This window comes from Macaca nemestrina, chromosome 9 (genome assembly GCF_043159975.1).
Source record: "Macaca nemestrina isolate mMacNem1 chromosome 9, mMacNem.hap1, whole genome shotgun sequence".
In the NCBI taxonomy this organism is placed as follows: domain Eukaryota; kingdom Metazoa; phylum Chordata; class Mammalia; order Primates; family Cercopithecidae; genus Macaca; species Macaca nemestrina.
Genome location: NC_092133.1, coordinates 16,100,717 through 16,241,158, shown reverse-complemented (window position 1 = coordinate 16,241,158; position 140,442 = coordinate 16,100,717). Strand labels below are relative to the sequence as shown.

Here is a 140,442-nt window from a genome sequence, read left to right as displayed (position 1 = left end):
GTCTGTGGCTGTCTCTTGCATAGCATTTATGTGTTTTTATGCTAAGTGGCCCATTGTCCCTTCTTTTTCCATCTCAAGCCCTGTGGTGGCTGATTTCTTCTTCTTTTTTTTTTTTGAGATGGAGTTTCACTGTTGCCCAGGCTGGAGTGCAGTGGTACGATCTTGGCTCACTGCAAACTCTCTCGCCTGAGTTCAAGTGATTCTCCTGCCTCAGCCTCCAAAATAGCTGGGATTACAGCCATGTGCCATCATGCCTGGCTAATTGTTGTATTTTTAGCAGAGACAGGGTTTTGCCATGTTGGCCAGGCTGGTCTCAAACTCCTGACCTCAGGTGATTCACCTGCCTTGGCCTCCCAAAGTGCTGGGATTACAGGTGTGAACCACCGTGCTGGCCTGATGGCTGTCAACTTGACAGGGCGACAGGGTGCTCAGATACTTGGTCAAACATTATCCTGGGTGTTTGTGTGAGGGTGTTTTGAATGAGAGGGACATGTAAGGCAGCAGACTGAGGAAATCAGGTGGCCCTGATGTGGGTGGGCCTCATCCAATCAGGTGAAGGCCTGAATAGAACAAAAGGTTGACCTTTTCAAGAGAAAGAGGGTCTGTCTGACTGCTTTGAGCTGGGACATGGGTCTTTTCCTGCCTTTACAAGAAAACATCTCTCTTCTTGGGTCTCAAGACTGCTGGCTTTTGGACTGGAACTTTCTACACCATTGGCTTTCCTGGTTCTCAGGCCTTTGAACTCTGGCTGGGTCTACACCTTTGGCTCTGCAGGGCTCTGGCTTGTTGATTGCAGATCTTGGGACCTCTCAGCCTCCAGAGTCACATGAGCCAATTCCTTAATATCTCTCTCTCTCTCCCTCTGTGTATATGCAAATATCTCCTGTTGCTTCTGTTTCTCGGGAGAACCCTGGCTAATCCAAGCCCCGATTCTCCAGTTGCCTAGCTTTGGCATATATGTGTTGGTGCCTAGCAAGGGCAGAGGAGAGAAGCTTCCCATCTAAGGCAGTTGCGGCTGCAGGTATCTTAGCTCTTAGTTCTTCTGTACCCTTCCTCTCTCATTGCCTCCCCACCGTGTTGATGGGTCCGGCTGTGTGGGCGGTGTGTTTCTGAAAACGTGGTGAACCCTCCCAGAGGCTTCCCCAAAAGCCTTATCAGAGCCACAGGAAGAGTTCCACGTGAGCTGGGTTTGATGGGTGCTGATTTAGGTCACTTTTCCCAAAGACTAGAGGCTGAATGTCAGGGCTGCTAATCCATCTCTGAATAGCTCTGGGCTCAATCCGCATGAAATTCAATCCAGAATTAAAATTCAGAGCTTGTTCTGGACTGGAAGGGCAAATTTAGCTCTTTCCCTCAGGGAAAAAGAAAAGCCCAAGGCTGGCTTGAGAAGGCAGTTCGGATCGGGGGTCTGGTGGGTTGATGGGCTGTCTACTGAGTGTGGAGAGGAGACAGAGTCCCTGTCACTGTCACCATAGGGTTTACAAATGCAATAGGGGAGCCTGGAGTGGGAATGGGAGGCTAAAGAACCCTCACATAGGAGGCTAAAGAACCCTCAGATAAGAATCCCAACACAGTGGAGAGGCACCCGGTTCCCACCTGTCAGCTCTTCCTGCAGGCTGGGGTACCTACACTCTGTCCTTATAGCTGCCACCTTCTCCCTAGCCTCACTCTAGGTGGCTGCCTGTTTTTCCCCCATTTGCTGTTTCCCCTTCCAGAGGCTGCCTGTGTCCATGGCAAGAGGAATGCGTGAGCCAGAGAGAACCAGGTGGAAGGATGGTCTGCTTTCTCAGCCAGCAGAAAGCCTGCTTTCCTGCCACTCAGTCATGCCTTAGGCCAGTGTGTAACCCAGGCCTAGGGAACCCAGTAGGGGATCCACTTATCAAAGGAGGTGGCACAGTGGAGTTGACTGTTTGGAGGCAAATCCCAGCTTTACCCTTTAGAAGCTCTCTGACCCCAGGCAACATAGTTCACTTCTGTGTGCCTCACTTTCTCCATCTACAAAATGGGAAGGATAATGGTTCCCCTCTTTCAGGGTTGTTCCAGTTAATGTCATTAATGGATTAAAAGAATTCATACCATAAAGCTCAGGGGCAGGCTTATCATAGGCACTTGATTCTGTTGATTATGAAATCATAATTACTCATGAGTAGTTACAGAAAGGCCACCCTGACGTTTCTGGGTTTTCTTTTCTGTTAAATGAGATGATGCTTGTAGGTTGCATTAACATTAGTTCATTTTCACACTGCTATGAAGAACTGCCTGAGACTGGGTAATTTATAAAGAAAAGAGATTTAATTGACTTACCGTTCTGCATGACTGGGGAGGCCTCAGGAAACTTACAATCATGGCAAAAGGGGAAGCAGGCGTGTCTTACATGGCGCCAGGTGAGACAGTACAGGAGAGCAGGAAAAATTGCCTTATAAAACCATCAGACCTTGTGAAAACTCACTATCACAAAACAGCATGGGGGAAACCACCCCCACGAGCCAATCACCTCCCTCCCTCGACATGTGGGGATTAAGGTCCCCCCCCTCAACTCGTGGGAATTACAATTCGAGGTGAGATTTCGTTGGCCACACAGAGCCAAACCATTTCACAGGTGTTGCCTTGTACAGGCTCTGGAGCAGGTTCTAATTGAATTCTCATTCCTTCCTTTTCTCCTTTGTCAATGTCTTCTCCTCTTATTGTTGGCTGTTTAGAGACTCAGCGTTAATCATTTATGCCAAAGAAGTGTCATCAGGAGTGTTGTTGGTCTAAACTGTGGCCTTGTCTTCAAAGTCCCTGCTGCTGGGGGCAGGCCTTGCTTGGTCTCAGGGTTGGCAATGGAAACTGTTGCTCAAATGTTTGCTCTACGAATGGTCACATCCCAGGGCCTGCAGGCCCGACAGAGTTAACTTCTCTACAAGTCATGGTCACCAGCCTGCAGTGGGGCACCCAGTTCTCAGTTCACCCTTGCTTTGGGGTGAGTGCCACTCTTTCCCTCCTGATTTGGAGATAATCTTTGTCTCCCTTTTCTTTGGGTACTTGGGATGATTAATTTCATATGTCAACTTGACTGAGCCATGGTCTACTCTGATATTCGGTGGACATTGTTCTGGGTGTGTCTGTGGAGGTGTTTCCAGGGGAGATGAACATTTGAATGAGTGGACTGAGGACAGCAGATGGCCCTCCCTAATGTGGGTGGGCTTCATCCAATCAGTTGAAGGCCTGACTGGAACACAAAGCCTGCTGCTTCTCCAAGGAAGAGAGAATCCCTCCTGCCTCACTACCTTCGAATGGGGGCAGCAGCATTTTCCTGCTTATAGACTAGAATTGAAGCACTGGCTCTCCCTGGGCATCCTCCAGCCTGCTGGCCTTTGGAACGGAACAACGCCGTTGGCTTTCCTGGGTCTCCAGCTTACCGGCTTACCCTGCAGATCTTGGGACTTCTTAGCCTCCATTATTGTGGGGCCAATATCATAAACCTGTCTTCTATATGTTGATTTATTTATTTTTTTAAGACAGAGTCTCCCTCTGTCACCCAGGCTGGAGTGCAGTGGCACAATCTCGGATCACTGCAGCCTCCATCTCCCGGGTTCAAACAATTCTCCTGCCTTGCCTCCCGAGTAGCTGGGATTACAGGCGCCTGCCACCACACTCAGCTACTTTTTGTATTTTCAGTAGAGACAGGGTTTCACCATGTTGGCCAAGCTGGTCTTGAACTCCTGACTTCAAGTGATCCACCCGCCTCAGCCTCCCAAAGTGCTGGAATTACAGGCGTGAGCCACAGCATCTGGGTTCTTTTCTATATGTTTACATCCTTTTGGTGCTGCTTCTCTGGAGAACCCTGACTAATTGGGTGCCCTGGAGTAGTCACCTGGGGGCCCTCCTCTCAGGCTCACAGCCTTTCCACCCTTTCTCCCACGAGGTCCAGGAGCCTCCCTGCGTAAGAAGCTCCTCTGGTGTCCCAGGGTTCCCAAAGGGGCATGGATCTGATGCCCCCGTGCCTGTGGCCTCTCCTCACCTTTAAATGCCCAAGTGTTCTGGGAGCTCCGCTGGGCATAGGTGGCAGCACACCGCCAATCCCTGCTCCCTCCTGACTTCACTGACCAGGAGGGAGCCGCAAATCCAATGAATAAAACCCATCAGAGAGTCCTGACCTGAGTCTTGGTCGGAAGCTCACGTGAGAGACAGCAATGTTACAATTAAGTAAATGGATGACCTCAATTCGGAGACCGTGTTTGTCGAATTGAATCTGCAGTGGGTTAACTTTCCTCATATGAGTAAAAATGATATTTGGGATTAAGTTTTCACTGCACTGAATGCATTACTGGATTTCTGCCTCTCGTCATTAGAAAGGGGACGTAACCTTCACTAAGGCGGTCTGCAGGGACCAGGATGGCTGGCATAAGTGCTGAGTGCTGACTGACCACAGGGGATTAGGGCCGAACACAACTCATTTCACACTGTAAATAAGCTGATTTGTTTTTGTTTTTAAATAAGCCTTATTAAAAACTGGCTGCCACTCATGGAGGATCTGCAGCAATATTGCAGGGCAGGGCTTTGACTTTCCTGGCTTGGCAGACACAGCAAAGCCGCTTTCAAACAACTGCTTCTGCCTGCCTCAAGTTTGGGAATAACCCAGAGGGCCTCCCGGCTGTCCAGGGCCCTGGGGAGGTCCTGGAGCCATGGACCTAGGGAGTGATGGAGTGTGGGAAGCTTTGGGGCAAGCAGCTTAGCGCTTGCCCAGGACACTGTACGCAGGTCAGGCGGGCATGGCGGGGTCTCTTGGGTTGTTCTCTCTGTAGCACATCAGCCTTTGCTTAGCTCCTCTTCGTGTATTCTGGAAATGTGCGGAAGTTCTTTGGAGTCTTTCAGATCTGTAAAGTCAAAACTATTTTCATAAGAATATAATGATGTTGCCGAGTGCAGTGGCTCACGTCTAATCTCAGCACTTTGGGAAGCCGAGGTGGGAGGATCACTTGATATCAGGAGTTTGAGACCAGTCTGGCCAACATGATGAAACCCCATCTCTACTAAAAATACAAAAAATTAGCCGGGTATGGTGGCGCATGCCTGTAATCCCAGCTACTTGGGAGGATGAGGCAGGAGAATAGCTTGAACCTGGGAGGTGGAGGTTGCAGTGAGCCAAGATCGCGCCACTGCACTCCAGCCTGGGTGACAAGAGTAAAACTCCATTTCAAACAAAAAAAAAAAAAAAAAAAGAAAAGAAAAGAAAAAAGAATATGATGATGTTATTTGCCCTTTTCCCTTTCGTTTTGTCACAAGTGTGCAGTGGAGGTTTTTGGAGCCTATGTGACATGGGATGATGTCATCACTCTGATGATGGAGGGAAGTTGCACCTGTGTATTCTTGTTGGTTAAACATTTCTCAGTTTTTATTTAGCATGTGGCAAATATAGATAGCTATAAACCACATAAACATGAACTCTTTGGAGCTCTTAATTATGTTTAAGAGTATAAAGAGGTATTGAAATCAATAAGTTTGAGAAACTTGTTCCAGATTTTTTCTTTTTTCTTCAAGATAAAGTGCCATGTGCATTGTGATACTTATATGCTCTCTCACCACTGAACATGTGCAAAACTGTGCTATCATTATTATTAGATTCCTTTCTTTTCAAAATATGTAAATGACAGTCTTTGAATGTTACAGATCAACTCTATTATTCCCATGAACCCTGTCATTTTCATTGTGCAATTTAAAAAAATTATTTGTGATGGTGGCAAAATACACCTATTATAAAATTTACTATCCTAACCATTTTTAAGTGTGGAGGTCAGTGGCATTGTGTATCTTCACACTGTTGTGCAACCAATGACCACCACCATCTCCAGAAATTTCTTCTTGCAAAACTGAAACTCTTTACCATTAAATGGTAACTCCTTCCCCTCACCTCCAGCCCCTGGCAACCAGCATTCTATTTTCTGTCTGTGGATTTTGCTTACCTCATGTAAGTAGAAATAGACAGCATTTGTCTTTCTAGATCTTTCTTGATTCCCTCCCACCTGCAAAACTACCTAGCCTCAGGGTCCTGGGGGGGGGCAATGCAATACCAGAGCTGAGAGCTCTTGTCCTGTAAAGATGTGTCACCATGCTCTTCCTCCATGTCACTTGTGTTGTGGTGGCCGGTCCTGTTGGTATTGGCATGTTGGAAAGATCATAGACCTTAGACAGGCCTAGTTTTAAACCTGGGTCCTCTGCTTTTGAAGCTGTGTGGCCTTTGCATGGGACTTAAATGCTTTGAGCCTTAGTTTCTTCATCTCTACAATTAGGATACAGATCCCCTCATTGGGGTGGTTGTGAGGATTACAAAAATGTGTGGAGGAGAAGGCAGGGGCCTTCTGTGGGTGGTCCATGGTTGCCAAAACCCTGCAGTGAGGGAGAGGAGGCCACAGGTGGGTGAGGAGATGGCAGAAGCTCAATTTGCCAAGTATAGAGTAGAAGGTGAGGAATTACATCATGGAGGGGCTCATGGCTACTTGGAGAGACTGGACTTTTTTCTGAGGGCAATGGGGAGCCACTGAAGGTTTTAGGTGAAAGAGGACAATCAGATTTGCATCTCAGGAGGGTCATTCTGCCAGTATGTGGAGGACACATTGGTGGGGGACACAGTGGGAGATCAGTGGGGACGCTGCTGCAGTGGCCTCGGTGAAAGATGGCACAACACAGCAAAACACCAGAGATAGCCCTCGAAATGCCTTTATTCTTTCCTCAAAGTTTCTATTTCTTGCTTCATTTTTCCTTTCTTTGAATCTACAGTCTCTAGAAACTTCTTTATTATCCCAAGCAATCCCGCTTTTGCTCTCAGCTCTCACCTCTGCTCAATGTCAGCGAAACGATTAGCTGGATAGAAACCATCTCTTGCACCTCACACGTGGCCCCCTGGGGGTGTCTCCCCAAGCCCATACCCTCCACTCCAAGAACTTATCAAAGCATTCACCCAAAGCAGTCAGCTATTGTGAGGAGGTCTCTGACAAGAGACGGGGAGCTGATATATTCGTTCCACATTTGCTCCTGGTTTTGCCTGTTATCAGTAATGTTCCCCGCATTTTGGCACATGGATCATCACCTCAAGAGAGGATCATTAGAGCACAATGCAGAGAACGAGAGCTAAATGTTTGGCTTTGAGTATTGAAAGCCAAGATCCAAGTATGGGAATAAAAGATCTGGAAAACTGTGATTGCCCTGAGCCAGTTCCCCCTGCTCTTGGAGAGGAGATCAGGTATGCCTCAGCAAGGGGTAGGTGGAGGGCAGGGCGTGGGAACACAAGGCTGTAGATATCTGAGGGCTCCTCCTCTGTGGGCTGGGCCCCTGTGTATTTTTTTTGAGCAGAGGGATTCAATGGGACCTTGAGATAGGTTTGGGGAGCTGAGGGGCAGAACCCCAGAATGAGCTTCTGTTCAGCGTGATGTGAAGTGGAAGAAATATTTGTATAGTTAATGATAACAGTACCAGATACCCCTCATTCTGACCCCCTTGAAGACGAATGGAACAGAAAATAATTTCGTGTATTCTTTGGGATGTTTCTCTTGCAAGTAACAGAAAACACCCCTCCTGTTGACTTAAATGAGAAAGAGAGGTTATTGGCTCATGTAAATGAAAAACGCAGTGATAGGGCGGTCTTCAGGTGCAGTTTGATTGAGATGTTTCACAGCATCAGTGTGTGGCTCCATTTCTCTCCCATTCTCCTGGTTTTGCACTTTTCCCCATGTAGGCTTTGTCTTCAGCTCATGCTAGCAAGATGCCACACGTTTCCTTGCTCGTATCTTGGTGGAAACAGGAGAGAAAAATATTGCATTTCTCTCCCTCTAATTATTGGACAAAAGTCCTGAATTTTGCTCTAGTTGGACCAACCTAGGTCACAGGACTTGAGCGAATGTGAGTATGGCCTACCATGAATGAAGGGGAGAGATTGAGGGGGGTGAGTTCCTGGAGGTGGGCAGGGGCCACATCTGGGACGGCAGGGACTGGAAAGCCAAAGTAGGGCCTGGACTCTATTCCAATGGCTTGGAGGAGCCAGTAGGGATGGAGCAGGGGTGTGATATAATCTAATTTACATCTTTAAAAGAACACTGTGCTAAGAGTGGAGAATGGATTAAATGAATGAACCTTTTTGGTGTGGAAAGAAGTGAAAACTTTTTGCTACTTAAACAACCCCTGCTTCTTTTTAAGGAGAGTAGAGTCCATTGTATGAAAGACCCTTTTGTCTTGCTCTGGCAAAATCTGGGAGTAAGGGCTGGGCAGAACTGAACTTCACTGCGCAAGAAAACGGAATACATTTTTTTGTTTTTTGAGATGGAGTTTCATTCTGTTGCCTGGGCTGGAGTGCAATAGTGTGATCTTGGCTCACTGCAACCTTCTCCTCTCAGGTTCCAGAGATTCTCCTGCCTCAGCTGCCTGAGTAACTGGGACTACAGTTGCATGCTACCACACCTGGCTAATTATTATTATTATTTTTTTTGTATTTTTAGTAGAGTCAGGGTTTTACCATGTTGACCAGGCTCGTCTTGAACTCCTGACCTCATGTGATCCGTCCACCTTGGCCTCCCAAAGTGCTGGGATTACAAGCATGAACCACCATGCCTGATGAGAAATAATTATTATTGGTAGTTGTTCTTCTGAGAGAGAGGACAGAGTTGTGGGGAAAGAGATGAGGCCAGGTATGATGGCTCACACCTGTAATCCCAGCACTTTGGGAGGCCAAAGTGGGTGGGTCACCTGAGATTAGGAGTTCAAGACCAGCCTGGCCAACATGGTGAAACCCCCGTCTCTACTAAAAGTACAAAAGAGTTAGTTGGGCGTGGGGGTGGGCCTCTTAATCCCAGCTACTGAGGAGGCAGAGGCAGAATAATTGCTTGAACCTGGGAGGCGAGATTTCAGTGAGCCGATATCGTGTCACTGCACTCCAGCCTGGGCAACAGAGTGAGACTCTGTCTTCAAAGAAAAAAAAAAAAAAAAAAAAAAAAAAAGATGGATCTAGTTAAGATCAGAAATCTAGAGCTTCCATTTCAGAAATGTTTGGGGAGGGGCCATAGGACATGGAGGATGGAGGTGGATCCCTAATGAATAGATTAATGCCATCCTGAGGGAGTGAGTGAGTTCTCAGTCTTCCAGGAATGGATTAGTTCCTACAAGAGCAAGTAGTTAAAGAATGTGGCTTCCCCAATTTCATTCTCTTTCTTGTCTTGTGATCTCTTTGCACGTTTCCTTCCCTTCTTTCCACCATGAGTGGAAGCTGCCTAAGGTCCTCACCAGATGCAGCAACCCAATCTTGGGCTTTCTAGGCATCAGAATTGGGAGCCAAATAAACCTCTTTTCTTAATAAATTACCCATCTTCAGCTATTCTGTGATAGCAACACTAAAAGGACTAAGACGGGGCAGTTTTAGAAACTGGTTTATTGAACTTTGAATTTTAAGTTGTTTGTGTCCTAAGATGATGTCCTTCCAGGTCCCCTAAAGCTTCAGTAGTCTGTACACTATGAATAACTGTATGCGAGGAGGGTGTGTGCATATGTGTGTTGTAGAAAAGGGCACAGTCCCAAGTCTAGGTTAATGTGGCATGGACCACTACAGCATGTGTGGGATTATGAAATGAACCCAAATTGAATGATTTCAGGCCCCTGCCCACCTCCAGGAACTCACCCTCCTCAACCTCTCCCCCTTATTCGTGGTAGGCCATACTCACATTGGCTCAAATCCTGTGACCTAGGTTGGTCCAATTAGAGCAAAATTTAGGACTTTTTTCCAATAATTAGAGGGAGAGAAATACAATCTCTTTCTCTTCTGTTTGGAGCTACAGTGAGGAGCTAGAAGTGACTTTAAAACTATCAACTCCCCCACTTCTCACCCTGCATCAGGAACTTCCACAACGTTGGGTGAGGCAATGGCTTAGGGAAATTCTGTAGAATGGAGATTGGAAGTGCTATTACTTAGAATTTAAGGAGTAAGTCATCACTGGCTGACATCTCAGTTGTAAATGCTTTAGAGTTTATAAACTAATTTCATATGTTGTATCTAAATATAAAGCGAAATCCAAAAAAGGCCTTCCCTGAGAAATTACCACCCTCTGGTTTGGGAGTTGAAGACTTATTCTGAAGGGGTGTGAATTGCAAGATCTTTCTGAGATTTCTATCTGGCAGTGTCTACTGCAATTTGAACTCACGTTTCCTCTGACGCATAAATCTTCTAGATCACTTTTAGAACTTTGTCCTACAAAATAAAACTCCCAGTACAGCAGGAGAGATGCACGGTAATTATTACAGGGTCATTTATAATAGTAGAAAACAAACCAACAAACCAATAAAAATCCCCAAACCTGAAACAATTTGAATGTCCATCAATAGAAGACTGGTTAACAAAATTATGGCACATCCACACAATAGGATGCTATGCAGCTGTTAAAAAAGAGTCAGAGTCATATCTCCTGAGCTGGAACAATGGCCAGGATATATTGTTAAATTTTTCAAAAGCCAATTGCTTGTCGCCGTTTTGTCTGGGGGAGAAAAGCCAATAGGGGAATGTGTATTCATAAGCAATACATTAAAAAAGCATAAATAAAAAAATTAATGATACACATTAAAATAGTAATCCTGAGAGTGGTGGGATTAGAAGGAAAGAGGAGAAGACCATGAACTTTAAAATCTATATATTCCTGTATAAAACTCTACATAGTGTGTGATTTGGTTCTATATTTATACAATAAAGCAGAGAAATTTCTAACTTACTCTGAGGAGGAGCTGCCATTCCAAGCAGTGGGAAGTATGTTTCAGAGCTCTGTGGATGGCTGCTGTTTTTCTTGGGGTCAAATCAGGACATCTGAATACCTGATTCTTTGCTCAGCCATCCAAGAAACATTTTCTGCACAACAGCGTGTGTGTGTGGATGTGTGTGTTGGTATGTGGGTGGTAGGGAGGCCATTCCTCCAACCAGTCCCTATAAACTCCTCATCTCACACATCTTAATCCACAAAACCTCCAGGATAACCAAAAACAAACAAACAAAAAGCATGGGTGGGGGTGCAGAACCCCTGTTGGGAATGGAGTTTCTAAAATGGAGGCTGAGTTTCCATACACACAGGAAGTAGGTGGAAAATTTCACAAAACTCTGGAGATGGCTGGGAGAGACCCAGGAAAAATTAAATTATCTCCAGACTTGAGTTTTTCTGGTAGAGGCTTAAAATCTCCTCATCCTGTTGCATGGGGAGCACAGCTGGCAAAGGAATGTTGTCCAACATTGGCCCCTGCTGGATACTCCACTTCCTGTCCCTCCACTTCCTGTCTCTCTGCTTCCTATCTCTCCACTTCCTGTCTCTCTGCTTCCTATTTCTCCACTTCCTGTCTTTCTCCTTCTTGCCTAATTTGCCTCTCCTTAAGTATCCTAACCCGCTGCCCAATGCCCTGGGGCTGGCCTGGGAATCCAGACCTCTCTTGGTCTCAGCCTCGGTAGAGTTGGCTCCTTTGTGGGAGAATTGTGCCCAGGTGGCCCCCCTCTGCCTCCACAGAACAACATCACTTGGCATTTGATCAACTGGAGTACTTTCCTGGTTTTGTTTACTTTTTCCTTCTCTTTTTAGCACCAGAGTGAGGAGAGGCTAGGAGGAATACGAGACTTTGAGAAGGTACTTCTTTGCCAGGTGAACTAGGACTTGGACTGGAAAGGCAAGTGAGTTTTCTCAACCCTGCAGGTTTAATAGGAGGCAACTGGACACTGTCTCCTCAAATGGTGCCTGCCAGGAAGGTTTCTAAATCACACTCCCTGAGGGCCCTGGACAGAGCCTCAGCAGACTTGGGCTTGGGTCATTCAGCATAAAAAAATATGAAATGAATGATGACTTTCTGCAAATAAATGGCAATGTTCCATTGGGGAAAATTTATTTTCTACTTGAAAAGCTAATGAAAACCAGTTATGGTGAAAAACCCAGCCAAAAAAAGAATTGAGGCTTTCTTTTCTTCATGAGGAGAATAATGCCGAATTCTGGCTGGTTCTTTGTGGAATCCAGATCCCAGGGAGAAGAGGGGCTAGGCCACCTGGAGTCCCTCAAACCCTGATGGAAAATATGTCTTGGGGTCAGACAGGAAGCTTGATGGGGTGGGCAAAGGCTGGGGGAGCCCAGGAAACATGCTAACTCTTCTGAGGGGGTGTGGGACAGCCTGAGCAGAGAATTCTGGAACATCTAAATATAGCATGAAAGGGAGAGCCCAAGAGCCCGAGACAGGAACTCCATGGATTTAATACATCTGATACTTTCTCAGCTGTTTCTTTTTCAGTTTGCCCATGCTGAGATGGAGGCAGGGAAATCCAGGACTTGAGTCTAAAATGTTCCAGGTTTCATGTGCCATGTTCATGGCTTAATTTGACCATTGCCTTTTCCTATCAACATGCTACCTTCATCTGAGCATTGGGCCTAACTGGAGTGCCCTGCCTCTAGGAACCTTGTTGGCTCACTCTACCCGTGTTCTTCTCTCCCATCACTCAGAGCCCTGACAATATGGTTTAATTCTACTGACCTGTGATCTTTGAGATGCTCTCTCCCCTGCTTAACAACCTTCAATGGCTCCCTATTGCCTCCAGAAGTTCTACTTTTTAGGTTTCTGTTCAAAGCTCTTGCTTCTGCCTCCCTTCACAGCTACGTCTCCCACCATTACCTTGAAAACCTCTTAGATTTTAGAATTGAGCAAATAGCTCATGCCCCCTAACTGTGTTCTTTTACACCCAGGTGTTTTGCATATACTATCCTGTTCCAGAAATTCCTTGCCTTGCCTGGCCTGCTGGAGACTGAGTCATTTAAGAAGCACCTCAGACACTGTTCTTCCCTGACCACAATCTGCGCTGCTCTGAAGTCAGTCTGAAGCTCCCAAGGCGATGTGTGGAGGCTCTAGTTAGAGCACTTTGGACACCGAGTGGTGATTATTCAGACCTTGGACACATTCCAGAGTCTTAGGTTCCTTGTCTGCAAAATGGGGATACTAGGATCTCCTGCATGAGAGTAAGTGAGGATTACAAATGAAACAAAGCATACAAAGCCCCTGGAAGCCCTTAGTTGCTGAGTGGAATTATATTATTAGATGGTGAACATTTTGAGGACAGGGACAGTGTCTCATTCATTTTTGTATCCTTGACTCCTAAGGCAGAAGCTGGTTGGAGAGTTTTGCTGTGCTTGTTTGTTGAAGAGAGGGATGGCTGTCTTGTGGTGTGTTATTTGTCTCTCTCTCTCTGGGTGCATGTCTCCAACTAGGTCTGAATCCTTCCTGACGATTCTTGTCCTCTTTCCCCCACAAAGTATGACTTACTGCAGGGGCTCAATGAACGTTAGGCCAGCAAAGAGAGGCAGGGAAGGGGAAAGAGACAAATATCCTAGTGCTCCCTTGGAAGGCTCCTCTTCCCCTCCTCAGACACCTGGGGAGGCACTGTTTCTTCTCTCCAGGGAGCCAAGACTGGGGACAGTGACCAACCCTCCTAACCAGGGCTTTGCTTGATTCTGCAGGGGAATGAGAGGGCCCCTCAGACTTTTTTTTTTTTTTTTTTTTTCCCTGAGATGGAGTCTCACTCTGTCGCCCAGGCTGGAGTGCAGTGGTGCGATCTCAGCTCACTGCAACCTCTGCCTCCTGGGTTCAAGCGATCCTCCTGCCTCAGCCTGCCGAGTAGCTGGGATGACAAGCATGCACCACCATGCCCAGCTAATCTTTGTATTTTTAGCAGAGATGGGGTTTTGCCATGTTGGCCAGGCTGGTCTTGAACTCCTGACCTCAAGTGATCTGCCTGCCTCGGCCTCCCAAAGACTCATGCTGGGATTATAAGAATGAACCACCGCAGCCAGCCTCCCTCAGATATTTTGAGTCTCCAGCAGGATGAGACAGGGGCAGAAATGGCAGTGGCAAGGAGGCACTTCCTCAAAAGGCAACAGTGCATTTAATCTTTAGTAAGAGAGTAGCCTCTGTGCCCACAGGCCACCAAGCATTGTGTGTACATTCTCTTGTTGACTCTCACAAGTCTTATGGGGCAGGCACTGTTATCCTGCCCATTTTACAGATGGGAAAACAGGCTCAAAGAGTTCAAGAGGCTTCCTGAGGCCAGCTTGTTTATAGAGGGGCTGGGAGTTGAGCACAGGCCAGCCTGAATCTATAAATTGGGCACATACATGCCAGGTATAGAGCAAAAGGAAGGCATTGTTATACCACGTGTGAATGTACCATGCGGATGGCAAGGGCTTTAACCTGAGCTAGCCCGTTTGCCCGTCTGGTGGTGAGGGCTTTAACCTGAGCTGGTCCGTTCGCCAGTCTGGTGGTGAGGGCTTTAACCTGAGCTAGCCTGTTTGCCCGTCTGGTGGTAAGGGCTTTAACCTGAGCTAGCCTGTTTGACATCTGGTGGTGAGGGTTTTAACCTGAGCTAGCCCATTTGCCCCGCTGGTGGTGAAGGTTTTAACCCGACCTAGCCCATTTGCCCAGCTGGTGGTGAAGGCTTTAACCCGAGCTAGCCCGTTTGCCCATCTGGTGGTGAAGGCTTTAACCTGAGCTAGCCCATTTGCCCATCTGGTGGTGAAGGCTTTGACCTGAGCTAGCCCGTTTGCCCATCTGGTGGTGAGCTAGCCCGTTTGCCCATCTGGTGGTGAGGGTTTTAACCTGAGCTAGCCCGTTTGCCCATCTGGTGGGGAGGGCTTTAACCTGAGCTAGTCCGTTTGCCCATCTGGTGGTGAAGGCTTTAACCTGAGCTAGTCCGATTGCCCATCTGGTGGTGAAGACTTTAACCTGAGCTAGTCCGATTGCCCATCTGGTGGTGAGGGCTTTAACCTGAGCTAGCCCGTTTGCCATCTAGTGGCTCCAGGGAGTTTCTTTCCAGCTCACAGATGAAGAAGAGGGGATTTGTACCAGGTGGACCTGTTGCAGTCCAGCTGCCTCCAACCACAGTGTCTTCCTTGCAGACCAGGCATGACCTCCCAGGTCCTGGTAAGCTTGTCTTTAGGAATCTGACTCCCACCACCATCCCAGTCACCTCTGAGAGTGCTCGCCTGCTTCCACCTCTCCAGGCTGAACCCAAGGATACAAGCCTCACCTGCAGCCAGAAGGAACTTAGGAACCCTGAGGCTCTCCGGCTGAGCTGCAGGCCAGCAGCCTTCTGGGCTGTGGCCCCTCTTTGAGGTGGGTCTCGGTCACCTGACTCCAGGCATCTCCATCTTCCTTCCTAGGCACAACGACTTAGTTCCATCATGGGGCTTTGATCTCGGGCTGATTCTTTCTCAAGGGTCACAGTGCCTGGGCTCCCGAGTCTGTGTGGGGGTGTCCTGCCCAGTGCTGGGGACCAAACTGAGCCCTGGATGAGCAGGTGCTTCCACTGGACCCCCAGGCCCTGTTTTCAGATTAGCTGCCCTAAGATGTGTCCTTAACAAGAGGTGAAATTCTCCCTGGGGTGCTGGTGGCTGGGAGGGAGTTTCACCTGTGGCCTCTGTTTAGAGGTTTGAGAATGGGCCATGTTTATAATTTTAAAAAAGTATATCTGGGTGTTTGAGACTAGGGGCAGGGGATATGGGGCAAAAGGAGAAGGACAGATTGTCATAGAATGGCAAGGGAAGCCCTTGAATACTTTTGCAAAGTTTAAAGTGTACAGGAAGAAGCTGGGGGTGGTGGCTCATGCCTGTAATCCTAGCACTTTGGGAGGCCGAGGTGGGTGGATCGCTTGAGGTCAGGAGTTTAAGACCAGCCCCGCCAACATGATGAAACCCCATCTCTGCTAAAAATACAAAAATTAGTCAGGCGTGGTGATGCATGCCTGGAATCCCAGCTACTTGGGAGGCTGAAACACCAGAATCACTTGAATCTGGAAGGCGGAGGCTGTACCCCAGCTTGGGCGACAGAGTGAAACTCTGTCTCAAACAAAACAAACCAAACAAAAAACAAAGTGTGCTAGAGGAACACAGAGCCAGTTAGCCGCTCTGGGCTGGCTGCTCTGAGCCCCACCTGGGACTCAGTGATAGAGGGCTGACCTGAGCACTGACCAGGCAGGAATCCGGCTTCTACAGCCCCCCTTTGTGTGATAGCCTGGGGTTAGCTGGGAAGGCCCCTGTTAGGGCTGGGACCCCAGGGCTCATCCCAAGGCCAACCTCTCCCATTCTAGAGGAGGAATCTGAGGCCCAGAGAAGGGAGAGACATTCTGAGGTCACTCAGGCAGGTGAAGCCAAGGCTGGCTCAGACCTGGGAGTCCTGCCTGTCGTCATGATACTCTCTCTAATGCCTTGAACCATGCCTGAAGGTGGTGAGTGAAGATGATGAATGATGAAGATGATTAGTAAAGAAGACTCTTGGCCAGGAGCAGTGGCTCGCACCTGTAATCCCAGCACTTTGGGAGGCTGAGACGGGCCTATCACCTGAGGTCAGGAGTTTGAGACCAGCCTGGCCAACATGGTGAAACCTCGTCTCTACTAAAAATACAACAATTAGCCAGGAGTGGTGATGGGCACCTGTAATCCCAGCTACGGGGGAGGCTGAGATAGGAGAATCTCTTGAACCCAGGGGGCAGAGGTTGCGGTGAGCCGAGATTGTGCCATTGCACTCCAGCAGCCTGGGTAACAAGAGCGAAACTCCATCTCAAAAAAAAAAAAAAAAAAAAAAAAAAAAGACTCTTCACTAACAGGTTGGGAGTTAAAGGTCAAAGGTCAAATTATCATCAGGATGCCACCCCCATTCCAAGTCCAGTGACTCAGGTCAGGGGATGACAGATCCACACTGTAGACAGCCATGGAACATGCCTTCTGCTGGCTTCAACTGCTTGTTGTGAAACACTTTCACAAGGGCATGTTTCCCTCGGCATGGGACTGCTTTCCAGAACTTCATAGACACTTACATCTTCCAGACAAGTGCGTTTCACAATGAGAGAATTCTGGGAGTTTGCCTACTCTCCCAGGCAACAGGATCATGGTCACTTTTGGGCCTCCGTGTGGGTCAGTGTTGAAGAGAGATGCTAGACAAAGCATGCAGGCCTAAAGGCAAGGATTTCTAGAATTTCAAGAGCAGAGGGCAGGTAGGAGCCTGGGTTCCACGGAGGGAGGGAGAGTAGGTATGCAGTGGTGGCTAGGGGGCACAGACCAGCCCAAACAGGATTGGAGTGGGGTTAGAAGATTCCATGTGCTGGAGATGGGGACACACGTTCCCCATCACATACATTCCGGATGAGAGGGCCCGCTGGCAGAACGTCTTAGGAGGGCACTGTGGCACTATCTAACAGAAGCTAAAGGGCACATACCTGTTGGCCTAACAACTCCACTTATGGGTATTCATCTGACACACTCCCACATGTGTGCAAAGAGGTATTCACAAGGCATTCTTTATTTAGGTGAGAAATGAGATATCTCATTAGCCCACCTCACTGGGGGGCTGAGGCATCAGTCATACAATAAAATGCCAACATGTGATCCGGTCGAAGGAATGAGGCAGCCTCATGTAGGTGGATCTCTAACATATATTAGGTTGAAAAGCAGAGCAAGTGAATGACAAGGTGCAGGATAATGTGCATGACATGCTCACATTTTAATAAGAAAATCCTATTGATGTGTGTGCTCGTGTATACATGGAAACACCTCTGGAAGGACAACGAAGACGCTGGGGACAGTGATTGCCTCTGAGAAGGTAACTGGGAGGCTGGGGTGCCAGGAGGGAGGAAGATGGGTTTCTCACAGTATGTCCTTGGATTGCTTATGTTACTTTTACCATGTTCAGTGCACAACATATCAGATCCTTCTTTCATGCCCCCTCCCCTGTCCCCCGACAGCTGCAAGACAGGGAGGGAGTGATGGCCTGAGCTAGTGAGACGTGGTACACAGGGCCTGACTGATGGCCCCTAGGTGAGGGTGTGGGTGAGGACACACCCAGCGCAGCAGTGTCTGTTTTGTGCTGATGAACAGATTTGTCACTGGCACTTTTGCAAGACTGCAATGAAATTCTGGCTCAGGACACAGTCACCCAGCTGGGGCCCCAAGGCTTTTGGAATTCACCCATGGACAGCTTGTCAGCAAATCTTTATGGGGCAACAACTCTGTGCTAGGTGCTGAGTACACAGTGATGAGCAGAACATGCAAAGACTGTGCCCTCTTCAACTTGGATGGCCAGGGGGGATTAGGAAAACAAATCGGTCAACAGACCCACAATACAGTCAGTGTTGTGTTCAAGTAGGCTATGCAGAGGGACAGGAGGGCCGGAGGGCTGCTTTATACAGGGTGAGGATGGAGGAGTTCTGAGGAAGGACGTCGAGGCTGAGACCCAAAAGGCGAAAAGGAGCTGATAGGGAGAGATGGGTGGCAGCCAGGAGTGAGCAGAATTACAGGTGGAGGGACCGTGTTGGGAGGCCCCACGGAGGACAGTCTGGAAGGACTGAAGGGCAGCCAATGTGGCCAAAGAATAGTGAGTGTGAGAGAGGAGGAGCCACGTGAGGTTGGTGGGGAGGCCATAGGAACGCCATGCTCCTGCTGCCCTGACTGTGGGGTACGGGGTGGCAGTCAGGCCCGTAGGTCACCCCCTTTCTCAGGGCCTGACATTTGCCTTTTCTTGCCCTGCCCTTCCAGCTGGATGCAACCACTCCATGACTCCAGTGGAGGATGAGACCCTGGGATCAGTTCCTGCCCTGGCCACAGGCTTTGCTCACCATATGTTCTAGATGATCAGTATTTCTGCAACAACATCTTGCAGAAACAGTTTTAGTTCACCCATGCTGAGGTGGAGGCAGGGAAAATCAGGACTGAGTTGAAAATGCTCCAGGTTTCGTGTGCCTTTTCCATATTCTAAATGGTCAAGATTTCTGCAATAATATCCTGCAGAATTAGGTGATGTGGACAAGAGGGCTTCAGGGTGCATCAGGCAACATTATGTTTGGCTGTATGGGACAGAAAATGCCCGATCATGTAGCTTAAAGAAGATAGAGTTTTATTTTTTGTAGATAAAGTTTGGAGGTAAATCTAGACCCCTGAATTAGTCCTACATCATCCATAAGAAGCTACCGCATGGCCCAAGATGGCTGCTCAAATGCCAGCAATTGCATCTGCATTTCAGACAGGAGGAGGAATGTGTGGGGAAAAGAAGGGTACACTTCCCTTTAAGGTCCCTTCATGAAAATCATATATGATTTACTTTTGCCTGTATTTCATTGTCCAGAATTTATCCCAGGGCTGCCCCTAGCTGCAGGAAATCTGGGAAAGGTAGTTTTTATTCTGGGTGGCGATGTGCCAAGCTAAAAACATCAGGGGTTCCATGTTAAAGGAAGAAGAGGGAAGTGAAGAATGCTAGACACTTAGCATTTTCTGCCACATATGATCAAACAAATTTGAGAAATACTTGGTTAAACAAAGTGAAATAGGCTTCTTTACTGCAGAATCTCTCAGGCTTTAGTGCGCTCACGGGCATTGCTAATCGGTAAAAGGGGCTGTAGTAGTATGTAGCCTTTCCAAAACATACTACGTTATAGAATTGGTGTGTGTGAAGCACTTTATGGAACTGGTGTTCTGCAGAGGATATTCGGGTAACGCAGTCCTTGATGAACTACAGAGTTCAAAACTAACCAAGCCAGGCAACACGCTTTCATTTTAAAGACTAAATGCCATTCCTTCAATCAGCCTAGACCACCTACCCTTGATCTGACAGGCCCTGGCTAAGTGCTGAGAGAAGTTCCTCTGAGGTGGGTCCGAGCTCCATGTGGGGCCTCTTCCTGCTGGCAAAGGCTCCCCATGGAGGCTGCTCCACCAGGCAGGCAGGGAAGGGCCTGTATCCATTCCTGAGGACTGCCATGATGAAGGACCACAAACTGGGTGCTTTCAAACAAGGGAAATCTGTTCTCCCGTGCTTCCGGAGGTCAGAAGTCTGGAATCAAGGCGTCAGCTGTGCATGTCCCCTCCGAAGGCTCTAGGGGAGGCTCCTTCTTGCCTCTTCCAGCCCCAGGAGGTTGCTGCCAATCTTGGCGCTCCTAGGTTTGTAGCTGTGTCACTCCGATCTGTGTCTGCGTTGTCCCATGGTGTTCTCCCTGTGTACGTGTGTCTCTGTGTCTTTGAATGGCTTTCTCCTCTTTGTGTGTCTGTGTCCAGATTTCTCTTGTCTTATGAGGACACCAGTCACTGGATTAGGGCCTGACTAAGTCCAGTGTTGCCTCATCTTTCCTTGATTACATCTGCAAAGAGCCTGTTTCCAAATAGCACAGAGGTACCCGAGGTTAGGACTTCAACAGATCTTTTAGGGGAACCCAATGCAACCTAAACAGACAGTTTTCCCTCTTCAGCTCACACCTGAGCCAGCCTGGGGCCATGGAAAAGACCCAGCGCTGACGCTGATCCTGCAGCTCTAACCTCCAGCAAATCGACAAATCCCGCTTATCTCTAATTTATTAGCCTTTGCATGAATCTAATGCCCTTCAGTGCAGAGCCCTACAAACACACACTGTTTTCCTACTGACTCCCAGCCAGGTATGTGGTGGGGGAGCTGGGCCAGCTGGCAGAGAGCATCACCCACGGCCAGGGAGGCAGGCAGGGATGTGGCCAAATTTTCTTCCTGGGTGCCTCCTCCTAGCCACAGGTGCTCCTTGGCAACTAGGCAGCAGGGCAAGCTGGCTCTGCAGGCAGCCCAGGCCCACCTGGAGCCCATCTCCTGCCCTGGCCCTCCGACCTTCTCATGCGGCTGCGTCACGTTGAACAGCTTTGTAAGTGATGGCCTGGGTTGGTAGTGATAGGGGCACTTCGATTCTATTAATTTCAACAACCGTGGCCAGTTTGCTTTCTCTGTGCATCACAAATTCCTACCTGTCCTTCAAGGCTGTATTAGCTCACTAGGGCTATTGTAACAAAGTACTACAAACTGGGTGTTTAAATGACAGAAATGTAATATCTCACAGTTCTGGAGGCTGGAAGTCTGAAATCCAGGTGTCAGCAGGGTTCTTTTTTGTTTTGTGGGATGAAGTCTCGCTCTGTCGCCTAGGCTGGCGTGCAACGGCGCGATCTTAGCTCACTGCAACCTCCGCCTCCTGGATTCAAGCGATTCTCTTGCCTCAGCCTCCTGAGTAGCTGGGACTACAGGTGCACGCCACTACACCTGGCTACTTTTTGTATTTTTCTGTAGAGATGAGGTTTCACCATGTTGGCCAGGCTGGTCTCGAACTCCGGACCTCAGGTGATTCACCTGCATTAACTTCCCAAAGTGCTGGGATTACAGGTGTGAGTCACCGTGCCTGGCCTGCTTCTTTTGGAGGTTCCTTCCTTCCTCCTTTTTGCTGGGAGGGAGAATTTGTTTGAGATCTCTCCCTGGCTCTGGTGCTTTGCTGGCAATCTTTGGCGTTCCTTGGCTTGTAGCTGCATCAGCCCGGTCTCTGTCTTCATCTTCTTGTGTGTCTGTCTTCAAATTTCTGCTTTTTATAAGGACACAAGTTATATCGGATTGGGGTCCACCCTCTTCCACTATGACCTAATCTGAACGAATTACCTCTGCTATGCATCTACTTCCAAATAAGATCACATTCTTAGGTACTACAGGTTAGGATTTGAACATCTGAATTTTGGGATGGACTCAATTTAGCTCATAACAGAGGCCCATCAGAAATCTCGCCTCCTCCAGGAAGCCTTCTGCACTCAAAATCATGCAATCCCCCTTTCTGGAACTCCCATAGCACATAATGTCTGAGGAACTCAGTGGCCCAGGGCCACTTGGGTATTTATATTCTGTCTCTCTGAGGCTGGACTCAACTCTGGGTTGATGGCATTCATAGTTTTTGAACACAAGCGCAGCACAGCAGAAGCCTTTTTATCTGATGTTATTAGGACTGGTAGTTGGGTAGTAAATTGAAAATCCAAAAGGAATGCCAGCAAGCAGCGTGGCTCAGCATGAGGTAGGCAGCAGATTGATGCAAGAGTAGACAGCAAAGTTTAACCACTGTGTTAGTGAAATCGACGTTGGCTAGGAGAGATTCTCCTGCACAAAAAAACAAACAGCAGCCACCAAAGCCCAAGAAGGATGAAATCCGGATGCGAAGTTATCCAACTTCCCATTGAGAGTAGATTTCTTTTTAAAGGAACCATCAAGACTCTGTGCCATTTAAGACTCCTATCTGGTTTGGGTGTCAAGGGAAGTGGCCATACAAGCTGTTTGGGACTCTAAAAGTGGAATGGAATCCAGGACACAGTGAGGGGCCCCTAGGGAACCTGAATGATTTTGTTTTTGTTTTTTGAGATGGAGTCTTCCTCTGTTGCCCAGGCTGGAGTGCAGTGGCATGATCTTGGCTCACTGCAAACTCCACCTCCCGGGTTCAAGCGATTCTCCTGCCTCAGCCTCCTGAGTAGCTGGGATTACATGTGTGTGCCACCACGCCTGGCTAATTTTTGTATTTTTAGTAGAGACTGGGTTTCGCCATGTTAGCCAGGCTGGTCTCAAACTTCTGACCTCAGGTGATCTGCCCGCCTTGGCCTCCCAAAGTACTGGGATTACAGGTGTGAGCCACTGCACCTGGCTGGGAACCTGAAAGATTCTGGAAAATAAAGTTGTCTTTTGAGAGTTAAACTATAAAACAAGCATAATAGGCCCAAAGCAGGGATTGGCAAAGACTTTGTTTCACCTGTTTCGCAGTGTCAACATACCCCCAAAAGACTGGCCAGCAGAAGAGTGTGTGTGTGTGTGTGTGTGCGGGCGAGTGTGTGTGAATGTATGTATGTGTGTTGTGCATGGCAGTGTATGCATGTGAGTGTGAGTGTGAGCATGTCTGTGGGCATGTGGGCTTGGGTAATGTGTATGATCACGTGCATGTGAGTGTGAGTGTGAGCATGTCTGTGGGCATATGGGCTTGGGTAATGTGTATGATCACGTGCATGTGTGTGTGAGTGGGTGTGGATATGTGGACAGCCAGGGAGGCCAAGGAGAGGGAGAATATACTGCCTTTGCCTAGCAAGGTGTAGCAAAGCCAAGCAGTGTGTCCCTGGCTTTCTGCAGGGGAAAGAGGGGGACACTGGGCCAGAAACTCATGCGCCTGGCCTCTGCTGAATCTCTGTCCATTCAGGGGAGATATATGCATGAAGTCATTGCAATGTGACACCTCTGTACTCATCAGATCACCAACGTCATCTAATGCACTCCCATCACATTCCAGACTCACTCAGTGCTGCCATCAGCTCCCAGGAGCTCTCCCTCCAGGGAGGGAATGTGCCCACCAGCAGACACTCAGACGGAGCACGTGGGGACAGAGGCTGACAGCCTGCCTGGCCATTCCTCCTAGTTCCTCTCCTCAGACTAGCTGGTGTCCTTGTGCAAGTTACTTACCCTCTCTGAGATTCAGTTCCCTCCTCTTTGAAGTGGCTTTAATAATAGTAGCTGCCACATAGGTTGTTGTGAGGATTAATGAGATTACCCATATCATGTGCTTAGCACAATGGCTAATGGACGGCAGGCCTTCCAAAAGTATAAGCTACCATCATAATGATCAATACGATAATAAATCAAAACATCCGTATTGCTTTTCATATGTGCTCCAGCAGGCTGACTGGGAGCACAATCTGCCATCCATCCTGTATCCCCAGAGCTGAGCTCAGGGCCTGGTGGACAGCATGTGCTCAGGAAGCGTTTGTTGCAGAAATGAATGAATGATAGTGAGTGGCAAGTCATGTTTCTAGGTGAGCCATTCTATACACTTGCACTTGGTGACTGGGCCACCTTTCCCTGGGGACAGCAGACCCCAATGAACTCTGGCACATTACTCACTCTTGGAGGGGAGGCAGGAAGGGAAGGAATTTGGAGATGGAGCTCCCTGAGCAGCCACCTGGTCACCAGGCCAGGGCTTGGGTCATTATCACCAAAATTCTCAGGCTGTTGAATTGGGCCATTGATATCTGCTTTTGTTTTATTTTAGTTTGGAGGGAAGCACAAGCATCACTGAGCAAAGTCAGTATCCTCCTATGCCTTGCTACTTATCCTAAGTGTGATTCATGGACCAGCAAAATGGACCTCATCTAGGAGCTTGTTGGAAATGCAGAATTTCAGCCCGACCTACGGAATCAGAATCTACATGTTAACGAGATCCCCAGGGGCTGTGTGTGCATGTCAAAGTGTGAGAGTTTTCTGTCCTAGTGCCACTGCTTTGAGAACTACAGCTTGGTCATCTCTAGAAGAAAATCTAGCATTTGTGAGTTGCCACTTCTCCTGCACTCCAAAATGCACGTCCCAGTTCCTGACCCATTAGAATGAGGTTGTCCAGGGATGTATGGTGCTCTTGCTCCTTCTGGCCATCTCATCTCCCCTCTCCTCTTCTGAAGCTCTTACACTGGTCAGCAACTGGGCCCTTCTTTGCCTTTATGATGAGAAACTTCTCTGCTATTTGCTGATTGAACTGATATTTGTTTTCTTGAAAAGCGTGTTTTAATTCAAGACAGTTGTTGTTAAGGCAAATCTGTCTGCTGTGAGTTTTATCTCCTCTCTGTTGCTTCCTGGTGGTGCCACCCCAGGTCCTGGCATGCATCTTCTGCAGCCCAAGGGGCAAACAACACCCTTAGACTTCCAGACAATCCCCGGCTTCTCCTCCACGTCTTGCCTCATCTCTCCAGCTGTGCAGAACTGGCACACAGGCATGCCCTGCCTGCATTCTTCCCAGCTCATACCTGCTCTGGAGAGAAGACAAACATATGTCAATGACAACACATAAAACCCGATGACAGCCCAAGAACTCCTAAATCTTCCAAATTGCCGTCTGCACTTCCTCTCTCTTTATATCCTGGCATGCCTGAGCTGAACCGCCCCCCGGATCCAGTCCCAGCAGCTGTAATCATGTGTTCGCGTCTTCCAGCTGCTTTGGGAAACGCTGGGGTTCCAGGTACCAGCCTCTTCCCGGCTGCACCTCTCCAGAGTTGGAGACAGCTAAGGCATGAGGGTCCCTGGGAATTGGGAACAGAGGACAGGGCCTAGAGCACCTCCAGACCCAAGTGTCCTTTGACTTTGCACGTGGAAAACCAAGAAATGACTAAATCCAGTGAATTAGCCACAGGAATCCCACTGCAGGAAAAAAGAGAATCCCTAGTTGGAAGAGTTATGGCAAAGAGACAGCGCCTCCTTCTCCAGCAGCTCTATGCTAAATACGGAAACTCCAAAGAAGGGTTACAATTTTCCTTGAGCATCTGGAAATTAGGTTCTGCTCTCGGGCTCAAGTTAAAAACAGTGGTTGGAATTCTGGTGTCAACTTTGCCAGATAAGGGGGAATTGGGGCAGCTCCTTGGTGGTGAAGTGACATCCTGGCTGGCCTCTGTGCCTCAGTATTGGTGAAGGACTTTGGGAAACAAAGGCTCCAGGACAGCCCATTTGCTCATCACAGGTGCAAAGAGGCCAATACTTGGCCTCCAACGTTTTTTAAAACTCTAGAGAAGAATCTTTCAGTTTGGCTGGGGAGAAGCAAAGGCATTTAATAACTCATTTCTTAATGAAGAATGAATCATTTTTAAAAGCTTTCCGCCTCTTTTACCAACTGACCCTATACTTAGAAAAAGCATTCATTTCCTTTTTACTGCTGGCTCCCTAAAGCGAGATCTAGTGGTCAGGGACTATCGGGAAACAGAAGCACACTCAAATTAGGATGCTTTAAGGAGTCCCTTAAAAAAAAATGTGTATCCTGCCCACACCTGCCTTGACTAAGGTGTGGGCAGGGTATAGGGAAACTGAAAGGGCTGGTGCGATATCCTGGAGCTGGGATCTCAGTGCAGGGCTCTTACCACCCCTGGGCCTAAAGTGCCGACAGGAGAGAGTTACCGAGTCTGGAAGGAGACAGTCAAGCGGAGAGGTGGCATTGACAGGAGCTGGGATCTTCAGCTGAGGCATGCAGCCAGCCTGAGATGACCCTGTGAGAACAGAGACAGGGGAATAAATATGCCAACTTCACTGACCGACTTCCTTCTAGTCTATCAGAGACCCCATTGACCAGACCCAGCCCAGAGCCAGAGCGGGAGCAGTCTATTACTATAGGACAGACAGGTCAGTCTCGTGGGGTAGAGAGCAGCGTGGAGAGGGGCAAAGGGTGGATCTGGAGAGGCTGAGAGGAGTCACCTGGGACCAGAGCTGCTCTTACATTCCCTCTGCACCCCGCCTGATGCATTCCTTCTTAAAGCTGCTGCCATGCAAGCATCTTGTCATTTTGCTCTGGAGCACCCGTCTATGGTTTTCATTATTATATATTGCCTAGATCTGTCTTCTGCCAAGCCAGTTTGTAAGCCCTTAGAGACAGAGATTGCATCTCTCTTGGATTTACCCACCGCCCTGGGGTACATATGTTCCAAGTCTCCTTTGGCTTTTTACATGGAAAACCAACCAAGAAATGAATAAATCCAGTGAATTAGCCACAGGAATCCCATGGCAGGACAAAAGAGAATTCTCAGTTGGGAGAGTTGTGGCAAAGAGAGAGTACCTCCTTCCCAAGCAGCACAACATATATACAAAACATATGGACAAGTGCGTGTGTGTGTGCTTGCGCATCAGCGAGGAGAGGGCAGGTGACGTTGCAGGTAACAACCACCTGATCTCAGCAGCATTATACAATAAATATTTTCTTTTGTTCACATTACCTGTCCATTGCAGGTCAACATGGAGTGGTGTGCGTGTCACAGTTAGTTTGGGACCCCCGATGGTGTCTTCTCAACACACACATCCCCAATTACAACAGAAGAGAGAGTATGGAGTGAATTACTCACTGGCCCAATGTGTCCCTTCTGTACACATTTCATGGGCCAAAGTGGGCTTGTGGCCATGCCTAACTGTCACAGTCAGGGAAGGAGAAGCCTCACACGCTCAGAAAGCAGGGAACTAGAGACATTTGGTGAGCAGTCTCCCAAAGTGGCTGAGGTTGGTCTCTACCAGGGGTCCATGGAGGAATGAATAATTTTGAATTAAGTGGAACAGTGGGTGTCAATACAAATTAAATGAATAAAAAAATCTATGCCTTTTGACATAGGAATTCAAATCAGTCAACTCAGCAACAGAAAAAAATTAGCCAATCAAGTGTCCAGGAATTATGGAAATCAAATGATTTGTAAGACACAGACTAGTTTATATTACAAGACCCCATTTCTGGCTGGTTTCAGCATAGCCTATGTTGTTTGACATGAATTGTGCCTGGGATGTGGATTCTTCATTGGGGGAGAATCAAGTTCTCCCCCAATTCGATTATGTTATTGTTTTCCAGATTCTCATGTCCTTGGCTATTCTTTAAGATTCGGACAGACTGATAAAGATCCGTTCACTGATCCTGATGCCCTCTGTGGCTCAGCTCCAAAGAGGACATAGCTGCTGCCACATCCGCTTCCCTGCCTTTTGTGGGACATCCCCATTCATGGCATTCTGCACTACCCCCAGGCATCGGTTCATAAAATTGCCTTATCCTGAGCCCTCCAAAATCCCTGGACCTTGCAGGAAATCACCTCACCTCAAAAGCAGAAAAGGGTGAAAAAACATTTTCAGATCTGGGCAATCACTTTGTTGAAAAAATTGGAACCAAGTTTTCAGGAGTATTTTCAAAAGTGGAGAAGCATGTTCACTCATCTTTAGAAACTGTCTATACCTAAAAACTGTTTAGGTAGTGATGCAGGTTGGTTGAGTTATCATCAAATTGTCTCAGCCACTTGGCTTCCCAAAGAAATTGCCTTGAAAAATCATGAAGAGACTGAGACTAAAGATGTAAGAGATGGCAATATTTTTTTAAAAAAACAAACAAGACCAAAAAACTACGATCTCTCTTCTCTGTTCCCTCCTATTTTTAAGTAATCTTTTGCCCATCATGAACCCTGAAAACAAATGCTAATACTGCTTCTCAGAGTAAATTGTCAAAGTAATTTTGATGGCTGGACTTAGGCAGATGGACGTTTTATTTACAATGCCAAGCCAGATATCCTGGGATAAACACTAATTCATGAGATCTCTAAGGACTTTTGTGTGCCTAGAGGAGAAACATGAAAATGATCCTGTGATTGAAAAGGTGCATGATCTCATTGAGAAAGTTATTGTCGCAGTAATCTTACAAGCCTACAAAAGTTGGGTGACTAGCAAGGTCCTTCCCTGTCTTCTGAGGGGTCTGGGTCCATTCAGCTCTGGGACCTTCTTAAGGGCCCTTTGAGGTCCTGTCATCTTCAGTATTTTTTAGCAACTCACATTCTGATATGACCTGCCAGGGAGAGGGTGAAAACGATCAGCAATGGCAACTTCCACTGTTATAATTCCTTTTCCTGATGGTAAAAGCAGGACATGCTCATTGCAGAGAATTTGGAAAATATAAAATAAAAAGAAAATAAAAGGTAACCGTATTTTTCCACCCACTTATAATCACCATCAACTTTCTGATGACCTCCTCTTCCTTTTTAAGCTTCAGTTTTCCGTGTTTTGATTTTTAAATTATTTCAACCATTCATTCATCCTTATTTATTGAGAGCATACTATTGTTCTGTTCCCATCATCAGTGATGTAGCGGTAGAATAAATAATGTCCTGTTCTCATGGAAATGAAATAGTATCAGAGACAGTTACTAAAATTCAGAGGGCAGAAAGACCATGGGAAAATCTTCAAACACTTGGAAGTTAAATGGCATACTTCTAAATAATTCATGGGTCAAAGAAGGAGTCTCAAAGGGAATTAAAAACACATAGAACTCTGAGATGCAGCTAAAGCAGTGCTGAGAGGAAAATTTATAACACTAGATGCTAACATTAGAAGAGGAAACATCTGAAATCAATAATCGAAGTTCTCACTTCATAAAACTAGAAAAATAAGAAGAAAATTACACCCAAAGCAAGCAGAAGAAAGGAAATAAAAATAGGAGCAGAAATAAATTGAAAATAGGAAAATAATAGAGAAAAATCAATAAAACAAAAAGATTGTTCTTCAAAAAAACCAATAAAATTGATACATCTCTAGAAAGACTGACAAAAAGAGAGAAGACATATTACCACAATCTCGGAGTTGAGACAGAGGATATCACTACAAATCCTGTAGTTGCTAAAAATATGATGAGCAGATGCTTTGAACAACTTTATGCTCATAAATTCAACAACTTAAAAGGAATGAACCAATTCTGTAAATACTGCAACCTATCAAAACCCAACCCAGATGAAACAGACAATCTGAATAGCTCAAAAACTATGAAAGAAATGGACTTTGTAATTTAAAAAGCTTCAGAGATGGTTTTTCTGGAGAATTCTTAAAAAAAAAAAAACCAGGAATTTTACACCATGTTATTCAGAAACTAGAAGAGAAGGGAATACTTCCCAATTCATTTTATGAAGCTGGTTTAACCTTGATTCCAAAGCCAGATAAAGATTTTACAAGAAAAGAAAATCACAGACCAGCATCTCTCATGAACTTAGATGCAAAAATCCTCAACAAAATATTAGCAAATCAAATCCAGAGAGGAATAAACATACCTTAGGGAGGTAGGGGTGACTTAACAAAATGAGCTAAGACATCACATTTAGACAGACCTAGTTTCAATTATCAGCTTCCCATGTGATACAATAACTCAACCTCAGTTTACCTATCTGTAATACAGGGGCAACACACATATTTTAGGATTGGTTCATGTATCTAGTAAATGAAATTATATGTCAAAAAAAGTCAATGGAAGTTATATTATTTTGTCATATTTCTTTTTTTTTTTTTTCTTTTTTTGATAGAGATAGGGTTTCACCATGTTGGCCAGGCTGGTATCGAACTCCTGAGCTCAAGTGATCCACCTGCCTTGGCCTTCCAAAGGGGATTACAGGTGTGAGCCAACACGCCCACCAGGTTTTCTCTTATGGAGGAACTAAATGTTACAGCAATAGCTGGTATTTTGTTATGGCAGACCAAGCTGACTAATACAGTCATGGCCCTTAAACGTGGCCCACGAGACCCTGCACCTTCTGGCCTCCCCTCTTTCTGATCGCTACCGTGACCTTTCCTCTGTGGCCCACTCTCTCCAGCACCACAGGCTTCCTTGGTATTCTCTGAATGAAACGAGCACATTCCTACCCCAGGGCCTTTGCACTCTCATCTCCCCAGACAGCCTCACTCTTCCTTCACGGAAATTTCCCTCATTTCCTTCAAGTTTTTGTTCAAAAAGCTTCAGCCTTCTCAATGAGGCTGACCCTGAAAACTCTTTACAACTCACCTTCCCCCATTGAGCACTTCAACCCCCCTTACACGTTCTACTTAAAAAAAAAAAAATCTTCCCACATATTGATCACTTCCTAACATATGGTATCATGTATTTGTGATATTGTCTATTGCCTGTCACCCTCTGAAAAATGATAAGCTCCAGAAAATCAGGTATACGGGTCTCTGTTTTGTTCACTGAATCATTCCAAGTGCCTAGGACTCTGGCTGACACGTATTTCCTGCTCCAGAAAACCTGTTGGCTGAGTGAATGAACCTCTTCCCCCAGCGAGCGAGCCTGTCGGCCGAGGAGACCACGCCATACCAGGATTTCCCAGCAGGTGGCAGCCGACGCACGCCAGAGACGGCTGGGCGCCCACACTTTGAACTCAAGGTTCTTCCAATTAAGTGCAAAATAAGGAGCCAGGAGAGTCATCAAGTTTGGCTTACTCCCGACGCAGACTTGCACTGGAGGTTGTGTGGAGGGGATGAGCCAGTGAGTTGATAAAGCCTTTATCTAATACAGGAGGCTGTTTACCCACAATTCAGGGGTAAAAAAATGTAAACAGCTGTTGAGATGAAAGAGAGTCAGAGTCCTCCCACGGTGGGGAAAAGGGGCAGAAGAAAGCCTGTGGCCACGGATTGGCATCACTCCTGTAGATGGAAAAGTGACATTGGACAACTACTCAGGGAAAAAGGTGAGCCCCTAACACACCGCCGGTGCCGTGGACATTTCTAGTCTTATTATTATTATTATTATTTTTTGAGACGGAGTTTTGCTCCTGTTGCCCAGGCTGGAGTGCAGTGGTGTGATCTCGGCTCATGCAACCTCTGCCTCCCGGGTTCAAGGGATTCTCCTGACTGCCTCCTGAGTAGTTGGAATTATAGGCGCCCGCCACCATGCCCAGCTAATTTTTTTGTATTTTTAGTAGAGAGGGGGTTTCACCAGGTTGGCCAGGCTGGTCTCAAACTCCTGACCTCAGGTGATCCACCCGCCTTGGCCTCCCAAAGTGCTGGGATTACAGGCGTGAGCCACCACACCTGGCCTAATCTTACTGTTAACACACCAGAAGATGCTTTGTTATGAAACCTTGAATCTCCCTGTGGGCCTCTGCCAAGCTGCCCTCCTCCCAGGTGCTTCTATTATCCATCCAGTCATGGAATTGAGTTGCAGTAGTAAGGAACCCTTTGAAAGCCAAGTGCAAGGTGAACCTGCCTTCCAGCAAATTCAGCATTTGAGTGTATCCGTTTAGTGGGAGGCTCCCAGGCAGAAACTGCATGATAATCTGAGTCTACAAGCCCAGAAAAAATCCATGTCAGCTGATCAACCTAGTAACTATCACAGTGACTACAAGAGCTAGCATCCATTGAGTGCTGCCTGTGTACCAGGCATGTGCTGGAGATGTTTACCTGCACTATCTTATTCATTGTCAGTGCCAACCTCTGAAGTTCACCCTCTTCTCATCCCCAACTCACAGATGACACGAGAGAGGTTGTCACTAGCCCACGGACCCAGTTCGGTGCTTCGGATTTCACCCTCACCCCTGCAGGGGAGGAATCCGCTGAGATGTACCAAGGTGTCCTGATAGACCTCAGAGAACATCTAGTCCACCACTCAGTGTTGACAGATGGGTAAGCTGAGGCCCAAAGAGGGGAAGGGACTGGCTAAGTTTACACAGAAGCCTGCCCAGTCCCTGTGCAGGAAGAGCAACCCAGTGCCTTTAACATTCCCAACCAATGTCAGGAGGTCAAGCACAGGCCTTTATTATTTATTTGTTTGCTTGTTTATTTAGAGACAGGGTCTTGCCCTGTTGCCCAGGCTGGAGTGCAGTGATGCGACCATAGTTCACTGCAGCCTCGAACTCTTGGACTCAAGCAATCCTCCCTCCTCAGCACTCCCCATCCCCAGTAGCTGGAACTACCGGCACATGTGTCATCATGTTGTATTGCTATGTTGCCCAGGCTGACCTCGAACTCCTGAGCTCAAGTGATCTTCTCACCTCGACCTCCCAAAGTGCTGGGATTACAGGTGTGAGTCACCGTGCCCGGCCAATCGCAAGCTTTTAGTTTGCTTTCCTCAGATTCCACATTTGCTTCAGTCCTTGCTGGCACTGAACACTTTTGCATAAGAGCTTGTGAAAATAACACCACCTCTCTTATTTTAGGAGTTTTATCAACTAGTAGACTGTCCAGCTGGAATCACTGGCCTCTCATAATGTGAATTCTGGCTTCTGTGGCTATTAGCTGGTGACTTTGGTCAAGCCACTCAACTCTGAGCTGGTTTGTTCATTGGTAAAATGGGGGTAGCAATATATATTCATGAAAGGCTAGATTCTAAGCTAGTGCTGTCCCGTACAAATGTAATGATAGCCACATATGTAATTTTAAATTTTCTAATAGCCACATCAAAAAAAAAAAAAAAAAAGTAAAGGGGGAACCAAAGCACACACCATGATTAATGTTCATAAATTGTTTCATTGAATGCAGTAGCTTCCAAATACCATCATTTCAACGTCTAGTCAATATCCAATTGTTAATGCGATACTTCGTTTCATTTTCACATGAAGTCTTCAAGATGGGGTGTGTGTTTTGCACTTACAGCACATCTCAATTTGGACTGGTCACGTGGCAAGGGGCTGCTGTGTGGGACAGGACTGTTTTCCCCCTCCATAGCATTTTGAGCACGTGGCTCTGTGCTTTAGGAGGATCTTTGTATCTACACCTTGTCTGTAGATGGTCATCATTTGGGACCCTAACAGAACAGAGATGGCCTTCTTCCTGGCCTAACAAGTCCCCAGTACTCCCCTGTCGTCAGCAGGCCTCTGGGCTGTCTTTGAAAACCTTCCCTTCCGAGATAGGTTTCCTCCAACACCACAAACAGGTCTTTCCCATTCTCTGCAAATGTTCATGTCCCTTTTGTCCTTGATGTGGTGGAAGTGTTCTTAAAAACTGCACAGCAGACTAAGATACAGTAAGAGAGAGGAATGCAGAGGATGGTGGGGTGATGCAGGAGGTGGAGAGATCACATCCTCCCTCGGGATGGGCTTGGTATTGTGGCACTCTGGGGCTCAGGGATCTGGTCTATGGAATGTTGTCTTTGCTTGCCAGCTTAGCGCCCCACCTCGCCGCGCCCAGCTCAACTCTGTGGCCTCAACGGAAACACCCTCATTACAGGAGTGCCCCACCTCCGTGACCGCGACTTATATTTGATAATAAGCAGGTAGAAGGGGTGCAATTGTACATGGGCCGTGCTCAGAGAAACATGAAAAGGCTCAAGCCACGCTTCACCCTCAGGGGCCTGGACTGGGAGATGGGAGCCAGCGTCTGCTTGGGTTCTCCTGACAGCAATGGTGACTGTGGCTCGTGGAGAGTGACAAATGCAGGTGGGGTAGCTCAGACACAGGGCTCTAGGCTCTCCAGCGGGTCTAGGGGTGGTAGAGACCCCTCTAATTCTCCCCTCACTCCAGCTCCCAGACAGTTCCTTCCTTTTTATTTTTTCTGGAAGGTAGAGGTTGAGGGCCAGAGCTCTGCATTCAGCCTACCTGGGTTCACATTCCAGCTCTGCCACGTCCTGTGTGGCTTTGGTGAGTGATCCAACCTCTCTCTGCACTGGTGTCTTCCTCTATGAGTGGGGTGGTAACTCCTTCTTGGGGTTTTCTGAGGAATAAATGAGGCAATGAACAGGAGACTCAGCATCAGACCAGTGTACCATGATTATATTTTACAGGGAGAGACATGGTTCCTAGTACTTTGGCTTGTCCAGAATAGAGGCATCTTATTTTCCCCAATCAATTAATTTTATAGTTAAAAAATACAATATTAATAAAATCTATGCTGACAGAGAACAATCTCTGAGATGTACTCTGAAGTGAAAAAAGCAAAGTGTATAATATAGGCCAACATGGAACATAGACACGTGGCCTGTGTTTGGGATGGCACAAAAGTTACTGGTAATGAGTGACTGGGGAGGGGAGCTGGAGACAGCAGTGCGAGATAGCTTGACTTTTCATTCTCTAGCCCCTTGTAATATTCCCATTTTACCAGGAGTATGTATTCCTGCTTTTTTTTTTCGTTGTGAACATGAATTAATTTTTTCAATTAAAAAAAAACTAATTCAAATATCCCTCCCACCCCCACCAATGATAAATGATCATTGTAAAAAAATTCCCAGTTCTGAAGAGAGAGCCTGAAAATGCTGTACCATTTCATTGCTGGGTGTTAGAGGATCCAGGGTCCCTGCCTGGGAAGATGGTTTGCTCCGAAATTCATTTTCCATGTATCAGCATTTAAGCATCTGTCGGGGTTTAACTGGGGTAAGAGGAAAGGAGCTACTCACGCATGTAACACGTATGCACCCAGCAAACATAGCGCTTCCCTCTCACACACGCACGCACGCATGCACACACACACTTACACAACCTAAGGACTACACATGAACCCCTCACCAACCAAACCACTTCATACCCACATACTAACAAATGAGCCACTTCACCTATCCGCATCCAACCCCAAAAGCTCTTTACACCCACAGACACACAACGCCCACCCCGACAACCAAGCACTCCACACACCACAACAGCCTTTACACACATGCACCCAACGACCAAAGTACTTCACACATGCAACCCAGAGATCAGAAGCTCTTCACGCATCTGCCCAATAAGCAAAGCACTTAATATACACACGCACAGAGCTTTACACACATATGCACCCCAACCAAAGGGTCCACACACACACTCGCATGCCCCAACGCCCAAAGCACTTCACACACACACCCACATGCACACCCAAACAGCTTTACTCCTTCAACCAACGTGCATCATACACAGTCCCCAACAACCAAAATATTTTACCCCCATGCACCCCAACAGCCAATGCTCTCCATACAGACCCCCCTTCAAAAGCCCAAAGTGCTTCAATTGATTTGATGCAGAGGTAGATACTTGAACACCAAGACATTAGACTGCGACTTTCTTTTCAGATTAATGAGCAGAAAAAGATTGGAGGAGGGAGGGGGCGAGAATGGCGGGAGAGAGCAATTACACCCAAATCTTTTCTCTGTTGATTAGGGATTCCTTCTCTAGCCTGCTTTGGCTCCAGCTAAATCTTTTTCTAATGAGATGTGGCTTATCCAGATCAAGGCCCTGAGAAAAAAGTTGCAATTAACTTTAAGAAGAAAAAGAGTGAGTGAGAAAAGGAAGGAAGAGTGGAGGGGGTGGCCAGGGGTAGGGGGTGGGGGCAGGCCCAGGGGCCTGGATGATCAGGCTGGGAGGAACCCAGGGGCTGGAGCAGGCTCCCAGCAGGTGGAGGGGCGCAGGCCCCGGCTGTGCTTCTGGAGTTTAGGGAACAGCCCTGTGATGCCTCTGCCAGCCTGGGTCAGGCCTCATGGCCACTTCAGGCTCAAATCAAGGTGCAGGAATGGTGAGTGCCCTCGGGTTTTGGCTTTCCCGGCTCTGCACCCCAATCCCTGGCAGCGGCCTCTCTCCTTTCTGTCTGCCTACCCTCTGGAGGACATGGGCCCTCCTCTGTCCACCCAGAACCTCGGGTGGTGTCTGGTCAGCACTGACTCTGCTCTTGGGAGCTGGGGGGTCCAGCAGTCCTCCGGCGGCCGGGAGCCATGGGTTTGGCGTGGGCCTCAGCACTGATGGCTGCCGCCGAGGTCCCCCCGACTTGCCTCACTCTTTCCATCTGGGAGTGAGGTCTTGAGTTATTTTAATGTGAGTCACTTAGAAGGGTGGACAGGGCCTAGGACTGAAGGAGACACTTCATATTGAGATGCTAAAAACACCTCACGATCCTAGAACTGACACAGATTGACCTTTCTGTGTTTCTCTCTGGATAAAATCAAGCTAGACCCAGTCACAGTTGACAAATCTTCACTTCCTCTCGCTGATGCTCAGTTTCGTCACCTGTTAAGAAAACGAAAGAAGTGGGGCAGTGGATCTCCAGAGCCTCTGCCAATCCTGACACCCCCAGATCCAGCAGAAGGCACAGATGCAGACTCCGCATGTCCTGATTTGAGTACTCACGGCTCCCTCCCTGATTCCCAAGCTCTGCTCGGCACATTCGCGGGACACTTACACCTTCCTGAAAGTTGTTTTCCGTGCAGAGGTTGGTTTTTGCCCTATTCGGCAAGAAATATCCAGCAATGCCTGAAGGCAGCTTTCACAAATCTTGAGGTCTCTAACCTGGCGCTTGTGGTGGGGTCTCGGCTAATAACTGGACATCTGTATGCCAGCCGAGCTGGGGAGCCCGAGCCTGGATCAGATGGAGTTAGGATGGGTGGGGTGGATGGGGGCGCAGGAGTGGGCTGCAGTCTCCTTTCTCTTTGGTCACACACAGCCAGGTATGCGGAAGGGGTCTGGGCAGATTATTTAAAGCTGAAGTCCTTTATTTTCCTACCCACAGCATTTCCTTTTCCCGTTCTGTGCATCTCCCTGTGCAAATTAAAAGGGATTTTGATGGCACGCTGGTGACTCCATGGGATAAAGTGAATCTGGGTCTCTGCAACTTGCTTGACTTCCAAAGAAGCGGGGCCCTTGCATGTTGGTGGCCACCCACACACACGGGCTTCCTCCGTGGGATGTCTGGGTGACCCCTTGCCAAATAAGCCCCCCGGGCCTGGGCACAGATGAGCTGGGCCCGTCTTTCCTGTGTCTAAGTTCTAGAGAGGTCACACAAGTCCCCACCTCCAAGCCCCAAGAATTTCCTTCAAGCCTGGTTCCCGGGTCCCCAGCCAGCCCTCCCTTCTGTCCCTGCCCTCCACAGTGTTGGTTGCTGGAGACAATCTGGGCTTTCTCCTGTGTCTCTCTGGCTGTCGCCAATGTAATAAGCATATGTGCTAGAAATCCTAGCTGCAGTGCTAAGTTAGAAATTCTTCTTAAACATATAGCAAGGTCAGATGAAGGGGAAAAAAATAGAAAACAAAACACAAAACCCTGAAACAGAAATTGGACACAGGAGGGCAGATGTAGACTGAACAGGAAGTGCTGGCCTGAGGCTAAATGAAACAGCTGTCACCATTGTTCTGGACTGAAAACTGCCTTTGCAAACTCCATGCGGTCCAGGCTCAGAAAGCAGATGTTAATAATTACAGCACATGAAACGAAGGGCACAGGATTAGGCAAGTGACGAAAAAGAAATGGTACCAGTAGATTTATAACTCGCCTAGGCAAATCTGCTTGCTGGTGTGGGGGGTGGGCTGGGCGGCTTCCCTGCAGAGGCCCCTCCTCAACCCCTTTCCTAGTTTGGCATTTTGGCTTCCGGGATGATCTCAGAATTTGGGGATTGTTTTATGGTGGGGGGCCATGGAGACCCATTCAAGCTGCCTTTCCAGGGACCCCATGACTCCAGGGCCATAGACGGTTGCCTCTGACCTACAGGAAACAGGATAAAATCTCTAATGCTCAGCCCAGGTACAAAAAGGGGATCTGTGGGCAGAAAATCATTGGATGGGTTGCTGCAAGCCGGGACTCATGCGGACACAAAGCTGGGCAGCCATTCTTGAAGCTCTTGTTTTTACCAAAGGGTTCACGTCTAAAATCCAGGAGCTCAAGTTCTTTACAGCTGAAATTGATTCACACTTTAAAATCAGCCAGACCCTAGCGCCTTGGCAAGGGAGCTCAAGGAGGATGTTGGGACACTTAAATAAAGTCAGCAAGGCGAGTTTCTTGGGCTAATTACATAAGTAGAAAAGGCAGAGTCTTCACATGTTTTCTGAACATTCCTCAGTGCTTTTCCATGTGAGCCAGAATTGTAAAAAAACAAAACAAAACAACACACTCGCATCCACAAAAATTCCTCCCATCCCACCACCCCCTAGAAAGGACGTCTCTAGGAAAGGTTAGGAAGAAGGTAAAGCATGTGTTTGGCATCTTTATGCCTGATATGGAAACCATATGCTTAAATACACTAGCAAACATACTTAATATAACACTCTCTTTTATTAAATGTGGTTTTATAAACGCTCTCCCCAGCCAGGGCACCTTCCCCATGCTGGAGGCTGGAACTTGGCAAAATAATCTTCCCGCTGTTACATCTATTGATACACATTTTTTGAAAATGAGTCTCGGACCCTTGGAAAATAGACTGGTTCTGATTATTATTGCAAGAGGGAAGGGGCACACGAGGGCATCTTTTTTCCTCTGATAAATTAAAAGAACTGTAACGGGTGCTTTCTGCAACCTGTAAAAGGGCAGAGCCATCTGTGATTCATTTAGCAGCTCCTTATAGAAGATTTATTTGATTAATTCGGTCAGAAGAGAGAGAATATGGATTTTTCCCTTCTCTGAAAGGCACATATACACTCACACATGCACACGTGCACCCACCCATGGGTAGACATCTCAGGAATGAAAAATGACTAATCGTGTTATTGGAACTGGCGAACGCAGGGCCTCAGTGGTGAGATAGCAAGCTCCCGCCCTGCCAATGGGAGGGCCAATTACAGAAGAGATTTAATATCCTCAGGCCCAATGCCATCAAAGAGTGAGCCCAGAGGATAATACCGTGAACTACTGGATCGCTTTGCTTAGGCATTGATTACTGGGTGCCAGGCACTGTGTTGAGCATTTTGAATGCATTATCTCATTACATCATCACAATGACCCTTGCAGGAGGTACTGTCGCCATCACCACTTTATAGACTGGGAGATGGCCCCATTCCCGGCAGGCCTCAGCTCAAAATTCTTTTCACTTTTTCCAGTGGAATTTTGCTTTCTCAGTCCTCCGTGCCTACAGCAGACAGATGGAGGCCACGCCTTACATTTATCTAGTGGTGGGTAATCTTGGAAGGGGTTATCCGCATTGGCTGTGCTTTATCCCTGTAGGTTTCAGTTCAGTGTTGATTAGAGAAACACTCTCCTTTAGGCTTATCTCTAGTCTCAAGGAGAGCTCTGGCCTCCTCTGGCCTTTGTTGCCTCTAACTTACGTGACCCAACCCTATAAGCAATCATCTCTAGACCACTGTCAATTCCTGGTTGGGGGAGGTGGTAACAGCCCCTTAGAGAGGTCCTTGCAAAGGGCAAAGAAAACAGTACAGGTGAAAGGAATCATAAAAGCACACAAGATCTGACCCAAAGAAGATTTTGGATGTCAATGTCAGGAGTGGCAAATATATGGTAAGTAAATGTGTCACTGCTCTCTTTCCCTTGCTCACAGCAGACATTGCTAATTGATCCCAGCTCTGTCTTCTACTAAGCCTCAAAATCCTCAATATAGAACTCCAGTCAGCCTCTACCAATAGATCAGAATTAGCAAAAATAGTTGAAAGCTGTTTGCAGTCCCTTTCAGTTGAATGTTTCATTTTGTGGAGGGAGAAACAGGGGCCCAGAAAGAAGTCAGCTACAAAAGCAGTCAGAGAAGGTCAGTTCTCAGCCTCAGATCTCTGACTTTCTCTGCCCGGTATTTTCAGCATCCACACCAGTGGGGCTGGTCCAAGCCAGGGTGCAGTGGGTCAGAAGCCTCTGTATTTTGCTGGGTCTCTGCTGTCAGCCCCTCCCTGCAATAGAACGTCACTGAAGCTGCTCTGCAGACAGGATAAAAGGCATCCTTTTGAAGGCTGCAGAAGATTGAAATCTTTGTGACTTTAAAATAATTAACCCCAAACCAGGATGGAGTGGGGCAGCCTGAGCCCATGATCTGTTACAATCCAGGGTCTAAGATTCTAGAAAGAAGTAGAAGTTTTCATTTTGGAAATACTGGCATCAGTAGACGCTCCTCATTCTCTCACTGGCTGGACCACAGGAAATGCCTAGATCAAAGGCAACCAGGACTCAATAGGTTTAAGGTATTGAGGGCTTGTCTCGGCTGCGGGGCTGTCACCCCGGCCCTCAGACTTTTCAGCTGGGCGGAATTTCTCTGTGGAAAGAATAACAGGATTTTGTGAAAGGAAGAAGGAGGCTTCAAGTTCAGAAGTTCCCTCCAGAGCTCTTTCCTGCTGCTCCCTTGCTAGGACCTAATCTTCAATGTTTCTCAGCCCGACATGGCTCAAGGGGGATTTTGTGGCTCACTACCTAGTTCTGTTGAATATCTGATTGGTGGAGACAAGCTTTTCCATAGAAGAATAAGACTGAGTACCAGGACTCAGGTTCAGAGAATCAGAGGGTGAGTCTGAAATCCAACATATTTGGAAGGGAGGCAGTCATGGCACATTCAGTATGAAGAGCGTTTTCACTATCCCATTGGCAGAGTTGCCTGTGGGGTCTTTAGGGGACCTGCTTAAAGAATAGACAAGAATTGTGTGCAACTTGCCTCTCAGCTCTTGGGTTGATCCTGGTACTTCTGCTATTTTTGAGGAGGCTTGAAAACACTTTGTTTAAACCTGCCTTCTACAATCCTGTGTATACTACGAATTTCCATTATCTAAGAAGAAGATTTTGCTAACTGAATCAAACTCTAGCCCAGCCTAACTTCTTGAAAAGATCACAAATATTGAACTAGTGAGGTCCGAAATACTGAGGATTTTGCGGGCCCAAATACCGCCCCTTGAGGGAGTTTGTTGACCAACATCATTTGTTGAAAGAAGATGCTTGTATTACAGAAGTGGTTTTCCAGAATGTTCCTGACTGGGTGACAGTTCAGAGAAGGAGCGAAGTTGGGGGGCAGGTAATGAAAAGAGAAGATCCTCTGTGTACCTTTTTCTTTTCTTTTTTTTTTTTGAGACGTAGTCTCACTCTGTCGCCCAGGCTGGAGTTCAGTGGCGCGATCTCGGCTCACTGCAAGCTCCGCCTCCCGGGTTCAAGTGATTCTCCTGCCTCAGCCTCCTGAGTAGCTGAGGATTACAGGCACCCATCACCACAACTGGCTTTTTTTTTTTTTTTTTGTATTTTTAGCAGAGACATGTTTTTGCCATGTGGGCCAGGCTGGTCTCGAACTCCTGACCTTGGATCATCCACCTGCCTGAACCTCCCAAAGTGCTGGGATTACAGGTGGGAGCCACCATGCCTCGTCCCTCCCTGTGCCATTTCTGATTCCACTTATGGATAAACAAGCAGGCTGAGGTGGGTATGCATTACCCTGAAGACACAACTCAAAAGAGGACTGTGTGCCTCTGGGAATTTCACTTAGTGGCCAACCAGATCTTCACTAGATGTGTGACTTTGGACAAGTTAGATAACATCTCCTATTTCCTTCTCTGTAAAACAGGAGTAACAATAGCACCTACCTCACAAGGTTGTTGTGAGGATTAAATGAGATAAAGCACTTAGAATAGGGACTGGCACAAAGTACCAAGAAAATATTATCTCCCCAATGTCCATTGGCTGATGAATGGATAAAGAAAATGTGGTCTATTGATGCAATGGAATATTATTCACCCATAAAAATAAACGAAGTGCTGATACACAGTACCATGTAGACGAATGTGGAAGACATTATGTTGAATGAAAGAAGCCAGACACAAAAGGCCATCTATTGTATGATTTCATTTATATGAAATATCTAGAATAGGCAAATCTACAGAGACAAAAAGCAGAATCATGATTTCTTAGGGCTGGTAGGGGATGGGAGGACGGGGAAGTAACAGCTAAAGGGTATGGGATTTCTTTTTGAGATGACGGAAATGTTCAAAAATGGACTGTGGTGATGGTGGCACATGTCTGTGAATATACTCAAAACCATTCCATTATATACACTTTGAATGACTTGTATGGGATGTGAATTATATCTTAATAAAGCTGTTTAAAAGAAAACTTTTCTTTTAGGTGAGTGTGGTTACAAAAACGGGATGATGGAGCCTTTGACAACTAGAGAGTGGTTGCTCTACCTACAGACATTCAGATAGAAAAGAAAAACATGCCTGTGGGCCAAACTCAGCCTCAGTTTCCCCATCTGCTAGACAGATAGTTCCTCCCTCAAAGGGCTGTTGGAAGGAAAAATGAGATAATTCATCTACAGCACTTAGCATGGAGCCTGGCATATTCCAGGCACTCAGGAGGTAGCAGTGGCATTGCCATTATTCTTTTAGACTCTAGAATTCCATGCTGGAGGAGTTTGGGGGGCAGGCTGGCTGGAAAGGAAGTGGGTAACTAGGCGTCATGTCCTGAAGCTACATTTGCAAATGAAGCCTACTGCATTAGCTTAGGTCATATGTTACAATGAAAAAGACATTTGCAAAGTTTTCTAAACATGCCTTTATTCACACTTTCATAGGGTTGAAAACACACCTGTAATCAAATAATAACATTATTATTAAAGTTGAAGTGTCTTTGATGAGAGGCCCATGAGGATTTTGGAGGAATTTAAGTCTCCCTGATCCCTGAAAACTGATCCCATAGGTGCCTGATTCCATAGGTGCCTGATCCCATAGGTGACTGATTCCATAGGTGCCTGATTCCATAAGTGCCACTACTATTGTTAGAATTAATATTTAAGTGACCACATGTGAAGGGCACTGGACAGAGTGAAGAGGCTGGGCTCTTGACTTGACTCAGCCACTCACCAAATGTGCAACTTAAGGAAAATACTGTTATTTCCCTGGACTTCAGTGTTTTCAACTATAGGATGAGAAGATGGTGGGTGCAACTTCTGAATATCCTTCAAGCAAAAAACTTCAGAATCCATGATAATGGCCCAAATCTTATCACCACTTAGGTAAGCCAGATTGGACTGCCTGAAGGATGTCTCCCATAGACTGGAACTTGTCCTTTCTATTCCAAGGGTCTTGAGTTCTAGAATTCCAGGCCAAAGCTCACAGCACGCTTGGTAGAGAAGAGCCTCACCACTACCTCCATTCTGATTCCCCCTTAGGCTGAAGTGCCAACATGGTTAATCATCTCTCTGGGGCTGGAGACACTGAATTGAAAAGTATCACCCCTAAATTCATGTCTACTGGATCCTGTGAGAGCGACCTTATTTGGAAATAGGGTCTTTGGAGATGTAATCAAGTTAAGATGAAGTCATACTGGATTAGGGTAGCTCTTAATCTAATGATTGGAGTTCTGCTAAGAAGAGGGAAATGTGGAAGACGTGACACAGAGGGGAGAATGCCATGTGTAAGTGGAAGCAGAGATTGAAGTGAAGCTGCTGCAAGCCAAGGAAGTCAGACTGCTAGCACCAACGACTAGAAGAGAGACATGGAACAGCAATGTGATCATCCCAAGGGCACGGCCAGAATTTCGTGGCATCAGTGATGCTGTAGCTCACGCATCCGAACTTGCTTCACACGGTCTCAGAGCAGCTTCTACACCCCACCAGCTTTCTGGTCCTCCATGTTTTGGGGGCCAGACACCAACTGGACAGTACCCAAAAGCTGTCCTATTCTCCTTCCCTACTTTGACTTGGTGCTGAGCCTCGCCTGTGGGTTCTGCAGCAGTGAGAAAGGATGGGGCTGAAGGCTTGGCAGTTCCTCAGGCATGAGGGATAACCATGGTTATTGAAGAAGAATGTCTAATGACACAGAAAAGTGCTCATGGTTCATTTGTTCATTCATTCAACAAATATTAGTGTTACTTGAGTACCTGCTCTGTCACAGGCACTGTCTCAGGCTCTGGAGGTAGAGCACTGCTGGCGGGAATGGGGATGAGCCAGTCCAGGGATCCTGGGGCTCCAGGGTTGGCTGAGATTGTTCTGTGGATCCCTGAGCAGTTTTGCAATCTCTTAATATCTAATGGAGATTGTATAGTTACTCCCAGCAAGATCACTTGGGCTGACATGTCACCTTCCTTTGCAGGAATCTGGAATGACATCAGCTGGAAACGGTGATGCTAAATATCTTGTGGTGGTCAGAAGCTGCCTGAAAGATAGGACTGCAGTTAGAAATAAGTTTCTTTTCTTTTCTTTTTTTTTTTTAAGATGGAGTTTCATTCTTGTTGTCCAGGCTGGAGTGCAATGGCACGATCTTGGCTCACTGCAAACTCCACCTCCTGGATTCAAGTGATTCTTCTGCCTCAGCCTCCTGAGTAGTTGGGATTACAGGCAACTGTTACCATGCCGGGCTAATGTTTGTATTTTTAGTAGAGACAGTGTTTTGCCATATTGGCCAGGCTGGTTTCGAACTCCTGACCTCAGGTGATCTGCTTGCCTTGGACTCCCAAAGTGCTGGGATTACAGGCATGAGCCACCATGCCTGGCCAAGTTAGAATTAAGTTTTTAAAATAGGAAAGCAATTAATACATTATAAGTGCCTTGGCTTGATAGATGAACAACTTTCAAAATGTAGAACTAGACGGATGGGCCAAATAATTGAAAGTGTTCTTGAGGAGAGGAAAGCCCTTTATTCAACTTAATATATTGACTAAGTTTATTTAATATATACCTTTGAATAGAACCTATATGCCAGACCCTATGGTTGGCAGTGGGTACAGTGACACAACACAGAGAAGGTCCCTGCTCCCACGGAGCTGAGGCACTTACCACAGGAGACAGTCAATAGGCAAACAAAAGCCACTTTCTTAGGCACTCAATACATGACAGTTATTCATTGGAAACAGTGAATAACTAGAATAACTATCATGTACTGAGTGCTTAAGAAGGTGGCTTTTGTCCCATGCAGGCACAACCCTGGGCTCTGGAGACGAGCAAGGAGCAGCAGAGGCCAGTTCAGGCTGACTCCTTGCTATCCTGAAACTTACATCCTATCAGGGCTGGCAGCTAAGAAGCAAATGGGGAAAAAAAAAATCCAAACAGGAAAAGGTCAGATGGAAACATCAGTGACATGGTTGAGACTTCCAGGGAGATGGGAGGGGGCTACTTTAGCAGGTAGTCAGGGAAGACTTCTTAGAGGAGGTGGTGAGAGAATCCCAACACTCAGTTCTTTCAAGAGGCAAGGTGAAGGAAGGAGAAGCACAATCTGTGCCTAGACTTGGCAGGTCCGAGTTTTGAAGGAACGAGCTAGCTTTGCTTTAGGGCCACAGGTAGGTAAACTGAGGTGATGTGATCTGTCTAGGGTTGCTCAAGAAGTCAGTGGCAAAGCCAGGCTAGAGCTCTGGGTTTGGGCTCCCTGGGCAGTGCTTTTCCCATGCTGTGTACCATCCTGCCTCTTAGGAAATGACTTCCTGAATGCTTTCATGGACCTCTGGCCACACAAAGGATGTGTCTGTGTGTCAGGCGGGTCTCAAGGATTTCTGGAAGTCCTACAATGTGCATGGTGCTATGCCAGGAGCCACAAGGAGTGTGACGGACCAAGCTATGAGGGATCTACACTGGCATGGGAAGATGAAAGCAGCAATACCAGAGGGTGTGGGTGTGACAGTGTCCCAGCGTGCTGCTGAAAGAAGCAGTGGGTTGAAGGGGTTCCCGGGAGGAGAGGCCACGGCAGCTGGGCTGGGAGCTTAACCTTTCATTTACTCACAGACAACTTCTCAGCCTACATTTCACTGTCCCCCCAGCCCCTAGCATGGGGGCCCAGGGACAGGAGGAGGTCTTGGCACAGCTGCGGCTGGAGGTCTCTGCCTTGAGCCCCAGGTTGAGGTGTCTTAGACCTGCAGAGAGGCCCCTGCCCAGGGTTCCTATGGGACTAGCCCTGCCCCTGCTCACTTCTGTTCCTTGTTGCTGTGCCACCCCCCGCTGGCTTTGATGTTGATCCCACTCAGCTTGGCCCAGCTTTGAGGTCTCCTGCTATGACGCCCCAGGATGGCTCTCCAGTTCGCAGGGACTCTCCCTCTCTGTATCACAGCCCAGATCTGGCCTCCTCCTTGCTGGGTTGTGGCAGCGGGATCACTCTGGGGCCCAGGGAGAAGTAACGAAGGAAAAAGATAACTTTGGGCCAGATTGGGGAGGGTTTTATAGGCCTGGGGTCGCTAGGCAGATGCGCTCTGATGGATGATGGGGAGCCCCCAATCCCTGGCCATCTGAGTGGCATGTGAGGCCTAATGGGGGCAGTTGGAAATAATGATCACGAGTTTCCATTTCCTCCCTGAGTAGCCACGGTCAAGTTCCTTGGCAATATCTGCCTTGTTGACTTTACTCTGTGCCTCAGTTTGCCCATCTGTAAAATGGCGATAATAAGAATGGGTAATTCACAAGGTTGTTATGAGGACTAAATAAGGATGTGCCTGAGTCACTGTACTCTCTCTAAACTGGAACTGTCATTGATGCTGAAATCTCTGATGGATTTGGGAGGAATTAGCCCTGTGGAAGCACAGGTGCAATGGTGCTTGGAGCCTCTTTGCTGCCTTCTGCGTGACAGGAGCCTTCCTCCCCTGTCTTGCGTTTGTGTTTTCCTCCTTCTCTGGCACCTGGCCCAGTTTGGCCCTAATAACCTTTGAGGGACCCTCATAGCTGACCCCCAGCCTCTTTCTGCTCACAGCTGCCTGATGGATCTTCCAGCCCTGCTCAAAGTCCTCTATGGCTCCCGGGGGCTACACAGCAAATATAGCCACCTCCTTAGTCTTTATTTAAGATCTTCTGCAATCTGACCTTTGTCTTAACCTTTCAGCCCCATGTGGATCTGGGGAGTCCAAGCCTGAATTTGAGTCTGGGTTCCATTGCATCTGAGCTGTGAAACCTTGGGAAATGCATGTAACCTCTGTGCACCCTGGTTTTCTTACTTGTGAAATGAAAATCATTACTCCTTCCTTGTGGACTTCACAAGGATGTTTGAAGATCAGATGAACGGGGATGTGTCTGGTGTTCGTAACCCAGAAAGCAACTTGCTGTTTGGGGGCCATACAGTGGTTTCCTTTCTCTTAGACCTTTGTCCACACTATTCCTCCACCTGGAGTTCCTTGTCATCTTCAGTTACCATTGTCCAAATGGGTATAGCGTTCAGAGCCCAGGGCAGACGCCATGTCTTGTCTGTAAAGACGCCCTGACTATTCTGCCTAAAGTGTATGTTTCCTATATCTGATCCTCACACCTCTCACAGACACGTCTTCCTGTATCTGCTGTCTCCTTCCTTTGACTGGGAGCTTCTAAAGGGCAGGGCAATACCGAAATCAGCTCTGCTTTTTCCATTGCACCTCGTACTCCACACACAACAGATGCTTGATGAGTACTTCGTAAAAGGATGGGAGTGTGTGTGGATGAGTGAGCGAATTTGGGGAGAGTGATGGTGCACTGAAGCCAAAGGGATGGCCCCATCCCCCTGGGACCTATTTCATGGCCCTTGGTGACTGTGCCTAATGGACAGCCATTTCCCACACGTGGCTCAAATTTTCACAAATGGGATAGATCCATTCACCTCTATAAGGAGGATTTAGGGGCAGAAATCTGATTGGAAGTTGGTGAATGGGCTTGTCTGGACATTGTATTATGCAGACCAAGCATATGTTTTAAAAAATTATATATATAGCTGGGTGCAGTGGCTCACACCTGTAATCCCAGGACTCTGGGGAGCCAAAGTGGGAGGATTGCTTGAACCCAGGAGTTTGAGACCAGCCTGGCCAACGTGAAGAAACCTTGTCAATACAAAAGAAAAAAATTAGCCTAATGTGGTGGCACATGCCTGTGGTCCCAGCTACTTGGGAGGCTTAGGTGGGAGGATCACTTGACCCCTGGAGGTTGAGGCTGCCATGAGTGGTGATTGTGCCATTGCACTTCAGCCTGGGCAACAGAGCAAGACCCTGTCTCAAAACAAACAAACAACAACAAAAGAGAACCTCAAAAAAAAACCCCAAATCAAACCACACACACACGCACACATGCAACACCCCTTCAATGTGGATGTGGCGGGGATCAGAGGTACATCACACAACTTAGATCAGAGAGAGTTGGGGTGAGTCAGGGCAATACCTCCCTTCTCCCAGGTTGGGGTAGGGGAAGACTGGGGCTACGTGGGAACTGAGGAAGTGACTCTTGGTGACCTGAATTATGTTCCACACTCAGGAGCACCTGATTTATTATCAGGGACTGAAACACACAAAAGAACAAAGGGTCCTGGGGACATTTGTGACCCATCTGCTCCTTCTCCACATTGCACCAAGGCACTGAACTCTCAGCAGTTCTCAGTGTCTTTGCATCTTTGCGGGAGCCCCTCCTCAACCTCCCCCTCCCCCTCCCCACCCACCCCACTTACATTCTAGGGCCACACATTCCTCAGGCCGTGCTGAATCCTAAGTATTTTAATGCCTGATACCTATCTCCGTATGGATTTTTGTTTTATCATGAGGCCACTGGAAAGTTTTTTGATATCTCTTTGAAACAGATGTCAGCAAAAGCTTCCAGCACAGATCAAGGGCAGGTTAAGGCCTTTGAGATGGGTCTGAATGTCCCTTTAACATCGTCCAATCTAATACCCAAATATACCTCGAGTCATTACCCTGTTTTTATAAGAAGCTCTGAACCATATGTTCGGGAACTAATTAAGCATACAAATCAAGCCCTGGGATCAGGTGGCGCTCTGTTTAAATATCTTAACCTTTTATGATTATCTTAATTTAGAGAAAATTCAAAACACATTCAGAAGTCTTAGAAAATGAGTCACTAGGAATTTACTGGCCGGCTTTGTTGGGATCCTTTCTTTACAAGTCCAGCCGAGATTCCTGGGGAAGTCCTCCGAGCTCACACCTCTCAGGAAATGTAGACATTTGCCGGCCTGGGGGGCTCAAAAGGCCACACCTGTCTTTACCATCCCCTAGCAGCCTCTCCCAGCCAGAAACTCCACCTGTCCCCACCTCCCAGCCCACATGGCCCCCATTTGCCAGAAGGAAGGGGAGAAAAAGGGTCGACTCTGCACTTGGAAGTTTTACCTTCTTTTTAGATAAAATAAGGTATGAAATGAATTGGGGGGAAACATTCCTGTAGCCCATGTTATTTTGGGAGAAGCCATGGGAGGAGCTAAGGCAGAGACTGAGATGTGAATTACACAAACCTGGCTCCAGAATGGCTACAGGTGGCTGAGAGGGAAGACAAAAGCTGGAAACCATCCTTGTTTTGGATTCTGGGTGATTCTGGCAGTGGGAAGTGGGGGCTGGGGTAGCAGGTGGGGATCTGTCTTCTTACCTACCTCAGATAAAGGAGATACTTGATCTGGAAGGCATGTCTAAAATGTGTACACATACCAAATTGAATTGGCTTGTGACAAGGTCTTCTAATCTTTTACCTGCTCAGCCAATATACCTTTATTGAGCACCTACTATATGCCAGGTCTGTTTATAGGCATAGTCTTTACAAGGACATTAAACTGCCTCTGACACAAATGCCCAGTTTACTTACAAAGACTGGACTGGATCTCAAAAACACTCTTTCTTAATGTTCTTAGGACCAGTAAACCTTTATAACACGGTTTCCAGATAAACTGTAGGATGTTCAAGTTTAAATTTCAGATGAACAACAAATACTTGTTTACGCTAAATATGTCCTGAATTTTGCATGGCACACACTTACACTAAATCATTATTCGTTATTTATCTGAAATGCAAATTTAGCTGGGTGTTCTGTGTGTTTATTTGTTACATCTTGCAACCTGACTTTAGAAAAAGATATAAATAGATACAGGTGCTGTCTCACAATTGGATGTTAAATACTAATTTTGGAGGAAGGCAACAGAAAGCAGTTTTGTACCAGGCCCCCTTACGTATGTGACTTCACTTAGACCTGTATTAGTCTGTTCTCATGTTGCTAATAAAGACATACCTGAGACTGGGTGATTTATAAAGAAAAAGAGATTTAACGGACTCACAGTTTCATGTGGCTGGGGAGGCCTCACAATCATGGTGGAAGGCAAAGGAGGAGCAAAGTCACGTCTCACATGGTGGCAGGCAAGAGAGAGCATGTGTGGGGGCAACTTCTCCTTTATAAGACCATCAGATCTCATGAGACTTATGCACTGTCATGAGAACAGCACAGGAAAGGCCCACCCTCATCATTCAAGTATCTCCCACCTGGTCCCTCCCACAACACGTGGGAATTATGGAAACTATGACTCAAGATGAGGTTTGGGTGGGGACACAGTCAAACCATATCAGACCTCATCACAACTCTAGGAAGGGGGTTCTGTGATCATCCCCATTTTGCCTATGAGTGAGCTGAAGCTCACAGAGTTTGAGGGACTTACCCAAGGTCATCCAACTTTTTCTCTAGCCCAGCTCTCCTGGACTTTGAAGCCTGGGTTCTTTCCAGTGACAAGTTGATGGTTATCTTTCCAGAGTTCTTATTTTCCTATAGCTTTCCCTGGCCTCTCTCAACTTCTTCCCCTTTTTCCCACAAATATTCAAGGAGAGATTCACTCCCGTCAGATCAATGTCACTGCCATAATGAAAACCACCACCCGAGTTCATGAAGGATGAGATCTGTCGAACCCTAATGAGAATGGTTCCGATTATGCAAAAAGCAACCTCATGGTTATTCTAATGTTACAAGTAAATATAAAACATTTAGAAATACTTGGCTTGGATAGTTTTTTCAAGCACAGATGTCTGACTCTCTGCCAGTTTGTTATTAAAAATGCTACGGTGGTTTGGGTACAAAGATTGTTATAAAAATAAAAGCTAATGCACTCTGAGCACTCGTTTTGTCTTTGTGGGGACATCAGCCATGGTAAGGCCAGAGCAGATGGTGGCTAGTGGTGGCTCTTAAGCGGGCACCCCAACATTCATAGCTCTGTTACTGCCCTGCTTAAAACGCTGCAGGAGCTTCCTGGTGTCCCTCAAATCCCAAATCTGCTCCTGCTGGGTTCCAGCCCTATCTGTTCCTGCTCCCTCTTGCTTACTGGCTTTTTCTAGCTCACCTCATTTGCACTTGCTGTGTCCTCCCAGCTCTTCACCTCTCTGGCTCCTTCTCTTCCTTGGCCTTCAGGTCTTCTCTGACCAACTTCTCTGTATGGCTGTCCTCTTGCCTCCAGTTACTTTCTGTTGCAACTCTCTGCTTATTTCCTTTATTTCTCTTATAACTCTCTGAAGTTATCTTGTTCACCTTTTGTCTTTCCCACCAGTAAGTCAACCCCGTGAAGGAAGGGACCCTGTTTGTTTCGTTAACATATGTCATCTTCAACACCTAGAGCAATGTTAGGTACATAGTAGTTGCTCAATAAATATTTGTTGAACAAGTGCTGCCAAAGCACCTGAAGTCTTGCATTGCTTAATCCCATCTGGGGCCATAGGCCAGAAGAAAAGTAGCAGCGTCTACAATTTTTTTTTTCTTTTGAGACAGAGTCTCACTCTGTCGCCCAGACTGGAGTACAGTGGCATAATCTGGGCTTACTGCAATCTCTGCCTCCTGAGTTTGAGTGATTCTCCTGCCTCAGCTTCCTGCATAGCTGGGATTACAGTTGTGTGCCACCAAGCCTGGCTAATTTTTTTGTATTTTTAGTAGAGATGGGGTTTCACCGCGTTAGCCAGGATGGTCTCGATCTCCTGACCGTGTGATCCACCCACCTCAGCCTCCCAAAGTGCTGGGATTACAGGTGTGAGCCACCAAACCCGGCCGCGTCTACAGATTTTAATCAACTCACGGAAAACAATATAACTTGAGAGAATCCTAAACCCCTGTGAGTGATGGTTTTGAGTCTAGCAGGAGTTTCCAAGACTGTGCTTCAAACCATGGCAATGAATAACTTATTTGCTATAGCATTTGCCTATGTGTAGAAGGAGAAATGTAAACAGCAAACTGGGGGCGTTCAAATGCAGCAAGGAAAACATTGTCACCCTAATAATCTTCCAGACAAATGTGTTGATGTGAACAGAATCATTTTGGGCTCATGGGATGGGGAGCACTCCTTAGAGGCTATTCTCCTTAGCTTGGCATCTGAGACTTTGCACACACTTGCTGAGACCTGCCTCTCCTGATTTCTTCTGCCTCTTTCCCTGCAGCCTGCCTTCCGTTGGTCCTGGGTTGTCTGTCACGCCCCCACTCCTTGCATGCTTTCCCAGGCTTGCTCCTTTATCTTGCTCTGAAGAATGCTCTTCCCTATCTGTGCATATTCAAAGCCTAATCACATGGGCCTTGTTCAAAGGTCATCTCTGTCCCCATCTTCTGTCTCATCTACCTCTACCTAGTGGCAGCCTTTCCCTCCTTTGAAGTCTCTGGGCATTTTTTTTCTTTTCTTTTCTTTTTTGAGACAGGATCTTGCTCTGTCACCCAGGGTGGAGTGCAGTGGTGCAATCATGGCTCACTACAGCCTTCACCTCCCAGGCTCAAGCGATCCTCCCACCTTAGCCTCCCAAGTAACTGGGACCATGATGGTGTGCACCATCATACCCAGCTAATATTTTATTTTCTTTAGAAATAGGTCTCGCTAAGTTGCCCAGGCTGGTCTCGAACTTCTGGGCTCAAGCAATCCTCCCACCTTGGCCTCCTAAATTGCTGGGGTTATAGGCATGAGCCTGAGCCACAGTGCCTGACCTCTGGGCAATTTTTTCCTTTTTCTCATCACCTTCTACTTGACATCAAGCCTGACTTCAAGCTGCTAAAGGACAGGAACTGTGTCTCATTTTTGTGTCCTCCACTGCCCCAGCACAGTCATTTTTGTTAATAATGAGTTAATGATGCTTTTTAGGACACACAGCCCCAAGTCTTTAGCTCCGGACAATAGTGGTGCAGTGTCAGGAAGCTATAGCCAATCAGAGTCCATAACATTACCTGCCCCCACCCCAAGGCATGAAGGAGAAGTGATGCGGTTTATGGTGTGGGCAATGTAAACCAGTGTCTGCATGACCCCACATGTCCAGATGAAAGGCCCAGGGGGCCAGAGATCCAGAAAACAGACTGAACTTCCCTTTTCCATTCAGATGTTTCCCTGTTGGGTGGCCCAAAGCCTGAAACAGCTGAATTCCTGGGCGCTCTATAAACCTCTCCCATTCCAACCTTCCCAAATGTTTTCTTCCAAAACTCTGTCCAAACAAAGAAACAAAAAAACTCCTTCAAGAAACTCAAGTGCTAACACTGAACACATGAGCCCAAGAACCAGAGGTCCAAGGGGAAACAAATACCCTGTTTCTGCCAGACAAACGTTGTCAAATCTATGAACATGCAAATATATTTATCTCAAATGAGTTATAAGGAGAGTCACACAGGGTCCAAAGCCACTTGCAAAAGATGGCAATCGGTTTTGGAGAATCTCACACATATTAACCTAAGGATCCTCCCTTTCTACACGATCTAGGAGATTTGGAAGTGTTCTGTGAGCAATGTGCTTTTCAAATGAAGCCCAGTACAAGCTTTTGATCTATATAGGATAGTATGAAGCCCAGTACAAGCTTTTGATCTATATAGGGTAGTATGAATTCATACGCAGTACTGATGAATTGACAGTCTACATTTAAACATTCCCCTCACGTACACAATCTGGATTTATGATTTTGTTTTGGTGCACACATATCCTTTGAGTTTCTATGTATATGACACATGGAGAGGCAAGGAAGGAACTCCTGGTAATCTTTCTAAGGCTGACACCCAAGTGTGATCTTGACAGCTTTGGGGCCATTGTCATGTTTTTGACAAGCAATCGCTGTTACAGAGGGAGCTAGTAAAAATGTTTCCCTGAACTCATCGTGGATTGCAACAGGAGGAAGCACTCCATCACTGGAAAGTGACACTAATGCATTCTATTAGATTTGCTTATCATGTTAAAGAGCGTATTAAAAGGAAATGTTTGGAAAAGAGATGCCATAAGTTGGTATGATGGGTTGAAAATTCCTAATTTGGAAAAAATGTGCTAAGACAACATGATTGATGTGAGTGACCTACTTTATTTCATAAGAAAGTATGAGTTGCCTCGGGCCCATTGGTACACATATTTGGAAAAAGTTGGTTTTTTTCCACATTAAGTTTTTATTAACATTTTCAAAAGAGCAAAAACACCATAGAAGCATATAAGTTGTAACTTGTCAATGCAGATGTGTTTGTAGTCATTTGCTGCTGAGAAAAACATATCCCCCTTGCTGGAAGGGTTTCTGAATTAGGTGAGTTTCTTGCCAAGCGAACACTTGATGGGAGAAATATGAGTCTTTTCTCTGATAAAAAATGACAGGGAAGAGGCGTTTTTATTTAAAGCACAAATGACTCTTCTGCTACTTGTAGGTAGTGATCTCTTAGAATGATTAACATTTCATGGAGCCTCCTGGCCACCTTTCTGTGCAGGCGGCAAAGGATTGGGGCTGAGTTAACCGTTTTAGTTCTGCTTGAGAAGATGGAGTTCAATGCCCTGATCCTGTTCCTCAAATGAAGCCTCTTGGTTTGGAAGTCAGGAGCTCTTAGGTTTATCTCAGGCAACGGAAGGGACAGCTGAGGGTCCAACAGAGGGTTGGTTCTGTTACCATTCAATCAGTATTGCCACTGAGTTTAAGACCTCAGGAAATGCTTGCGGTACAATGTTTACTGAAGAGAGTAGGATTAAAAAAATATATAGGCCTGGCACAGTGGCTCACGCCTGTAATTTTCTACATTAAAAAAATAAGAAGAAGAAATTAGCCAGGTATCATGGCACATGCCTGTAGTGCCAACTACTTGAGAGGCTGAGGCAGGAAGATGGTTTGAGCCCAGGAGTGAGTTCAAGGCTTCTGTGAGCTATGATCATGCCATTGTACTCCAGGCTGAGTGATAAAGCCAGACCTTGTCTTAAACAAAACAAATATCTTAATAAATGGAAGTGGGAGAATAAAGTGGCGCAAGTTTTCTGAAATGCAATTTGTGAATTTGTCACAAAAGCTTTAGATTGTTGCATACCTTTGGACCTAAAAATTCCACTTCTAGAAATTTCTTCTAAAAAACAACTATGAATATTTACAAAGATATAGCTAATAAGATGTTTACTATAGAATTATTTATAATATTAAGCGATAGACTCAATCTAAATGTCTGAAGTCAGAGGATTGCTTAAATAAAGTCATGCAATTAAAACAGCCGTTAAAATGATAATGTATAATGTATAAGAATTATGTGGAAGAAGGTTTGTAATATTTTATAGGAAAAGTGGGTTACAAAACATGCATATTACGATGCTATTTGAAAACTATACATATGTCTCCTTAATTTTTAGATATCTACATATGTCTACTTCAGTAGATACATGTATAGTTATGTATATATTCTTATACTGTCTTTAACTATATGCATATATATGTGAAGGACATTTATCAAAATGTTAAGAGTAACTGTTTCTGAAGTAAGTCTTCCAGGTAGTTTTTGTTTCTTTCCTTTTATATGTTTTCATTTTCTATGCTAACCATGGTTTACTCTGATAATAAGTAAAGCAGTTATTAAATGGAAAAATCCAAGAGATTTAACTGGTTACTTAACAGAAATAAGAGAATTCACAAGGATTACCAGGCATGAACTAGTTTTCTCATGTAATAGTAAACAGGTTAAAATATAAAATGAGAAATTATTCCATTCACTATAGCAAAACAAAACAAAACAAAGCATAAATCATCCACAAGACTGAAAATGCAATGACTAATTCATGCAAGAAACATCCAAGACCTATTTAGAAGAAAATAATGAAGTACATCAAAGAAAATCTAAATAAATTATTGTGTTTCTGGCTGGAATGACTAAATATTTTAAAGATTTCAACTCTTTCCCAAATTAATTCATACATTTGGTACAATTCCAATAATAGTTCTGATTAAAATAACTGGGAAGTTGATTCTAAATATTATCTAGGAAAACAGATACATGAGAACAGTTTTCCTAGATGAAGAAAGATGAGAGCAGCCTGGCCCTATTGGATTTTAAAAGATACTACAAAGTCAGGGTCATTAAGCAGTATGCTAATTTTTTTAGGAATATCAAATATATTAATGAACAAAATAGAATGCAGAATAGAATAAACAGAAGAAAATATAAGAATAGTATGTGATAAAGGTTGTATTTCCTGTCAATGGAGAAGGGCTATATTGTTCTGCAAATGATGTTGGAATAATTGGTTATCCATTAAGAGAAAAAAAAGTGGGTCTTCACTTCATGTTACATTCACAGAAAAAAAATCCAGATGTATTAAAGATGTACACATTTTAAAAAATTATAAAAGTTATTTAAAAGACTAAAACCAATAATTCCATAATCTTGAGAATGAGAAAGACTTTCTTGAACAGAGATAAGCCTCAGACTCCATAAAGGATAAGACCAACAATTTTGCCTGCATAAATATTTAAATCTTTGGTATGAGAAACATACTATGAGCAAAGGACAAACTAGGAAAAAAATGCAACTTGTATGACAAACAATAGATTAAGAGCTTTACTATATAAAGTGCTGTTTTCAGATAAGAGAAAGATTATCATTCCAATAGAAAAATTGGGAAAATAGAAGCAAAGCTTTTTATAGAAAAAGAAATATGAACATACAAAAAATACTCAACCTCGCTAATAATCAAACAATTTAAAATTAGAGCAATAAAATATGATTTTCACTCACCACTGTCAAAAGTTTTAAAAAGCGAATGATCATATTTAACATATTAAGGGTGTAGAGAAATACTTTGATGCAGTAATTTCATCTCAGGGAATTTACTCTGTGTAAAGATTCAGAAAAGGGTTCCAAAAGTCTGGAATCCTATGCAGTTGCTTGAACAAATGAGGCAGACCCGTGCACTGATGGAGGAAAGTCTGAGGTGTATGAACACATGAAGAGAGCTGGTAGGAAAACAATATAGCGTTGTGATCCCAACTTCTGCTTAAGAAGCATACATAGCTATTTGTACATTTAAAAGATTTTTTATAGCAGATGTTCAATGGCAGTAGGATTAGGGGGTGATATGGTTTGCGTGTGTCCCCACCCAAATCTCATCTTGAATTGTAGTTCCCATAATCCCCACATGTTGTAGAAGGGACCTGATGGGAGGTACCCAGTGGGAGGTAATTGAATCATGGGGATGGTTACCTCCATGCTGCTGTTCTTGTGATAGTGAGTGAGTTTTCATGAGATCTGATGGTTTTATAAAGGGCTTTTCCCCCTTTGCTCGGCACTTCTCTCTCCTGCTTCCATGTGAAGAAAGACGTGTTTGCTTCTCCTTCCGTCATGATTGTAAGTTTCCTGAGGCCTCCCCAACCATGTGGAACTGTGAGTCAATTAAACCTCTTTCCTTTATAAATTATGCAGTCTTGGGCAGCTCTTTATAGCAGCATGAGAATGGACTAATGGTGAGGGGGTGGGAAGGGAGCCTCTTCATTTGGACTTTCTCCTCTTCTGTCATATTTAAGATTTTTATGATCATACATCACTTTTATAATAAAAAGCAACACACATCTGACAAATCTGCCTAGGGAGGTGAGGTGACTTGCCTAAGGTTAATAGCACATGAGGACCAGAAGCCGCTGGGTCTCCTGATACCCAGCCTCTTAGTGCCCCCAAAGAGTCCCTTCTTCTTATTGAGGAACCCACGGGACCATGGCATAGCCTCTCTCTCAAAGGATCCCACAAATGCCCTAAAAATGCTATTTGCAGCCTCCTGTCAGGCTGCAGATCACCCCATCCCCTGGGCGTCTTGGATGGGAAGAGTTCACATATGCAGAATTGGGTTGATGAGTTTCAGGGTGGGACCAGTGCCCTCAGTAGTGGTGAGGCTGCTCCACCCATGCCAATGCCAGGTTGCCCACTTGCCTTGTAAGGGGTCCTTGGATGGACCCCTCTAGCCCACAAGTGGTGAGCTGGCCAGGGATTCCTTCCCCAACCCCCATGATTGCTTTTGCACCCACCATACTGGAAACCTCACACAACAGACCTGGCAAAGCAGGATGGGTCAGTTAGGAAGAAGGAAGATGCATCATTTCAAAGTACAACAACATTAGCTTATATCTTAAAGTGCTTTATAATTTACCTTTCTACCCATCACCTTGTTTGATCTTCAGAATCATCATCTGAGAGAAGAACAAGTGTAACTGTTATCATTCCCATTTCATGGAAGAAGAAACTGAGGCTCAAGAGGCTGAGTCATTGACCTGGTCCACACGGCAAGGAAGTGTGAAGAGAGAAGAGGTTGGATCAGCTTGGCACGAATTCTCCACTTTTGCCACACTCCCTCTTTCCTTTCTCCTGGGGAAACCCCTACCCACCCTCAGCCCATGCAAGCATGTTCCCCTTAATCCAGCTTGGCCTTGACCAAGGGCACTATGGCGCTTCCTGCCATAGTACAGTTTGACTTCTGACCCCAGCCTCTGACTCAGTGTCTACTGCACCTGGGCCTCCCCAGCAGCCTTCTGCTCCTTGGGGGATAAGACTGGTTGGGGAAATTCTCTGGAGCCCCCAGAGAAGGGCACAGATCTGAGGGTTCTCTAACTGAGGACACTGTCCTCTCCAGGAGAGCTTCTAACCACTCACACCCTGGTCTGTAAGGATGTGAGTGGTTAGAATTATATATCACTTTTGTAATAAAAAGCAACACACATCTGACAAATCATTCCATTGATTCACACTTGTGCTCCCACAATCTAGCAAAGCACCTGGCATACAGCAGGTGATCAGTAAAAGTTTGCTGAATGAGTGAAGTGGCCAGAGGACCCCAAGTCCCATCACCAGTCCACCTAGAACTCCTGTGACTTCAGGCCATCTCTGTCCCCAAGCTGAGACTCTTTATTCCCTCCTGTATATGGGTGTGAGTTAGTCTCTAAGGACCAGAAGTCACCCAGCAGAGGGAGAGGCTCTACTAGTATTGCGTTTAGAATAAAGGGACTGGAGGAACAGAGTCCAGTTTTACCCAAGAGATCCAGAGGCAAAGAGTGGAGAGGTATCCCCACACATCTATTCTGAGTCCAGTTCTGAGAAACTATCTGAGTTTCTAGCAGACCCACCAGCTTCAATATCTTCAAGAATTTGATGCCACCACGAGCAGCTCCTTAAGGCCAGAGGCTGTGCCACCTTGCTTCTCTGTCCCCAGCACATAAGCAGGTGCATGTAAATGAATGCACGGATGCAGGGCTCCTGTAACAACTTGTCAAAATAGAAATAAAAAGTTTAGGACAGAAAATGACATTATAGGCCATGTGGTTCAACTCCTTCCACTGGAGACCGAGAAACAGCAAAGACTTGTCCAAGGTCACAGAGACAGCCAATGGAAGAGATTTGGGTGGGATACATTAGCTGGTTTTCAGGGATCAGCCAAAGCTAAGGCCAGCTTGCTTGACTTGGTTCAGAAACCAGGGGAATCCTGTTGGGAGCCACTCCTTACACACTTGAACCCCCACGTTGGCTCCACCCAAAGCTCAATTACTGCTGGGAGAGGCCTGATGCTCTCATAATGAAGTCATATCTATCACAAAGATCCTTGAGGCTACTTAACTGTGAAATAATTACATGTGCCTCAGAACTGGGAGATCAAGGATTTCCATCCAAAATCCCATGATGCTCTTAAAAAAGGTTTCACTATAAACTGCAGGAGGGGTGGGGAAAGGCAAGATTTTCAAGCCATGTTGCCATGTTTTAATTCCACCTTTTATGTGTTGGCATCATCCCATCTATGTATATATCTCGCTCCATAGACATATTAAAACAACATCAAAGGAGATTAAAAGAGTAACAATTGTCATCCATAATCATATTGCTATAACTAAATTATACCCACATGCATGTATCTGTCTCCCTGTTCAATTATGAAAGCAATATGTGAATGTATTCTCATCATCAGAAATCAAGAAGTATACATTGTAGTCAGAATAAGTACCAGGACCACACCAATTCCTGCAAGTTCCACTCTCTTCTCCTGAAGCAATGCAGTTGTCAGATTGGTATGTATTTTTCCAGAACTTTTCTCTGAATTTATATCTACGTATACACATGTAACTATATATTAGTATGTGAATACACACACACACACACACACACACACACACACACAAGCACGAACAAGTAGTATTTATTTTAAGCATTAATGGGATCATATCATGTATTGTCCTGGAGTTCGCTTTTTCTCTCCTTAATGGGTCTTGGAGGTCTTTCCATGACACTACAGAAAAAGAGCTACTTCCGTCTTTGCAATAGCTATATTACACAGTTTTCCATAGTATGGAAACATGCTTTAAAAAAAGTCCCCATTAAAAAACATTTAGTCCCCTGGGTTTTCCAATATTTCAAACAGTGAATATGTATGTATAGAGTGTATATATACACTCTATATATATACACTATATATATACTATATGTAACTGTATCTATATAACTATATATATAACTACATCTATATAACTGTGTGTGTGTGTGTGTGTGTGTATATATATATATATATAGAGAGAGAGAGAGTTCAGCCTTAAGCACTGTTTCTCACATGGCTGATCAATCTTTTTATTCATGTCTGCACACCGTCCTGCTAGGGAAATGTCAGCTCCACCAGGGTAAAGATTTTGTCTGCTTTTCCCCGTGCTATATTCCAAGTGCCTGGAACAGCGCCTGGCTTAGAACACAAGAAATATTTGTTGAATGAAGACCAGCAAGGGGAGAACATAGCTGCAAACTATTTTAACAAATAATGCTTGTCTAATGCCTGCATTTTCCAAAGGCACTTTGACTCTCGAATCACATTCTACCTGCAGAACAACTGTGGGGGCTCAGTAGATCCTGCATTGTTAATACCCCATGCTGAATTGTGGACTGAAGTCAGGGCTTAGGCATCAGACAGAGAAAGGTTCAAATCCTAGCTCTGTCACTTTCTCTGTGTGTCTCTGGAGAATTTACTTAACCTCTGTGAGCCCCAATTTTTTAATCTGTAAAAAAGTGGATATACATACCTTCCCTTGAAGAGTTTTATGACAATTAAATGTGATATTATATGTGAAGTACCTGAAATACAGTAAGCACTTAATAAATGCTTGTTCTCTTTTGTCCCTTGCTCAGTATATTCTTTCTACCTGCTCAGGTCAATCACCCATGGCCCTCCTTGTAATGTCTTACTGTCTACCAATTACTGAAAAACCTTACAGTTTTTCCTAAAAAATATCCTGGTATATCAGTTTTCCTCCACCCACAGGAGTTTCTTGGGAAAGAAACAAAAGAAATACTTTCTTGTCTGTGTTACTTAAATGTAACATCAGTAGCTTTTTCCTGAGCATTTTATGTTTATGGACTTATCATGTTCAATAATATTTAGCTGTCTAGTTCCCCAACTGGTTCTCAAGGGCAAGGACCATGACTGACTCAATTTTTTAACCCTGTTAATTACAGGTCAATTGCAAATTTCCTTATAAATGGTAAATGCTCAATACTGGTGGAACTAATAAATGATCTGAAAATACTACAAATATCTGATTTTAAGTGATCCCATACGTTCATACTTCTGGGAGCACAGGGACTCCTAAACCACTCTGCTCTCATGATAGCACCCAAGCTGTCCTGAGTCAGCTTCATCATCCAGTGACTGATGTGGGGAACTGAACTTTTGTTTCTTTTCCAGTATTGGGGTTTATGCTTTTTCCTTCCTCCATACTCAGTCAAATCCCCTCTGGCAGTCCTTCTCCTGGGTTTACATACCTTTTAAATGTTTTCTTTTCCCTTTGAAATGGCAAGTTTTGCTCACCTCTACTCCCTTCAGATAATTTGAAAGTCAAAAAACAATCAACCCACCCCAACAGTGCTTGAGAAGTTAAACTGTATTGGTCTTATTGTAAAAGAAAGAGACATTTGGAAACAGCATTAGATCCAGGGCCATTGTGCCCATGAACCCTGAAAGTCTCCCTGAAGGTCTTCATCTAATTCCTTACCCCATCAGCCCTCCCTGCTTTAAAATTCCTTTCCCCTTGCCAACCAACATTCACTTCTATTTTTCTGTTTTGTTTAACTATAACGACCTCTATCACAAAGCCTGTGAAGATTTTATTGTACTTACATATTTACAAGGTTAGCCTTCCTCGGCTAGCTTCTTGAGGGAGGATATCATAGAATTTTTCATTTTTGAATTTCAAATGCCAACACAGTGTCTGGTAGATAGGTATATTTTTGGGAAAAAAAGAATATTGTTTTCCTCTAATTTTATTTATTTTTATTATTTATTTATTTATTTATTTATTGTTTTTTGAGCCGGAGTCTCGCTCTGTTGCCCAGGTTGGAGTGCAGTGGTGCGATCTTGGCTCACTGCAAGCTCCACCTCCTGGGTTCACACCATTCTCCTGCCTCAGCCTCCCAAGTAGCTGGGACTACAGGCGCCGGCCACCACGTCCGGCTAATTTTTTTTTTTTTTTGTATTTTTAGTAGAGATGGGGTTTCACCGTGTAAGGCAGGATGGTTGCTATCTCCTGACGTCGTGATCTGCCCGCCTTGGCCTGCCAAAGTGCTGGGATTACAGGCATGAGCCACCGTGCCCGGCCTCCTCTCATTTTTTTTTTTTTTTTTTTTTTTTTATGACACACAACCACTATCACTCAATACACTTAGGAAACACAGTTTTTCCTAAAGAATCTCCTAGTATATCAGTTTTCCTCCACCCGCCAAGCTTAAAATTCTATACTTTTATGAGTAGACATTGAACAGATTTTTTAGGGTGGCATCTTGACCACCCTTTATAACATTGCTTCTGAGAGACCACATTCTGAGTTCCAGAGAGTGGCTAAGAAAGAAACTTTTGGAATCCTTTTTGAAAGCGAAGGCCTTTTACCTTCCTTGCTGACTCAAGCATGGATTCTTGTTACATTCCAAGGGACCCTCACCGCATCAGGAAATGCAGTGCCTCACTGTGAACATGGCAGAGTGTCAACATTAAAGAAGAGGGAGGCTGGCAAGCGGTGAGGCCCAGTAGGACCTTAAGATTGTATTACCCATTTAAGGATCCAGCCCTCTTGGATATACCTGCAACCTACCTAGGAGGACCTCTGAGAGGCTGGAATGGAGGGGAGCCAAGCTTGGCCTTCCTCTTTGTAGAGCTCCAGGTATTGTGTGGCTGGTGTTAGCTCAGCATCTCCTGCTTTTTTGGTCAGTCTTTGGCTACTTCATCTCTCTCATTTGTTTTTTTTGATATAATATTTGTCCAAGATTCTTTCTTTTTCTTTATTAAGGTATAAACATTTACAAAAAAATACTTTAAAATCTTAAGTTTGATGACTTTTTGCAATTGTATACATCCATGTTACCATCACCCAAATCAAGACATAGAACATTCCTAGCAGCCCAGAAAGTTTCCTGCGCCTTTCTCAGTCAACCCACTCCAGAGGCAAACACCATTCTGAGTTCCATGTCCATAGATTCGTTTTGCCTGTTACTTCACATAAACAGACTCACATAGCCTGTTTCTTCCCTTTCTTTTAGTCACTAAAACAACAATAACAATGTTGTTAGATATATCTAACAATATTAGATGTTAGACAAATGTAATAATAACAATATATAGGCATAACTTAATTCCTTTTTTCTCTTTCTTTCTTTCTTTTTTTTTTTTTTGAGATGGAGTCTCACTCTGTCACCCAGGCTGGAGTGCAGTGTGGTGTGATCTGGGTTCACAGCAACCTCCACCTCTTAGGTTCAAGCTATTCTCCCGCCTCAGCCTCCTGAGTAACGGATTACAGGTGTGCGCCACCATGCCAGGCTAATTTTTTGTATTTTCAGTGGAGCTGGGGTTCACCATGTCGCCCTCCTAAAGTGCTGGGATTACAGGCGTGAGCCACCACACCCAGCCCTAATTCCTTCTTTTTTTTCAGTTAACATCTCAAATTTTTGCTATATAATTTCATAATAGCAAAAAAGCTTCTTCATGGGGTAGGAGAGCATGGCTTTTGTGAAGAAGTAAACAAGGGGCAATTTGCATGATTGTTATTGACTTCTTTACACATTCTGGCATAACGTTAAAAAAATATATATATAAAAAAAAACATTTCATGATAATGAGGAAAAAAAGCTTCTTCCTGGGGTAGGAAAGCATGGCTTTTGTGCAGAAGTAAACAAGTGAGATTCAGAATGAGCCTGATGAGGGAGCTTTGGTTGTCCGAAGGCTGAGAACATCCTTCCCTGGCAGGCTTTTTCTGGTGGCAGGAGATTTCTTACAGTATCTCAGGATCAGAGACCCCTTGAGCCACTTCCTGTCTGCATTCTTTTTTATCTCTTTGAACATGGAACTATTTGACCAAAGAATTCCTTCTGCCTCAAATTCTTCCTCTTGGATCTTAGCAAAGAGAAAACATTGTCTAAAGCGAGAGTTAACTGTACTTTGAAAGTCATGAAACACATACACACACAGAGACATACGATTAAAAACCCTTGATCACACATTTGGGTTTGAGTGATACAAGTAAGGCAAATGATAATAGAGCAAAATATACCATTATTGATAAAACCTACACACCATGAGTATAGGTCTCTGAGTATCATCTGACCACAGATAAGGGGCAACTCCTTGTTTTGTTTCCTTGATGGCTTCACAATACAGATGGATACATACATGGAAAAGGTATGAGTGTCAGAGAGGCATAAATGCAGAGAAAGTTGGATCCTGAAATAATATTTGCAGAAATACTTAAAACATGAAAAAGAGAAAACTTAGCAATTTCACAGCACAATGCAAGGTCTAACTTCATTGGTTAAATAGTCCCATATGTGGTAATCTACAAAGCTGGGAGACTTGGACTGGGACAGCCAGGGCTCTGTGCAGAATGGATGGGGAGTGAGCAACTTGTGCAACCTCGTTGAGTTCATTCCTGCCTCTCTAAGTGGGGTAATAATGACAGTGTCCACCTCACAGGGCTGGTGGGAGAGGTGACGGAAGTGAGGTGTGGTCAGGCTATTTGTAAACCATCCATGCTGTCCATGTGGCAATAGTCTCTTGTCTCTTTCAGAGTTGGAATAAATGCTCTGGAGGGGATGTGGGATCCAGACTCTTTATCCTATGGTCATTGACTTTTTGGAGGACTAAAGAGCAAAGTGTTGTCTCTTTCCTCACCCTGTGACTTCCTCTTTGGGGAAAAGTCGGCATTTTGATAGGAAATCAGATGTAGGGAAGCAGAAAACCTGTTAGAGTCAGAAAGACCTGGGTTGGAATCCAGACTTCCTCATTTACTACCTGCGTGTGTGACCTTGGATGAATGTCTTAACATCTTAGAGCCTCTGTTTTCTCATATGGAAAATGGGAATAGACTTCAATGGATTCAATGGATTTCTGGGAGGACTGGATGAAATAAATCCTTGTAATGGGAGCTCAGCACCGTAGATGGGACTGGTGCTATCACTGAGAAATGAATTACCTCTCATGTGGGATACCCTGGCAGCAGATGAGAAATGAAACAGTCTATCTTGCTTTCCGCACACCCGGATCGGAACAGGGCAGAAATAAGGAATGCTGGTGCTAACACAGAATAAAGTTCTCCATTACACCGGGCGGGGAAGAGATGGATCACCTGGATGCAGAAAATGCTGCAGATGGGCCAGATGTGCCCAAGCCCATCTGGGGAAGACCCACATCCACATGGTTGGCACTGCAATCCACTCCTCATCTGGAAGGCCTGCCATTCTGTACGTGTTCAGACGCCTCCCAGTGCCGCCAGGGCCAGAGACTGCAGCCATTGGGGTGAGGAGAGTGGGTTGTTTTATTTTTAGCAACAAGAAGACATTCTCCTCCCTCTTCTGATCTCAGCCCCTCTACCCACTCCCAGCTCATCCCAGCAGAGGCCTGGGAGCCCCTTCAGGGACAGAGCAGGGAGGTACAGTCTCTACTTCTCCACACCCACAACAACCTTTCCCAAGGCTGGGAACTGGACCAGATCCCAAGTGGGCTCTGGGCCTCACTGAACCTCAAGTTTTGCCAGAAGTGGGGAGCCTAAACTGCCTGTTCCAGGTTTTAGCCAAGTTTCTTTGTTTTGTTCTACAAGATGTTCACCAGGTAACCGTTGTGGGGGGGGGGGGGTTGCTTTTGAGAAATAAACAGCCCATGGCATCCTGACAGTCTCCTCTCCCTCTTGCCCCTTCGCTGAGCCTACCCTCCCCACCTCCCCACCCCAATTTCCTTCCCCAACTCCCAAGTCTCTGAGTTAGCAGCCTCCTGTTTATTAAGCTGTAAAGTTAGGATGGTTCTCATTTCTGATCTTTTCGTTGGCTACACCTGACTTCGTCTCTTTTTTGCTTTTTCCCCCCACCTCCCTAAACTAAATCACTTGCGCGGTTCTTGCCTTTTAACGGAGGGATAACGTCAGGACATCTGAAATTCCGACTTTATTTTCCTCCAGCACACCTGGCCCCTGCCCTCCAACGGGAACTCCCGTCTGCTTGCTTATTTTAGCTCTCAATTGGTATTAAAAGCAGACTGTAGTTGGGACCATCTGATCTGTAAACGATGCAAGCCCCGACAGCTTTTCCTAGTCCGGGGTCGGGGCGGGCGGCCGCGAGCTGGAGCAGAGGACCTGCGGGAGCCCACGCAGCGCCTCCGCTCTGCCAGGCCCGCCCGCATCGTGCACCTAGGCTGGAGCCCCGCAGTTTGTCGTCTGCAGCCGGGAACCCAAGGTGAAAGGCTTCCGCTGAGCTCCCTGACGCCTCAGCGGAGCATATGCTGCACTCCTCACATTCATTTTTAATTTATGACATCAGTTTAGGGATCACTAGAGCCTCCAAACGGCTTCTCTCAAAACCAAAACAACCACCATAACACAAGCGAGGACAGGAGACGGCCACGGAGTCCAGAACATCGGCTCCTCTGTCCCCGGGGAATAAACATTTGGAAAATCACTTTCCAATGGGGACCTGCTGTCCCTCACGGCAGCTACCTTCCCCCCAGCCTTGTCCTGGAGCTGACAGTGGATCCCAGGGTATTTTGCTATAAAGACATAGCTGGTCTCAAAGTGGCTTCGATTAGGACTTTATAAAGTTACATTAAAATGATCAAATGCGTACTTGCAGGAAGATTAAAGGCTCTCCCAAATACATTTACACACACACACACACATCTAGAATTGTATACAACATACATTGTATAATATATAAAACATTATGTTAGATAAGTAGTATAACAATATTATATAGGAACTGGATGTTAAATATTATGATATGAAACCACATCATACATATTATATGTTGAACAGTATATAATACAAACGGACCATCTATGTTATAGATGGTATATACGAGACAACATGTCCTCTGAAATAGCCCAGGTGCCGATCTCCTTGTCGCCAAGCACCAACTCAGTACAAGGCGCTGGAAGGGAAGGAGCGAAGCGCATCAGGGTCTCCCCATAGTGATGCAGTCACCCCAGCCCTCACCCTATCCCAGTTCCCCACACGCCCACGTGTCTTTGGGGTGGATGAAAAGATCTCAAACGACCAGCTCCTCATTGGGATAAAGTAGTGAAAAGATGATCTCTGATAGAGGTCAAACTCCAAATGGGAGGAGGGCGCAAATTCTGTAAATGACACCCGAGGGCACACTCACCAGGTTCACTGCAAGCCCTGAGCGTTTTGCGTTTGGTGCCCCAAGTGTAAATCTAAGTATTCTGTCTCCGACACGTAAAACAACTTAAAGTGCCATTTTCCAACGGAGGCATTTAGAAGCAATTTGAAAATTGAAACGAATCTTTATATGCAAGACTGGAACGTTCCAGAGGCCCTTTAAAGCTGCGGTTAGCAAGGCAGTTAGGGAACTCAATGATGGGCTGCAAGGAGACGATTGAACGCACAGCCAAATGCACAGTTAGAAATTTGATATTAAACACGCTCTCGCAAGTAATGCAGTTTAATGATAATTGCTGCGTGTTTACTCTTCACTGGCAGGGGAAATAGAAGAAACATTTTGACAGAAAAGTTACCCTAAAGAGTTACACTGTTTACAAGGGGAAAATATCTCAGTGGCCGCTGCTGGCTTACTAGCAACCCAAAACAGTGTGTGGGGGCATTAGTTTTCCTCCAGAGCTACCGAGAAGGGGAAACCCAACATCAAGTGTCTGGCAGATGGGAGTGTGTGTTAAGTGAGGGCTGTTTTCGTTGGGAACGCACAGCACAGCTCCCTTCCTCCGAGCCACCTCCAGACCCCTCGGCCCTCCCACGACCCCCAGTTCCCGGGTCCGAGGTTCTGGGCCAGCGGCGGCCAGCGCGCCGCGCGAGCAGCTTTTATTCGCAGTCTCTTTAACTCGCCCTTTCCGGTTCTCTTCCCTTCGAGCGCCCTGCCCCGGAGTGTTAGACAAGCCCTGTTGTCTGTGAGCTCTCACCTCAGAGTCAATATTATCTCAGATGGGCACAATAGACTGGAATGAAAAGCTAATATTGAATCAATGCTGTCCCTGTCCGCGCCGCCGCGATGCCACCCTTTGTTGCGCACGCTACCCCGGCAAGCTGCTGGCGGCCGGGGCTAAGCGGAGGGCGGCGGCGGTCGGGCCTCTCCCGGTCCCCGCCAGGGGTGGGAGGACACTTCGGACCCAGCGTAGAGGAGGCCTCCGAGGCCCAAGCCGGCTTCGGCTGCTGCGGGTCCCCAGAGGCTCCCTCGGGCCTCACTCGCGGCCTCTCCTCCAGACGCCAGGGGCCTGCCACAAAGCCGAGGGCTCCGCATGGCCGTGGGAGAAGCCGGGTGCACGGAGCCTCCCCGCGCCCAGACGCCGAGGGGATGCAAACAGGAGAGCCAGGCCTGGGATGGCCAACCTCCAGGCCCGAGGGGCCCCAGAATATGCGTGTGGCCGGGGGAGGGGGTAGCTGTAGGGGCCGGAACCAGAGGATTCCTTCGCTCTGCCCTGGGGGCCGGGCCCCAGGAGTTGCAGCAGAGCCTGTCTGTAATTAGGGTCTCCTGGTCCAGCAAAGCTGCGGTACTCCTAGAGAGAGTTGGGGTCTTCGAAGGGCATGCGATGGGGTCGTGGTCGCATCAGTGGTCGTGGTCAGACCCTTGTGAGCCCCTTCGGAAGCTCCTAGTCCCTGTCCATTCTTCTGTCCCCCAGCTCTCTCCGCGCAGGCCGGGCAGAGCCGGGGAAGCAGAAGATGCTAGACAAGGGGTCTTGGGGCCGCCTCGCTGGCTGCGGTTGGAAGCACCAGTTTTCCTGCCCGCTGGCGCAGGCGCTGCTCTGTGGCCACCAGCAGAGGTTTCCCGGCCGCTGTGAGTCGCTCACGCGAACGACGTGGGGATACAGGGCACACGGAGTCTCAGCCGCCGCCACGCAGCGCCTGCCCTGCCCGCGCTTCCGTTCACTGGCAGCTGCGAGGCCACTAACCACCCTCCTCCCTCCAGTCCTAAACTCGGGGCTGGAGTCCGCAGGAGCTAAATCAGGAAGAAAAAAAGGGCAGGGCCTGAGGCCCGGAAGAGCGGCCTGGAGGACAAGGGTGACCGGGTGCATAAGAGGCAAGAGCCAGAGTGACATTAAGTGGGGCCGCCCGGGCGAACCTTGCTGCTTGCACCCCAGCCCACCTGCAGGGCACTCTTCCCTGCCTTTTCCCCTTGGCTTGAGTGCGAGAGGCTGATTCCTGTGGGCGGGGAGGAGAGGGTGGTCTTCCTAGGGCTCCTAGTGAAGTGAGCACTGCACCCATGGCTAGGAGGTGGGGGTGCCCCGAGTGACTTTTGTAACTTCCCTAAGCCTCAGTTTTCTCATCTGAAAAGTGGGTATCATGACTGTTTCCCTAACTCACCACACCAGATTGTGATGTTCACTGAGATCATGGGCTTGAGCACACATACTTAAACAAAAATGCTAAAACTCGATACAGGTGAGAGGAATTGTTAGCCTTCTTGTAAGTCTTGCCCCAATCTTCCCCACGTTTCAAGGAGGGCCGCAGAGTCCAAAAGAAGAAACCTACAGTTTCCTTTTTTTCCTCAGATGGCAGGATTTCCTCTTCAAGTCCAAGCCCAGCCCCCACATCCAGAAAATGGGGAAATACTAAAGGAAGAGACGATTAAGTCCCTGAGAGAGGGGCTCCTGGGACGCCAGCGTTTCAGAAGTAGCATAGGCTCCTAGATGGACGCTGACAAACCCAAGGAGCGCCTTACATTGTCGGGCAAGGACCAGACTCCAAGTTAAAAGACCGGCCGGGCCATCAGTGGCAGAGAGCAGAGCCTCAAACACGAAAAGCCAGAAAGTGCTGCAGAGGCGTGGAAGGTGCGCCCCGCTTCCGCTCCCCATGCTGGTCCTCTGGGAGCCCAGGAGCCCGTGCACGCTCTGGTGGGCTCATAGTTTGTAGCTTTGGAGGCGATGGGAAGGATTTGCCACGCTCCCACCCACCCCCTATCCCGAGAGAGTGCAAGGGAGATGCAACTGTCTTTACCCCTATCCCCGGCAGGCGCCCCGAACTAGAGTGTACTTGTTTCCAGCTCCTGCACCACCGTCTGTGTGTACGTCTGTCGGTCCCCCTCAGTTCTTGCTTGGTCCTAGGCTTTCATTTGAAGGCAGCTGAGGGAGAAAGAAACTGGCTCTGTTTCCTCGCTTTCAATAATGAATCGAGACAGCGTGTGTGTGGTGAGGGAGTGACGAGTTTCAACGTGATGAAGGAGATAAAACCCGACGGCGGGGTCCTGCCGGTGGCTTCATGCGTCACTGAAACGTTGGGTCTCAAAACGGATAGATCTCCGGAGACGCAGACGTTCGCGCGGATGTCCAGAGGAGGACAGCGCCCCTGCAGCCACCCGCGGAGGCCAGGGCCAGGGTCAAGACCCTGCCGCAAGGGCTCGGAGCTCCAAACAGTTATGCTGAGGGCGCCGCTCCCAGGCCGCCTTCCTATGACACGGGTTTCCAGTGAAGCCCAAGCGTATTCCACGGCCTCACATCACCAGAGGAGCCAGGCTGCCCCGGGACGGATGGGGTACGCGCGCTCCGAGAGGAATGGGAGAGTCATCAGAACCCCGTCGCGGCGGCCCAACGTGCGCTGCTAGGAGTGTGTAGTAATTAATCGCCACCCCTGCCAAAACCAAGGACCCCCTGTGTCGGGCGTCCTCCGCCTGCCGCGAGGGGGCGCGGATATGAGAGAGTCGCACCCCGGGACCCCAGCTCTTCCGACTCCACCCCAGGCGGGGTCCGCGCAGGCCGTCCCAGGCCTGTTCTCTGAACCACCAGGGTCAGGCCGGGAGATATGGGACCTCAGGCATGGAATTGTGGCTGCACAGGTGATCACGGCTTCCTAGTCCTTCTTAGAGCAGAACCTGTCCCATCCCAGCCCCTCTCTGCGCTCCCTTCGGAAGGAAGCCGGACTCCTACTGGAGCTGGAATTCCTGTCAAGCCAAGATCTGGAGCTGAGGGAGGCAGGAGGGACTCACTTCCAAGCCGCCCGGGCTCCTCTGTAGCCAGTGAGCCTCCTTTGACCCCTCCGCTGGCCTGGATGACGGCCTAGGCGAGACCTTGGCAATGCGGCGCAACCCCGCACTCTCCCGCCCTCGGGCTCGGGGGCTCGGTGGGTATCGCGCCCGCGCCCAGCCCTCGCCACTAGGCGCCGCTGCGCGCACGTCAATCGGGGCCCCGGGCCGCTGCGCCCGCCTGGCGAGAGGCCTCTAGGGAAGACGCCAGAAAGGGATTTGTCGTAATAATTTAAAAAAAATGTTTTTAGGGCATTAATTATACTTTTCGTTTTCTCACCGCCACCCTACGCGTTCGGAGAGGCCGGCGTGACTGGGGATCTCAGTGGGTTGGAGGAATTCTTAACGCCCCCCAGGCCTTTCCAACTTGGGACACCATTAGTGCGCCTTGGACTGGGAAAGGGCTCGCCCTTCACGGGCGTCGGTGAGATCCACGGCCCGCCGCGGGAGCACAGGACGGGCTCAGCGTGCTGGCTCAACGTGAGGACCCGAACCTTGGCGATCAGGGACCAAGACTTGGCAGAGTGCAGTGGGTAGGTTCCACGGCACAAGGCCATGACCTAGCAATAACTAAAATGTGATGAACGCTAACAGTGTGCTAAATATTAGCTCACTCACTCCTCTCAACAACCGTTAACACATTGCTATTTCCTTTTGGCAGATGAGTCAACCATGGCTCAAGAAGGTGAAAGTCACATAGGTGGCGACCCCAGACAGCTCCCACACACCTATTCTCAGTTGCAGGAGGCCATGCACCCACCCCAGGTACCTCACAGGCCTAGCACGGAGCGCAGCGATGGAGAAGCACTGCCCTTTGCTCCTTTGAAGTCCCTAGTTCATTATGTGCCAGACACTGTCTAAGCACTTAGCTTTGTTTATGTCATTGAACAAACCCAAAGCAAAGGTACTATTATTTATTCCCATTTCAGAGAAGAGGAAACAGAGGCACAGAGAAGTTAGGTAACTTACCCAAGGTCACACACTTAAGCTGTAAATGCAAGTCTCTCATCTTGGGGGATGGGGGCAGGTGTATTAAAGTATAATTACATATAGTAAAACTCACCCTTTGTAATGTACGGTTCTGTGAGTTTTGAAAAACATATAGAATCATATAAATACCACCACAATCAGGAAGTAGGATAGTTCTATCATCCTCCAAAACAAGTCGAGTGCTACTCCGACTACATTGGCTGTATTTTTACATATGACAAAATGAGGTCGGGAGGTTTCCATGTTGCCCAAGGTCATTCAGTGACAGATTCGGAATTAGAACGTTTGAATGTGTCTGCTAGTCCAGCTACCTGCAAAGGTAGATTCCTCAGTCTACAGAGCCCAAGAGGCAGCAGTGGCTTGGGGCACACATAGGACAGAGGGAGGAAGCCCCTTGCTCTAAGCTGGAGCCTCAGAAATCCCCACATCTCCCACTCCACGCAGGGCTACTTAACCAAACACCCACTCCATGGGCAGCTAAGGAACAAAGGTGGTCGTATTCTGCAAGGCCTAAATCCACAAGTAAAGTTGAGCAGCAGGGCAGCTGTGCCATCTAGGAGCTCAGAGTCCAGTCCAGACCACAGTGCCCAGTGCCCTGGCACGCCTCCACTGGCCACTCTGGTTAATGAGTTACTATCCTAGTTAATTTCCCTGCACATTGGGGCTAGACCCCATGAACCTTCCTGGGCTCCTCAGGCCAAGTGCATGAATTAGCATAGATTACCCAGCTTCTGGGGTTCCGAACTGCCCGACTCACTAGAAACCCACTTCTCCTTCAAGGGGCTGGAGAGCAGCTTGGGTCTAGTAGCACTTGGAGCAGAGGAACTAGCATGCCCCGCTGCCTTCAGGAAGGGGGACACCAGACCTCAGACCCCGCTTCCCCTTTACCCATGCCTACCTGTTGGCTAGCTAGAGCCCTTGGGGTAAACCTGGCCACAGAAGGACAGTTTATAAAAGGCGGGTGGCCCACAGAGGATGCCAACTGACTAAAGTGGGGACTGTGTAGCACTCTACCCTCTACTACAGCCAAATGTCCCTGCCTGGGGCAGAAGGCTGAGGGGTCCGTCTCCAGTCCAACAATGTCCTGGTTAAGGGAATAATGACTGCACCTTAGCACCCAGGGCTGCAAGTTTTAAAAGAGGGAAGGCACCCATCACCCTTATACATCGCAAACCATCTGGGTCTCAAACCATCTATCTCCCAGACAAACTGGATTCCCCATGCCCTCAAGGTCAATGACTTTTATGCCCCCACCCAAGATCACTAAGGGTGGAGCTTTCAGTGGCTCCAGTTTGCAACCCCTGAGTCTCAGGCTGAATTTGGAGGGTCTGGCCTGAGGGCACTGCCAGAGCCTGGCCCTCCAGTCCTCCTTCTGAAGCTTGCATGAAAGGTGCCCTCTCCTGCTTGCCAGGATTCTGGATCCATAGTCTCCCTAAGCTGGGTGTTTGTTTCCAGCCTCAAAAACCCGAGGGCGGACCTCTAGCTCCACCCTGGGCTTACTGACTGGGCACAGCCAAAAGACCTCCCCACTCTGCCATGCCTTCAGGCTCCCTGCTGGCCTAGGAGAGGAGAGGCCTCTAACCCCACAGCCTAATTGAGAGAGAGATTTCCAAACTGCAGACAATATTTTGGGGGACAGTGGTCCAGGCCCAAGGGAGGTGCATCTTTAAATGCACCCCCACCCCAAGGGCTGGATTCAAAGCCCAGAATCTTTGGGCCTGGAAAAAGAGGAGGAGGAGAAAGCAAAGTCACCTGGAACTGACAGAGGGACAATACTGGGCCAGGACCCCAGCCCAGAGCTTCGAAGCCTAAGGGAGAAGGAGGTGTCTCCCACTGTAAGGGCAAAGCTGAGGCGCACACCTGTCTAGTGTGAAGATGTGTATGTATGTTCCCTGGGAAGGTGTGGAGTGGGGGCAACAAAGATGATCTCTGCCAGTTCCCCACGAATCTCTCTGGTGCCCTGACGACCCCAGAAAACACTGCTCCCAACTCCTCTCTTGCCTGGTTTCCCAAAAGAGGTTTTTGGACACCTGCCCCAACACAACATTTTATCTGGAATAAAGGAGTAATTGACACAAACATAAATATACAGTAGATGAAACCAAGGGAGGAAGCAGGTAGCTTGTCCTGAAACCTGTCCCCTCAACTATGCTTCTGGTGGCAGTGCAGCCTGGCTCACGGTGGACTTCATTCTTCTCCCCCCATTCCCATTGGCTTCTCCCAGGTCTCACGGCAACCTAGTCACCAAACACAGGCATTTCTGCATTCTTAGGAGAAATGACAGGGGCCTGAGAGTAATAGTTTTAAAGGACGCTAGACTTTTTTTTTTATTATTATCATTAATTGTAAACGTGCAAAATACCTGCTGGTACTTCACTTTAGAAGAATGTAATGGTAAAAAGAAAAAAAGGAAAAAAGAGGCGGCTGATGAATAGATAATAGATCTTTAACCACCAATAAACAGAGAGCAGCGCCAGCAGCCTGGGGATGTGATCATAATTATGCCGCCGCGCGAGCCAATGGGGACGAGGGAATTCGGTCCTAAAATCATCCCAAAACCGAAGGCGAGCTCGAAAATGCGGACACGGCCTGGGACCGGAGAAACGATCCATAATCCCTAGTTGCACTGGGTTTGCACAGCAACCCCCCCCTCCCCGGGACAACAGATGGCATAATAATAGAAATAATAATAATAAAATAATAGCATCCATAATAATAATAACATTGACCACAGTAACAAAAATAATTACGTCGGAACCATAATAGTACGGTAGCACCACATCAGGCTCTCCCCTGACCTCGGACTACCGCTCCCAGATATTCCAGAAGGAATTGTTTTGGGGAAGGAGGTGAGCACCCTCCCAGACAGAAAACGCTGGAGACCGTGGGGCGAGAGCGGGAGCGAGTTGGAAGCCCACTGCTTCAGCGGGGTCGGCAGCTCCCGGTCTCAACTCGCAAACGAACGAGCCGGGTCTAGACTCCCGAACGCACCGACCCTGGGACCTCGAGGCTAAGCGTGGTTGGTGGGGTGGGAGGACCCCGCACCCCCCACTCCAGGATCCCTCCTGGCCTAGGAAATCGCTGGGAGTTTTGCTAAGGGTGGGGATTGGTATAACCGAACAGCGCCTTTAGCCCAGGAATCAGCCCCCGCCCGCTTACCCTCGCGGTGCTCCTGGGACGATCCCAGTTCCCCCGACGCAGGGCCGCGTAAGGCAGCCGCGGCGGAGCGCTAGGCGAAAGGAATCTGTTTGTCCGTCTGTCCTACCAGCTTGGGCTCAGCAGGCTCCGGATTCAGGGGGCCGCAGCGGAGGCGGCGCCGGCCAGGGACTCTGCAGGGACCGGGGTGCCCCGGAGGGAGTGGTGCTGGTGGAGGAGGAGGCGGTGGCTGAGGGGGAGTAGGTGGGGAAAGAGGAGGAGGAAGAAGAGGAGGAGGAGGAAGAAGAGGAGGAGGAGGAAGAAGAGGAGGAGGAGAAGAAGAAACCGGAGGAAGAGGAGGAGGCGAAGGAGGAGGAGAAGCTGCAGCGGGCGCCGCAGGAGCGAGTGAGCTGGGAGCGAGGGGCGAAGGCGCGGAGAAGTCAGGCGGCCCGGCGGGCTGCGGCAGGCTCGGCCGAGGCGGCGGCGGCGCCGACTCCGTTCCACTCGGCCGGGATCCAGGCCTCCGGGTTCCCAGGCGCTCACCTCCCTCTGACGCACTTTAAAGAGTCTCCCCCCTTCCACCTCAGGGCGAGTAATAGCGACCAATCATCAAGCCATTTACCAGGCTTCGGAGGAAGCTGTTTATGTGATCCCCGCACTAATTAGGCTCATGAACTAACAAATCGTTTGCACAACTTGTGAAGAAGCGAACACTTCCATGGATTGTCCTTGGACTTAGGGCGCCCTGCCCGCCTTTTGCAGAGGAGAAAAAACTTTTTTTTTTTGCCTCCCCCGAGAACTTTCCCCCCTTCTCCCCCCTGCCTCTAACTCCGATCCCCCCACGCCATCTCGCCAAAAAAAAAAAAAAAAAAAAAAAAAGAAAGAAAAAAAAAAAGAAAAAAAAATTACCCCAATCCACGCCTGCAAATTCTTCTGGAAGGATTTTCCCCCCTCTCTTCAGGTTGGGCGCGTTTGGTGCAAGATTCTCTGGATCCTCGGCTTTGCCTCTCCCTCTCCCTCCCCCCTCCTTTCCTTTTTCCTTTCCTTTCCTTTCTTTCTTCCCTTCCTCCCCCCACCCCCACCCCAAACAAACGAGTCCCCAATTCTAGTCCGTCCTCGCCGCGGGCAGCGGGCGGCGGAGGCAGCGTGCGGCGGTCGCCGGGAGCTGGGAGCCCAGGGCGCCCGCTCCTCGGCGCAGCATGTTCCAGCCGGCGCCCAAGCGCTGCTTCACCATCGAGTCGCTGGTGGCCAAGGACAGTCCCCTGCCCGCCTCGCGCTCCGAGGACCCCATCCGTCCCGCGGCACTCAGCTACGCTAACTCCAGCCCCATAAATCCGTTCCTCAACGGCTTCCACTCGGCCGCAGCCGCCGCCGCCGGTAGGGGCGTCTACTCCAACCCGGACTTGGTGTTCGCCGAGGCGGTCTCGCACCCGCCCAACCCCGCCGTGCCAGTGCACCCGGTGCCGCCGCCGCACGCCCTGGCCGCCCACCCCCTACCCTCTTCGCACTCGCCACACCCCCTCTTCGCCTCGCAGCAGCGGGATCCGTCCACCTTCTACCCCTGGCTCATCCACCGCTACCGATATCTGGGTCATCGCTTCCAAGGTACGTGCCACGTCGCGGAACTGCAGAGCGCCGTTCCCGCCGCATCCTTTACTGCCCCCGGCCTGCTCCGGGTGGGCGCTTGGCAAGGCCTGGGCGGAGGTTTCTCCGGCTTGCGGGCCAGCGCGCCCTGTTGGGAAACTAGGCGGCGCGCGGCCGGTGGTGGTGTGGATCCCCAGTCTCCTAAGCTACGACCGGTTTGAAGTGATAGCCTGCGGTCTGCTTGACCCTTTGGGAAGGGGTGCGAATGGAGAAGTTGTCCCCCAGTGCGCTTGTATCCGAGCAGGCTGTGCGTGCCCGGCGCCGCGGGGCCCAGAGCCTGCGGGGTCCCCAGGCTCCTGGTACCATCGGCAATGCCCCCAACCGTCCTGGCTCCGAGGGGCGCGGACAGGACTCGGCCGCCAGGCTTGCTTTCGACTGCGTTCGACCCTGTTCACCACCCACTTTGCGCCCCTTCAGTCCAGACCCACCACTTCTTGGTCTTCCACCCTCTTCTGGAGGCGAGAGGACCCTCGCGCCCCCGGCGAAAAGTATGGGATTTGTTTTTTCTTTCCGGCTTTTCGGAGGCCTGGGGAGGGGCGGGAACCCGTGCGGGAGGAAAGCTCCAGGGCTCGGCGCTCTCGCCGCGACCTGCTTAATTGGGGCGCCGAGCAGCCACAGCGGGAAGGCAGGTTTGGTCTGGTTTTTGTTTTTCTTTCTTAAAAAAAAAAAAAAAAAAAGAACCTGGTCAGAAACTGTCTTAGAGGGAAATATCTGTTCGCGTGTTTTCATTTATTGAGATTTTTGACTTGTTTTTCTCTGGGTACGGGGTGGGAGGAGGAGAGTTACAACTTCAGAAAAAGGGATAGTTTACCGATCGGAGTCGGTGAAAAATCTACCTCCGGCGGCAGCCGATCAATACTCCAATACTCCGCGGCTTGTCCATTCATTAACCCATTGCGTTCCTGCCGGAGCCTAGAGTCGGGTAGATGTCACCCCCCTCCCCATATTTAAAAAAATCAAACTAAAGGAAGAAAAAAAAGAAAAACCTTTTACCCTTATTCCCGAACTAGATTTGCCCGCATCCTGCCTGGGCTGTCGGTTTGTTTTTCTTTGTTTGGGTTTTCGGTGAATCGATTTCCTATCCTAATGAGTGAACCCAAAACTCTGAGGCTTTGCTCGAAAAGTTTAGGGTTGCCCTTCCTCATTCTCTATCAGTCATGCTCATGGTCCCCCCACCAGACCCGGAGCCGCTGGGATCTTCCTGAGTTTCAGACTGTCCCGGCGGTGTCTGCAACTCGGTAACCCCCCCCCGCCCCGGGTTTCGATCTCTTCGCTCGCGTTTCTCTTCTAGTTCTCCGGAGCCGGGAGCCCCGGAGCCCAGTTCTCCAGAGGCAGCAGCGGCTGTAGCTGGGCGCACCCGCAGGCGAGATTTCTGTCCCGATCGGGCTGCAACGACTCGCTCCGCCTCTGTACTTTTCCGGAGGGGCAACAAAACAAATAATTAAAAAATAAATCTCCAAGAAAACTCTGGAGAGCAGCCCGCCGCCTTTCCACCCTGGGTCAAAGTTCCCCGAGAGGTTAGAAAGAAGAGAAAGTCGTTTCTTCGGGCTGTGGGCGCCAATCCCCCGGCCAGGCTCTGCGGCTCCCTCCCCTGCCCACAGCGCCCGGCGAGGAGGTGGCGAGGCCCGCGGCGCCAGGGCGGCTGCGGAGCCGGCCGAGGTCAGGAGCCTGGGGGACTGGTCCCGCCGGGGCAGCGGCTGGTTGGGTGCCGCACAGGTGGACATCCAGCGTTGCGGGCCGGGCAGCTGAGCCGGCGTTCCCTTCGTGAGCCCTTGGGAGGACCACCGACCCCCGCAGGTCGAGCGGCGCCAGCTATGCGAAGGCCCTGAGCGCGGTGACTGGCCAGCCCGGCTCGGGAGAAGTGCGCGGCTCGGGTCAGAGCAGCCCCCCTAATGGGATTTCTGCTGTGCTCCCCGCAGGGAACGACACTAGCCCCGAGAGTTTCCTTTTGCACAACGCGCTGGCCCGAAAGCCCAAGCGGATCCGAACCGCCTTCTCCCCGTCCCAGCTTCTAAGGCTGGAACACGCCTTTGAGAAGAATCACTACGTGGTGGGCGCCGAAAGGAAGCAGTTGGCACATAGCCTCAGCCTCACGGAAACTCAGGTGAGTGCGGCCCGGGCGCGAGGGACCCATCTGGGCGTGCGCCCCCACCCCAAATCTGGCTCTCAAGCACACCCATGAGCACGGAGCTCTGTGAGGGCCTTCCGCACAGGTCCTGGTAGCTGGTTCCACGCCTGGGCTCGGGATGTATGTCTCAAGGTGCTTGGCTTTGTTGGGTTCCAGAAAGGGGCTGTAAGTGCCAACCTGCCCCAGGTTCTGGGGAAACGCGCCGAGTTGTTTCTCTGTCCAGTTGGACATGTCCTGGCTAAGACATCCCTGCATTTCTGGTGAGACTTTTGGTGAGAGTATGAGGACCCTGCTGGGGTCCAGGAAGAGGGAGAGCACAGTGGGGTTTCTGGGTGTTTGGGGCTGGAGACTGGTAAGGACAGGATGTGGGTTAAAGATGAGTTCTGAGCGACTACCAGCCCATGGCTCACACCGTCGGCTCCAGTGACTTCGCTGAAGGAGATGGGCGATCAGAAGGTGGAGGGCAAGCGTCCTGTGTGTACTCTACATCAGAGAAATAAAGCTGGGAGGCTGCAGAGAGAGGGTCTGCCTCAGGGCACAGGCCTTCTGCACAGCAGGGTCCCTGGGCGGGCCTGGCTTGGGCTTATCCCAGGGTGGGGAGGGGGTTTAGGACTACAGTAGGCGCTACTGTACACGGAGCCGCAGGGTGGGGTCAAAGTTCCCAGCAAACAGTAACGTTTTTGGGCAGATTAAGTTGTAACACTTTTCCTGGGCAGCGCAGAGAGGTCGAGCCCTTTGTTTTAAAACATGTTCCCCACCCCAAAACCGAGGAGGGCCTGGCGGGTTTGTGCGGAGCCCGGCACAAGGCGCGGCCCGGCTGATTTCTCCTGGACAGCCGAGGCGGCGGTGGTCTTTGTCCGCCTCGCTGCCCACGCTGCCTGGAGTCTTTGTGTGCGTGTCAAGCCCCGAGCGCACCGACGCGCGCCTTGGGCCAGCGCCGGGGAGAAATGAACCGTCCTCCCCCTCAATTAGCAAACTCAAAGCAAATTAAATTCAGCCTTGTTCCCGCTCAGCTTTTTCACGGAGCACTTTGGGGGACTGAGGCTTTCCGGGAGAGCAAGACGGACCGACCAGCGGCCTCAAAGGAGGGAATGGAGTGGACCCCAGGGGTCCAGGGACTGGCACTGAGCTAGGGTACTGTTATCCAGATAGGATAGGAGTTGTGGGGAGATGGTATCAGAGGTGCAGTCTCTGCCATCTCCCTTACCTGTACCCCCCTGCTGGGAAGATTGGACCTTGTTACTGTCTGCTGGCTGAATGAGGTCCCACCACTCAGCTTTCCCAGGGGCCCATGGGATGGCAGCTGACTCCCACCTCATTGCTCCTAAGACCTCTCAGAGCCACTCTGGTTAGGCCCAGCCTCCAGCCCCACCCTGGTGGGAAGTGATGGGACTGGGGTCTGAGGCTGTGTGACCAACAGCCTGTTCCGGGGCTGCTTAGGAGGAGGGAAGAGGGAGCTTGCTGTCATCTCCCCTCCTCTTAGTTTCTCTCTTACTTTCCGTGTAACTGACGGTCTTTCAGAAGCTTTCAGTTTTGAACCCATTTTCCTAGCTATAAAGGTACAGCTGTGTTGGTCTGGAGGCCTGCACACTCCATGCCCCTCCTGGCCTCTTCCAGCCCTATCCCCTTCCTGCTCACCTGTGAGAATCCCCCGCAGGGAGGATGCAGCGCAGGCAAACCCTGATCGCCTACCCAGGGCCCCCGCCACGAAGAGAAGACGCTATATTTAGGAAACACTGCCCAGATCAGCAGAAAATAGAAAGCACATTGGGCCCTGAGGGAAGCTGCAGCAGCGGTGGACTGAGGTCTCCCTTGCACTGGCTTGCTGGAGGGAGTTAGGGACATGTCTCTTTTTATTTTTAATCACTTACTATTTTTGTAGGGGCTTCCCATGCTTTGCAAGGCTTTGCTCTCTGCGGGATATAGATGCCATGTGCAGGGCCAGGAGAGAGGGGACTCAGTGCACTGCGGGCCGCAGGGCCCTGGGGAAAGGCTCTTCAGGAAGGCTCAGAAGGGCAGGGAGCTGGGCTTCTTTTCCACCAGGCACTAAGGGCCCTGCTCCCTGAGGGCAGGCCTTGGGGAGGCTGGACCTTAGGACTTGCATCTGGGAGACTGGATCTTTGCTGAGTCTGGAACTGGAGTCTGGGCTGGGTGAAAGGATCAGGCACTTGATAGAAGGGTGCTCTGAAAGAACTAACGCACCCCATCGGCCTCTCACCCGCAGGTAAAAGTATGGTTTCAGAACCGAAGAACAAAGTTCAAAAGGCAGAAGCTGGAGGAAGAAGGCTCAGATTCGCAACAAAAGAAAAAAGGGACGCACCATATTAACCGGTGGAGAATCGCCACCAAGCAGGCGAGTCCGGAGGAAATAGATGTGACCTCAGATGATTAAAAACACAAACCTAACCCCACAGAAACGGACAACATGGAGCAAAAGAGAGACAGGGAGAGGTGGAGAAGGAAAAAAACCCTACAAAACAAAAACAGACCGCATACACGTTCACTGAGAAAGGGAGAGGGAATCGGAGGGAGCAGCAGCATGCCGCGAAGACTTTGGACAGCGAGGGCACAGGGTCCCAACCCGAGGCCGTGCCAAGATGGCAGAGGATGGAGGCTCCTTCATCAACAAGCGACCCTCGTCTAAAGAGGCAGCTGAGTGAGTGAGAGAGACAGAGAGAAGGAGAAAGAGGGAGGGAGGGAGAGAAAGAGAGGGTGAGAGAGAGAGCAAGAGCTGAACGTGCACTCTGACAAGGGGAGCTGTCAGTCAAACACCAAACCGGGAAGACAAGATGATTGGCAGGTATTCCGTTTATCACAGTCCACTTAAAAAATGATAATGATGATGATAAAAAGCACGACCCAACCAGGCACAGGACTTTTTTTTTTTTTTTTTGCACTTCGCTGTGTTCCCCCCATCTTTAAAAATAATTAGTAATAACAAATGAAAATTCCATGTCTAGCCCCATCCCACACCTGTTTCAAAACCTTGAAATGCATGTAGCAGTTGTTGGGCGAATGGTGTTTAAAGACCGAAATGAATTGTAATTTTCTTTTCGTTTTAAAGACAGGTTCTGTGTGCTTTTTATTTTGATTTTTTTCCCCAAGAAATGTGCAGTCTGTAAACAATTTTTGATACCTTCTGATGTCAAAGTGATTGTGCAAGCTAAATGAAGTAGGCTCAGCGATAGTGTCCTCTTACAGAGAAACGGGGAGCAGGATGACGGGGGGCTGGGGGTGGTGGGGGAGGGTGCCCACAAAAAGAGTCAGGACTTGTACTGGAAAAAAAAAACCCTAAATTAATTATATTTCTTGGACATTCCCTTTCCTAACATCCTGAGGCTTAAAACCCTGATGCAAACTTCTCCTTTTAGTGGTTGGAGAAATTGGCCGAGTTCAACCATTCACTGCAATGGCTATTCCAAACTTTAAATCTATCTATTGCAAAAACTGAAGGACTGTAGTTAGCGGGGATGATGTTAAGTGTGGCCAAGCACACGGCGGCAAGTTTTCAAGCACTGAGTTTCTATTCCAAGATCATAGACTTACTAAAGAGAGTGACAAATGCTTCCTTAATGTCTTCTATACCAGAATGTAAATATTTTTGTGTTTTGTGTTAATTTGTTAGAATTCTAACACACTATATACTTCCAAGAAGTATGTCAATGTCATATTTTGTCAATAAAGATTTATCAATATGCCCTCAGAGTAGTCGTCTTGGGAAATTGAAGTGGATCTTTAAAAATGTATCTCAGTAATTTGAGTGTGGTCCTTCCCCAACTAGGCTCAAGAAACCCAGGCTCCTCACCCACAAAAGGGCCACTTTGGTGGATTCTCAGGCATTTTAAAGAAAGATGAGGGTGGAGAAGGGAGAAGATTAGGAAAACTTAAGTCCTTCAGAAAAGGGATGGGAGAAAAGTTTTCCAACCAGACCTTTGCCCATTGTATGCCCTACTGAGGGAGTTTAGTTTGAACTTTGGGTTAAAATGCTTACTTCTCTTAACTTCTAGTTATTAAAAAAATACTGGACATGTAGTTGCACATTGAAGACTACTCTCCCAGAATATTGGGGAAAACATGTAGCAGAATCAGAATCTTGCAACTTCTAAACTTTCTGACTTTAAACCCCGAAGTACAAGTCTTACTTTTCCTTCCTTTCTTTCCTTCTCTCCCTGGCTCCAATCTGCCAAAGGTGATGGGCCGAGCCCAAGGGCCTCAGCAGCCTTATAAGGCAAGCGTTCCGAGAAACCTTCAACTCTTAATTTTAACATTAAAGAAAAAGTTGTAATCAGACTTGGAGGAAACTTAGCTTTTTTTCCCTCCCTCCTTCCCCCTTCTGGGGGTACGAGGTTGTTTTTGCATGCTTCATTTGCTTCTTATCCTGATAGGCTGCATTAATCAGTTTTATTTCCATTGATAGAGAAACCTCGTCTGTTCTGTTCGAGCTACAAAGCGTCCTGCGAGCTTTTGTGAAAGTGCAAATCAGTTTAAGCAATTATCATACCAGGAATATGAAGGGGAAAGAGGAGGCCTTGCCCAGTGGTCTCCTTTAATCTCTTAATCCATGGATCCAGGGGGGCTGCCTGGACATAATTTAGGACAATCTCCCCACCCTTTACACTGTGATAAGGCCAAGTTACAATGCAGGGCAAAAATACAAGCTTTGTTAACATCCTGCCTTGAAAAGTTAAGATTAGACATTCCGTGCACGTGTGGGGACTATAGGGCACTATGGAAATTTTTTCTTTCTTTTTTTCCTCCTCTTCTCTAAAGTAGAATTCGTTCTCCGTCTCTTTCTCCTTTCCCCCATCTCTGCCTGTCTAGCCCTCCCCTCTTTTCCGCCATCTCTGTCCCTCTGTAGAAACCTGTTTGCTCGTAGTGCGTTTTCACACAGACCCCTCTTGGAAGGTGTGTGTGCTGTGAGGGCTACTCCACCGCCGGGAGTTGCTGGCGGGAGGAGGGAGACGGGGTGGCCTCAGGAGACCCGGGCTTGCGTCTCACAGGGACAGGTGCGCCTGGGGGTATCCAGGAAACCCTCGTGGGGCTTCCAGGCGCTTTGACAGCACGACCCTCGGTGACCACTAGCTGTCTCAAGCGCTTTGCAGTCAGCGCTCCCGCAAAGCATCCCTTTCTCTTCAACAAGTACAAATTACCTTTTCCTTCCACTCACCTTCCGAAACCCGGAATACCTCAAACACTGAGCGCATTCTTAAACATTCTTAAAATTCAGAATGGTCTGTCCAGAAAAAAATTTTCCGTCTTAATAAAAGGTTTATTTCTGCCAAAATTATATACTTTATATTTTTTAAGTACAAGAAAAGGGGGCTGGTGAGGAAGATTTTTCTTTTTTTGGGTAAACGTCCTATGTAGTGTAACAGCAATAAAATCATCAGAGAATACTATTAGCTTTGAAAAAAAAAAAACTAAAAGCTTTATTACAAACCAAGCTTTGAAAATAGGGGGGATTAGGCGGCTGAAAGGGTCCCACAATGGTAAGAAGAAAAGGTTTCATGCTAATGAGGTTAATGCCCTTTGTATCTCAGGCCTCCACATCTTCATTACGCGCTATCTCCGGCTGCACGGAGCGGCTCAGAGAGCCGCAATCCACTCCAACGCCCCCCTTCCCGGCCCAAAGAAGGATTTGATAGCAGCTCTGTTCAAACTAGATAATTATATCTTTTCAAGTCGGAATTAAGATAAAGAAAGTGAAGCAGAGGCGGCTCGCCTTGATCCACTGCAAACAAATTTGGCGCACTTTCGAGTCCTTCCTCCGCCTCAAAAAGGCAGGACAGTCAGCTTATTAGCCGCTCGTTTGCTTTATTAATTCATCTATTTAAAGTGGCAGGATTAGAGCGTCTAATGTGGACGCAGGCTGCCGTGGCGCTGAGGAATATAAATATTTGCGAGATGCCATCCCACGATGACTATCTGGGCGTGGGGCGCGGGGCAGGGTGCGCGTGTGCCCTGCCTCTGCGTTCCCTTCGCAGTGTGCGCCTGCTGGGCTGAGCAGTGGGGTGTGGGAGCCATGTGCCCCAGGTCTATGTGCCCCTTCGTGCTCCCTGGGTGCCAGGCCTGGATGCTTCCGGGCAGGGCTCAATGGGCAGCGTGGGTCAGATTCTGCGCTCCTCCTGGGACACGGTGAACTGTATACATGTTGCCATAGGGTCCTGTCTGTGACCCCGAATGGGGGTATAGGACACAAGTTTGATCCATGTTCCCTTTCCTTGTTAATTACTTGTGGACCTTCCCTGTAGGACCCCTTGGCCAAGTGCATGTTCGGGAGAGGCACGTATTCTCCGTTTGCGCTGCCCTGAGAGGGTCAAACCGAATCTATTACGCGCGTGTGCCGCGGCTACGTTCTCCTGCGAGGTACACATGGGTTCCGCGTGCGTTTCTCGCGGAGGCGCCAGAAAGTCCTAGGGTGGGAGAAGCCTTCGACCTCGGAACTTCCTGGCTTTCTTTCTGTGTGTCCAGTGCTCCAAGCTCCTTCTGGCTCTGGTCCTGGCAGGCAAGCCGAGCAGGAGCTGGCGCATTGGCTGCGGCCCGTAACCTGCCGGGCCACTTTTGTGCGAGGGGCGGATTGTGGCTGCCTGAGAGCCGCGCCAGGCGGGACAGGCAGAAAAGGGACTCGGGCCTGCGCGCGGATTTGGAAACCTCGGCTCCTCCCCGTCCCCGCCTCGAGTCGCAGGAAACAAAGTCTGGGACTCGCGGGCCGGTTGGGGAGGGACTCTGGCTGCTCAGAGGCCTGGCCCGGGGCCCCGCTTCGTGGTGGGGGTTTTAAGGGCTGGTCCAAGTCGGTGTAAGGCTGGCAGGGTGAGGGGTCTGTTCTTGTATGTTTGTATAGGGTGAGAGCACTAGTTTGTGGTATAATGGCATTTGTGTGGATTGTGGAGTAGAATTGTGTGTCTCAGCTAGGACTTTAGTCAATTTGTGTCAGTGCTAATTGTTTGAGTAAGTTAAAGGCTGGAGCGGCCGGGGCTACTTATGTAGATTTGGTCAAGATGTCTAGTTGACCTTGTGCGTCTAGATTGTTTTGAGTTAGGGCCAGCACGTGCAGTTGTGAGGCTGCAGAGTGCCTATGACGGTATGGAAATGCAGTTTATTGAATTTGTGTGCCACGATCTAGTTGCACTGTGTATCTGTGAATTCGTCTGGAGTTGTGCATCTCAGAGAATGGGGTGACTTCGGTGTGTGTGTGGCTTGCGGGGACGTTTCTCGGTGTTTGGATGGGGGTCCCTGTGATGGATGTCCATGCCTGGCCCTAGGGCAGCATCTGCGTGTCTTGGGATCGAGGCGTGTGTGTCTAGTGAGGAGGCTTGGGCTGGGATGTCATCCGGCAGCGCCCCACTAACTCCGGAGTCTGGCAAACAACAGCCGTTTTGTGTAACTGCGCATTTTTCTAGACCAATCTTTATTATTCCAGCAATCAGCGCTGGAATTACTGGGGCGCCGCCTCGAAGCAGCCGCGGGCGGGGCGGCAGAGGATGCCGGCCTCCAGCGTCTGGAGACCGCGCCCGAAAGCCGGGCTGCGTTGCGGGGCCGCTCGAGCCTCGCCCGCAGCTTCCAGCCCGCACCCTCCGCTTGGCCGCCGGATTTTCTTGCCCCAGCCAGCCCCGTAGCCAGGGGAAAGTGGGAGTTTTGAGAACCCTCTGACCCCAGCCGTGACCCCTCTCCGGGAGTTGGCTTCTCCCACATGACCCGGTGCGCCAGAAAACTCTAGGCGGCGCCACGCTTGGAAGCGCAAGGTCCATTCATCAGCCGCGCCCCAGCGTCTAATTGGCCTTTTGTTTATTAGTGTTTGTTGCCCGGCGGGGGGTCTCGGGAGGGCACCGGAGCTGCAAGTCGGGGTGCCAGAAGCGGGCGGCGGACTGGCGCCCAGGGCTGGGGTCCGGGTAGGGCAGAGGCGCATCGCACTCCTCTGAGGGGGCGCCAGAGCGCGCCAAAGATCACGCCCACGTGCGGAGATGCACGCATGGAGGCTGGACTCCGAGTGCCAGAGCCTGGTCCTCCCCGCTGCCAAGGCCCCAGGCTTCGCCCCTGCCCCCACCTCCACCTGCAGGCCGAGCCCTCCCCATCTCTCCACACCCTCAGGATTTCAGACCCGCCTTCCTGCCTCTCCTAAGTTCCCATCCCAGGCGCTGGCCTTGTGGCTGGGTTCCGCTCACGTCCCGCCGTTCTTCGTTCTTCGTGCTTCGAGTTCATTTGTCGTGGCTCCGCCGATTACCCCGGGGAGTAAGCTCCGGGTTTACTCTGGGTTTCCCTCCCTAAATACCAGCCCGGCAGTATGGAGCCAGCATCCGGCTTCGCTGGGTGGTGTGATTGAGAGAATGTTTTTGGCAAGGCAGGGAGAGAGGGATGAGACAAGTACTCAAAATTCCACCTTCCTCACCAAGTCAAACCTCACCTTCCGATCCCTATCTCCCACCCAGTGTTCAATCTCCATATCCAGCCTCGCCATCCTCCTCCCTACCCCACATTTACTGCCCCTCCTGTCATTCCTGAGAGACAGCACAAAAGTAAGGTCTCCATTCCCAGCACAAGCACAAGGCCAAAATGCACCTGGGGGTCCCGGAGGTGCTTGGGACGGGCATGGAGTCTCATTTGGAAAATGACTTGAGGAGGATTGGCCTCGCCTGGCGGTGGCCTGGCTGCCGGCAACGTCTGGAGGGCTGGGCCTCAGCCTGGCCCCAGACGTCCCCTGCTCCCAGCCAGCTCCAGGCCCTATATATAGCACGGGTCTCCATAGCCCTGGCTGGACCCTGACGTCAGAAAGAACTTGATCTTGCCTGCTTCGCTCCTGCTTCTGAAACTGATCCTTGAAATGAGAGAACAGACTCTACACAATTCCCATGGCCTTGACATAAGGTACAGCGATAAATATACACCACTAATGAGCAATTACCATATAATCACCTTCCAATTAGCTCGCATAATGATGAATTAAACATTCTAGCAGGCGGGATTAGGTTTCTTACTTTGTATATTATTTACGAAGGCTATAGCTTCTGCAAAGAACCAAATATCAAATTAGATGGGGGAATTTTCACTTGGGGGTGATTATGCATTCAGGCCAGCGGCTGTGTTCTGGTCACTTGTCAACTGAGGCCTCCTGCAAGGTAGTGACCAGTGCGTTTGGGCATTTATTTTCCTTTTTTTCCTTCTCTCTCTTTAGGTTGCAATTGCCTTTTATTTTTCCTTTTACTACTCTGGCCCCTGGGGTGAGAGGCTGGGGACACCGAGGTGGGGGACTAGGTGGGGTTTGGGGAGGGACCTCAGAGAAGATGAGGTGCAGGCATCAGGCCCTGTCCTTCTGGCCCCATTCGCTTGGCCCTTGTTCCTGTTTCTCTCCAGCCCAGGAAGGATGCCTGAGCAATTGGCTCTGCACAGCTAGGGAGCACAAGGCCAGCATGGCTGCCCACTCACCTAATGCCACGGGCTTCCTCCCACTGCACCTGGTGCCGCTGCCTCACCTTCCTTAGGCCTCCTCGGGGCCTCAGTGCAGTCTATTCCAACTTTTACCTCTGCTCCCACCCCAGTAACAGGGAGAGAAAGGATACCGCGAGTTGAGAAACCAATGACAAACCTCCACATCGCCCGCAGCCACCTCTCTTGTTCGGAAATGAATTTTGGCAAGAGATTAGTTCCTAATCTGATCTAACGCTGCTGACATTTGGGAAGAAGATGAAAATGGCAGCTCAATTTCATTCTGAAACAGGGTCACTTCGCAGGGCTCTGCTCTCCAGAGAATGTGGACGCCCCTCCCCTCTCCTAAAACCGAAGAGCTGGAGGGGCAGCCATGCCAGGGACTGCCCATCCCCAGGTCAGCCAGAGCCCGTGGGCCCTGGGCCTGTCTGCAGTAGAATGGTGGGAGTGGAGGGAGGCTGTCTGGGCTGGGGCCACTGCCTCTGTCCTCTGCCTTCTGCCTTCAGGGCACGGTGCTTGTGCACAGAGAGGGGCTTTTGGGCCCCCATAGAAGACTCTTTAGGCTAGAGAGCCTCTTTCTTGTAGGGAAGGTAAGAAAGTTTCAGGAGTCACCAGTGGAGTAATTAAAGGAAGGTGCCCCAGGGCCTGTGGGGGTTCTTCCCCCTGTACTTCCTGGGTAAGTAAAAGCACAGGTAGGGCTGGGTGGCTGGCATTGGCTGAGGGTCTGGCTTATTTGGAAGCCATGGGTCTGGAGACAGCTGCTCTGGCACTTGACTCCCTGGGGCTGCAAGGTCCTCCTGGAGGCAGAGTTCTCCCTTTCCCCTGCTTCCTTGCTTTCTCCCAGACACACGCTCACCCACTGCAAACCCAAGAGGTGGGTGGGCCATGTTCTTGGTCACCTAGCAGAGCCCTCCATGTCAGCCTTTGTCCTCAACAGGGGCCACTCTGGCAGTGGCCTCATCCTGGGTCAGGTAAGAGAGGGCAGGTAAGTAACTTGTTGCGGGACCTGCCTGGTCACTGGATTTTGTTCCTGAGGGATCAGGCACTTCTGAGGCCTTGTCTGTGGGGTGCAGGGCCTGGAATGGGGGTTGAGGACAGCAGGAGAATCTGTGCCTGGATCCCTAGGAAGGGGTGTGCTAATGAAGAGAGTTCTGTGCCATGTACCTTGCATGCTGGTGGCTGCATATGTAGGAGTGGCTATACCTGAATATGCTTGTACAGCATGCAACTTTGAACATGTGGATCACAAACATGCATGTAAGTGTGCACGTGACCATGGGGGTTGGGGTTGCGGTAGCCCGTAGTGTGTCTGTGCAGCTTAGCAAAAGGCATCCCTTCTTCTGGGTGGAAGGCATCCCTTCCTCTCCTGTGGCTTGCCAAGTGGAATGTGAACTGGATTTCAGCAGAGCACCCCGTCGCCCATCCTTTTGGCCAGACTTCTTAGGCAGTACACAGTCTGGAGTCCATAAACTCAAATTCTGGTGGAGACATCTGTGTGTTGGGTGTGGTATTATCCAAGGGTGACTTTATTATTGAGAATCAGCTTTATTCCTAGGAGTCCCTCCTTCGGTGGCACCTAGCTGGGGACTGCCTCTTGCCCCCTTTGCAGTACAGAGGACCTGAAGAGCAACAGCCACCACCGTCTTGGACCCTGAGCAGTATGCAAGCCTGGTAAGCACAGGTACATTTGCGCTTGTGAGTGGGGCTGAGTAACAGAGTACATGTGTATGGATGGATGTTCGGAAGTGTGAATATTTGTGTGTGTGAGTGTAGGTGGGCCCAGGTGTGACCATGGGGGTGGAGAGGGCATGACTGGACATGTTTGTGGGAGCCACAGTGAGGTGCATGGTTGTGGGGTACAGCTGGCTTCTCTGTGTTGTCTCCCCCAACCACGCACAGGCAGAGCCTCCCTTCGGCCACGGTGGTCTGCTTCCTGAAGGGCTCACTGCCACTCCTCTCCTTGACCCACTCTAAATGACTGCGGTTGGCTGGGTGCAGTGGCTCACACCTATAACCCCAGCATTTTGGGAGGCTGAGGTGGGTGGATCACGAGGTCAGGAGATCGAGACCATCCTGGCTAACACAGTGAAACCCTATCTCTACTAAAAATACAAATACAAAAAATAGCCGGGCGCGGTGGCGGCGCCTGTAGTCTCAGCTACTCGGGAGGCTGAGGCAAGAGAATGGCGTGAACCCGGGAGGCGGAGCTTGCAGTGAGCTGAGATCACGCCACTGCACTCCAGCCTGGGCAACAGAGTGAGACTCCATCTCAAAAAAAAAAAAAAAAAAAAAAAAAAAAAAAAAAAAAAAAAAAAAAGACTGCAATTGCAGCCTTCCATGAAAGCCAGAAGTGGTGTCTACTACTGTAGATCACTTCAAGCGGAAGGCCACTGCTTTGTTAAGTAAACAGCACCATGTTGACTCAAATGTTGCTTCTGTACTTGCTGTTTAGGGGCAGCACAAAGGGACTTAAGCAGCTCCAAGGACCCTTGGGGTGGTGGTGTCATTCAGAGCCCTTTAAAGAGCCCCCTTCTCTGCCCACACCCTATGGCACCCCACAACCTGCTTCTCTCTCAAATCTTGAGTTTTCATAGCTGAAAAGGAGACTTTATTTATAATATACTGAATATGCTACAGACCACATCCACTTGTCAACCTCAAGAGGGTAGAGGAAGAGAGCATGTGTGGGCCTGTGTGTACACACGTGAGGTGTATGTGGATGTACCAATGATCTCAGCCCATCAGCTGTTCGTGGAAACCCCAGGAAGAGTGATCTCTAGAGGGGTCACTTGGTTCTTTGCCCCAGGGAAGGGAATAGGTGAGCCAGGAGTCTCTGGGGGACTAGCATCCAAGCCTCATGCTTGTTTCGGAAGCTCTCTCCCTGCCTCTGGCCCTGGGTTAGATTGTAGGCCAGCCTGGGGGCAGGAGTAAATAGCCACTGCTTCTGCTTCAAATGCCTACTCTGTGCCACCACTTCATGAACATTGTAGCTGTCTGCCCCCCACCCCTACCCCCACGGGTCAGGCCCTAGTTACCTGCCCTCCCTGCTCACTGCCCTTTCTGGCCTCTCCTTCTATTGCAGACCAGTGGGTGATGGAAGGCACTTAGGTAGGGAAAGGACCTTGTGGTAGTTCCTTCCCAGTCTCATGACTCGCTCTCTCATCCTGGGGAAAGGGACCAAGCCAATGGGTGTACAGGTGTCACTATAAAGAGACAGGATCCAGGATAGTTCTGTCCAGAACCTTCCTGCTGCCTGTCTGATTGTGATTTTTGCTCATTTCTCCATGTCTGCTTGCTTGAGGTCACAGAGGTGGCTGTACCCAGGAAGGGTGGAAAGTCTTCCCGAGCCGTGTACCTTCTCTCAACCATCCAACCAACCTTCTTCCCTCCTTCCCTCCCTCCCTCCCTCCCTCCCTCCCTCCCTCCCTCCCTCCCTCCCTTCCCTCCCTCCCTCCCTTCCCTCCTTCCTTCCTTCCTTCCTTCCTTCCTTCCTTCCTTCCTTCCTTCCTTCCTTCCTTCCTTCCTCCCTTCCTTCCATAATATTTGTTTAACTTAGATTTATTCCACAAATGAACTCATTCATATGTGAAGTGACATACATGTAAGATGATGACGATTATTATTTTTGAGACGGAATCTCGCTCTGTTGCCCAGGCTAGAGTGCAATGGTTCAATCTCAGCTCACTGCAACCTCTGCCTCCTGGGTTCAAGTGATTCTCCTGCCTTAGTCTTCCGAGTAGCTGGGATTATAGGCATGTGCCATCACGCCTGGCTAATTTTTGTATTTTTAGTAGAGACGGGGTTTCACCATGTTGGCCAGGCTGGTCTAGAACTCCTGACCTCAGGTGATCTGCCCACCTTGGCCTCCCGAAGTCCTGGGATTATAGGCGTGAGCCACCATGCCCAGCCTGTGTGAAATTAATTATTAAGTGCTGTTAGCTATAGGGAAATATTTGAAACAGTCAAAATGATCATTGCTAGGGGATTGGTAACATAATTTACCCTAGGATGGGATGTTATGCAGTAGTTAAAAACAAAGAAGCATAATCTGTGTTCTAATATGGGAAGCTCTTTAAGATATGTAACTGTTAATTGACAAAAGCAAAAGGAGTTTCCTTGGAATATGATTACTACAAAAGAAATACATATGGGTGTGTATTTGTTGTGAAACTTGCTTATAATCTTTCTAGCAGGATACAGGAGGGACTGGTAAAGTAGATTCCACAGTCTTTCTTGAATGCTATGGCACGATTTCCTCCAGCACCTGGTCGCTCCTCTCCAGATGCAACTCTGTCCCTCTTGAGTGGTTAATATACCATTTGCAAAGGGATTCTCAGCATGGAGCACCATAATCCAGCTGATCCGTTCCGGTTCTATGTAGAGCAGGACTCTCCCATCCCTTGCCTTTAGCCACCGTCCTGTTAATGCAGTCCACAACGGCACTGGCTTTTTTTGGCAACCAAGATTTTAGACAAAGTTATAGAAGTTGGCCAGCCCAGCTTCCCCTCCATGAAAGAATCCTACAGGAAGTCCCACTGGTGGTCATGCAGCCTGGGCTTGGATGTTTTCGTGCTGAGAAGCTCTCTACCTCCCACGGTTGCATAGTCTCTTCTAAAACAGTAGAGTTTCAGGATTTCCCTTGAGCTCTGGAGAACAAGTTTTACCTCTCTGGAGTTTAACCTGGAGTTGAGTCAGTTGTTTGAAGCACTGTTCCCTTGTTTGCCTACCCACTCTACCCATTATTATGAAGAAAATGCAAATTTATACAGCAATAGAGTGACTAGTGTAACGCATACATCTCCCATCTTCAGTAATTATGTGATGGATTGAATTGTGACCCCCCCCTCAAATTTATATGTTGAAATCCTTACCCCAAGTACCTCACAATGTGAACTCATTTGGAGATGAGGGCTTTATAAAGGTAATCAAGTCAAAAGGAGATAGCTAGAGCAGGCCCTAATTCAGTGTGACTGGTGACCTTATAAGAAGAGGAAGTTTGGTGGCTTGTCTTGGATCACACCTGTAATCCCAGCAATTTAGGAAGCAGAGGCAGGAGGATCGCTTGAGTCCAGGAGTTCAAGACCAGCCTGGGGAACATAGTGAAACTCTCTATCTAAAAAAATAAAAATAAAAAAAGAAAAGGAAGCTTGGACACAGACAGACCCAGAGGGAAAATGATATGAAGATCCAAGGAGAAGATGGCTGTCTACAAACCCAGGCCTGGAATAAATTCTTTCCTCGGAGGGACCAGTCCCGCTGACAACTCTGTCTTGGATTTCCAGCCTCCGGAGCTGTGAGAAAATAAATTTCTGTTGTTTAAACCACGCAGTCTGGTGGTTTAAACAACAGTAGCCCTAGCTTGTTAAGTACAAATGATCAAGTGAAGGTCAATCTAGTTCCATCTACCCTTCCCAGTCTCTCTCCAGCCCAGGCTATTTTGGAGCAAATTCCAGACATTATATCTTGTTGTTAGTAACCATGTTAGGATGTATCTCTAACAAGATTCTTTTGAAAGCTTAACTGCAATTCCATGGTTCTTTAATAATTTGACTGTCCATGAGGGGTTGTCCCACAGGATGAGCAGACACCTGTGTGGTGACTCCTGCCCAGTTGACCTGGGCTCTGGGCTCTGCCCAGAATTCAGTCTCCACGTTCCCCAAAGATGAGATCTCTGTTGGATCCAGGTAAACCAGACTCTCCAGTCCTGGTCCTGGGAAGGGGGCTCTCCTCCTGGGTAGAGTCTGGTGATGCTGCCCATTTCTGCCCCTCCCACCCTGCCCAGCTCCCCTGACCCAGCTCATGTAAGTTCAGGTATACAGCAAGAACACTTCTAGGGTCTGTGGGTCTCATTTAACAAGATGCTTTCTGAAATTTCCAGAAACATTCCCCAAAGCAGCACATGCTAAGTAGAACTAAGATTACGTATGCAATTCTGGCTGGGCGTGGTGGCTCACACCTATAATCCCAGCACTTTAGGATGCCAAGGTGGGTGGATCACTGGAGGTCAGGAGTTCAAGATCAGCCTGGCCAACATGGTAAAACCCGTCTCTACTAAAAATACAAAAATTAGCTGGGCATGGTGGTGCACACCTGTAATCCCAGCTACTCGGGAGTTGGAGGCAGGAGAATTGCTTGAACCCAGGAGGTGGAGGTTGCAGTGAGCTGAGATTGTGATACTGCACTCCAGCCTGGGTGACAAAGTGAAATTTTTTTTTCTTTTTTTTAAATCAAAGCAAACAAACAAACAAAAAAGAAATATACAATTATTTTGGGGTCTGGGAGGGAAGAAGGTATGAAAAAGCCAAATGTACCCAGAAGGAAGATCTGTTACACTTATTTGAAAACTTCAAAAATAGTAGAAAGAATTGAATCAAAATGAATGAACATGAATGAATAAACATCATGTTAAGAGCTTTGTCTATTGCGTGACTCTTGTATGCCATGTACTTTTCACTCGTTGTAGTTATTTTTCACATTGATACTATGAACGAAATACCATGAAATCATCCCCATTTTGCAGATAAGAAAATAGACCAGTTAAATTTCTTGCCCAATGTCTCAGAGCTGGAAAGTGGCTGAGACAGCACTCGATGTGCGATGAGTTCACGGCTTGCTCGCTCTCGTTCTCTTGAAGGAGAACATACTTGAGTGATTTTATGGTCCAAGGTCTGAGCTAAGTGCTTTATGTACATGATTTCCCTGAATCCTCATAGCAACTCCGTAAGGTAGGTTCTATGAACAAAACCCATTTTACAGATGAGGATACTGAGGCTCATGAGGTGAAGTGATGGCTTCAAGTGGCAGAACTGGGACTTGAATCCATGGCTGTCTGACTGACATCTAGATTGTAAACCCTGAAGCCTTTATCTCTTATGTTTCACATCTCAACTAAGTCTACTTGCTGTGGCTTGGAGACTTTCTGGTGACATCAGGAGACAGTGACACAGTTACAGGCCTGCGTGTACCCTTCATTGGGTGTAAACACCCCAAGGTGTGACTGAGGAGGCAGCCAGGACACAGGTGAGCCCATCAGAAAACACTGGTGCCCTCCTTCTCCAGGAGGAAAAGAAGACATTTGGACACTAGTTCCCTTCTTGAGAGAGCAAGGACTTCCTTCCCACAGAGGCCTCTGTTGTGTGTGTGTGCGTGTGTGTGTGTGTGTGTGTGTTGTGTGTGTGTGTTTAGGGGGAAACGTGGATGCCTCCCCCTTCCTCTGTGGGACATGAATCTTGATGTTGCCAGTCTGGTCATACTGTGGACATCAGCAGGGCTCCAGGGGTCTCAGGGGGAGGGCTTTGCTCTCTTACATGGGGCCTTGGGTGCCTGTGGTCATGGTCCTGTCCCCCTTGGATGCCAGCAGCTTTAGCCACTACCTCCCCCCCTGTGTCTCAGCACAGATTAACCATGGGAACCAGGCCCCAGCAGGAGATGGCAGCCCAGAGTAACCAGGATAGCTGAGGCAGAACCTAGGTGGAGTTGCTCATGCCCTAAAGCTGCCTCCCAGAGAGGGCCCACTGGCGAGGAACCCACTGGGAGGATTAGCCTGAGAGTGTCCTCCTAGTGGCTCTGTGAACACCTCCGATGGACCTTTCTAAGGTTTCTGGCATGCAGGTTGCTTCCAGGGAGCAGCTAGAAAGCCAGGGCTGCCTTCCGCTGTTCTGGGCTGCTGGGGGGTCTGTGGCCCTGGAAACCACAGCTATGGGGCTGTAGCCTCTCTGAGCAGAGCCAAGTGAGGCTCCAGTCTCCCCTGGCAGTGGCTGCATTGTTAAGTAGTGTACAAGCAATTACACCCATGGCAGCTCAGTTGCACCCTAAGCAAATTAGGTGCTGATCCAAAGGTGTAATTAAGCAATAGTGAGTGCAATTTAGCAGTTGCAAGTGCCTTCCTCACTAGTACAGCAATCACAGGCCCATTCAAAGACCTGTTGGAGGCCCATTTTGTTTCTACGACCCTGCCTGTGCTAAGTCCAGGTAAAGAAAGACCTTGAAGCCAAGTTCTGTTTGATTTCTAAGTATTCGGGGAGAACCTTTGGATGTGTCAGGGTGCCAAACATAATTAACATTCCTTAGAAACAAAACACACAACAAGCCTGCTATTGTTTTTTAAAATTATATGTCTTCTGATATAAAACAATCCCTGGGTGTTGGTGATGTGTTGATTAATTATCCCAGACAGTTCCTTTTGAAAGTTAGGAAATGTGTTTCTTGACCTCCTTCTCCATTTCAAGGTAGCCAACCTATCGAGTTTCAAGTGCATTGTCATTACCTGTGCTGGAAAAGAGGAGGGAGAAATGGATATCCCTGGGTGGTGGTGGGGCCAGGCTGGCCTGTGGGCTTTCAGGGGCTTTGTAGGCCTTGGAGTTAGGGGTCTGGGTGGCTTTTCAGGCAGACCCAGGGGAGCCAGGCCTGCAGCCCCCATGTGTGCCCTAGATAGAGGGCCCAGTGCTTGCCATGCCTGGTGGGTGAGGACGGAGCAGTGTGGCATTTGTTTGCAAGCTCTGGACCCTCCAGTCACAAAGTCCCTGGTGACTCGCTGAGCAGACTCTCCCATGGCCACTCCCTATGGACCACTCCTCACTTTCTGCCACCCTTTTCTGAGTTTCTGAGCCCTCCTGTGAGCCTCTGAGAGGCGTGCCAAGGTGAGGCTGCAGTTTACACAAGACCTGACCGGAGGGAGCCACAGGGTGGCAGCCAGGTGAGGGGCCTGAGAATCTTGGCAGGTGTGTGAGGGTAATGCTGTGGGTGCTGAGGGGAGGGGAGAGGCCCCTCCAAATAGCCATGAAGGTGTGTGTGCGTGCACATGCACAAATGTGTGTGTGTGGGGGGCTGCATGTGGTTGCTCATGTGTTTATATAGGGGACTGTGTGGGTGCGTGTGTGTGTATGGATGTATGTTTGAGCATGTGTATGAGTGTGCATAGGTGTGTATGTGTATGTGTGTATATGGGTGTGTGTGGGTGTGTACATGTGTGTTTACATATGTGTATAGGGGTGTCTGTATGAGTGTGCTTGTGTATGGGTAGGTGTGTATGAGTGTGTATCAGTGTGTGGGGATGTGTCTGTGTGTATATGGATGTGTGCATGTATATACAAGTAGGCATGTGGGTGTGCATGTGTCTATGGGTGTGTGGGTGTGCATGTGTGTGGGTGTGCATGCGTGTCTATGGGTGTGCGTGTGTGTGGATGTGTAGGTGTGCATGTGTGTATGGGTGTGTGGGTGTGCATGTGTGTGGGTGTGTATGTGTGTCTATGGGTGTGCATGTGTGGGTGTGCATGTGTGTGGTGTGTAGATGTGCGTGTGTGTGTATGGGTGTGTGGGTGTGCATGTGTATATGGGTATGTGGGTGTGCATGTGTGTGGGGGTGTGCATGTGTGTGCATGTGTGTGCATGTGTATGGGTGTGTGGGTGTGTGTGGTGTGCATGTGTGCGTGGATGTGTGTGGGTGTGCACGTCTGTGTGTGGGTGTGCATATGTGTGTGGGTGTGCATGTGTGTCTATGGGTGTGTGGGGGTGTGTGTGTATGGATGAGTCTGGGTAGTGTGTAGGGGTCTGCGTGTGTGGAGGGGAGATGAGTGAGGGCGGGGACATTTTCTGCTGAAGTTTCCTTTTAAGCACCTGGTTTCAGCCTGGCTCACAGGGGCCTAACATTCCTGCGTCTGTGCCCTCACGGGTAGCACTTCCTTGCCTTGCCCACCATCATTTCCCTACCCTGCTGCCCCCAGTGGTTCCCTCCCTCTAAACCTGTAAGTCCAGTCTCTCCAACAGGCAGTAAGAATGTGGCACGAGGGAGTGGGGCTGGTCCTTGCCCCTCTTGGTTGCCCTTTGGTGGTCAGTCCTTCTAGGGGCGCTCAGTCTCTCCTCTTCTCCTTCCTGCCCCACTGCCCCTCCTCCTGTCCCCCCTCTCAGCCCTGTCTTCCCCATCACCTCTGCCTGTCTCTGTGTGGCTCACTGAGTGTCTACTTTTCCTACCTGATTACACAAAATATCTGAAGTGGCCCTCAGGGAATAGAATTAAACTTTATTAATACATATATGGTATAAACACATTATAATGTAAAAATAAAACAGCAAGAAATCGATATAGAAAAACCATAAATTAAACAGTCAAGACCAGGGGAAAGTTAGAAGGCAGGTATAAGATTTTGAGTATTTGCAGAGACAGTGGTTGTGACCAACAGCTATGGAATGTGCTCTGTACCATTCAATTCTGAACTTTATGTGCATTCTCTCATTTAATCCTCTTGATGATGCCCCCAGAGAGGTAGAAACTCTCACCAACTCCGTTTTAGAAATGAGGATATTGGGCTCAGAGTGGCTGAGGACCTTGCCTAAGGTCACACAGCTGATAAATGGCAGATAAGGGATTGGGGTGGAGGTCAAACCTAGGTGCTTGCAGGAGGCGGGAGAGCACATAGACCCAGCCAGAGCAGTCTTAGAGATGAAATCCCTACCCTGTGGGGCGGCCTGGCAGCCCAACAGCAGGAAGCAGAACGCTTTGTGACCCCTCCTCGTGGGGGAGGCCTCTCCAGAGAGGGAAAACAGCCTTGTCTTAGGCACACCTGGCTGCCCCACCAGCCCGGCGTTGGATTTCAGGAGTGCCCGATAACATGCCAGGGCACTTCCCTGGGGAGGGGTCTGGTACACAGTTCTCTGCCCATATCCAGTCCCCTTAACTGGCTATCAACCAAAAAACTACTTACTTTCTTGAAGGCAAGTGAGCAAACAGTACCCCTGTGTGGTGTCGGGCGCTGTGACAAATGGCTGCTGAATGCAGTGGCTGGGCTGAGCTGAGAACAGAAAGATGGAAAGATGGGGTTGCGGGGGCGGGGGGTGCACAGGGAAGAACCATTCAGAAGGAAAGGAGGGAGAGTGTCTTGTCTCAAGGGGAGAGTTGAAAGGCAGGGTTTACAAGGGAGCAGCATGATCACTTCCTGTCCCCTGTCCCAGGCATAAGACTTGGAAAATCTCTTAGTGAGGTGAGTTTAAAGATCTTAGCTGAAATTGATGACTCAGGCAAGAAAAGTGGCCAGGAGATATAGCTGCCCTTGGCTTGGAGAAAGAGGGTTCAGATCCTGATGATTAAATGATAGCCCACCTTCACAGGCCCTCACTCACAGCAGCCGTTGCGGCACCTGAAGAACTGGCTTACAGAGCCCAGTTTATTTAGCACAAGGAAGGCAGTTTCCTATCTTGGTTCAAAGCGCACATCTGGGTAAAGTGGCCACTAACCTTGCCAACTGTGTGACCCGGGACAAGTATTTTGGCTTCCGTTTCTTCACGCATAAATGAAGGCCATAGTAAAATTTACAACCTGGGGGTATCGTGTATATTAAATGAGCCTAGCATGCCGTAGGAGCTCAATAAATGCTAGGCACTACTATATTCCTGCAAGTTGGGGAACATATGGCTGCTATTGAACTCTCAAGAGTTCAGCTTTCTTTTGACTTTGCCCTGCTATCAGAAACAGTCATTGTAGGCAGTGGACAAGCCTTGGGCTAGATCTAGGAGATGGGGATCCCAGTTCCAATTCTTTCTCTGATGGCTATGTGACATCGGGCAAGACCCTTTCCCCCTCTGGCCTTCAGTTTTCTCACCTGAGCGGTGAAGGAGATGAACCAATGGCGCTTCTCAGCCGGGTAGGTCCATGATGAGGCCTCCTTGGGCACCTCATAGAGCAGTTTCTCTTCAGCATCCGAGGGAGGCTTGGCAGGATGAATCCTAAGCTTATCAGGAAAGATCCCAATGGGAAAGGTGATGGAAACATTTTTTTGTCTTAGAGTAACTCAGCCAGACCCCTGGTGTGGCTGCCCCTATTCTGCAGGCTTTGTTTAGAGTTGGGTGGAGATGACTCATTCTCATGCCTTCAACAGACTTCTGTCAGTGAACATACTGAGCACGCTCCCACTGGGCATGGAGGGACACAGCTAATGCACACACGTAGCACACGTATGTATATACATGCACACACGGGCATGCACAGAGCTGCTTCCATGGTCTGTGTAGAAATGACTGCCCTGGGGATGCTCTGATTGTGAGTCTCAGAGCACCTGGACCCAGGAGTAGCATTGCCAGATTTAGCAAATAAAAAGATAGGATGCCCAGCTAAATTAGAAAAATAGTTCTAATGGCTGAATTTTTGTAATTTATTGACAAAAGCTGAATACAGGGTGTTAATTATGGACCATTTTGACAGTCTATACAGGAGCTGGGTCACATAAGCAAATATGGGACACATCCTTGTATACAAGATACCTGGCAACCCTACCCGGGGGGTCCCCAAATCAGCAATGAATTGGACTGAAAGCTGGATAACTTCTTGGCTTAGAAGACAAGTAGTTTACTCAGAAGGCTCTCAGATTGGGGGTTGGAGGAAAAAGGGAGAAAATAAGGGAAAAGGTCCAGGGTAGGGCTTAGGACTTTGCTAGAACCCTGAGGGCACTGAGGTCCTGGCTGCACTGTCTTCCAGATCTGAACCCCACCTCTCCCTCACTGACCAATGCCTGGCAGCCCAATCACATTAGCCTGTTGATTGGGGGCAGCTGCCCGGGCACCACTGCTATTTCAGGATGGAACTGACTCATAGCAACAAAAAATGGACAGAGGGAAGGACCTAGCTCAGACCCCGCCCCAAACCCCATATAGGTGTCCCAGCTAGGATCAGCCTCTTTCTAAGTCATTGTTCATCCACCCCTTATTGGGCAGGAACCCTTTCCACTTTGCAGACGAGCAAATGGAGGCTCAGGGAGATCTGCTGGGCCTCTAGGATGTTTGCTGTGGAACTAGAAAAAGGCCACTAGTCCCCATTTGAGCCCCAGCTGGACTGGATTCTGTTGGTGTGTGGGCTTTGAGCCCACCTAGGAGGGGTGGGAGCTGCAGTTAGTGGGCACCGTGGTGTGCAGGAGACTGGCTGAGCTGTGTAGCAGAGATGAGACTTGAGGAGGTGAGTTAATGAGGTAAAATATTTTGTCCAGTGTTCACACAGCACACGGGGTGGGGGTAGATGATCATTATTGCTATATTAATGCTAATCAAAGTGATACTATAACTATATTATTTCTGTTCACATTTATAGAACAGTTTTGATAAACCAGGCACTGTGCTAGGGGCTAAGGGGGCCCTCAAACAAAGTATGCAGTGCTGCCCATCCCCTAGGAGCTGCTGAGAGTCTAGGTAAGGATCTATGCAGGTCACACATGACATATTACATGAACAAGGCAAGTGGTGGTAAAGTCATGTGACTTGGCCTTAACGTTTAGGAAGATGTCAAAAGAGAGGGCTGGTCTCACTCACCAATGCCTGGCATTGTGGTGATCAGGGAAGGCTTCCCGGAGGATGTGAGCATCAGGCTCTGGTCCTGGCCCACTCTCAGCCCAGTGTGTTCTGTTCAGCACCCTGAGCTTGCAGGCATGTGGCACAGGGGTGACACTCAGAGAGTGGTCCCAGGGGTGTGTCCAGGGCTGGACAGAGGGCCTAGGTGGGAGAAGCTGGGAGCGAGTGTCCGTGACCTGGCCAGAGTTTTGAAGGGCTGGAGTGACATCAGTTCTTTACCTGCTCCATCCTCCTCTTAGGCTCCAAGGAGAAGAGCCAGGTAAGAGCTGGGTGTAGCTCATCTGTGGCCCTGGCTGGGAGGTTGCTCTGCTGAGAAGCTGACAGCTCCACCCTGTCCACAGTGACCCTAGATACCCATCGCAGCCTTTAGCCTACTGCACAGGAAGGAAAGATCCTTCTCTGCATCTCAGGGATTCCATCTGGTTTTTATTTTCGTGTGTAGCAGTGACGAATGTTGCCGCAAAAAAACAGAAAGAGGCAAGAGAAGCATACCTCCTCCCGTGTAGGGCGTTTCATCGTGTCGTGTCTGTGCTGGCTGACTGATGGAATTTGACATTCCGAGCTCATTAGCTCAGGAGTCACAGCGAGCAGTTTGCACTGGGAGGTTGAAAAGGGGCTTTAGTTTTGGCATCAGTGCGAAATTTGGCTTCCAAGGAGAAGCTGTCTGGCGGGGCTCATCCCATCCTGAGGCTTTCCCTTCCGCTGTGCTCAGGCTTGGCTTAGCTGGGATCTGTGTCCCCTTCTCCAGGGAGAGGGCCAGCTGGGGCCACCCTCCCCATTTCATCTCCCAGGCCAAGACACTCGATTGTCAAAGTTGGAAGAGAAAGTCTGACTCCAGCAATTTGCAGGGTAGCAGGGGAACTGAGGCCAAGAAAGTGGGGGGGGGGGGCTTGCCCAAAGTAGCCCTGCATGTCAGGGAAAGAGGGGCTGTACATAAGAGTGTGGATTCTGGAGGCAGAAAGATGATGCTTCGAAGCCTGCCTCTGTTCCTCACTGGCTGCGTGATCTTGGCCCGCAAATGCCCTTGTCTCAGAGGACTGCAAAGAGATGAAGGTAACATATCTGAAGAGCCTAGCATGGTGCCTGTTTCAGACCAAGGGCTCAACACATGCTAATTATTGCTATTCTCATTCTTGTTATTATTGTGGTTCAGCCCTGACTTGCAGTGTGGCCCATTAGTTCATGGTGAGGTCTTTTCTCTGCCTTCACGAGTTGCCCAATGAGAGTCAAACGGCAAAAGCAGCCTGGAGACTGCTGGGGGCAGCTCTGCTCTGGCTTTGCCCTTTGGCCTGGAATTAAATGGTGAAGTCTCTGGAGACCAGGCAGAAGGGAGGCAGAGCTTCAGTAGGAGGGGAGATGTCTTGAGGGGCAGCAGGATGTGCCAATATCAGTCATCAACCAGGCTCCTGCTCCAGAATATCCTTACTGAGTGAATGAGTGATGAAACGTTTGCCCGTTGTTGATTTTTCTAGACCTGGGCCCCTTGGATGCTCCCCTCTAAGGCAGAAAGAGCATGAGTGTGGGAGCCAGCTGGCCTCAGTTTCTTCATCTGCGAAAGGGGTACTGTTTCTCTTTTGGGACTCAAGGAGATGGTGTGGGTAAAGCATCTTGCACGTAAGCCTCATTCTACTTCCACCTGCACAGAAAAGCTCCAGCTTTGAGGTCACCTCTCCTGCCATTGTGTTCCTCAAACCCTTTTGAAGAGGTAGGAGAGAAGTATTACCACTCCCATGGTGCAGGGGAGAACACGGCAGCCCCAACAGGGTGGTTGACTTGCCCAAGAAGTCATCAACAAAGCCGGGACCTCATGCCAAACCTCTTGGTTCTCAGGCCAGTACCCATGCTGCTATGATGCTTCTGTTTCAGCAGCTGGACAAAAATATGGTTGAAACTAAACAACAAAGTCAGCAGTTTCTCAGCCCTTCTCTTCACTCACCCTGGGGATTGGTTGAACTTTCCTCTTCCAAGACATAAACACTCCCCCTGGGTTAAGGGTGCCTTGGATCTACCCCACAGACCTGAGTCAGACTTCAAACAGGGCTTTGGGTGAAAGGGAAGGGGTTCTCAGCCATAAGATGAGTCACGTGGGCAGGGTGCTGAGACCCCAGGCTGAGGATCCTTCCCAGGCAGACCTTCTGGGCAGATCATGTAAGCGTAGTTTCCTCCCAGCACCTTTCAGGAAACCCTGTACAAACAGCGCCCTCCCCACCTGGCTCGGAGTCCTGGTGTTTAGGATTTAATGAGCTGGCTGCAGAGAGCTCAGTGGGCTGGGGTCAGTCTTCCAGGCCTGCGGAATGCACCTCTGCTGGGCTGGGGCTCTGAGTTTTGTGTTTTGGGCCAACCTGATCCTCATATATCTATTTGGAACCAGCGAGTCCCCCCAGAACATTTTATCAGGTTATTTTGAGTTAGGAGTTTAATAGACATAGAAGCCTTTAAGGAGAGTGAGTAAATGAAGTTGGCAAGGGGGAGTAGGCAGGGGAGAGAGGAGGAAATCACAGGCCGAGTTTTGGAAGAGGGCTTGATTATGTTGGTGACAGCAGGCTGCATCTTCCAGGACAGAAATCTCCTCATGGTTTACAAAACACTTCCCCTCACATAATTCTATTTAATTCACACAACAAGCCTGAGAGGTAGGGAGGGTTCATTTGCCTTATTATCCTGCGTTTACAGATGGTGAAACTGAGGCTCAGAGAGGTGCTGAGATCACACAGCAGACCATGGGCAGGGCTGGGATTCTGGACCAAGCTTGGTTTTCTTTTCCCGGCACCACAGTATCCTCTGCAAACCCTCTGTGTTTTCCACTCCTGAGTTAGATGTCATGGTGGTGCTGTAGAGGGGGCTGCTGGAGCACTGTTCTTCATGTAAACGGGGGTTCCTTTTGCCCTTTTTGTGTGCCCACCCAAAAGCTTCTCTGTGCTCTGCTTCCCTTTGCTCTTCAAGATGCTACCTTAGAGCTACTGGAGCCACTTTGTTCAGGCAGAGGGCTGTACGTGCCCTAGGGCTGATGATCTCCCTCTGGGAAGGTTTGCAGCTAAGGACTGCCTGGAGCAGGGATATGAAAGCCTAGCTTTCTCGGCTCAAGACAGGACAAACTTAGAGGTATAATTTAGCCTTTAGAACTCCCCATGGGACTGGTCCCCAGCTGGGGCTGGGACTTCACCTGAAACTGCACTCTTCTTGCTTCTGTCTGCCTTGCTCCCCTACCATGTCCTTCCTTCAATCTTTCCTGGGAGCACTTCCTTAATTTCTCATGAATCCAGACCTTCAGATGAGATACATTCTTTTTTTTTTGTTTTTGAGACGAAGTCTCACTCCATCACCAGGTTGGAGTGCAGTGGCACAATCTCGGCTCACTGCAACCTCCACCTCCTGGGTTTAAGCGATTATTTTGCCTCAGCCTCCCTAGCAGCTGGGACTACAGGCGTGCACCACCACACCTGGCTAATTTTTGTATTTATAATAGAGATGGGGTTTCACCATATCGGCTAGGCTGGTCTTGAACTCCTGACCTCAAGTGATCCGGCAGCCTTGGCCTCCCAAAATGCTGGGATTACAGGCATGAGTCACTGCGCAGGTGTGGTCAGATAGATTCTCATCTAAAGGTCTGCTTCTGACGTGGACCCAAGACAGGTTCTGAACAAGGGCAGGGCTCCAGAATCAAGATCATGAAAGGAGATGAAATTAGAAAGGGAGGGGAGCTCCCTCACAGAAATCTAAGCGTGAAGGGAGACCTTTTTGAAGCGTTGGCTGGCACAGAGGTGGGGAAGAGGTCATCTGAGAACGTGCTAGAGTGTATTTGTGAATGAACCATATCTTAGAGACTGTGATCTCATTATCTCTTCTGAATGACAAGGGTAAGGTGTTGGCCCATGGGCCTTGGCTATGAACAGGGACACAAACATGCTGGGGACTGCATTGGGTCTGAGACACAAATTAGCATGCAGGACATTGATTAGGGAATGCACTTAGGAAGAAAACCTACAAACAAATCAGGGAAGCAGGATGGGGTGGAGGGAGAAGTTGGGCTGTGATGCAGTTGCAGCCAAGGACCCGGCAGACCCCATGGGACTCTGGAGCTGGGATGGCATTTCAGAGATGACCTGAATGACGCTGGGGGCTGGGTCTTTGTACTCCTGCTTGGACCAGTCCTTGAATGCTAGCTACCCCAGGGAGGGAGGTAACCTTGAACTAGGCAACTTCCTCCAGCTGAAGGAAAGTTCTGGAGAAGGACTCAGCTGCAAGGGATGTGGGTGGTACAGCACAGGGTTCCACCGACGCTCATGGACTGTCTGTTGGGGGGTTTCCACCTGGCATTTTCTTGTCCCTGGTTCATCCAATCTTTGGGTACAGAGGCTGTAGAAAGAAGGGAAACATACCTGCTTTCAATTCCATTTAAGTTAACATGGATTTCTTGAGGAGTTCTTATATGTTGGACCCTTTAAGGCCTGATGAAGAAGAGAAGGTCTTTGTCTTCATGAAACTTCAGTCCAGGTGGAAAGATGCAGCTTTTGCATGTTTGAGAAGTGAAATGATAGTCCAAAGGAGCGGGTGTCTTGATGACTAGTGTTTATCAAGCACTTACTATGTGCCAGGTACTATGCTGGGTACTCAACCCATTTATCTTCTCGTAACAATTCGTGATGGCTTTAGAGTATTCTAGCCTCATTTCACAGATGGGTTCAGTGGCTTTCCTGTAAATACTAGAAAGTGGTCAAAATGAGATTTGTAATTTAAGCATTCTAACTCCAAAAGCCTCAGTTCTAAAGAACCACTTTCCACTGTGTGTGTGGGAACTGAGAGGATGCTGGAGCTTTTTGCAGAGTAAGATGAGGATTGTCAGGGAAGACTGCCTGGAGGTGATGGTACCTGGAAGTGGTGCTACTGACAGCATGTGTGTTAGGGGAGTGGAGTTTGCACCAATGCTATATAGAGAGAAGGCAATCTCTTATTGTAAATTGGTTTATGAAATGCTCTCTTCTGTGTGGTCTGCCTAGATCAATCAGAGGTTTAATGGTTGAATGGTACCCTCTCCTGAGTGGAGGAGGAGTTTTTCTGTTTTCCCTTTTCAACTTTTGTAGTGATATCTGTATCCTGACCGTCACATTCTGCCTCTGCGGTACCCTGACTTGTAGTGTTTGGCAGTTTCTGTGGTATAAATACACCACCATGGCCGATTCATGACTAGTGTCGTGAATAACATGTCACTGGAGGTGGAGTTGGGAAGAGATGCCCACAATTGGCTCTAGGATCACTGCAAGTTACCTTTTGTGTCTCTAACATCTCCACTTCCAGAATTGGATTTTAAGGGTCAGGTCTTGACTTTTACAATGTCTGGGAGGAGCAGCGATTCCTTGGGTCCATTTGGTCCTCACTCAATGAGTGATATCTCACATCCTTATATTCCCAAGTTGAGGACATGGATTACACCGTGAAAGTCTATTGTTCACACAGAGTGAATATCTTTCACCACCCACTCTGGGAAATTGCACTGTCTACCCACCTCCTTCCTCCGTGTTTCTGATACTTAGTGGTCTGGGATCTGCCCAGGACCCACTTTTGCTCCTATACCATAACAACCGTTCACATGGGGAGAGCATTTACAAAGTGCTTTTCAGAGCCATCTTCCCATATAATCCTCCCAACAGCCCGTGAGGTCAGCTGAACAAGGTGTGACTTCTATTACTTTACAGATAAATTATCCAAGGCTCCAGAAGGTTTAAAGACTCACTCAAGGTCACACTGGCTGGTAAATGGTGGTGGAGTAGAATGTAAACCCTTTGGCCTGGCAGGCCCAGTCTGGCACATTTTCTTGTTTTGGACAGATTGAGCGTCATAAATATTGCAGAGTACATTATAAATGAAAAGTTAGGCTAAAAGCTACATGTCTGGACTTATTCTCTTATTTTACATTATTAACTTTAACAATTCTGCCAGACTGGGTGAGGTAGCTCAATCCTGTAATCCTAGCACTTTGGGATTATCTTGAATCTCTTGAGACCAGCCTGGGCAACATAGCAAGACTCTGTCTCTAAAAAAAAAAAAAGAAAAAAAAATTAGGCAGGCAAGGATGGTGGTGGACACCTGTAGTCCCAGCAACTGAGGAGGCTGAGGTGGGAGGATCACTTGAGCCCAGGAGTTGGAGGCTGCAGTGAGCTATGATTGCACCACTGCACTCTAGCCTGGGCAAGAGTGAGACATTGTCTCTAAAAATAAATAAATAAACACTAAGATATTTAAAATTCTGCCAACTTATACCCAATTCCTTTTTTCATTGTTCTCTTTTGATTTTCGGTAGCAGTCGGGAACCAGGAGTTTTGGGGTGGGCGGCATGGCACTTTTCATGGGTGATTCGGTCCCTTCCTAGCCTGCTCCTTGTCTTTTCAGCCTCCCACAAACCCCATACTGCAACAGTCCGGGTGACTGTGAAGGGGTAGGCAGAGGTAATATTTCAGCCTAAGGTGTTTCAGATCAACAACTTCTTTAGTCAAGACGACAAAAGTATTTATTACAGGAAATCCCTGGCAAGGACGATCTCATGCTTCTCAAAGAGACGGCAATAAAGGCAAACTTTTGCCTGGAGCACCGGACTTCTGAGGCTGAGCTGCAAATATCTGACAGAGGCAGCATTAACATTCCTGCAGGAGGTGGAATCTGCCCTTCTGATTAGGAAGCTGTGAACAATGTACAAACATCAGCGTCTGCTTTTGAGGGGAGGGAGATTTATACCTGCGATTTCTCTTGTGATCTGCTGTCCTCTGAGCTTCAGGATGGAACAGCTGCTGTGTTTGACTCAATTTTCAGGAAAGATAAACCTGCCATCCTCCAGATCCACCCACCCGCCTGCACACCCACAACCACGCTCTTTGTGGTATCTCATCCCAGTTTTCTTCCAGTGCAGTCAAAATGTGAATAGCTTGGATGAATGTTTCTAAAACTTGCCCAATAGAAAGTTAAAAGATACTGATTCTGAGGTTCTCCCTGCCCCTTCCCTGCAGTCTGATTCATTAGGTGGGGTGGGCCATCTAAGAAGCGATCGTCTTAACAAGACCACAGGTAATTCTTATAATTGGATATGTCTGAGAAGCAGCAGGTATGGACCAGTGTGTTTCACACGGAGCAAGCACCTGAATCAGCAGAAGGGCTTGCTAAAAATGGAGTGCTGACCCTCTTGGTGGGTGGGTGCATCTGGGGGTTTCTGATAATTTGCATTTGGAACACACTCCCAAGCCATGGGGATGCTGATGGTGAGGGAGGGGTAAAAAGCAGAAACGCTGGAGCCAGACTTCACCTGTCTAAGCCTCCATCATCTGTAACATGGGGTTGGCCGTAACATCCACTTCTTAAAGTGTTGTTGTGAGGACTAAGTAGTAATACTTGTAAGGCACTTAGAACAGATTCTGGCAGATGGCAAACTAGTATTACATGTTTGTTAACTAGATTAAATAAACTGCCAGCCTAGGTTGGAGGTTTCTATTCATTCATCCACTCAACGAATGCTTTCTGAGTACTCCTTCTGAGCTAGAACTGTAGTAAGTATGGGACGATGCAGGGGTGGGTGCAGGCGGCAGAGGCAATCCCTTCGATCTGTGGTATTTTACATGTAATAAGATGCTAAAAGGACACCTACCAGAAGATTATAAATGATTGAAGCAAAGAGGTCAGGGCAGAGGACTTAGGGACTAGTTGAAATGTGGTACATTTCCCCATTTTACAACTCCTTCTGCTCCCTGCACCCTGCCCTGCCCCACTCTGGGAGGTGGTATTTCCTTCTCACTCACAAGTCAAGGGAGACAGGCTCACGCAAGACCACTCAGAAAGCTTGACCCATGTTCCCTAGAATTGGGGACCGGGGTGAATGAGTCTTCCCATGAGTCAAGGAGACCTGCAGGAGACAGTTGACTTTGGCTAGTCAGACAATGTGACCTCAACTGAGAACATCTGAGTTGGGAGGACCTCTGGAAGCCCAGGGGCTGGGGTGTCTTAAGTAGCAGGAGAAGGAGAGATGCCTAGAGGGAGAGTTCTAGAGAAACCCAGAAAAAGCACTCCTCAAGAAAGTGAACTTTGAACGTCTATAATAGCCAGTTAAAGCACAAGATTACATCTGAATCCTCTTCTTCTCCCTCTTCTTTTCCAAACCTGGAGGCCTGGGAGTCGGGAGGAGTAGAGGAGGAGATACACAAGGCTGGGAGGGGAGAAAAGACCATCCTGTTGCCCTTGGCCCCCCTGGGCCTCCCCAGCTAAAGCTGGCCTGAGCTGGGGAGGGCTCCTACACTGTGGGGAGAGTAAGGAGTTAGTAATTATGACTCTGGGCCTGAAATTTTAATTAATGAAATGAGACTATGCTTGGGACTGAAAGTGACTGCAAAGCAGAAAAGCTCTGGGACTTGCCAGAGATTTTGTTCTCAGAGCAGGAAAAGAACAACCTGCAGAGCTGGTTTGAAGGGACAGTTGAGGTTGGGATGAGCAATGTTGGAGAAAGTTGTTCAATAGAATGGTGATACAACCATATTTATCTGAATGCATGAAAATATATAAATACACATATATAATACAGATTCATATCCATATATGTACATATGGATATAGCCATGTCTATAACAGATATATCTATATTCAAAAACTATCATTTTTGAGAGTCCACTACTGTACATGCTCTAGACCAGGTATCATTACATAATAATGTATGTAAAAGGTATTATTACATACTAGTGTATGTAAAGTCAATACTTTAATCCTCAAATAAGATAGATGCCATCCCTATTTTACAGATGATAACACTGAGGGTCAAAGACATGAAATCTTTTATCCCAAGATCACTTAGCAGGTGGCAGAGCTGCAATTCAAACCCAGATTCCCTCCCTCATCTAGACTGGGTATCTGTGGTTCCCCTGCTGTGCTGCCAGTCCTGAGATGGATCTGTCCCCAAGGTCCGGGTCTCTTTAGTGATCTTATGTGGCCTGTAGATTTGTCAATTCCTGTGTCAATATACAGCTTTCTCTTTATGCATAGATTAAGGTGATCCCCTATTGTGGTTAATTGATACGCACTGGCCCAGGCTAAAGGATTCCCCCTCTCCCTTAGCTTGCTCAGGTTTAGGGTAGATAATACAAATGTCCCATGGCTAAAGCATTTGAGAAGGGTGACTGAGTTTTGAAGATTTTGGGGCTAAAATAATGGTAATGGGGGAATCCAAGGAGACGTGGCATGGAGACCGAGCATAAAGCATGATTAATTGGTAAAATAGGTCCCCTTGCTCTGGCTGAGTTTCAGGTTAGGCAGCTCTCCCTCCTCTCTTTCTTCCCTCCTCCATGCACGCTACCCATGTGGCCAAGAGAACTCCTTTGTCCCTGGTGCAGTCACCTTCTGGAACCACGCAAGCCCATTGATCCCATGTCACTTGGCACTGTTTTAGGTACTTAAATCTAGTCTTCCTAAAGCAGGCTTCAATCCTGGGGCACTGTGCTGGGGGAAGCGGAGGACGAGCCAGGTGCCCAGGCATGCACCTGCGCATATGTACAAGACCCTGTGCTTGATTCAAAGCTCTGCTGTTTTCCTCTTGACATGTTTTGACTAAGGAGCCCAACACTTTCATTTTGCATTGGGTCCTGCAAATTATGTAGCTGATTTTGATGGGGAGCATTTTTGTCTGACAAATCCATGTATTCTCCATAGAACCTAGCACCATGCAAAGTCAGCCTGAACCACGTTGTGTGTAAACTTGTTAAACAAATAGCCACAGGCCTGAGCTGCCGTGCGTGGTCAGCATAGGGGTGGTGTGGGCAGGGTGGAGAGATGTTGTATGTGTTACATGGAGAGAGACATGGTGTCCAGGCTTCTGTGCAATGATGAGAAAAAAAGTCCACTCTTAACTGGGATCTCATTCAGGAAGTTACTCTCTTCAACTAAAAGAAAATGATACAATTCTCCCCCCTCCCTGACCAGTTTGTACACTGAGATGAACTCAAGAAACAAATACTCACGGCCAGGCATCTGGCCATAAAATTTCTAAAACAGAAAGAAGCCATCCCATCCCCTTGGGTAATAGGTAATTAGCAGCAGGCATTTTACTAAAGGGATCGGAGAGAGGCAAAGCTTTCCCAGCAAAGCGATTGATAGAGAAATGGCACTGACGGTGGACTGGGAACAAGCCATAAGCAATGACAATTAATGTTCTGCAAATCTCAAGGGTCCTGCGTACCAGGTGACCAACCATCTGTATGGTCAGGGGCAGACCAGGAAAACAGGAACCAAGTCAGGTATTTACAACAGGGGGAGTGTAAGGCAGGGAATTTGAGACACAGATGGTATGGAGGAGCCCAGAAGCCAAACAGAGTTATTTCAATAAAGTACCCCAGAGATTAGCAAGGGGAGGGAGCTACTACCCTGCCCGGCTGGTAAAACGGAGGGAAGAGACGGTGTTAGTGGAGCCTAGTGTGATCTGGAATCAAGTGGGAGTGATGCTTGGAGGAGCTGCTGCCTGAAAGACACCCCAACGCAGAGAGTCAGGAGGAGAAAGACCCTGGCTGCCCTCTCTTCCCCACCCTCCAGTCTCTCTCTCTTGCCTCCCATGGGCTGACATGGGAGTCTGGGAAGTGCAGCTTGCAGTCTCTGCTGTGATACAGAGCTGGGAAAGAGCGCCGGGTAGCTCAGTGGCACCTTAGCACACAGTGGTGAGGTACGCTGCCCATGAGAAGACCAGCAGAGCATCTCAAGGGGATGAGAAAGTTAGGTAAGTTTATCAGGAAGAGTAACATGAGGCCGGTTGCAATGGCTCACACCTGTAATCCCAGCTCTTTGGGAAGCTGAGGCTGATGGATTGCTTGAGCCCAGGAGTTCAAGACTTGCCTGGGCAGCAAGGTGAAAACTCGCCTCTACAAAAAATACAAAAATTATCTGGGCATGGTGGTGCACGCCTGTAGTTCTAGCTACTAGGGAAGCTAAGGGGAAGGATGGGTTGAATCCAGGAGGTACAAGCTGCAGTGAGCCATGATCACACCACTGCACTCCAACCTGGGCAACAGAGCGAGACCCTGTCTCAAAAAATACAAACAAACAAAAAAAGAGTAACATGAGTCATTTATTGATAACATCATGTGCCACGGAATACTTGATTTCATGGAATCTTTTATGACAGTACTGTGAAGTAAGAGTCCTTATCCCATTTTTAGGTATGAGGAGACTAAGGCTCAGGCATTGAATAACTTGCCCAAGCTCTCGGTCACTCAGTGGAGTGGAGGCCAGGTTTGCGCTACTCAAACCTTTGCTTCTTACCACTGTAATGTGACCCCTGCTCAGCCATGCCTCGGCCAAGTGAAGGGCAGATTGACAATGTCAGAATCCCCTGAAAATCATTCATAGTAAGGTCACTGAGTTGTAAAATGTCTAGAATTTTTACTTCATGAATTAGTTCAGCAAATTCTTCTCATTCTCAGCAAATTCTTTTATAGGCATCATAAAGTGACCCCTCCAGGTATTATTTTGGTCAAGTACCCAAACTGGGAATATCCCTTCTGACAGCCTAACTGAGGTTCTGGTCCCCAAAGTGGGAACTTCTAGGAGAACAGAACCCTATAAACAGGATTTATTCTGCATTGTTTGTTTGTTTTTAGCAGTTTTAGTGGTTGTGTAGAAGAAACTTTTTTTTTTTTTTTTGGTGAGACAGTCTCTTGCTCTGTCACTGAGGCTGGAGTGCGGGGATGCAATCACAGCCAGCTTATTGCAGGCTTGACCTCCTGGACTCAAGCGATCCTCCCACCTCAGCCTCCCAAGTAGCTGGGACTGCAAGTACATGCCACGTGCCTGGATACTTTTTGTATTCTTTGTAGAGACAGGGTGTCACCATGTTGCCCAGGCTGGTCTTGAACTCTTAAGCTGCATTCCATCTGCCTCAGCCTCCCAAAGGGCTGGGATTACAAGCGTGAACCACCATGCCCGGCCTCTCATTATCCTCTTAATTTTCATTTCTCTGATGACTGATGATGTAGAGCATCTTTCAGTGTTCTTATTGTCTATCAGTATATCTTCTTTTGAGAAGTGTCTGTTCAAATCTTCTGTCTATTGTTTTCATTGGGTTTTTTGTCTTTTTATTGAGTTGTAAAAGTTCTTTATTCTGTGTGCACATTCTTTTTAAGCTATACGTATTGCGAATCTTTTCTTATTTTCTGTTGATTGCCTGCTATTTTTCTTAATTGTGTCTTTTGAAGAGCAGAAGTTTTTATTTTGATGAAATCCACTTTATTTCTTCTGGGTTTTTTTCTTTTTTTTTGGTATGTGTGTATGTGGGTGTGTGTCTAGCCCAAGATCTGAAAGTTTTTCCCCTATCTTTTCTTCTAGAAATTTTGTAATTTAAACTTTTGTGCTTAGGCTTATGGTTCATTTTGAGCTTTTTTTTCTGTGCCTTTGTGAGCTGTGGAGCAAAATTCGTTTTTTTCTAAATAACTTTCCATTTCTTCCAGCACCATTTGTTGATAAGACCATCCTTTCCCTGTTGAATTGTTCTGGTACCTCTGTCAAACATCAGTTAACCACACTGTTTTAATTGCTGTGGTTTTCCAAGTAAGTCATCTATCTGTCTGTCTATCTATCTATCTATCTATCTATCTATCTATCTATCTATCTATCTTCTATCTATCATTTATGACTTGTATAGCTTATATAGTTAGAAATCAAGTAATGCAACTCCTTCTTTTTGTTCCTTATGTTCAACATTCTTTTGGCTATTCAAAGTTATTTGCATTTTCATGTCAAGTTTAATTGTCAGCATTTCAATTTCTACAAAGAAGCCTGTTAGGAATTGTACGGAATTGCATTAAATCTATAGATCAATTTGGAGTAAATCAACATCATAACAATATTGAGTCCTTCAACCCATGAATATAGTGTATCTCTCAATTTATTTGGTTTATTTCAGAAGTTACTTGTCTCTAATACAATGCTGAAGTTTCTCTATTACTTGTTTTATTGATTTCCACTCCTATATTTATTTTTCCTTCTTTCTGTTAGCTTTGAATTTAAATGGTATGTTCATTATTGTTACTATTTTTGTTTGTAATTTGGTACATGTTTTCATATTGCTCTCATGGAGTAGCCTATTTATATTTTCACCAGCAATATAGCTGGGAGCCTCTTTCTACATTTTTGGCAACTGTTTGGTCTTTACATATTTGGTGGGTAATCTTCATTTCTTTTCATATGCATAAGGGTGGCCATCTTTTCATAAAGTTAAGAGCCTTTAGTACTGTACTTCCTCTTTTGTGAAATGTCCATTCATGACTTTTTCTCTACTTTTTATAAGTTAAAGAAAATAGCACAAATAAAAAAATACAGATGTAAATAAATGAGAGGATTGAACTGGCTCTTTTAAGTCTCAACACTCTCTAAAATTTTAAAGTAAAACCACTCCAGTGCACTTCAAATCAACAAACAACACATCCTAAAGAGACAAATGGCTCTTGATCTATTGGAACAGAGATCCGAATTGAGGAAAAAACCAAGATAGGTGTAAGATTCAGAATTTGGGTGAGTCCAAATGCAATCCCTTAATAAGAAACCAGGGAAGTGTGACTTCTTGACACATGTGAAACAGACCTAGTTGGCTGAAAGAAAGTCCAGTATGCGTCACAAGGATGGGAGGAAGTGCCACTCCAGTGTCAGGCTGTGAGGATGGAAATGCGTTTGCTGGGGAGGGAAGGATTTCCCTGCGGTGGACTGCTGAGATTTCCACACTGGCTTCTGTCCTTGGTTGTTGGATCTCTGAAAAGAAGTGGAAACCTTTCCGGAGAAGAGAGCTCAAGTTACTAAAGAGACTTGAAACCGGGCCCTGTGAGAAGTGATGGAAGGCACTGGGGATACCCAACAGAAGGCAGAAGGTTAGGGTCCCATGAGCTGAGTCCTCAAATGAGGGAAGACCTTTCCTTGGGAAGAACGGGTTCTGCTCATCTCAAAGAGGGAGATTAAAGATCTACAACTAGAGTAAGCAGGGAAATAAATATCAGTTCCCTTTAAGAACTTTCCAATAGAGCTGTCCAAAGATGACAGATGCTTCCCTAGAGTGCTGAGTTCTTTATCATCAGAAGTATGCAAGTATAGGCTACATCTCTTCCAGTGGGAAGGGCTTCAAGTATCTTGTGTACTAGTTAGTCTGCGAGATCTCTTGCAATTCTGGTACTCTCTGATTTTTTACCCCTTTCTATAGACATAGAAAATCCAGCTCGAACAGAAGGCCTTGCAGTGGGATTAAATGACTGAAAAGTGGCAAAGCCAGGTCTAGAACCTAGGTTTTGAAAGTCTTGGTGGAGTTTATTCTAATCCATTTCCATCTACATAATCTTGGGACAAGACTAAGCAAGACGCTTCTGGAAAGTTGTCAGTGAGGGGAGGATTCTGACATCACGGACATACCTGGAATCCAAATTCAGGAGAACTGAGATTGAATTCTGGTTCCCCATCCTTTTTTTTTTTTTTTTTTTTTTGAGACGAAGTCTTGCTCTGTCACCCAGGCTGGAGTGCTGTGGAGCAATCTCGGCTCACTGTAATCTCTGCCTCCTGGGTTCAAGCGATTCTCCTGCCTCAGCCTTCCAAGTAGCTGGGACTATAGGCGCCCGCCACCATGCCCAGCTAATTTTTGTATATTTATTAGAGATGGGGTTTCACCATGTTGGCAAGACTGGCCTCGAACTTCAGACCTCAGGTGATCACCTGCCTTGGCCTCCCAAAGTGCTGGGATAACAGGCTTGAACCACCATGCCCGGCCCTCATTTAGATTCATTAAACTTTCATGGTTTGTGCTTTCCATATGTTTTGTTTGAGACAAGGTCTCTCTGGAGTACAGTGGTGCAAACCTTGAACTCCTGGGCTCAAATGACCTTCCCACCCCAGCCTCCCAAAGGGCTGGGATTACAGGCACGAGCCATGGCACCCCTGCCATCCTTATTATGCCAGTCATTTCATCTTTTTCAATCTTAATTCCCTTATATACCAAATATTGGTGATCTCAAGTGGCACTATCTCTGCTCAGCCAGCCTCTGGAACTTCCCCTTCCTCAAAAATTCCTGTAGGGTTTATCATCTGTACCAACTACTATATCCTCTTTCTTATGGTTCTTCCCCAAGTGTGTGCTTGGTGAGGACAGGGGCCAGACCTTATTGTTGCTTGCATCCCTGAAGCCTCTTTTGTGGCACCTGGCACTTAGCAGGTGCACCTGAAAAAGAGTCTTTTTTTCTTTTGAGACAGAGTCTTGTTCTGTCATCCAGGCTGGAGTGCAGTGGCTTGATCACTTCTGGGCTCAAGTGATCCTCCCGCCTCAGCCTTTCAAGTATCTAGGACTTACAGGTGTACACCACCATGCTTGGCTAGTTTTTATTTTTTCTGGAGATGGAGTCTTGCTGTTGTTGCCCAGGGTGGTCTTGAACTCTTGGGCTCAAGTGATCCTCCTGCCTCGGCTTCTCAAAGAGCTGGGATTACAGGTGTGAATGACTGTGCCCGACCAAGGATCTTGTTTTCTAACATCCCCTCGACTCCTCTTCCTGGGGCCTGGGGAAGCTCTATGGGCTAATGAATGAGATCTCCCTTTACATGTGTTAAGAGAATGTAATAACTCAATAAAGGTGCTCTGCAAGATGGAAAGACAATCAGGCCATCTGCTCTGCCCAGGTGGTTCAAATCAACATGTTTCACAAGGAAGTTTTGCCCAGTTACCTCGAAAGGGTTCTGCTGTCTTAACTGCTAGAAGAGGTTTAATCATAAAAATGTGTCCTGGACAAGAGTCCCTGTCAGATAGGGATATCAGCCAATAGTGCTGTTTTCAACTTTGACTGTAAGATCCTAGTGACAATGGATATCAGAAATGATGACAAGTGTCAAAATAGGGAAACTCTTATGCTTCTATTCTGACAAATGTAGCCCAATGGCCTCAGGGCTTTGTTTTCTGTGGGAAGACAGAACCTTATGCCCATGGCATCTTTTTGGCCATTTCTACTATGGGACCTGGGAGCCCAGAAGCTTCTGGGAAAGTGCTGGTCACCTTGAAGGGCAAGGCTGGCTGACCTGCTTGTTACTTCTAGCTTTGAAATGATGGAGCCAAGGTAGAGGAAATGGAAAGGCCAGGGGGGCCAGGGTGGCAGGTTGTAGCAGATTGTAAAATTGAACAGAATTCTTCACTTCTATGTAGTATTCCACAGCCACACCTGACATGGTTTTGTGGTATACAAGGGACATTTCCCTGCGTATTGACTTCAGGCTTAGCTGTGTAACTTGCTTTGGACAACAAGATATTCACAGATGTGATGTAAGCAGAAGATTGAATGTTATTGAACAGTTGAGCTCTCTTTGCTGCACTTCTGCCATTGTTAAGAAAAGCATGTGCTCTGGGTAGCCGCTGCCCTTTTGGTCTAGACCCCAAAAGGAGATACGTGGAAAAGAGCAATCTCAGCTGAGCCTAAAACACAACTGAACCCCAACTGACTCACAGACCTGCAGGCATGAAAAATGAGTATGTGTTGTAAGGCACTGATTTTTAAAAAAATTTAATAATTTTAAGTTCCAAGATACATGTGCAGGACATGCAGGTTTGTTACATAGGTAAACATGTGCCATGGTGGTTTGCTGCAGCTATCAACTCATCATGTAGGTATTAAGCCTGGCATCCTGCATGCATTTGATATTTATCCTGATGCTCTCCCTTCTCTCCATCTGACAGGCCCCAATGTGTGTTTTGCCCCTCCCTATGTCCATGTGTTCTCACTGTTCGGCTCCCACTTATAAGTGAGAACATGTGGTGTTTGGTCTTCTGTTCCTGTGTTAGTTTGCTGAGGATGATGGCTTCCAGCTCCATCTATGTCCCTGCAAAGGAAATGATCTTATTCCTTTTTATGGCTGCATAGTATTCCACAGTGTATATGTACCACATTTTCTTTATCCAGTCTATCATTGATGGGCATTTGGGTTGATTCCATGTATTTGCTACTGTGAATAGAAGGCACTGATATTTTGAGGTTGTTTGTTATGCAACATTATGTGTCAATAGCTAATACAGAGGTGAAAGTTGGTATGTGTGTGGGGTCATGTTGGATAGACGGTTTCAGTTTCTTTCTTAGGATTCCGACCAGACCTGATAGCTCTCAACCAGTTGCTTCTTGATCTCTCTGGCTACCCTGGTGGTCTTCAATGCTCTGCTTCTCCAAGGAGTTTATGGAATGTGGGCCTAGTCAAGCCTATTCCAAGTCATTAAGTGTGGTAAGTTGTTGCATTAATGTACCCCAATAAATTATACCTCCTGGGTCAATGCCCTTGTGCAATCCCTTCCTAGGTTGACTCTGACCTTGGCTGTGTGACTTGCCTTAGCCAGCAGATAGCAAATGTGTGATGTTGTCTTAAGTTCATGTGCATTGGGCTTGTGTTCTTTTGCTGCCGGAAGCTCATCTGCTGTTTTGTGGAAAAACCAAGCTTAGCCTCTTTTAGGATGACAGACTATGTGGAGAGAAGTCCCAGTCATCTCAGCAGTCCCAGATGTAAGCGAGGCTGTTCTAGATCATCTGGCTCTAGCCAAGCTACCTAGACTAGAACTGCAGGCCACCTACAGAATTATGAGAATTAGTATGTGTTTGTTAAGTTACTACATTTTGAGGCGATTGGCTATGCAGCGAATGCTAACTTATACACCTAGACAAAACACAGTTTGGAAAATCAGTGAGGCATCATTCACGCATGCACACATACTTACTGAGATCTTGTTAAGTTCTAGACATTGTGCTTTGAGTTGGGCTTGAGATCTCCAGCTAGGAGACAAGTTTGGCTCTCCAAATGCAGAACCAGAGGCAGATGGCATTACAAGGGCTTTGTCTGAAGTACTATCAGGGTGAGGTCCACGCATGGTGGATGTTGGCACAGCAGAGAGCAAGGTATCCAAGGCAAAGAAAGGCAAGCCAAGGAAACACTGATTACCACCAAGGAGGAGGGCTGAGGTTCAGGTACAAATTAGGCTGACTTTGAGAGCAGCAGCAAGTAAGCAAGACAAAAGGCCCTAGAACTAGGGAGGTGCCTTCCCCAGGCAGGAACTCTTGCTCCTTAACCTCCAGAGCAGGATGAAAGTCATTCCTGACATCTGTTGGACACTCTCATATGGGGTTTCTCCTTTGATTCTCATGACCCTGTGAGCAGGCGGTCCAGATATTTTTAGCTCCACTCTACCAAAGTGGAGCTGAGGTAGAATGACCTGCCTAGGATCACACACCACTAAGAGGCAAAGCTGGTACTCTGCCTGAGTCAGGGCCGACTTTGTATACCTGTCCACTGCAGTGAAAATCTTTCAGGACCAGGTGCTCAGCATTGGTCCCTCAATAGTCCTGGAAGATCTGGACAATGCAGGACCTAGGGGGGAATAAGTAGTGTCAGTGTTGCCCAGGGCAGGGAATCAGGGTCAAGGGAGTTGGTTGGGTCCCAAGGACCCTGGAAGGAGAGATTGTGCAGGGAGTAGGGAAGACATTAAACCAGTCAGTGATGAAACCAACATCTCTACTGCCTACTTACCCAACCACCAGCCAACCATTCGTTCACCCATCCACCCATCCAATCATTCACTCAGCCAGTCAACTACCCATCCACCTGTTAACCAACTACCCACTCGTCCATCCAGTTAAGTAACTAGTCAATCACTCAGCCATTCAAACAACTAACCAGCCAGCCAGTCTGCCAGCAGACAACTGAGCATCTAAGTATTTAAGTATTAGTTAAATCCTGCTGTGGGCAATGCTCAGTGCTAGAAATAAGGGACACACAAAAGTGAGACTGAGTCTCACTCTACTCCTTTTATTCCTTCACCCCCTCATATCTATTCCATCAGCAAGTAGTTAAACACATCTACCTTTAAACATACATTTCACCTTTGATCCCTTCCATCCATCTCCACTGCTTCCTTCCAAGTCCAAGCCTCCACCATCTTTCCTTGGCTCCTGAAGTAGCCTTTTGTCTGGGGCTTCACGTTCCACTCCTGCGTTTTGATGGTGCGATGGGCCACCTCCCTGTCCTGCCTAAAGCCTTCCAGTGGTTTTCTTGTCACCAAAATAAACCCAGGCGGCCGGGCCTGGTGGCTTACGCCTGTAATTTCAGCACCTTGGGAGGCTGAGGCAGGTGGATCGCCGAAGGTGAGGAGCTTGAGACCAGCCTGGCCAGCATGGTGAAACCCCATCTCTACTGAAAATACAAAAATTAGCAGGGCGTGATGGTGCATGCCTGTAATCCCAGCTACTTGGGAGGCTGAGGCAGGAGCATTTCTTGAACCCAGGAGGTGGAGGTTGTGGTGAGCCAAGATCGTGCCATTGCACTCCAGCCTGGAAAACAAGAGTGAAACTCCATCTCAAATAAATGAATAAATAAATAAATAAATAAATAAATAAATAAATAGAATAAAATAAAATAAAAATAAAGAAAGGAAAAGAAAAGAACAAGAAAAAGAAAAAGAAAGAAATAAACCCAGGATTCTCATCAGGGCTTCCATGGCCTTCCAAGATGGCTGCACTGGAGATACCTCCAGTCTCACCTTCTCCCACACCTTCCCCTCTTTACCCCAATGCACCTCTGCCGGGCTTCTTTCTATTACTCACACCCGTGAATTTGTTCCTGTCTTGGTCTTCTCGCTTGCTATTCTGGAATGGTCTATTCTCAGATCTCAGCATAGCCACTGTCTCTTCAAGAGGCCAGCCTCCATTCAGGTTATCACCTTGGCAGAGAGGCCTTCCCCAAGCACCTGCTCTTATGGCCACTCTGATCACTCTCTTATCATCCTGTTTCATGCTCTGAACAGCATATGTCATTCTTGAGTTTATTTCCTATATGTTACTTGGTTGGTTGTCTGTATCTACCTTTGGAATCAGCTGGGAAGAGCAAGGACCTTGCCTGTCTCACTCACCATAGTAGCCCTCTGGGGTCTAGAACCACAGCTGGCTCATTGCACGTCCTCAGGAAATGGCCATTATTGATATTATGGCCACCATCTGCTTTCTCCTCACTGCCTTTTTCCTTTTGTCCCAGAACGCACTGGTGAGTGCTATTCCACTGCAGGGCATCCTTGTTCTTTCTGAGACAAGGCGTACTTTGCACTTTACCATTGTCCTCTCTGCAGGCCCCCTGAGGGATGTACACCCAGACATGAGCCTGGGAGGGCAAGTGCTGACCCACCTCATGTTCAGGCCCAGCCCTGGTGGGATTTTGGCATTTTGATGTGGTGGACTCACTGCCTACAACACTGGTTACCATCCCCACTGATGGCCTCAAGGCTTGGGGTTCTGATTCTGAACAGCAGTGACCCTGAGTTCTAACTTGGTGAACCCTGTAACCACAAAACCAAATGGCCCCAGGCTGCAGAGATGTGGGAATCCTTGGGTCTGCTTTTGATGACTTTCTGTTATGCTGTCAATTGCCATCACTTGTTGCCATCAAGTCTCCCCTTCAATATGCTGCTTCTAATCACATTGATTTCTCTTGTAGTAAAAGGGAATAAACAGCTGCTGCTTCTGTAATATTGGGCATTCAGTCCACAGACACTGTTGGGGTCCCTCCTGTGCACCCTGTGTACTGGGAAATGAGAGATACCCAACACTACACAGGGTCTGTGCCCTTAGGGACCCTGCCATTAAGTGGTGGTAATAAGATAGAAGCATCCAGAAAGAGTCACCAGAAGGGCCAATTGGGAAAGGCTCTCTAGGGGGTCAGATGGAGCAGAGAGGAACTTTGGAAGTTGGCACCTTCTAACCCGGCATGAGGAAGAGTTCATTGTTGGAGAAAGTTGGAGGTGATCTTGGGGTCCTGCCTTGTTGCTGGGGAGATGTGGCTCATAAACCAGCAGTTGAGGCAGACTGGGATAAGAGTTTTCTGGCAACAGCCCGGCCCTCTCCATGTCAGAACTCAGGGCCAGCAAGTCCTTATCAGTGTGGTCTATGGACTGGAGTCAAATCTGATTCTCAATCCCTGGCCATGGTGGCCTCTTTGCATCCCCATGATGCAAACATTTGTATAGAGTCTACTGTGTGTAGGCCACTGTGCCCTGAGCACAAAGATGGCAGGATGTGGCTTGGGATCTTATATACTTGGTGTGAGTTCTGCTCTGCTCCTTCCTGGGTGTTTGTGAGGTTTAAAATATAATGTCTTTTGAATAGTTAATACCTTTACATGGTTTAACACTTCAAGGTACATCTGATGAAATTCTTATCAACTTTGTCCCCAGATGTCCAGCCCTCCTGCCTAGAAGGCGCTTGCAAGAAGAAGCTACCACTCTCCTTGGTGTCTTATTTCAGGGATTAAAAGTATTTCAGGGATTAAAACATATATGCAAGCAAATATGAATATGAAGTCTCATTTCTCCCTTTCATACAAAAGGTAATACATTAGATACTCTGCAATTTTCTCTCTTCAGACTGTATCTTGGAGATCTTTCCATTTCTATTCAGAGAAACCTGGCTTATTTGTTTGTTTGTTTGTTTCATAGCTACATGGTATTTCATTCTATGGCAGATCATTTACGTACATATTTTAAACAGTTTCTTGCTGGTGGACATTTGAGTTGCTTGACTACAAGGTTTGGCCATGGCCTCATTCATAGTAAGTCTCCTTCTTGGCAGGTGGCCTGCAGTCATGGGAGGTTAGCCACAGCCCCTAGGGACCCATTAGAGTAAATAGGACTAGGACCAGCTCTGGGGACTGTGTCTCCACTCAGGGAAGCAGTCATGAGACCCTACCAGTGGTTGGAAACTCATGCTTCGAAGGCAAAAAAAGAAGAATCTGCCTTTGTTTCACAGATGGGGAAGCTATGACCTGGGTGAGTCTCGAATTTTTGGGTCCACCCCGAGGCTGGTAGGTGGCAGTGGCCTAAGCTCAGAGCAGCTGCAAACATACGCCTGTCCCTCTGCTCCCCTAAGACCTGTGATGTGCTTGGAGGGGAGTGTAGAGCAGTAGATCTAAGGTGTGGGTGGGTGGTGGGGTGCTTTGGGTAAAACTTCTTATCGCTAAAATCTCAACTTTCGTAGGATTAGTAGAATTGAGTCTGGAATTCTCTAATTTTTTTTTTTTTAAACTCCTAGAGTTGCAGGGCAGAGATGGCACTATTTATCTGGCAGCTAAACTCATAAATTCATCTTTAGCCATTGACATCTTTATGACTGGCTAATGGGGGGTGGGCCAAGTGGGATTTCTGGATAGCGTAGAGGGGTCTTGCCAAAGAGACATGTGAGGCACAGGAAGACCGTCTGTCCTTCTGTCCCAGAGTCAGCACACTGTAGGAGAAAAGCGTGTTATGGAGGTCAGCCCATGCTCCCAGGAAGGTGAGGGCATTCAGAAAACTAGCAGAGAAACTGGTGGCGGTGGAGATTCTGCCTGCATTCTTGACACAGTCCTGGGAGGATCAGGGTCTTGGTGATCATGCAGACCTAGTTTTTAAATCCTGGTGCAGTCATTTACAACTTACATGGCTTTGAGTAACTGACAACACTCCAAGTCTCAGTTTCTTCACTTATACAATGGGGATACTAATACCTACTGTATTAGGGTTCTCTAGAGGGATGAACTAATAGGACAGATGTATATATGAAAGGGACTTTGTTAAGGAGAAATGGCTCACACCATCACAAGGTAGAGTCCCATGATAGGTCATCTGCAAGTTGAAGAGAAAGGAAGCCAGTGGTGGATGAGTCCGAGTCCCAAAGCCTCAAAGACAGGGAAGCTGACAGTGCAGCCTTTATTCTGTGGCCAAAGGCCTGAAGAGCCCTGGCAAACCACTGGTCCAAGAGTCCAAAAGTTGAAGAACTTAAAGTCTAATGTTCGAGGGCAGGAAGCATCCGGCATGGAAGAAAGATGAAAGTAGGAACACTCAGCAAGTCTGCTCTTCTGTCTTCTCCTGCCTGCTTTTATTCTAGCCACGCTGGCAGCTGATTAGATGGTGCCCACCCAGATTGAGGGTGGGTCTGCCTCTCCCAGCCCACTGACTCAAATGTTAATCTCCTTTGGCAACACTCTCACAGACACGCCCAGGAACAATACTTTGCATCCTTCAATCCAATCAAGTTGACACTCAGTATTAATCATCACACCTACCTCACAGGGTTTTACGAAATTTAAATGAGGGGTGAATATGAATACCCAGCATAGGTAGATATTCAATACATACTAACATTTTTCATCCCTTCTTGCCTACAATGACAAAACACAGCTTATTCGTCTTTCCTTCTTCTTTCCCTTGTCTTCTCTGCCTCTGAACCATACGCATTTTACATAAGCACTTTGTAATTCTGAAGCTAGGAAATTGAGCAAAAAAGTTCTGAAAATCTGTTATTTCTATGTAGGCAGAGTATGTGTGTAACAAGGGGTTGGGTGAAGAAGAGTTTAACTTCCCCAGTTCTAGTAGTAAACACACTATATGCACTGTTACCTGTTCTCCTCTTTGTGTCTCAAATGATTTATTTTAAGGTCTGCTATAAAAGCAAGACATTGCTTAATTGTCTTGCCATAAAATATGTAAAATATTACACTATTGGGGCTCATTAGCTAAAGCAGAGCTGCTGTTTAGTAATCCATAAGGTGATACTGATTAATGAACCCTGCAAATGATTCTCCTAACTACCTAAAGAGTAATAATAGATATGTCAGCTCAAACAAACAAGCCTCTGGTCCCTGGGGGGTGTGGAGACACTGGATCATAATTAGACAGAGGGGCAGAGCAGACACTTGTATTTTTGTGGATAGGACTCTCCGTGTGCATCTCTGGCATCCCTTCCAGGTCTGCAGAGGTGGAGCCCCACTTCTGTCCGCATCCTTGTTTAGGGGAAGGATAGTTCCCTGCTCACTGTAGAAGTGGCCACAGGGCCTTACTGAGAGTCAAAGTTCTGTTCTCCATGTGTGGGGCAGTCGGGATCCTGATTTAGAGGCCTTTTGGGCAGAGTGGGGTTTTCAGTGGCGCTCTCAATCCCTTGAGGCTACAGCTGAAGCTCATTAATATTACCCACCCCATGGTTCTGAAATAAAGCAGAGAGTAGGGTTGGAGAAGGGAATATTCTTAGGCAGTGGTGTGTTAAAAGCCACTCGGTTATTGGAAAACAGTATTGTGGTTCTTAAAAAAACAAAAACAAAAACAAAAAAACACTAAACATAAAATTACCATATGATCCAGCAATTCACTTCTGGGTATATGTCCAAAGGAATTGAAAACAGGGGTTCAAACAGATATTTGTACAGTTATGTTTATAGCAGCTGCTATACTGTTGATTTTGCCATAGTAGTCTCTTAACAGCATCAGATTCCTCATCTAAAATAATGGGACTTGCCTTGTAGGGTCATTGAAAGAATTAAATGAGATAATGTGAATTAAATGCTTAGCATTTGCCTGAAACATGACAAGTGTATAGCAAATATTGGTCATCATTGTAATTGAAAATGGGTATCATTGATGGCAGGAGGGTACACTCTTACAACTGTAAACTCTAATATTTATCTTTTTTGTTTGTTTATGAGACAGGGTCTTGCTGTCATCCAGGGGAGCTGGAGTACAGTGACATGATCACAGCTCACTGCAGCTTCAACCCACCTGGGCTCAAGCGATCCTTCTACCTTAGCCTCCTGAGTAGCTGGGCCTACAGGCATACGTGCCACCTTCCCTGGCGAATTTTTTATTTTTATTTTTTGTAGAGATGGGATCTGCCTATGTTGCCTAGGCTGGTCTCTAACTCCTGGACTAAATCGATCCTCCTGTCTTGACCTCCCAAAGTACTGGGATTACAGACATGTGCCCGGTCACATTTATCTTAATTCATAAGCTCAGGGGGCAGAAATAAGAATCTATGAATTCATACTCCTGAGATAAATAAATAAAGGGAGGGAGCATTTTAATACAGTAACTTTTAAATGATGGATGAAGAAAGAGCAATGGGGTTGAACACTGGCATCCACTCCAGTAATACTTGTTTCAGGCCAGAATCATCCATGGATGCTAACATCATTTGTTGAAACTGTGATGAGAAACGGGATATTTACCTAACTTCAAAGTCTCTCTTCAAAAGATACTTATGAATGATGGAAGGGAAAAGGTAACTCCACCTTGGAGAAACCTGACAGACACCACATGAACCAAGATCAGAGCTAACATCCCCAGTTACAGGGACAAATCAACACCGCGTAGCTGTCAGTGTGATGCTCTGAGAAGGCATAACATTCCTGCTGGTACTATGGTGTTCCTGCTAAAAACGCCTAACTTGAATCTGATCATGAGAAACATTAGACACACTCAACTGAGGGACATTCTACGAAATAACTGCTTTTCCTTTTCAAAATAATCAAGACCATGAAAGACAAAGGAAAAACTGAAGATCACCAGCTTCAGGCAGACTAAAGAGACATGACAAATAAATGGAACATGTCATCTTGGATTGGATTCTGGACCAGGAAAAGAACATTAGCGGGACAATTGGTGAAATCTGAGTAAGATTAGATGATGCTATTTTATCAAAGTCAGTTTCCTGATTTCAATAATTGCACTATGGTTATGTAAGAGAGTATCCTCGCTTTTAGGAAATATACTCTATAAAGTATTTAGAGATGAAAAAAAACCATGATGGCTCTGCCTTACTCTCCAATGTTTCAGGAAAAAAATTGAATTTATTTCAATTTTGTATATATGAGATTTTGTATATATGTTTGTATATATGAGAGAAAATGATATGCACAGGGTACAAAATGTTAAGGTTTGGGGAAGATGGTATATAGAAGGTGGATGGGAATTCTTTGTGCTACTCCTTCAAATTTTTGTAAGTCTGAAACTATTCCAAAAGAATAAGTTAAAAATGAGCATTATTTTACAATATACATATTGTAGAATATATGTATTTTTTAACCACTTGTCACATTTAATGAAGTTATTTATTAACTTCATTATTTAACCACTTGTCACATTTAATGAAGTTATTCCTTAAGGCCACTATGGGAAGTTGGGAGGTAAGTATTATTATTTTCTTGATTTTTCAGATGAGCAAATGTGATCTCAACAGGATTAAGTAGCTTGCCCTAGTCCCAGGGCTAGTAAATGGCAGAGTAAAGATTTGGTTATGGGTAGGTTCACACCAGTGCCTGCATGCTTCAACATCGTAACAAATATTTATTGAGTGTCTATTAGGTGCTAAGTACTTTTCACATAATGCTTTATTTAACTCTCACTGTAACCTTTTGCAGCAAGTATTTTCATCCTGGTTTTAAGGATGGGGGTGTGGCTGCTCAAAGAGGTTAAAGGATGGACCTACAATATCCTATGGCTAAGAAATGGCAGCTCCAGAATTTCCACTCAGGTTCCCCTGAAGCCAAAGTGTGTCTCTCCACTGTGCCCTGTGTTCCAGTCCAGGTCCAGGCTGGGGACCATCAACAGAGTATTGAGATGCTGGCCCACATCAGGCTAGCTGGTATGCTGCCCCTCTTGCTTTTGACAGTGTCTATCTGTCATAACCACAGGCCTCCCCTTCCAAAACAGGGCAACAAAGTCCTAGTTGCCTTGCAGTGTGCATGGTCATTTGATAGGGAGCCACACTACCATTGTGGTTGGAAAATCCAGAGACTCCTGGGGAAATTGTACGGAGAATGCCATCCACATGATGATCTGATTATATGCATTTCACCATCAGCATGACTTTGTGCTTGGCTCTTAATACACCCTTAGTGGGAGTGGGCCAGGGAGGGGGACCCTCTTCCCCCAGGAGCATTTTTCACTTGTGGCCTGTGGGACTTGGGTGCAGGGACTATCAAGAGAATGTGTGGGATTTATCCACAGCCCCCAGGCCTGCCTCCCTCCCTGATGGGTGGCTGCGAACAGGTTTTGCTTACAATTTTGGCAAGACAGTTTGATCATGAGTTAGGTATAAAAATATTCAGGGGAAGACAATGACTCATAATTGGGGAATTAGAGGGAACAAATGCGATGTAATGTGGGTTTAGCAAGTGGTCACTATGATGTGAAAGAAACTTGATCCTCAGAGGAAGAGGTTGAGGAGCGACTATTAATTCCTTTAAGCAAGTTGTAGATGTCCTTCTGATATTTTCTTAGATTAAAAATATGTATGATGTTCACAGATGTGGGCCTTGGAATAGACAAACAAATCAGCTTCCAAAACAATCTTAGACTATTCATACTAGCTGGAGCTCATGAATGATGGATGGGGCTTAGTGCCCACATCCTGGCCAAGGAAACTGAGGTTGAGGATGCCCCATCGGACCTAACTCCTAGCCCAGTGCTCCCCACCCCAAATTCTCTACTCCTGGACTCCCCACTGAAGCCATTGTCCCCACCTCCAAGGCTGCCTGCATTCCCCAGGCTGTTTTGCATTAGAGTTTCTCTAGGTCAGTGATATTTAAACTGTTTTGATTGTAACCCACAGCAAGATAGACACACACATTGGATCAGTGGTGTTCAAGGTCCCAGCAGGTTACAGAGTTCTCTGAAATGGTTCAAATAAAGGGATTTTATTGAAGGGATACTCACAGAGGTGCAGGCTGGGTTAAGGAAACAAACAATGCCTATTGAGGCACCTGAAGTCAAGCAATGATGGGAAGCTAATGATGGGAAGCTGTTACCACCCTTAGGGCTGAAGGGACAAGATGAAGGATGGTGTAACTGGGGCCCACTGAGAGCTGAAGCTATGGGAGGAGCTGCAGTCCTGGGAGGAACAGCCTTTATCAGGAGTGTTGTGCTGAAGCCAGGGGTGAGTGGGGAGAAACAGTCTCCTGATCTCAAACAGGGATATCTACTGGGCAAACCCAACCAACCAAAGATCCAAGGAGACGGCATTTGAAGGGGTCAGCGTGTAACTGCCCAGAGCATCCAGAGAAGGGTGCAAAATGGACAGTGAGTGGGGTGTAGCCAAATGGACAGTGTCCAGCCCATGCACACACAGACACCATTCACCCATGCAGTGCCCCTGCATGAGGAAAGGGGTGCCTCTGCTGGGGAGACCCAGCCCTGTTAGCACACAGCTTGGAAAGAGGTGCCCTTTGCTCCTGGGGATGAGGCTGCCTGTCAGAATGTAGGAGCTGGTAAGCAAAGATTGGGCTGGATTTCTGGTTTGGGCTGAAGCATGAAGGCCAATGTGGCAACCATTTCCCATGGGCCTGCAAACACATGTGCAAAACTGAAATAAAATGTCCTGAAACAAAACTTACCCTTGCTGCTTGCGTTGATCTAGTTTTTTCCTTCCATTCTATTCCATTCCTTCATTTAAAAAGGTAGATTTTGAACCAACTAATAGGTGACCATTGTGATTTAAAAACGGTGCTCCAGATTGCGGAGCTTTCAGAGCCCAGTAAGCAGGCATGGTGTTGTTTTGAGGGTCCGGGATGAACTTCAGCTTGGTGCTGCTCACCCACTAGGTCCAGACTTCTCAGGGGTTGGGGAGGAGCCCAGGCTGCCTGCAGGGGTGGGAGCCTGTGAGGCACTATTCTGGTTTTGCTGTTAGAAGGTTTGGGTTCAAATCTTGCCTCTATCATATGTGACATTGGCTAGGTGATTCAACCTCTTTAACTCTCAGCGTTCTCATCCGTAAAATGGGATAACTACCTACGTCTTAGATTTAGGACAGCATTAAATTAAACCAGACAAGGTCAATAACACACATGGCACGTGTACATGCTCAAAAAATATTGCAGCAGTTAGTATTACATCTCCCATATCAGGGAACAGTGGGCAGAGAACATGTTTCTCAGGTAGATGTTAATAGCTTGGGGGTTGCCTGATCTGGAGAGAGAGTCAGCTACCAGCTTCTGCTTTTCCTATCTATGGACGAAGTAGGTCAAGGACCAGCTTCTACGTGCCACAGGGCATTCGGAGGATGGGTGAGGCCCCACATAGTCACTAGGCATGTACAGCGACCTCCTGTTAACCCAGAATCTAGACTGGAAAGTCCGAATACTCAAAATTTTTTCTGCACTTTGCTTTTATGAGGGAGAGATACACACAGATAAAGGAGCCAAGAGCAGGGATTTGTTCAAGAGAGCAATTTCCTGGGCAGGTTTTAGAGTGAGTACAGATTCTGCCCTGTATTGCAGTCCTTCTGCTTCTACAATCACAAGAAAGCCTCTCTTACCAGCCCCTGGCCACAGTTCAGCACAGCATTGGCAGAATGTGTAGTGGCAGCTGGAATTGTCACTAGCTCCACTTTTAAGAGAGGACAGTGTGTCACCGCTTCCTGACGCTTTGCCTGGGCCAGTTTGGTTTTTCAGGTCTTACCTTAGAACTCCTTTTCCAGAAAGCCTTCTGTTACCATCCCAGGCTAAGTTGGTTCTGCCTCTGTGCATCCACAGGAACGCATGCTGACCTCTCTCCTAGGTAGCCTGTCCCACACTTACGGAAATTCTCCACTTGCTTATGGAGCCTTAGGATGGGACTATGGGCTACGTAGGGCAGGGCCTGTCTGATTCATCTTCCTGGCTCCGACTCCAAGGAAGGAGCTTTGCATAGGGTGAGTGCTTAGTCCCTGCTTATGGAATGAATGGAGTGATAAACATTCAAATAAATAGTTGGTCAATATCATGTCATTTCCCCCCATTTGTTGTGTGCCGATGACATTTTGAGTAGGCTACTTATAACTAAACCCAGATCAAATCCCTTCCACCTAAACTTGTCATTTTGTGTAAGGGGATGGTCAGTCAAAATAACTTTTATGGATGAAAAAATCAGGGTGCTATAATTCCACACTTGTATTTTCATTGTTGTTGTTTGTTTTAGACAGGGTCTCACTCTGTTGCCTGTGCTGGAGAGCAGTGGTGTGATTTTGGCTCACTGCAACCTCAACCTCCCGGGCTCAGGTGATCCTCCCACCTCAGCCTCCTGAGTAGCTGAGACTACAGGTGTGCACCACCGCACCTGGCTAGTTTTTGTATCTTTTGTAGAGGCAGGGTTTCATCAATGTTGCCCAGGCTGATCTCGAACTCCTGGACTCAAGCGATTCTCGTGCCTCGGCCTCCCAAAATTTTAGGATTACAGGCATGAGCCACTGCACCTGGCCCACATTGGTTTTTGTTCTTAGCATCTTATTATCTTAGGGTTTGTGGATTCTCCCTCCCATGTTGACCCCTAAGCCACTGGGACTCACTCACTGGCTTACTCCCTTCCCAAATAAAAATAGCTTCATTCTGATCACCAAAGGAATATATACTTATCATAAAGAATCAGAAAGTATAAGAGAAAAGTCAAGGAAGAGAGTAAAAACTGCTTGAAACCTGCTCCTGAGAGATAACCCCTACCACCAGAGTTGAGTATGTTCTTCTAGAATTTTCCTGGTGTATGAAAACACACATATACACACTCAAAAATGTATGTTAGCGCTACGTTCATAGCACTTTGTAATGTGCTTTTGTCAGTTGTTACCAACATTGTGGACGCGCTTTCATGCCAATACATATAGTCCTGAGTCATGTCATTATATTTAAAAGCTTCTTCATGTTCTATTCATAATGCAGCTTTGCCACACAGCTCCTCATTATTGGACATGTAAGTTGTTTCCACTCCGTTTGCTGTTGAGAACAATACAAGCACTTGCTTGGGATATAACTAAGACCACAGCAACATGGTACCCAAAGCTCTGGGTGGGGAATGATATCTCACATCCTAGAAGAGGCTTGACAATATGATTGGAGGTTTATTCCACCAGTAAATAGACTAATTAGTGTGTCAACAGCCTTGGAGTGAGAAAGCCTGTTTTCTCTTCTGCCAAGATGATAGTAACCTTATCAGAAGGAAGAGGGAGCCTTTTGGAGCAAGGCTGGGTCTTTTTTCAAGTTTTTTTGAGAGAAGCAACAGCAGCTCTCTCTGGCTGCGTGAGTGCAGGGAGGAGAATGGTTTTCCCTGCGGCCAGCACACCCATCTTAGGGGCTGAAGCCCTCCCTCTACAAGTACACAGATGCGTGTTTTACTCTCTGGCATGACAACCTACTAGGGAAATACAGACGGAAAGCCCTGGAGAGCTCGATAAAACGACATAAACATGCCTATGTCTAGAAGGTGAGAATTAAGACTGAGACCTGAAAATCTTTGATCAACTTTCTTCCTTTTCATGGAAAAGTGTTTTATTCCAATAGCTGTAATCAAATGCAAAAGTGTGCGCCATGATATAAAGGCACTTAAATTTGTGAACTCAAAGAAAAATCCTGGTGATGTAACTTGATTCTGTTGACAAATTAACCTAATGAGAATAGTTTCCTACTACGAATTCATTAAGCAAAAATGTGCAAAGATGGTATTTGCAGCCTGTTAACCCTTAATTGGCTCAACACTGAAAACACTTAATTGTGACATGTGTCACCAAAATCCCTAATGTAGTTAATCGCTTTTAGATTCACAAAATGATACACTTTACATGATGATCTTTAATTAAAAATTATTTGGGATAATCTTCAGCCCATGCTTTAAAATGAGCAGCTTTAGTACACTTGAGAAAATGTGGGTTGGGGGGAGGGGGAAGGCAACAGTATCAGGAGTGTTGTTTTTTGCTTATAACCCAACTTCTACATATGGGAAATGTGGAACGAAGAGTCAGGTTGTTTTGAAATAGGCTTCAAATACTTCAAACTGGTATGGTAGAAAGTGATGGACACAAACAGGGGAGAGGCCGTGCCATTTGATGGCTGTATGATCTCGGATAGACCACACTTCTCTCTGGGACTGAGGGTCATGATCAGTAAAATGTGGTGAATTGGATTAGGTTGGATTTGGAAATGTCTAGTGTACACACTAAAAGAAAGATGAAAACAAATATTTTCATGTATTATTGGCTCAACCAAAATTCAGGACACAATTGTGAAGCTTCTCACTCGATGGGTAGATGAGCGAATGTGCCGTAGACTCTAAAATGGGCTATGGAAATTTACAAAAAATCCAAGCGACAAAAAAGGTGGGGCTCAATTAGATTTTTCCTTCCGGCTCCTGACACCTCTGCCTTTGGAGCATTCATTGGCATAGACAGTTAATTGCCTTCTTTTCCTTGGTGGTCTTGGTAGGTGGGGTGGAAACTTTTCATTCTAATCAACAAGAGCCATATTGCACAGAAAGTAGTTTTTCTGGGTTAATAGAAAAAAAAAAAACACCAATTAAATTCTGGAGTTGTGCTGGTCTTCCTTACACCTTCCATATCCTGAACAATTCATTTCAGAATTCAAATCCAAATTATAGTAGCATCTTTTGGCTCCCTGGTGACCCATGATCACGTACACAATTTTAATGATCTATATTCTAAGGTGGTTGAATAGTGGTCTCTCCCAAGAGACTTGAAAGTCTCTGAGGCATGTGTTAAAAAAACACAGCTGGTGGCAGGCCTTGAAATCCCAGTGCGGTGAGCATGGAGCATGGATCCTGGAGCCTAGGTAGGGGAGAGGAGGAGGTTGACGCGCTGACCATGTCTACACAGACTTGGTGCTGACTCAGCAACATGGCGGCCACTGGCACGAACCATAGTGAAAGGGGTGCAATGGGAAAAGGGTGAATATGGAGTAGAGTGGGGCTGAGATGCCAGAGGTATCAATCAAAGAGAAATTGAGTTCTCTTTTTTACTTGTTGTGACCATAGACTAGAATCAAAGACTGTCAGGTTCTCTGGGTGAGGCTTCCCTCATATTAGGTCAAGTTTCTGCTAGGAGGCAACAGAGCCATCCATCCACTTCCCTCCCTTCTCCTTCTCCTTCTCCTCCTCCTCCTCCCTCCCAGCTAAAGGGCTCTGCAGAAACTGACCACAGTTGATCACTGGCTGGCTCTGAGGTTACTGAGGCCTGTTCTTTGTGGGGCTCTAGGCTCATCAACCTCTACTGCTTGCTTTGCTCTGCCCTGGATTGCTCTCCTTGTCAATAGGGTGGATTCTGTGCCTCTTGGGTTCACTATTACCTTGGACTGAGCTATTTTTCTGGGACTGCTCCTGGCTGGGGCACACACTGTGGTTGTGGGTTGTGGGTGAGAGGAACCCACTTCCACCACTGCAGGGGTTCCCTAGGCTGTGTCTGTCTTCCTTGCCAGTGAGGGGTAAGATGGGACATCATAGGACCTCACTAGAGGGACACAAAGCATGGTCCCTGAACTCATGGGCTTCAAGGCTGATGGGGGAAGGATCATGATGCCAGTAAACCAGATTGGGTATGGCACTGGCCCTGGGAGGAGGCACACTGAAGAAAGCCAGAGGGCAGTCTTTTCCAAAAATCAGAACAACCCTCCTTTCTTTTTCTTCTTTTTTTTTGTCCCAAATGAAATTATATAACCAAGCAAAACAGATCAAAGCTAAAGGCAGATCTTCTGTAGTTGAAGTGAGAGATGGGAGTCTCCAGAGAACATTTAAAAATATTATCAGTTATTCAATGAATACATGTGCCTTAAAAAATTAGAGCATTAAAAGATTAAGCGAAAATCCATTGGCCCTCCATTTCCAGGCCTACTCCTATTGTACTCTCCCCAGAGGTAACCAGTTACACGTTGGTGGGGATTCCTCCAGACCCTTCAACCATGCTTATATTCAGATCTATGCCTACATACATAGCATTGCCTTGTGTGTGTTTTATATCAAAATTACCATACTGTAGGCAAGGTGTGGAGGCTCATGCCTCTAATCCAAGCACTTTGGGAGGCCAAGGCAGGAGGATCACTTGAGCCTAGGAGTTCAGGACCAGCCTGGGCAACATAGGGAGACCCCCATCTCTACAAAATATTTTTTTGAAAAGTTATCCGAGCATGGTGGCATACACCTGCAGTCCCAGCTACTCAGGAGGCAGAGGTGGGAGGATGGCTTGGGCCTGGGAGGTGGAGGCTGCAGTAAGCCATGATTGCTCACTGCACTCCAACCTGGGCAACATAGTGAAACCCTGTCTCTCTCTCACACACACACAGCTTTACCATACTGTAGTCCCACAAATACCTGATGCATTCATTTCAGCTGACATATAGTATTCCACTATATGGATAATCCCCATTTTACAGAGCAGTCAGTCCCCTATTGATGGACACATAGGTTATTTCCTATTTGTTCATGGTCATGAACAGAGCTTGCACCTGACTTTTTATACACAGATGAGTTTCTCTCCTGAGAAGAAGCATTTTCCTGACAGCTTGGGAATTAATTGTTCTGCTTATTTGGGCAAAGGAGAGTTCACCAGGGGAAGAGTAGAACATGATGGTGGGCTCCGCAGAGGAGCTGGGTTTGGATCAGGCCACAGAAGGGAACCAAGGCTTTAAGTAGATGGAGAAAAGAGAAGGGGGTGGTTCTGGAGCAGGGAGAGGCAGAGGTGTGGTCAAGGGCACTATCCTGGAGGGCACAGGAGGTCTGCATCTGGTGCCAGGGCGGGCTAGTGTGCCTGGAAGGGCAGAGCTGTGAAGGGCACGCTGCTTTCTGGGGGGGTAGGATGGGAGTAGGAATGGCACTGGGACAAGAGCAAGTCACTCAAAGGTGCCTGGAAAGAATGTTGAACCCAAACCTGCTTTTAATGAGGCACCTGAGTTTGCTTCTGCCTTAAAATTACCTTAGAGGGGATGATCTTATGCAAACCCTCGTCCTTGTCTCCCTGGTTCAGTAACCCAGGCCTTTCCTTTCTCTTGCCAACACCCTACCACTCAGCTGTCGCCCCTGCATTGCTGCAAGCAGCCAGCAGCCACATCCCTGGCCTCCCCAAGGGTTGGGAGTTGGTGGATGAAGCCCATTCAGGTGCTCACAGCAACCTCAGGTGGCTTGGAGGGGGATGGAGCAGACCATCTTCCTCTGGGGCACCTAGGGTGAGTCTATCTTCCAGGCCCTGCATGGATCCTCCTTGCTTCATGGTGATGGCAATTGCAACCATTGACTGCTCACAATTTTGCTGTGACACGGGCAGGGAAGGCCTTTGATGGACACTCACACTGCCTTGGGGAAGTTGAGGGATGCCCTTCCGGATGGTGTGGGGAGTAATCACAGAAATGTGGACTCTGGGAGGGATGGAGAGGAAGAGGGGACGTGGAGGCAGGGAGGGCTGATGGCTTTCTTGAACTTCCCTTTCTGTGAGTGGGGCATCCCTCCCAAAGCTTCTCCTTGCCCCAGCACAATCATATCACAAGAGATCTAGAAAGTAGCTCCAATTGTGCCTTGGTTTCCTTTGTGCCTTAGGATTGGCTTTCCACATTCTCAGACATGCCCCGAAGTGGGCCTGCGAATCTCTGTTCTTCTGGGCGAGAGGCTCTGAAGAACAATGGAGAGTGGGTGTAAGGGGTGGCTGTGTGTGGAAGTCCCTTCCAGCAACTGCCGGTGCCCCTGCCAAGTGGCTGTCTCTTCAGGACTCCCTGTGGTCAGCACATGCTCCAGGCAGGAGGATGGATCCTCTGTGGCCCTCCAGGAGGGAACAGGGCCTGGGAGTGGAAGCAGGGTTGGAAAGTGGCTGAGAGTGGGGTTGGCAAGGAAGTGAGGGCTGCATTGAGCAGGTCCTGAGTGCAGGTCTGAGGGGTCTCCACAGTTTCCTGGGAGCGGCGGAGCCACTGAAGGTTTCTGCATAAAAGCAGCAAAGTGATCTGCTACAACAGCGGGGGATAGATTGGGGGCAGATGCCACTTGGAAGAGGTTGAGTTGTCCAGGTGTGAGGGACGAAGAGCTGAACTACAGCATGGTGGGGCAGCGGGGAGGGAAGGAAAAGATGCAGGAGAAATTCTGGAAGACCAGTAACTTTGCATCGGAAAGACCCATCCACTGGGACAGCTTGACCCAGCCCTGCCAGCTGCATTTGCTTTGGGAGAGCCTTCCTAATTAAGGTGACTTTTGTCAGGTGGACGTGTAATTAAAAGAGCAGAACTTCTAACCTTTGAGGCTCTTAGCAGTCCCAGGTCAGAAATAACGGTCTGGTCCTCAGAGACAGCTAATGCCAAGGTAACTGGGAGAGAAGCCTTCTGAAACGGCAGGCTGTGCAGTGTGCAGCACAGCCTCCAGCCACATCCCACATGTGCTGTGTGCCCTGGGGCAAGTAAACAACCTCTCTGAATTTGTGTTTTCTTGCCAGCGAAATGGGACAGCGACAGTCCCAATCACCTGCTGTGCAATGATGAACTAGGCTCAGCCCAGTGTGTGTTGAGCAGGGGGCCTGGCACACGGTGAGCACCTGGTGAATGGCCACTGGGATTCATGTCAACCTGGCTGAGAATCTTCTCAAAGACTCTTCCTTCTCCCAATGTTCCCCAAAAGTCTTTCCTGATTTCAAATTAGTCTTTGCTCTCGGGATGGCCTGAAGTTTCCTTTTCCCTGTTCTGATAACCAGCCCTGAATTTCCACAAGGATCCTTCAAGACCTCTTGGAATTCAGGTGCTCCCAGTTCTGGGGGACTCTCTGGCCAGGTGCCTTTTCTGAGGTCACCACTTCATAAGGGTGCCTTGCTCACCTGTGAATTTCTCTCCCTTTTCCCTGGCGTGTCGGTGATATGGAAGGCAGGAATTTATCTGGAAGCTGGGGTGGGGTAGCCGTGTACTTTTTTTCTGTACTAGGAACCAGTAATTTCGTTGGTCAGATGCTGCTAAGTATTTAGACAATGGCTTTGCCAAAAGTGGTAACCAAAAGGGACTTATTAGCACTCCATCATTTAGCTTATAGCTCCGAATGCGATGCCCTCAACTGTCCTGCGTGCTCTTATCATATTGGCTGAGTCTTCCTGGCATGAATGAGGTGGGCTGATGCCAAATGTCCAGCTGAGAATGGAGGGGACTAGCCTTTGGTGCCTCTGGGATGGAGGATCTCAGAGTGTGAAGAGGTTTGGGAGCATCTGGGGATTAAGGAGGCCAAGTCACTCACTGTCTGATGAAAAGTACCTTTGTGGAAGTGGGCTGGGACCTAGGAGTTTTTGTAATGTGCCTGGTGGAGAGAGGGGAGGGTGCGTGGTTTTAAAGTTTTTTTCCCTTTGCCAAGAATGGAAATAAGACAGAGTACTGAAGTCTACTCAAAGACTGGTGGGGAATTTCTGGCAGAGTATTGAGCTACCCCCATGACTTCAGAAATCTTCAGGATTTTGTGTGTGTGTGTGTGTGTGTGTGTGTGTGTGTGTGTGTTGGGGGTAAGCCTGCTTCTTCGGCATATCCATTTGGGTTTGTGTGTTTCCTTGGATTTATAGTAACTTGGATGGATACAGGATGATCCAATTTGGGTCCAGGTGTCTGTGTGTCAGCGACTGGAAGATTCTGTCTTAGGAATGTAGGAAGGGCTAGTGAGCGCAACATCACACATATGGGTTAAATACTGGTCAAGAATCATGCCAACCAAGTCATAGATTTTAAGTATGGTGGGAAGCAACTGTAAATGATATAATTTTTTTAACTTGGTTCAGAATTCATTTTACCTTCATTCTCTTTCTATTCTCAATCCATTAGGTTTGAGTGGGTTGACATCACTCCCTCATCTAGAGCATTCCACTCCACTTTGGCCATGGTGAATGGTTCTAGGGATAGGGCAGGTGACTCAAGCTCATCTGACGAGGCTGTATCCAGGGGTTTTTCTTGGTACTGTTGAGAATGAGGCACATTTTCTCTGCTAGAGGTTCTGGGTAGTATGAAGCTTGAAGCTATTAGCAGTCAATGGGGAGACTGAAAATGAAGCAATCAGAAGGTAAAGAAGAGTTTAGATATGGAGAGAGGTGGATTCTCATGACATTGTTTGTATACCTGGCTTTAGCCATTCTTGAAAGTCATCAAAAGTATCTGTTAAATAAGCCTACAAATACCTCATCCACCCTTTTTTATTGTGTTTATGTCCCTGGCACCCCAAATAATACTGGCTAACTCAGGGTTTAATTGCCTCTACTAATCCTATTGCCTCTTGTTGAACACCTCTGTGGATGGGAATCTCATTTCTTTTGGATGCAGGAAGACTTGGAATTAAAACAGCACTCTTTCCCAAGCATGGGTTTGTGTGCCTCTCTCCTGGGAAGGAATTAGTTACCGCGTTCAGTTCATCACTATCATGTCTGTGAATTCTTTCTGTCACATTCAAACTTGGTTGCACAGTAAGATGCTCTAATGGGTACCTGGAAATGCCTGATATGGGGCAACATCCTGAAATTTGTTAGCAGGCATCTTGAGAGATGGCGGCTGCGGGGAACGATCACCATCCAATCCCCAAGCTGGAGCTGTGAGCTCTTGACCAGCTACATCGGGAGTACGAGGCTTTGGCTCCATCAGACTTTCTTTTCTTTTCTTTTCCTTTCTCTCTCTCTTTCTCTCCCTTCCTTCCTCCCTCCCTTCTTCCCTTCCTTCCTTCCTTTCTTCCTCCCTCCCTCCCTCCCTCCCTCTTTCTTTCTTTCTTTCTCTTCTTTATTCCTTCTTTTTCTTTTCCTCCCTTCCTTCCTCCCTCCCTCCCTTCCTTCCTTCCTTCTTTTTCTCTCTCTCTCCCCTCTCCCTCCCTTCTCTTTCTTTCCCCTTCCTTCCTTCCTTCCTTCCTTCCTTCCTTCCTTCCTTCCTTCCTTCCTTCCTTCCTTCCTTCCTTCCTTCCTTCCTTCCTCTCTCTCTTTCTCTCTTTCTTGGAATCTCACTTTGTCACCAGGCTGGAGTGCAGTGGCATGATCTCAGCTCACTGCAGCCTCCACCTCCCAGGTTCAAGCAATTCTCCTGCCTCAGTCTCCCAAGTAGCTGAGACTACAGGTGCGCACCAGCATGGCCGGCTAATTTTTTTGTATTTTTAGTAGACACAGGGTTTCACCATGTTGGCCAGGATGGTCTTGATCTCCTGACCTCGTGACCTGCCCACCTCAGCC

The 140,442-nt window shown here is 47.6% G+C and overlaps 1 protein-coding gene and 1 long non-coding RNA gene across 4 annotated transcripts; one reads left to right on the top strand and one right to left on the bottom strand.

The window, feature by feature from the left end:
* Nucleotides 1-18,885: 18,885 nt before the first annotated feature.
* On the bottom strand, nucleotides 18,886-75,499 carry LOC105467496 (uncharacterized). Of its 2 annotated transcripts, none has more exons than XR_978927.3 (4): nucleotides 75,211-75,499; nucleotides 33,639-33,753; nucleotides 25,735-25,823; nucleotides 18,886-24,601 (listed from the first exon to the last, which is right to left on the bottom strand). It is a non-coding gene; the product is annotated as an uncharacterized lncRNA (long non-coding RNA). The 2 variants fall into 2 exon arrangements; XR_011607612.1 differs by lacking the exon at nucleotides 75,211-75,499 and adding an exon at nucleotides 34,298-34,413.
* A 221-nt stretch (nucleotides 75,500-75,720) lies between these two features.
* Nucleotides 75,721-82,661, top strand: LOC105467505 (empty spiracles homeobox 2). Of its 2 annotated transcripts, XM_011717134.2 has the most exons (3): nucleotides 75,721-76,791; nucleotides 78,750-78,934; nucleotides 81,183-82,661. In XM_011717134.2, exons 1-3 carry the CDS (start codon nucleotides 76,386-76,388, stop codon nucleotides 81,348-81,350), a joined length of 759 nt encoding a protein of 252 aa, XP_011715436.1. In that variant the 5' UTR covers nucleotides 75,721-76,385; the 3' UTR covers nucleotides 81,351-82,661. The 2 variants fall into 2 exon arrangements, with proteins under 2 accessions (XP_011715436.1, XP_011715443.1); XM_011717141.2 differs by lacking the exon at nucleotides 78,750-78,934 and having other exon boundaries at nucleotides 75,781-76,791.
* The last annotated feature ends 57,781 nt before the right edge of the window (nucleotides 82,662-140,442 follow it).

What these genes read in the sequence shown, in the direction of transcription:
- LOC105467505 (XM_011717134.2), top strand. Translation starts at nt 76,386, where the DNA reads ATGTTCCAGCCGGCGCCCAAGCGCTGCTTCACCATCGAGTCGCTGGTG. An exon ending in TCTGGGTCATCGCTTCCAAG is followed by an intron (nt 76,792 to 78,749) that starts GTACGTGCCACG and finishes TGCTCCCCGCAG; the next exon opens with GGAACGACACTAGCCCCGAG. An exon ending in TCAGCCTCACGGAAACTCAG is followed by an intron (nt 78,935 to 81,182) that starts GTGAGTGCGGCC and finishes TCTCACCCGCAG; the next exon opens with GTAAAAGTATGGTTTCAGAA.